At 49.0% G+C, this 135464-nt stretch overlaps 10 protein-coding genes across 29 annotated transcripts; 4 read left to right on the forward strand and 6 right to left on the reverse strand.

Moving 5' to 3' along the window:
- Positions 1-1837: 1837 nt before the first annotated feature.
- On the reverse strand, positions 1838-4439 carry PRRT1 (proline rich transmembrane protein 1). The gene is made up of 4 exons (XM_022566570.2): positions 4269-4439; positions 2822-3357; positions 2282-2467; positions 1838-2103 (listed from the first exon to the last, which is right to left on the reverse strand). Exons 1-4 carry the CDS (start codon positions 4285-4287, stop codon positions 1927-1929), a joined length of 918 nt encoding a protein of 305 aa, XP_022422278.1. The 5' UTR covers positions 4288-4439; the 3' UTR covers positions 1838-1926.
- A 1611-nt stretch (positions 4440-6050) lies between these two features.
- PPT2 (palmitoyl-protein thioesterase 2) lies at positions 6051-13673 on the forward strand. Of its 6 annotated transcripts, none has more exons than XM_022566598.2 (9): positions 6051-6263; positions 7185-7375; positions 7621-7774; positions 8241-8336; positions 8431-8538; positions 9335-9418; positions 9538-9622; positions 12661-12715; positions 12896-13673. In XM_022566598.2, exons 1-9 carry the CDS (start codon positions 6254-6256, stop codon positions 13037-13039), a joined length of 927 nt encoding a protein of 308 aa, XP_022422306.1. In that variant the 5' UTR covers positions 6051-6253; the 3' UTR covers positions 13040-13673. The 6 variants fall into 6 exon arrangements, with proteins under 6 accessions (XP_022422306.1, XP_022422303.1, XP_022422302.1 ...); XM_022566595.3 differs by having other exon boundaries at positions 6052-6681; XM_022566594.3 differs by having other exon boundaries at positions 6052-6677; positions 7163-7375.
- Positions 13674-13779: 106 nt separating this feature from the next.
- On the forward strand, positions 13780-17448 carry EGFL8 (EGF like domain multiple 8). Of its 2 annotated transcripts, none has more exons than XM_022566601.2 (9): positions 13780-14673; positions 15193-15321; positions 15535-15657; positions 15765-15877; positions 15978-16073; positions 16179-16349; positions 16440-16519; positions 16597-16750; positions 16891-17448. In XM_022566601.2, exons 2-9 carry the CDS (start codon positions 15221-15223, stop codon positions 16953-16955), a joined length of 903 nt encoding a protein of 300 aa, XP_022422309.1. In that variant the 5' UTR covers positions 13780-14673; positions 15193-15220; the 3' UTR covers positions 16956-17448. The 2 variants fall into 2 exon arrangements, with proteins under 2 accessions (XP_022422309.1, XP_022422310.1); XM_022566602.2 differs by having other exon boundaries at positions 17050-17447.
- Positions 17356-26870, reverse strand: AGPAT1 (1-acylglycerol-3-phosphate O-acyltransferase 1). Of its 3 annotated transcripts, none has more exons than XM_022566604.3 (7): positions 26713-26870; positions 20385-20581; positions 20024-20157; positions 19555-19730; positions 19304-19399; positions 19107-19179; positions 17356-18591 (listed from the first exon to the last, which is right to left on the reverse strand). In XM_022566604.3, exons 2-7 carry the CDS (start codon positions 20570-20572, stop codon positions 18407-18409), a joined length of 852 nt encoding a protein of 283 aa, XP_022422312.1. In that variant the 5' UTR covers positions 20573-20581; positions 26713-26870; the 3' UTR covers positions 17356-18406. The 3 variants fall into 3 exon arrangements, with proteins under 3 accessions (XP_022422312.1, XP_022422313.1, XP_022422311.1); XM_022566605.2 differs by lacking the exon at positions 26713-26870 and adding an exon at positions 25899-25921; XM_022566603.2 differs by lacking the exon at positions 26713-26870 and adding an exon at positions 24405-24584.
- Positions 26871-26889: 19 nt separating this feature from the next.
- RNF5 (ring finger protein 5) lies at positions 26890-29563 on the forward strand. Of its 2 annotated transcripts, XM_022566606.3 has the most exons (6): positions 26890-27363; positions 28301-28319; positions 28416-28528; positions 28638-28692; positions 28769-28886; positions 28993-29563. In XM_022566606.3, exons 1-6 carry the CDS (start codon positions 27224-27226, stop codon positions 29088-29090), a joined length of 543 nt encoding a protein of 180 aa, XP_022422314.1. In that variant the 5' UTR covers positions 26890-27223; the 3' UTR covers positions 29091-29563. The 2 variants fall into 2 exon arrangements, with proteins under 2 accessions (XP_022422314.1, XP_022422315.1); XM_022566607.1 differs by lacking the exon at positions 28301-28319 and having other exon boundaries at positions 27273-27363.
- AGER (advanced glycosylation end-product specific receptor) lies at positions 29429-33253 on the reverse strand. 7 transcript variants are annotated; one of them, XM_022566588.2, is made up of 11 exons: positions 32835-32992; positions 32541-32647; positions 32207-32399; positions 31966-32030; positions 31763-31850; positions 31485-31667; positions 31211-31341; positions 30667-30808; positions 30365-30391; positions 30122-30248; positions 29429-29999 (listed from the first exon to the last, which is right to left on the reverse strand). In XM_022566588.2, the coding sequence occupies exons 1-11, from the start codon at positions 32884-32886 to the stop codon at positions 29900-29902; spliced, it is 1215 nt and encodes a 404-aa protein (XP_022422296.1). In that variant the 5' UTR covers positions 32887-32992; the 3' UTR covers positions 29429-29899. The 7 variants fall into 7 exon arrangements, with proteins under 7 accessions (XP_022422296.1, XP_089774725.1, XP_089774724.1 ...); XM_089918599.1 differs by having other exon boundaries at positions 31763-31866; positions 31937-32030; XM_089918598.1 differs by having other exon boundaries at positions 32541-33253.
- A 127-nt stretch (positions 33254-33380) lies between these two features.
- On the reverse strand, positions 33381-41468 carry PBX2 (PBX homeobox 2). 4 transcript variants are annotated; one of them, XM_022566592.3, is made up of 12 exons: positions 41306-41468; positions 40991-41099; positions 40581-40780; positions 38390-38436; positions 37302-37375; positions 36814-37061; positions 36524-36714; positions 36201-36336; positions 35928-36081; positions 35452-35540; positions 35243-35329; positions 33381-35120 (listed from the first exon to the last, which is right to left on the reverse strand). In XM_022566592.3, the coding sequence occupies exons 1-12, from the start codon at positions 41345-41347 to the stop codon at positions 35028-35030; spliced, it is 1470 nt and encodes a 489-aa protein (XP_022422300.2). In that variant the 5' UTR covers positions 41348-41468; the 3' UTR covers positions 33381-35027. The 4 variants fall into 4 exon arrangements, with proteins under 4 accessions (XP_022422300.2, XP_022422301.1, XP_089774734.1 ...); XM_022566593.2 differs by lacking the exons at positions 38390-38436; positions 40581-40780; positions 40991-41099; positions 41306-41468 and adding an exon at positions 40002-40191; XM_089918608.1 differs by lacking the exons at positions 33381-35120; positions 35243-35329; positions 35452-35540; ... (4 more) ...; positions 37302-37375; positions 38390-38436 and adding an exon at positions 39557-40332 and having other exon boundaries at positions 40991-41204; positions 41306-41465.
- Positions 41469-41492: 24 nt separating this feature from the next.
- Positions 41493-66448, reverse strand: NOTCH4 (notch receptor 4). The gene is made up of 29 exons (XM_089918611.1): positions 66220-66448; positions 65337-65418; positions 64858-65150; positions 62719-63288; positions 62372-62608; positions 62092-62247; positions 61438-61632; positions 59650-59763; positions 58251-58364; positions 58042-58164; positions 57040-57199; positions 56266-56411; positions 55702-55854; positions 55363-55480; positions 55045-55132; positions 54543-54696; positions 52652-52836; positions 50429-50681; positions 50067-50179; positions 48576-49099; positions 47618-48001; positions 47334-47509; positions 46571-46790; positions 46310-46391; positions 46073-46211; positions 45263-45558; positions 44873-45020; positions 44263-44360; positions 41493-44094 (listed from the first exon to the last, which is right to left on the reverse strand). The coding sequence occupies exons 1-29, from the start codon at positions 66287-66289 to the stop codon at positions 43405-43407; spliced, it is 6081 nt and encodes a 2026-aa protein (XP_089774737.1). The 5' UTR covers positions 66290-66448; the 3' UTR covers positions 41493-43404.
- Positions 66449-81710: 15262 nt separating this feature from the next.
- On the forward strand, positions 81711-94758 carry LOC111170948 (butyrophilin-like protein 1). Of its 2 annotated transcripts, XM_089918602.1 has the most exons (10): positions 81711-82407; positions 83310-83657; positions 87422-87703; positions 87820-88020; positions 88289-88309; positions 88400-88426; positions 89505-89531; positions 93592-93618; positions 93827-93832; positions 94013-94758. In XM_089918602.1, the coding sequence occupies exons 1-10, from the start codon at positions 82323-82325 to the stop codon at positions 94681-94683; spliced, it is 1695 nt and encodes a 564-aa protein (XP_089774728.1). In that variant the 5' UTR covers positions 81711-82322; the 3' UTR covers positions 94684-94758. The 2 variants fall into 2 exon arrangements, with proteins under 2 accessions (XP_089774728.1, XP_089774727.1); XM_089918601.1 differs by lacking the exon at positions 93827-93832 and having other exon boundaries at positions 93592-93622; positions 94029-94758.
- A 6244-nt stretch (positions 94759-101002) lies between these two features.
- Positions 101003-116525, reverse strand: LOC149748184 (butyrophilin subfamily 1 member A1-like). The gene is given in 9 exon segments (XM_089919861.1): positions 101003-101550; positions 101750-101776; positions 105420-105446; positions 106196-106222; positions 106576-106594; positions 107876-107898; positions 107985-108005; positions 116214-116327; positions 116372-116525. Coding segments are annotated over 9 exon segments (960 nt in total).
- Positions 116526-135464: the final 18939 nt, after the last annotated feature.

A 135464-nucleotide genomic window follows, 5' to 3' on the forward strand; every position in this document is an offset into this window, starting at 1 on the left:
CCCTGTCCTGCAGGTGTACAACTGAAGATACCAAGTCCACCGCTTGTGCCTCCTCCCCCTCCCCAAGAGGTCTCCTGGTTGATCTCAGGATAGCAGAGAGCAACTAGCCCCAGGCAGACTTGAGAGGCTCTGGACTTCCTCCCTGGCACTCAACTTTGGTCAGAATGTTTGTGTGCCCTCCCCTCTCCCCCAATTCATATATTGAAATTCTAATGTGCAATACAATGGTATTAGGAGGTGAGGCCTTTGGGAGGTACTTAGGTCATGAGAGTAGAGCCCTCACGAGTGGGATTAGTGCTCTTATAAAAGAGACCCCAAAGAGCTCCCTAGCCCTTTCGGCCAAGTGAGGATAGAGTGAGAGGTCTACAACCCAGAAGAGGGCCTGCACTGACTGTGCTGGCACCCTGATCTCAGACTTGCAGTAAATTTCTGTTCTTTATAAGCCATCCAGTGATGGTATTTTTGTTATAGCAGCCCGACTCCCACAGCTCTTTGCTCCCTTTGCCTTCCCTACACTGGTACAACACACCAAGTAGGGCTAATCCAAGTTGTCTGCCACCCTTCAGCCTGCAAGCAGGAACAGCTGTGGGCAAATGGCATTTTTCCCTGCCCCATGCCACCCTACCCCTGGCCAACTTTTTCAGAATGGTCTGCCTTCTTTCCTCCTGACTTCCTGGAGTTCTGGGGATAGATCCCTGGGTCTGCTTGTAAATCTTCCCTCCTCTCCAAAGCCTTAAGCCCAGTCTGGTAAGGAGTGGAAAAGGTGTGCTGGGTAAAGATATCCCTACCAAGGATGGATCTCAAGGTCTTCCCCAGTAGGATTCCCAGGGAGGCCCCTTCCCCCCATATTTGTGTTTGTCTCTCTGGTGTCCTGGGAATCTGTCTCCTCTCACTTTTGTCTCTGTCAGTTTTCTTCCCGCACTTTCCCCATGCCCCCAGAAGGGGAGATGAGGGGAGGTGAAAGGGGAAACCAAAAAAGCAGGGTCTTTGCAAGGCTGCAGTCTTTGGAGTTGCATGTGATAAATCCACTTAATCTATTTAATATTGTCTTTCAGAAATTCACACACACACTCACACACAGATCAGAACAAGGTGAGGACTACCGAGGGGACGGGGAGGGACCGGCTCCCTCCGGACACTGGAAGGTTTGTACCCTAGGTTCCCTTCTGCCCGACCGCCCAGGAGTTGGGATAGGAGGAAGGGAGTATTTACAGAGAACGGGGACGTAATCTTCATCCCAGGGTGAAGGTTCTGAAACCGGTAACCTCCCAAATCTCATTCCAAAAAAATCAAAAGTAGACAGAGGTTCCGGGATTAGCAAGAAAAGAGGCGGGGATGAGGTGGAGGAGAAACGGAACAGTACTCGCAAAAATGGGAGTGAGCGTGGGGGCGTGGCTACCCTGGGGCTCGGCTCTCGCGCCGGGCAAAGGGGAGGAGTCTGTCAGTAAGGGGGCGAGGCCTGGCGCCACAAACCCAATCACCGGACTGAATCACCCCGCAGGGAAGAAAAGAAGGCGGAGCCTGCCGACCTGGAGGCGGGGCTTTATCAGAGCCGGGGCGGAGCCTATACAGGAGGCGGGGCTTTATGGACAAGTTTCCAGGCTGCGGAGCAGTGACCGAGGGAGTTCGGCCGGGGGCGCTGTATTTAGAGGGGTTGGGGGCCTGGAGCGACTGAGGGGCCCGGCATTTGGCCGGAATCCCAGGAAGCGGCGTCCCTGTTAGTGTGGGTTTTGGCGGGGTTCCTGAGGAACTGGATTCGGAGCGTGCCCGCAAGGCGAGAGTTTCTGTAGAGGCCTAGTTTAGGATGTAACCAAGTCCGGTGGCCCCAGAAGCGGGTGTGCAGGGCGCCCGCTGGATCCGCGGCTTGACGGCAAAACGCGCTTGGGAGGTCGAGGGGCGCAGAGTCGGGCCGGGCCGTAGGCGTCCTTACGGATCCCAATAGTTCTCGTGGTGCTGTGCAGCAATGATGATGACTACGGTGAGGATGGTACAGAGCACCATGGCTGCTATGCCCACGGCCAGGGAGATGAAGGAGAAGTTCCGGGCCTCTCGTGAAGCGATCTCGGCTGACACCATGTCTCCGCGGGCCAAGGCCGTGCGCACCTGCGGGGGAGGGTGGGGGAGAGCAGATCAGAGAGCTGCTACCTCGGCCGCACGCCTCAGTCTCCCTCTAAGGTGCTCCCCAAAACGTCCAGCACTCCATGGGATTAAGGAAGACCTAGTGAGCCCTCCTCTCCATACTCCGCCTCCATTCCCTCCCCCCTCCCACCCCCCCACGCACCTGCACTGCCTTGAAGATGGCAATGATGCCCGTAGGCCAGAAGCAGCAGATGGTGGTCAGCACTGCGATGGGCATATAGTCATGGGGCGGGCGCCTCGGCTCCAGCAGGGCCAGCCCTGGGCCTTGGGGCGGCGGGGGAAGCGTGGAGGTTACTCCCGTTCCCCCCGGGGTCCCGCCGGCATAGGGCTGTGGAAGGAAGGTTGTGGGGAGAGGACGTCACTCTAACCCTCCTTGAGCCCACCAATTTTCCACGTCTGGCAGAGAAAGAGGGTTGTTTCCTTCTTTCAAACCTCCTCTGGACTTTTAGGCTGTTTCCCCTGCCAGGCCTTGATCTTTGACTCCAGCTGACCACCAGACCACTCCCTCCCCGCCTCGCCCCATTCCCAGGCTTTTCCTTAGTCTCTCCTCTCCCTTGGCCCCAGAACGCCGCCTGGTCCCCTGGCCCTGTTTCTCTATCCCACCAGCCCCTCAGTGTGTCCCCAATTCCAGGTCCTGTTCTATCCCCCCCTTCCCCCAGGCCCCTGTCCGTCCCGTACTCACCGCGCCCACCGGGTAGACTGGCACGTAGGCAGTGCAAGGCTGCAGCTGTAAGGGGTAACCAGGGGCTACGTAGCCCCCCAGTGACAGCGTGCCTACCGCTCCAGTGTGCGTGGGCACCACGAACCCCGGGGCCTGGGCAGTGTGAGCGGGCGCCGGCGGGGGCGGGGCGGCGGCGGCGGGCGGCGGCGGGGGTAGTGGGCCCTCGAAGCGAGTCTCCTGCAGGTAAGGGTCGGGTGGCATGCGGGGCAAGGTAGCGCAGCCGGGTGGGGGTACCCCAGCGGCCGGGCCGGGCGGGACGTGATGCGGAGGCCTCGGCAAGGTGGCGGAGGACGAGGGACCGCGCAGAGCGGCGGCCCCGGAAGCCAGGCCCCCAGCCCCTAAGCGCGGGAGGGTGGCAGTGCCAGACTGGTGGTAGTGGTGGTGGTGGTGATGGTGCGAGGAAGGGGCTGTCTGTGGGGGCGGGGCGGGAGGTTCGGCCGGGGGCTGGGGGGCATTGTAGGGTGGTGGAGAGGTGTGAGGGACTGAGTCGGGGAGGCCTGGGGGCGGTGAGCAGGGGTGTGGGGAGAGATAAGACAGATGAGATAAGGAGGGGCAGGGGGAGACACAGAGGGTCAGGGATGGAGGAAGATAATGGGAGAGACAGAGAGGAGATGGGTGAGAAGCCATCTCATTCTTGGGGCAGCAGAGAGGTTGTATCTAGGCCATCAGCTCCCCCCCCCGCCCCCGCTTTTCAATCTAGTTTTGAGGTCATAACTCTCTTCTGCTCCTCTCCCTTCTTCAGCAATGGGCACACAGCTTTAACCTGCAGACCCAAATTCATATGCTCCTTGGCTTATGGCTGCCTTTGGGCTAGCCTATGCGAGCTGGTCCTGTGTGTGCACGTGTGTAGACATGCAACACTGTGTTAACATGTGCTCAGTTCAACAGTTGTATAAACACAGGTAGGATAACATGTTCCTCTCTGCCATTCCTTCAGTGGGGAGGGGGTGCCCTAGTCTCTTTGGGAGTCTCAGTACCACTTTTAGGACAGATTAAAGAAGGGTCCTCTGGATTTTACTCCCCTGGCAACCCCCATCTGATCATCTCTCCATATTTCCCCATTGGATGTCTCCATGCGAGCCAGTGTCATCTGTCCGTCTGTCACTTGCAATGATGCGATCCATGCAGTACCTGGCTGATGCTAAGTCACTCTTGTACTTCCCTCGCCCTCTCAACCTGCCCCCCTAACCCATGTTTTTGGCAAGGGACTGAGGCTGAGACTGGCAGGAGGAAAGGAAGAGAAGGGAGGGATATAAAAAGAGGAGGGGGTTTGGGGGTCGGGGTGTGGAGAGCTGGATACAAGGGGAATGAAACAGAACCAACCGCTAGGGAGGGGTAAGGGAGGGGGTGGGGGGGGAAGAGTCAGGAGACACTGGAGAGGGCTGGAGGTTTTGTTGTTGTTTTCTACCTGACTTTTCGGATGACATGCCTGCTGTCTCGCTGGGACAGGATCCGTGCAACCGGAGTCTGGAGTCAGGATCCCTGGCTAGCACCGGAGTCTGGGTGCGCAGATTGCGCAGCCGGCAGCAGTGCAGAGATGGAGAGATGAAGACTGTGGTGGCGGGGGGCGGAGGGAAAGCAGGGAGGGGGGGAGCTTAAAGGGACCGAGGCAAGGGAGGGGGAATCCTCCAGACGCATCCCCACTTGGTCTCCGCTTTTGGACTACGTCTCGCCTCCTCTCACCCCGGCATTCAAGCCCCCAGTTTGGGCTCCTTTGGAGTTGTCATGGAAACTGGGAGGCAAGCAAGACCAAGCAAGGCGGGTGGTATTAAGGGAAGGAAGGAGGGAGAAAGAACTCTCTAGAGTCTTCCCCTCCAAGACTGGCCATAGTGATTATATTGTGGGAGGCAGCGAACAGGCACTCAGTGGATTCAATACCCCAGTTCCCTCTGGATCTTGTTCAACCCAGTCAGGCCTCCCCCTCCTCAGCTTCCCTCAGAGTCCCTGTAAGATCTCAGGATTTTCTCCCAAATCCTTGGCTCTTAGTTTTCCCCTCTGTAGGAGAGATGACTGTATGAGAGAGAACCGTAAAAACAAAACCAAAAACAAACAAACAACAAAACAAAACAAAATAGAGAGAGAAAAAACCGTGTGTAGAGTTGAGGCCGGCCATGGCCTGAAAAGTTCCCAGGGTTATGACCTTGACCTGCCACCCTGGCCTGGGATGAATTGGGAGGTAAAGTGAGAGGCTCTGGTCTATAGCAGTTCAGAGGTAGGAGGCCTGTGGTGTGTTGGGGGCTGGGGGTTGCAGTGTAGGGCGAAGAGGAAGCTTGGGGGATATATAGATACCTTTCCTCTCCAGGATGAAGGAGCTGAAGCCCGCTGGGAGGAGGGGATGGATCAACTGCTTATTGCTGGCAGCTCGGTTTGGGAATACGTGCTTGGTCCCCCTTCCCCCTTTTACTTATTGGGCTTCTTAGAGTTTCCAGGGCCCTCAGTGTTCAGATCCATTCCTGAAATCCCACCCACCCACCACCCCCGCCAAGACGCAGCGCCATTGCCTGAGTCGACCTGGGGGCACAGCGGTAACTGCAGTCTTTTTATTTTGCTTATTGTATCTTGGGAGCTTGTACGTGGGGATAGGGGGTGAAGATCAGCAGTCAGCCAAGATTGACCAGAGTTGGGCTTTTTGCAAAAACGTAACTGGGAGTCATTATTACCCATCTCACCCTCCCCCTTTAGTCTAGTACTTCCCGGCCCCCGTCTGAGGCAGTCGCTCTCCGGAGCTCTGTCCTTCCCCTCTGACTCCAGGCAGAAACTACAGAGTTGTAAGAGAGGCGCTTGCCAGGGCGATTCCCAGGCCCCAGAGATTTAGATCACAGCCCCATACCGCTCACTTGGCTTCTAAGGCGTTCGCGATCGCGTTCGCCCCGAACCCTCTACCGCCACCCCATCCTCTACACAGCTCGGGGCGCAAGTTGGTTTTATTGGGAGAGACTTAGACTGGCAAAGACCTTGTGAATAGAGAGAGGAATTCAGAGAAGTTGCGATTTTTTTTTTTTAAATCAAGGGAAGCGTCTTTAAATGCTAAGTAAAAGCCCTAACCCGGGCACCTGGGTATCGGTAGGGGTCACAGGTGGAGAGGTGCGGGTCGCCTGGAGTTCAGAAGTCCAGACCGAGTGGGAAGGTCTGAGTAAGGAGCCGCCCACAAGGAGCTCCAAGTTCAGGGCGGGGCTGTGGAGTCGCTCTGGTGGAAAGACTCATCCGAAAGCAAACGAGCCTGAGTCAGCGCTGCCCTAGGGTCCCTCCGCCCCTGGGGGGCGGGAGTGGTGTCACAGATGGGCCCCGGAGTAGAGTAGGACAGAAGAAACTGGGCCAAGCTGCACTTTTACCTCGAGGGGCCTCGAGGGCTCTCCGTGTCTCTGGAAACAAGGGCACTACAAGCACTTCAGGATGAAGAGTTGTAAGACGCAGATCCGGCGCGGGCGGGAGGGAAGGGGTTAGGAGTAGGGTTCGCCTGGGCTACCTTCAGCCCTCATCAGACGGACGACGAAATGCGAAGGACTACCTTTCCCCAGTCTGTTCTCCCAGCGCCTCCCTGGGGAAAGAGAACTAAACTCCGTGTTCCTTTGCGGAGCCGGACGCCTGAATTGGGAAGTAGGGCGAATCAAGGCCGGGAAATGGGACCCTTGGGTCGCTGCTGCCGCAGGGACTGAAGAGGCAGTCTCTCAATTCCCAGGACATGTTTGCTGCTTCTGCCTTTCCCCGCCGGTCTAAGTGGATCGCTCCACCCATTTCCTCCCCCGCTCTTTCGGCGCAATGGATTGTTCCATTGCCCCTCCAGTCTCGGGCCTGCGTTGCGGGGGACACTGGCACGGTTGGTAGGGAAAGCCCCGGACGTGACGGCTGAGTGCGACCCTGAGCAGCCTCCCCTCTCCCATCCGTCATTCCCCTGCGCGCGTTCTCCTTACACCCTTCCCCTCCCCCACGTGGGTTCCAAGCTGCAGGGAAGTAAACAGCGGGCAGCGCGAGGCTCACGGAGCCAGGCCAGGTGGGACCTTGCACTCTCCAGGGGTCCTGCGCTGCTGCTCAGGGGTCTTTCTTGCAAAACCCCTGTCTTGCCTGGCTGGGATGATGCATTAGGAAGATGCTGGCCTGGGGACAGAGTCCCCGCTGAGTTAGGGGCGGGGCTTGGGTGAGCGTCAGTGCGTTTACAATGCGGTTGGGGGGGGTGTTTGTGGGGAGAGGACTAGAGTAAAAGTAGGATATTTTGTGACAAGGACCTGGTGTGGGAACGGGCAGGGGAGGCTTGATTGCCGGCGTCTGTTCGGAAGGCAGGGGGTGTTGTCATCTCTCTCACAGGCCCTCATCGCCCCCTTCTCAGGCGGGAGCATGCTGGGGCTCCCGGGGCTGCGGCTCCCCCCGGCGGGGTTCCTGCTCCTGTTGCCGTTCCTGCTGCTGCTGCTGCCCGCAACCCCCGCGCCCCATCGGGCTTCCTACAAGCCGGTCATCGTGGTGCATGGGCTCTTTGACAGCTCGTACAGCTTCCGCCACCTGCTGGAATACATCAACGAGGTCTGGCAGGGGACCTCCGGTTGTGGGGCGTTGGTGGCGTCTACAGAGGCTGGGGAAGGAGAATGGGGAATTGAATGCTGGGCCTGCCAACTTCCTCGGGGAGCTGGTGCTGGCGTGGGGAAAGTCTGGGGACGAGAGATCGTTAGTTCTAGCAGGGCACAATAGGCATGTGGGCGCTGGCCAGGGGTCGGTGTGGAGGGGCTTCATCGTCCATCCCCGGTTGGGGCATTGCCCCCTTCCCACAGACACACCCTGGGACTGTGGTGACAGTGCTCGATCTCTTCGATGGGAGAGAGAGTTTGCGGCCCCTGTGGGAACAGGTGCAAGGGTTCCGAGAGGCTGTGGCCCCCATCATGGCAAAGGCCCCTCAAGGGGTGCATCTCATCTGCTACTCGCAGGGTAGGCACCGTCTCCCACCCCAGCTCCTAAGCCCTATCTGAGGCTTGATCCTTATCTGAGGGACACTGCCTAGTGTTCCCTTTTTTGAGCCACATTGCTTCAGCCAGAGCCCTGATACTTGAGCCCTCCTTTTCTGACTTCCCTCAGCACCTGGGTCTTATCTCTGTGTGTGTCCTGAGTGGGAGGGAGGCTCCCTGCACTGCTGCCCCTTTCTTTGCCCATTACCCATGGTTCTTGGACATAAAAGGTAGTAGGACAGTAAAAAGCACCCTACAGTTAGTCGGGACACCCAGTGTCGAATTCTGGCTCTGTCACTTACATGATGTGGATGTTTTGACACAGGGTGTGTGCCTTCTCTGGGCTTCAGTTTCCTTTAGGTACACTGTGTGTGTGGGGGGTGCGGACAGGGGGCAGTGTTGGCCCGGCTGTCCCTAAGTCCCTGCCCAATGTGGTGTTCTGCCTGCAGGGGGCCTGGTATGCCGGGCACTGCTGTCTGTGATGGATGAACACAATGTGGATTCTTTCATCTCTCTCTCCTCTCCACAGATGGGACAGTATGGAGGTGAGTGGGCACTGTGGGCTCCATGTCGGGGGGGGGACCCTGAGTCTTGAGGGTACAAGTTTGGAACCACCTGGCACTGCTGTTCTCTTGCCAGACACGGACTATTTGAAGTGGCTGTTCCCCACCTCCATGAGGTCCAACCTCTACCGCATCTGCTATAGCCCCTGGGGCCAGGAATTCTCCATCTGTAACTACTGGCATGGTGAGTAGGACATGCCAAACTGGGGCCTCCATGGAAAGGGCATCCTGGAAGATAGGGCCTGCTGCTCCCACCTCTACCATAACCAACAGCAATGATGACTTAACAGTTACTGAGCACTTACTATGTGAACAGGCACTGTTCAAAATGCTTTATGTGTATCACCTTATTTGCCTTAGAGAGTATAGCCTGCTGCAGGGGTTGGCCGACTGTATCCTTAAAGGGCAAGATAGTAAATATTTTGAGTTTTGCAGGCCGTACAGTCTCTGTCACAACCACTCAGTTCTGCCACAGTCATGTGAAAGCAGCCATATATCTTATGTAAATGAATGAGTGTGTCTGTGTTGGCAATAAAATTTATTTACAGAAACAAGCAGTGAACTGGATTTGGCTAATGAGTCATAGTTTGCAAACGCCTGGTATAGTTTTTAAGACCATGGATGCTGCTGGGTCCAGACTGCTTGGGTTTGAAGCCTGGCCCTGCGGCATGACTTTGGGCAAGTTACTCAACCTTCCTGTGACTCAATTTTCCTCATCTGTATAATGATATAGTACATACCTTACAGGGTGGTTATGAGGATTAAATAAATTAATGAATGTAATGTACTTTGAACAGTATCTGGCTCATAGTAGGTGTTAGAAAAAGGTGTTTGCTATTATGTTTACAATTATCATGGCTACTATTATATTACTATTCACCTTGTCTATTACTTTAGCCTCCAGATTGGTCTTCCAGCCTCTGGTCTTGCCTCTTCTCCCTGCTTCTCTGATAACCTTTCTAACTGCTGTTTGTACCCAGACCCCCACCATGATGACTTGTACCTCAATGCCAGCAGCTTCCTGGCCCTGATCAATGGGGAAAGAGACCATCCCAATGCCACTGGTAAGACCCCAGGCTCCTACCCTGGTCCCATTTTCTGCTCCTCTGACGCCCTGTGTTCCCCTCTCCAACCTGGCCTGACCCCTGGGACTGACTCAGGCTCTCTTCTTCTCACTCTGCAGCTTGGCGGAAGAACTTTCTTCGTGTGGGCCGCCTGGTGCTGATTGGGGGCCCTGATGATGGTGTCATTACCCCCTGGCAGTCCAGGTAATAAGGGACTGTGTGGCCTGAAGATTGGCTAAGGACACTCCAGCCCCCACCAATCTTTATCTCATTTCTAAAACTGGCCTGCTGCTTCCACTGGGTAATACCCCTACCCTCCACTCATCTTGTCACCCAAGACCAAAACCTGGGAGTCATCTCCTAGCCTCTTATACGTAGCCAGTCACTAAGCCCTGCTGACTCTACTAGGTAGAGTCTGCTTGCTCTCCATCCCTACCAACCCCCCTTTGTAAAAACTTTTAACTTTGAAATATTTACAGATTTGTAGGAAGCTGCAAAGATAGTTTAGAGAGGTCCTGTGTATCCATCACCAAGTTCCCCTCAATGGTTGCATCCTATGTAACTATAGCAGAATATCAAAACCAGGGATATGACATTGGTACGTGTGTATAGTTCCATATGCCATGTAATCACATTTCCTACCACCTCTTTTACTTACCTGGACTACTGTAATAGCCTCCAGCTCATCCCCTCTATCCTATTCCTCAGGAAAATCCATGGCTTCATGGCACTATGTGCCTGCCTTTGATCATCATGAGTGATCTGAAATGTCACCTGATCTACTTTAGTCACTCAACAAATACTCTGTGTGCCTAGGCACTGTTCTGGGTCCTGGGGATGCAGTAGTAAATGAAAGAGAAGTCCATGGTGTTATGTAGCTTACATTCTTGTGGGGGAGACAGATAATAAATGTAAATCTATAGGCCAAGTGGTGATAAAATAAGGCAGGGGAAGGGATTAGAGGATGGCCACGGCCTATATTAGCTGGTGGCCAGAGAAGTCCTTCTGGAAGAGTTGCCATTTGAGCAGAGACTGAAGGAAGTGAGGGAAAGAGTTGTGCATCAAACTGGGGGAAGAACAACCCAGGGGACAGGAGTAGCACCTGCAAAGGCCCTGGGGCAGGTCTGAGGAATAAGGAGGCCCATGTGGCTAGAGTGCAGGGAGCTACGGAGAGGGTGGAAGAGGAGGTGAAAGAGGTAGCAGGGAGCCAGTTACAGAGAGCCTTTGTGGGGCACAGTAAGCACCCCCCCTTTTTTTCCTGAAATATACACAACATAAAATTTTACCATTTTTAAGTGTATAGTTCGGTGGCATCAAGTCCATTCACATTCTTGTGTAAGCATCACCACTATTTATCTCCAGAACCTTTTTTTCCTTCCCTAATTGCAACCCCATACCCTTTACAGAATGGTAACTCCCTCATCCCTGCCACTCCCTGGCCCCTGGCAACCACGGCCCTCGCTTTTGAAAATTCTGAGTGAGACGGAACACGTTGCAAGGTTTTAAGTGAATGAGTGACATGCCTTATAATAGTTAGAGGTGGGATTTATTTTTTATCTCATTTCAAACAATCCTGTGAAGATAAGAATGGCTCAAGGTTATATAGCACCTTTTATGTCCCAAAGCATTATTCTAAGTACTTTTCAAATAAAGCTCATTTAATTCTCACAACAACCCTATAGGGTAATTACTACTATCCTCTTTTGACATATAAGGAAACTTAAGTACAAAGAGATTAAATAACCTGCCTACATTCATAGAGTTAGTTAAGTGGTGAAGTCAGGCTGTCTGACTTAACGACAATGTTTTTTTCTTTCTTTTTTTTTTTTTTCTGGTATGCGGGCCTTTCACTGCTGTGGCCTCTCCCGTTGCGGAGCACAGGCTCCGGACGTGCAGGCTCAGCGGCCATGGCTCACGGGCCCAGCCGCTCCGTGGCATGTGGGATCTTCCCGGACCGGGGCACGAACCCAAGTCCCCTGCATCGGCAGGCGGACTCCCAACCACTGCGCCACCAGGGAAGCCCAACCACAATGTTTTGCTTCCTCTCTACAAAGGAGGTATTCTTATACAGGGCAAAGAAGATAAGCAACATGATCAACCACACACAGTGGGGAGTGTGTGGCAGAGCTGGAGTTTAAAATCCAGGTCTTTGTGCCCCTGCTGCTTTCCTACCGTGTGAAATCCAGCCCTTCAACAAGGCCTCCAGGCCTCCAACCCAGCAGCCCCCGCACCCAGCTGTGCCTTACCTCTGTGCTGCTCTTGCTGTTGCATTTGCCTGGGACAGCCTTCCTTAGTCCAGGGTAATCGCTGGGAAGCCTTTGTTGATGCTCTAAAACTAGGGTAGTAGCCTCTCCTCTTTGCTCCCATAGCCCATACTGGCATTTGTTCAGTTATTTATGGCCTGTGTCCACTCAGTGCCCATGCCAGTTAAATATTCTTAACTAAAAAAAATTTAAGAACTTTTAATTTTGAAATAATTTCATACTCAAGAAATTACCAAAGTAGTACAAAGCAATCTTGTATACTCTTCACCTAGATTTCCCAAATGTTAACATCTTACCGAGTTTACCTTAGCATCCTCTCTCTCTCCCTCCCTCTCTCTCTCTCTCTCTCTCTCCATATATATATATATGTACGGAGTATGTGTGTGAACCATTTGAGAGCAGGTTGCATGATATCTCTTCACCCTTGAAAACTTCAGTATGTCAGTGTCTATTTTCTATGTACAGGACATTCTTTTACATATCCACAATAATGATCAAAATCAGGAAATTAACATTGATACAGTGCTCTGTAGACCTTATTCAAATTTTCCCAATTGTCCTTATAGAAAAAAATCCAGTGCAAGATCCAACCCAGGATCCTGTGTTGCATTTAGGTGTCATGTCTCTTTAGTCCCTTTTAATCTGGAATACTTCCTTGGTCTTTGTACACGACGTTGATATTTTTGAAGCGTATGAGCCAGCTGTTTAATAGAATGTCCCTCGTTTGGGTTTGTTGGCTATTTCCTCAAGATTAGATTCAGATTGTGCATTTTTGATGGGAATTCTGCAGAAGTGATGCTGTACCCTCAGTGCATCACCTCATGAGGTACATGATACCCAGTTAAATATTGGTATTTTGAGTGTCCTCCTTGCTGCTTGTGTCCTCAACAGGCCATGAGTTCCTGAAGGACCCTAGCCCACCTTGATTTTCTCCAGCTCTCCTGATAACCTCCCCCTTACCCCCCAATCTTTTTGTAGCTTCTTTGGTTTCTATGATGCAAATGAGACGGTCTTGGAGATGGAGGAGCAACTGGTGAGTTCGTTGGAATTACCTTCCCTTTCTGCGCGCACTGTCCCAGCTGTCCGTGGCTCTCTCTGCCACTGAAACAGGAGTTGAAAGGTTCACCCTGTGGGGAGGGGGTCTGGGACACCAGCAGGAACTTACTTTGTCCTCCCTATGTCTTTCTTCCATGCCCCTTTGCCCACCTTGAAGGTTTATCTGCGGGATTCTTTTGGGTTGAAGACTCTCCTGGCTCGGGGGGCCATAGTGAGGTGTCCAATGGCTGGGATCTCCCACACGGCCTGGCACTCCAACCGTACCCTTTATGAGACCTGCATTGAACCTTGGCTCTCCTGAGCGATCCCTCAGGAACTCCCCAGTCCAGAGACCAAGTGGTAGCCTTGGATGTCAGGGGCCCTGGTGTGCCCGTGACCACCTCATCGCTCTCCCACCAACCAGGGCTCCCAGGGCCCCTTCCTCCGCTCTTCTGTGAAAGGCAAATCCTGGTTTCCGCCATCTCGTGTCCTCTCGTTTGGGGCTCCCCCATCCTCTTAAGGCCAAGCTTGGGAAGTGAGAAGCCAGGTTTACTCGTGGCTGCTCCTCGACTCTGGCTGGAGGTGCAGAATCCAGCTCCTGCCCACCACAGGGGTCTCCTTCCAGGCCACTCAGGACATTTTTAGCTTGTTTTCCCCATGTTCCCTGTTCGTCTGAACTCCCCTGTTGTGAGCCCTCCCAACCCCCAGGAAGGACCACCCATGAGAGTGGGGTTCTGAGGCTCCCCTATGGGGACATTTCCGTTCTTGAAGTGTCAGTGTTGGGGAATATCTGTGGCCCGTGAGGCCCATCTCAGGTTTGGGGATCCCCCAGTCCCTATGATCAGTATTGGGGTGCCCTTGGGGAGCCCAGTTTCTTTGAGGCTCCAGCCCCTCTTTTAGCTACCCTTGAATGGGTGTTACCCCTATATTTATGGAAATAAAGTTCCATTTACTCAGTTTGGCTTGACTCATTTCCAGGTGAGGGAGACCTGGCTCCCCAAGGAGGGTGGGGATGGACAGCCTGAGGCCCGGGTGCCCGGATGCCTGGTCTGGGGTGGGACCCCCTTGGTGTTTCCGCTCTCTCAATGCCCATTCTGTGTGGGTTCCTGATTCTCTGCGGGTTCTTTCCTGCTGAGGACAATTCTCTTCCTGTCCCAGCCTGTGATTGGGGGGCTGAGCCCAGGGCTCTAGTGGTTTGGGCCCCAGCCTCATGGGTGGAATGCGCCAGCCAGCCCCCAGGCTAGACGAGGGGGCTAAGGGTCAGGGTAGGCATTTGTTGTGCCCCTTTTTGACCTTTGTAGGCCAGAGCTGGGTGAGGGGCTGGACAATGAGCCTCCTCTTCCTGAAAGAAGGAATCTTGGTGGACACAATAAGGCCCTGTCTGCTCTGGCATGGGGGTCGGTGGCTGACTCAACTTTGCATACCCCCCACCAGGCCCTAACAAATGTCATCAAGAAATGGGGGCAATTTTCCCTTTACCGCCCTGGGCAGTCCCCACCGCACCCTTCTTTCTTTTCTCATCTGCTCTTGCCTTTTCTCCCATGACTTGACCCCACTTTGTTGTCTGCCAGCTCTGACTTTTCCTGCCCCTCAGTTGTTCCCTAGTCTGTGTTGGGTTGAAGGATGGAGGGCAAGGGCCAGGGGTGCTGCTGGTGTTTAAAGCTAGTAGTCTCTGCTGATTTGGGGGAGTTCCAAAAATAAGGGGCCTCATAGGGTTGAGAAGAGACTTCTGAGGGGCCCTTTGCTTGGCTGGGGGGGTGAAGGGAGTGGGATCTGGACCCCACTGAACTGACCAAGCTCCAGCTGTGGAGGAGGCTTGTGGGAGGGGGCAGGAATGGGAGGGCTCTGTCTGGCCCGCCCCTCCTCTCCTTTGCAGCCCGCGCAGCCCGCCCACCAGTCTGAGCTGCTGCTTCTGAGGCTGGTGGCCTGAAGTCTCCAGGAGAGGGGGAAAGACAGGTGGGGAGAGAACGTCAATGGGGAAAGACTGGGGGTCACTCAGAGTCTTAGAGTTGGGTGTGAGTTGGGTGTGTTGTCTGAGTGAGGGGAGTGGGTCCAGGGTGTATGTGGTGGTGTGGGTGCGCGAGGGTAGCAGGAATGTGTTTAAGGTGGGGTCTCCAGGTGTGTGGGTGTGTACAAGGTGTAAAGGGGTGTAATGGTGCAGATCTGATATTCTGAAGGTAGGAGGATTAGGATGGAAGAGGGCACGTCAGAGACAGGAGGGTCACGAGGGGAGGTGGAGGGAGTGTGTCGGGCTGTGAGCTTGTATGGTGCTGCATGGACCATGATGTGCTAAAGGAAGGGGAGTGTTAGTTAAATGTACCTGCGGGTGTAGACAATCCTGGTGGCTAGTGCAAGCGTGCAAATGAATGTCCTGCCCCACTTAAAGGGCACCAGCAGACTGCTCTTGGAAGGGTTGGAACTGGAGAAGTTAACAGGAGAGAGGAAGGGCCTCCATTAACCTCTTCTTGCCTGCAGCTGGCAGAGTCTGAAGTCAAGGAGAAACATGGGGTCCAGGGCTGAGCTGTGCACTGTCTTAGGCGGACTCTCATTCCTCCTGCTACTGATGACAGGCGAGGGGGCCAAGGGTGAATCCCTCAAAGAGAGGTGATAACAGAGGGGGCAGGGCCAGGGGTGAGGTCTTCATGAAACCTGCTGGGGCTGGGGTTTCACAGGTGGCAAAACAAAGTTCAGAATGGGGGGGAGGCTGTCATTTTTAGGGAGGGTGGGGCCTCAGTGGAGCCTGAAGGGAAGTGGGGCTCCTGGCTCCCCAGGGCCTGGCCCACTCAATGCCTCTCACTTTCCCCCGCATGGGTGCAGTCAGGGGGTCTGCTCCAAGCAGACGCTGGTGGTCCCACTCCGTTACAACGAGTCCTACAGCCAACCCGTATATAAGCCCTACTTGACTCTGTGCTCTGGAAGGCGTGTCTGCAGCACCTACAGGTGAGGGGTGGGGAGCCTGGGCTCTGGGGTCTCTCAAGAGGAACGAACCCCCAGAACCGGGACCAGGACCCATATGCCAATGTCCAAAGCCCGGCGCTGTGTTCCAGGACCACGTACCATGTGGCTTGGCGGGAGGTAAGGAGGGAGGTGCCGCAGACCCACGCCGTGTGCTGCCAGGGCTGGAAAAAGCGGCATCCCGGGGCGCTCACCTGTGATGAAGGTGAGGCTGGGTCTTCCCAGGCCTCGGGGGAGGTGCGCCCGGCCGGGCTGGAGAGCCAGGCCTTCCGCTCGGTTCTGAACCCCGCTTCCTGCGCCCGCAGCCATCTGCGCCAAGCCCTGCCAGAACGGAGGCGTCTGCGTCCGGCCAGACCAGTGCGAGTGCGCCCCGGGCTGGGGTGGGAAGCACTGTCACGTGGGTGAGTTGCCTCGCCCTCCCTCGGGGTGGCGCCAGAACCTCCCTACCCGCTGTGGTGCCCCCTCCGCCCCGCCCCCCTCAGCCCCCTCCTCTTTCCGGTAACTAGACGTGGATGAATGCAGGGCTGGCGTCACTCTTTGCTCGCACGGATGCCTCAATACAGCAGGCAGCTTCACCTGTGGCTGCCCCCAGGGCCTGGTGCTGGGCCCGGACGGGCGCACTTGCGGAGAAGGGGCCCCAGAGCCCCCAACCAGTGCCAGCATGCTCAGCGTGGCCGGTGAGTGGGTGGGTGCGTGGGGCACGCGGAGGGCCGGACCAGAGGCGGGGCCAGGGCAGTGGTCACGCTCGGCTCGCTCCTTTGTCCCAGTTCGGGAGGCTGGACACGATGAGCGTGCCCTGAGGCGGGAGATTCGGGAGCTTCGAGGGCGCCTGGAGCGGCTGGAGCAGGTGAGTGGAGATGCCTGGGGCCAAGTCTGGGTGGCAGACCCCACCCCCAACACCCTGAGGTGTCTCTTCCTTTGTAGTGGGCGAGTCAGGCTGGAGCCTGGGTCCGAGCGGTGCTGCCCATGCCCCCAGAAGAGCTGCAGCCCGAACAGGTGGCAGAGCTGTGGGGCCGAGGCGACAGGATTGAGTCTCTCAGTGACCAGGTTCTGCTGCTGGAGGAGAGGCTAGGTGCCTGTGAGTCCCCATGCCCCTCTCTGTGGGGACCCGCATCTCCCAACAGCTGCCCCCAGCTCTTCCAGACACCTTTTCCCAACTCAGTTTTCTCTTGTCCAAAATCTCTTCTCCTCCACTCACTCACCCCATACCTTCCCCAGATTCCCGCACTTTACCACCCCTTCTCCTGGTCTGTCTCCAACTTGGTGGTTCCACTTATTGGTGAGCGAGACTGTCAATCCTTCAGTGTCCAGGGCCCACTCCAGGCGTCCAAGAAGTCCACAGTCAATGTGTCTGCCTGTCTCCTTGTCATTAACCAGGCTCCTGCGAGGACAACAGCCTGGGCCCAGGCCTCAATCGGCGGAGCTAAGGAGCCCCCGCAGAGCCCCTGCCCCACTAATTTATACAGAAACTGGACCCACTAATCCTCTGGGATTGGCCGGCTGGGGAGCTGCAGATAAGGCTATCTGCCACTAAGGAGCAATGAACAATGGAAACTTTGGAAAGCTGAAGAAAGGAGGAAGGCGGGTTGTCTTGGCCTGCCCCTGAGTCTCCGGCTGGGGCAGAGGCCTGGAGGAGAACTGCTTTTTTAACTCCTTAACAAACGCAGCCAGAAAGTGCCCAGATCTCTCTCAATCTTTATTCTCGGTTTCTTGCTGTTATCCAGATAATTAATAAAAATCAACCACGCAAAACTGGGTCCCACCCTCTCCTTTTGCTCCCAGCCCACCTCTGTGGTTGTGAGCACAGGTCTGGGGTGGGAGGCAGGGAGTGGCTAATGCCGCAGGGAGGAAATGAAAACTGGCTCAGAGAGGGGAAGCCTCAGAAGAAAGAGAAATAAATGCAAAGCCCTCCCATCCCCTCCAGCCAGGGCTCAGTTCCTTTCCCCAGCTCCCCAGGGTGAAGTGCGCGGCACCTGATGTCCGCCTCTTCCCCTTGTGTCTGGTTAGAATGGCGCAGCAGGGCTGCAGGGGGCTTGGTGGGGCCAGGACCACTGAACAACTATAGCCAGGGCATGAGGGGAAGCAGAAATGTGGTGTCCAAGAGTGTGCTCAACCCTGGGCACTTGGACAAGGGCAGGGATGAGACCTCTGAGTGACAGAGTCCAGCCCCCACTGACAGGAGGCTCCACGGGAAGGAGGGAGAAGGTGCTGAGGAATGTTTCCAGGATGAGCCTGGGAGAAGTATTCCAGGCATCAGCTTCCAGCCACAGCGTGAGGAGTCGTCCTCACAAATGGATGAGTCCACTGAATCCGTGGACATGGGAGTGAGAAATTGTTCCACAGAATGGATGAATCCACTGGCCAATGTGGGGTGGAGAGGTAGAGAAGACCACAAAGGAAGAGGGTCCACTGGGGACAGAATGGAGTGTTCCTACCCTTGTGTAGGCTGAACCACTGAAGATGAGGGGGAGGCGACTGTCCCACAGACAGGATGGCACGGAAGGTGGGGTTCAGAGTGGAGGCCGCACCTAGGCAAGAGTCTGTTGGGGGGCGGTGCTGGGAAGGGGGCAGGGAGCGGTTCTGTAACCACATTCACTTCAGAAGTTGAAGATTCCAAAGAAGAGAACAGGTGGGGAGAGGGGAAATGAGGAACAGGGCTTGGCCCAGCTTCGGGCCCACTGGGCTGGTAGGTGTGGAGACGGAGGTGGGGGGTGGGGGTAGATGGGAAGGGAGCTCAGAGCTGGGCCTCGCCCACCCCTCCAGGCTTCTTCAGATAGTCACCACCACCCCTGCCATCAGTGGAGATTTCCCGGAAAACGGTGAGCATGGAGTGTCGGACTGTGTCGGCCAGAGCTGGGACGTCATCTGGTGTCAGCCCTTCTGTGGGCACTGGGGGCAGCACCCGTACCTGACATCGCCCTGGGAGGGGGGTGAGCACCATCATGGCCTGTGTACCGGGACTCTGCCCACAGGTGGCGCCTGGCTTCCGAGCTCTCCTGATACTTAGTCCCCTGCTCAACCTTTCAGTTCTCTGCCGTGGACAACTCCCCCTCAGCTTACCAGCTGCCACCTGTTCTCTGAGGCCCTCCCTCGCAAAGCCTTCCCCAGCCCCAGTCCAGGCACCTCAGCACCCTGCCGGCCCCACTGTCTGGGTTTAGTGTTCGCCGCCGAATGCTGTAACTGTGCACACAGGCTTTATCTTTCCGGCTAGACAGTAATGGCCTCTCTTGGAGGGTCCAAGTGTTACCCATCTAGCAGGGTATAGGGGGTGCTTAATAAATAATTATTGGCTGATGTGGGGTCACATTAGATAATCCTGTGGACATCTCAGTGCTGACGCTGACTGAAGCTCCTGCCCCACGGGGATGTCCCTCTAGCCTCTCCCATGGCCCTTCTGGCCACCCCCGAACCCCAGATCTGCACAGAGCCCTCACCTGAAGTGAAGCGGCGCTCCTTCTTGCAGTAGAAGTCTTGATAGGAGGACATGACTATGGGAACAATGGGAACCTGAGGGAGAGGAAAAGCGATCAGCCCACGGCTCCCTTCTGAGGTCCCCAGGACCAGCCTCTGCCAAGAGAGGAAGGGATGGTGGGGGCTTGAGGGGCAGTAGTAGACGGGAAGGAGTAATCACCTGGGCCTGCACTGCGAGGTGGAAGGCGCCACGTTTGAAGGGCAGCATGGAGCCATTGTGGTTTCTCGTGCCCTCAGGAAAAACCCAGACCCGTACCTGGGAAAGAAAGAGAGTCAAGGAAGACACACATATGGAGGGATCAGAAAATGGCTGTGATGCTGTAATGGGACTTGTGAGGCCTGGTGGCCCTGCATATCAGTTTATTTACAACTATTCTACTCCATAACCCCCATTTCCCCAGGGTGACTCACATCCTGTGTGAGCAGGGTCTGGGCGACCTCAGACATGACACTGATGGCATCCCCAGTGCGCTTCCGGTCAATGAAGATGACTCCCGCCAGCCAGCAGGCCAGCCCGGCAGAGCCGGCCCACAGTAGCTCGCGCTTGGCAATGGGCACACAGCGGCCTGGCAGTACCTCCATCATCCCTAGGGCAGAGGTGGGGGTGGGGTGAGGATACCTCACCCAGGTCATCACCCAGGGACTAGAGCTAAAGGAAGAGGCAGACCTGGGGGTGAGGGGTGGGGGAAGCCCCAGAAAGTAAGAAAAGGTGACTAAAGGTGTATTATCTTGCTTATGAGGGCAGCTCTACCCCAGGCAGAGGCCTGCAGGGGGAGCAAGGGGGCAACGCCCCAGACGAGGGAGGGTTGAGGACCTCTATGGGGAGGGGATCCCAGGGAGGGCTGCAGGAGGATGGGCGTGGCTAGGGGAGGCTGCTCACCAAGCAGGTCGAGGGAGCTCTGGTGGTTGGAGACAACAACGTAGGGCTGTGAAGGAGGGAAGTGGTGAGCCCCTCGTACCTCCACTCGGATCCCGTACAGGTATTTGATGTGGAGCAGCATCAGACGCAAGATCCTGTGGAGGTTCCACAAGGCAAGGGGTTCCCGCGGGACCTGCTGACGTCAACCTGCAGGCCCCAGCCCCCCTCCCCGGCCCCTGTCTTCCTGGGCATCTTTGCAGTCTTCTCCGCTTCCTTGTCCCTGGGCTCGCTCAGTGTCTCCTACACACTCAGTGCCCTCCCCAGCCCCTGCTTGCTTCTGACCCTAAGGTTCCCTCATCACCCAAAACCCCTTGCCCCTCACTTCATGTTCTCGACGTTGCGTCCTCGCACGGCACACACAGGGATGGCGAGCACAGCCAGGAAGAGGATCCAGCCATTGTAGAAGGCCATCTTGAAGAAGTACTTGGCACTGGGGCTGCAGAACCACAGAGTGGGCAGCAGCAGGGAGAGCAGCAGCAGTAGAGGCCACACCCCTGGCCACAGCTCCATTCTGGTCACCTGCAGGGGACGGGGCGAAGGACAGAACCAGTGGGCCTGGTTCCTGGATTGGGGACGGGGTGGGCAAGGTGCAGAAGGCAGGGTCTGGGGGGGCTCTGGGGGCCAGGGCTCCCGTTAAAACCTGTCCAGAAAGCCTCTCTAGGATGGGGGCGGTGGGGATGGGAGCTCAGGACTGCTCTCCCACCCCTCTCCCTGAAGGATCCAGATACATTCAGACATGAGACACAAGATATGGACATCCACAACTCACAGACACAAGACAACAACAGGACATTAATAAGAGCTAACGCTTGTAGCTGGTAAGGATCTTATAACGGTCTATCCCTCTGCTGTCCAATATGGTAGCCACCAGCCACATATGGCAACTGAGCACGTGAAATGTGGCCTAGTCTGCATTGAGGGGTGCTTAGAGATATAAAATACACAGCAGATTTCAAAGACTTTGAAGGAAAAACAGAATGTAAACTATCCCATTAATAATCTTTTATATTGATCACATTGTGAAATTATAACCTTTTGGACATACTGGGTTCAATACACTAAAATTAATTTCACCCTGCTACTTTTACCTTTTTTATGTAGCTACCAGAAAATTAAAAATTACATATGTGGCTTGCATTATAGTTCTGTTGGACAGGGCTGGTCTATATACTATGTTAAGTCCTTAAATATGAAACACCCGATTTACGTTTTAAAGGAGACAGACCCAGAAAGGTTAAAAAACTTACCTGAGGTGATATGACTCCTAAGAGGCACTTCCTAGCTTAAAGCTAAGCAGCTTGTGCTCCTAACCACTTGGTTACGCTGCTGCCTGTATATATACACACAAATGCACACATAGCACGCAGCAGATACGGTGGAAATGACAAAACACAGACATTCTCCAGGGGCTGACTGGCAAGAATAAAGGCTCTTGTCACTAACGTAAACTCAGACACACACAGCCATACAAAGACTGACCTGTTCACACACATACGCAAACTCACAATCACACCCATGACCGATAAAGGATGGTAAATTCATACCCAGTAAAACCCCTCTCCACCCAGGCAGGCTCCCTGTTCCCAGATAAACCCATGGACGTACCTATATCTATTAATCCTGCTTCCACAAACAGGCAAACAAATCCCACCACCCACTTCCCTCCCTCCCAGCAACACTGCAGGCAATGTGGTCAGACATGCAGTGTGTAAGGCTTCACCAAGCAAAAAAAGGAGGGCAGAGAGTAAAAGGGTCATTACACCGCCTGCCCTGGGGGAGGAAAGAGTTCAGGAGGAAGAGGCTCTTCCTCCTTCCTCCACTCTGCCCCACGGTTTGGGGCAGGGTCACAATTCACACAAATGGTGTTCAGGCAAATATCTGTCACTTGTATCAAGGCCAAAGGCACGCGCTTCCAATTACAGAAGGGCTGTGCTCCAAGGTAAGTCCATTGCCAAGGGTGAAGGTAACAGGTGATAGAGGAAATGGGACTCTGCCAGCTCTAGGACAATAGGCTTTCTGAGTTGCTTCATCCTACTGCCCCCGCAAGTTGGAACAAGCGCTTCTCCCCTGGACTATTTGCAACAGGCTCCTAACTCTTCCCCTTCAATCCATCTTCCACATGGCAACCACAGATGTTTCTGTGGCACAAATTTGAGTATCTCTCTTGCCCAAAGGCCCTTCTTGACAAGTTGATTTCTGCTTACACCTCTGGCCACATCCCTACAAAAGCCTTTTCGCTCTAGTCAAACTGACTTACTTCAGTTCCTCAGACACACCGTTATCTTTCACCCTTCTGTGCCATGAACACGCTGTTCCCTTTGACTGGAATGTTCTTCTGCCTCTTCACTTGCCTTATACAGTTCAGTGTCACTTTTTGGAGGTCTTCCTGAACCCCCTCCAGGCCTGTGTTTTCATTACACTTTTACCTTGATCACTGATTCTCCAAGTGCAGAAAAATAAATCCTTGGACCTCACCCCAGATTACTGAATCAGAAATTTAGGCCGTTGGGCCCATGCATCTGTACACTATTTTAAACAAGCCATCCAGGTGAGTCTGATGTGCACATAAGTTTGAGAACCACTCATCTTGACACTAGACAGGGTGTAACCACTTGAGGTTATCTTTGTTTCCCTCCCTAACGTGTAAGCAGCTTGAGGACAGAGATTTTCTTATTCCCAATGCCCAGGACAGAAGGAAGCAGAGAAGATGCTCAATAAACATTTGCTGAACAGATTATAAAGCTGTGTACATACCCACGTAGCCATAATTAACGAGACAACAGTTCTGAACACCAATCAGATAGCTACCCTCTTGAGGACTATTAACTATGAAAAGAAAAGCCACCAAGAAAGCAATGAACACACCAGGCCTAACAGTAACCTACTCTGGATAAAAATACACAATACAGGGTCACAGTGAAGGCAGAGTGACAGCAATCTAGACAAGATGGCACATACAATCTTGCACACAAGAGAAACATACAGAAAGGGGATTAACATGCCACAGGGGAAAGATGCCGCTGTCATCAAATACATGCCAACAGTGCAAAGAGCGAGGGACAGATAATGTACATGGCAGAGCTGACGCTGTGCTATGCATTGAGCTCCATGGACACGGACTGTTCACAGGCACCGGATGTAACGTGTATGAAGAGACACAGGCCAGCGGGATCAGCAAGGTAAGGCGTATGGGGATGGTTCTTTAGGGACATGGAGGCCCAGTTACCTTTTCCTCTAATATGTGACATTAAGTGACTCTCTCCAGAGCAGGGATGTCCGAGGATTTATAAGCACAATGGAGTGCCAAGTGAGTTAATGAGCATACAGCTCACAAAATATATTGGCAATAAAATTATGAAATAAATAGTATATGTAACCAGAAGCACACGAGCTGTGGACGTGTCACATCAGTACATTATGTGAAGGCGCACACATGTGTGCGGTGTGAATTGGGACTGGGAAAACACATGCAATAAACAGGCCAATCCGATCACAATATGAGTGTGCGCTAGTAGCTAAGCCACGAGATCCCACACACGAAGACGACTGCATATGGTGGGACTATGCACATAACCTGTGAGCCCAAACAAAATAAGGTATGATCTCTACATGCTAAAGTAAACATAAGACGTGCGAGAAACATGAAACCACATAACAGATGCAACAGGTGAGAACACACACGTGAACACGTCAAGACTGGACATGCGACACGGACGTAAGATATGAGAACAGGCAATTCTGATGGAAGATAACACATCATTTCTCCACAACCCATGGAGAGCACAGGACAAACTAGCCACACACAAGCCATAAAACACATCAAAGGCACACCCACTCAATGTAGAAAACATGGTCCCCCACAAGGCATCTGTATGTCAGTAAGGGTCGAACACAGCATGGAAGGCCACTGAGAAACAAGAGGTCCTGTGCCTTGAGAGAAACAGGTGTCTCAGGGCATCCCTAGGAAGCAAATTCTGCTGGGGAAAGGAGGGCACTAAACTGCCTTCTGCCTGCCACTACCCCGCAAGGGTCACGTGGGGCCAAAGGGCAAGAAAAGGAACTGGGGAAGGTGTTGGGGCTTTCCTCTCCAAGATTCCCTGTCCACACCCCCATCTCAAGTTCACAAGGTCTCCACCTCTCCTCCCTCGTGTCTCTTCCATCCTTCCTCCCTCTCAGGCCCCCTCTCCTTTCCGCAGCAACCCTCTCCCAAGTCGGCCTGTATCCTTTTCCCACCAAGCCTCTCCCCAGCCCACCCTCCCAGACCCAATCTTTCCCCATCCCCTCCTCCACATCCCTTTTAGCCTCCTCCTCCCTCCTCCTCCCATCCCTTTCCTGCCCCCACCTCAGTGGGGTGGGGGGCCTGGGGGGCTGGCCCCCTCCCCAGCCAGGCTGCGGCAGCGGTGGTGGCGGGTGGCTGTGTCTCTGCCTCAGTCGGGGTGTCGGTGCCAAGGGGGCGACAGGATTTGGGGGTGTCCTAGCCCCGGCCGATGGAGGGGAGGTGAGAGTGGGAGGCAGGGCCCATAGCGGTAGGAATGGTGGGGGGTTGTCCCCCCAGATCCCTCCCTCCCTCCCTTCCTGCTGTCTCTCTGAGGGCTGGGGCTGCTGCTGCCGCTATCCCCCGCCACCCCTCCCCACGCCCGCTGGTTTCCGGGGCTGGCCAGGAAGTAGGGGGCGGTGATGGGCGCCCTGTTTTGCCAATCGCCTCCCGGGGACCCAGGCATCTCCTCCCCACATCTTTCAGTCTCCTCTTGCTAGCTCCACCCTACGAGAGCTCAGCTGGGCTCCGTCTCGGTCTCTGGCCTTTTCTGGCTCCAGCTGCACCTTCTTTTCTCCAACTTCCTTTCAGCACACATGGCTTGCGTGTCCCTTGGTACTGTATTCCTTCCTTGGCCCGTTCCTTCTCATTCTCCATCAGCTCTCCTCTTATTGTCAACTTGTTTCTTTTTTTCTCCTTAACTCCCACATCTGCTGCTTATTCCCTCCAACTCCAACCCTTTTCCATCTCCCTCTTCCTGTCCCCCCATTCAAGTCCAAATATTTATCAAGCACCTACTATATGCCAAGCTCTGAGTTCTTCACCTCTCTTCTTTTTCTCTCCAGGACTCCATCTCACTCCACCTCACCCTCCAGCCCTCTTGTCTGGTTTCTGCCCTTTGTCCCTGCCACTATCTCCCTGCAGTCCAGCTCCCTCCTCCACTGACCTCCTCCCACCCCCACCCCTTCCTGGTCTTTGGAGAGAAGGGACACTCTCAGGCCCTCTCCCTGCCCGTTTCCTTCTGTGATGTACTTTAACCTCAGTACCTTTTCTAGTTCCTTCCTTCTTATCGGTCTCCTTACTCACCCAAGCTGAGACTACCCCTCTCCTCAACGTAGAAAAAATGTACTCTTCTTCCAGTGGAAACTGGGCATTAGGGTTGCTTTCTTGAAAAAATAAGTGAGGAAGAATGCTGATTCCTCTGGTATAAGCATGCCTCCTTAATTTTGTAGTATGTACCTAGCTCTCTCTCCAGCCCCTGCTGCCCTCTGCCCCATACTCCCACCATCCCCTTATCAGGATCATTCCATCACTCCTCCCTTCGGTCTCCACTTCTGCCTCTCAATAGGGTTTTTCCCTAAACCTCTACACGCTTCCCGAACACTAACCTCCCCTGCCGTAGGCAGCTCCTAACTTCTCACCGTTCCTCACTGAGTCACGTGGGACCTTTTATCAGGATGTTGTTGAAGAACCCTCAGCTTGTGTCTGGCCTCCACCCCCACTAGATACCTTTGCCCTGAAAGAGTTTACACGCCCTGAGGAACAAGATGTAAAGAACACTGGTAATGGGAGGACTGTTACCTAGTTCTGCTCCTTGAGCCACAGTGAGGGCCACTGACTGTAGAAAAGGCCCAAACTCGTACGAAAGGCCCAAACTCTGAAGCAGCTTGCCCAAGTCCCAGGGGTCCAGCCCAGGAGGAAGACCCCAGTTCTGCGGGGCACAGTAGAAGAAGGAAGGGGCGGGCCTAACCCCTTTCCGCCGCGGGTCGCCTAAAAGGGGGTGGATCTTGCCTCTTCACCCACTCACAAAGGGGTGGAGCTAGACCTTTTCGGCTCTTTAAGGTTTAAAACGGTGTCTAGGGCAACTCTGTTCTACTCTGTGTCACATTAAAAAGGGGATGGGCCTTTACTTCATTTCTGCTCTGTAAATCACCTAAAGAGGGGCGGGCTGAGTCGTCCAGCCGAGGGAGATGGGTTAACACCAGCGCCGCAGATCGATGCTCGCACCATCCAAACGTCGGGCTAACCCCAGTTCTGCTCCCTTCTTCACTAAGAGGGAGGGGCGGACCCAAGTTCTGCTCTTTACGTCACCGAAGGAAGCCGGAGCCATTTTGAACCCTGCGACCCTAGCATTTGTCCTCTTTTCCGAGCTCTTCGCCGTCTTTTCCGACCTCGGCCAATCAGGGGCGAAAAAAACGGCCCAATCAGTCGAGAGAGACCGCAGTCGGAGGACCCGGATGAGGCCAAGACAAGGCTTTTGAACCCCAAATCCCGCCAATTGTAGAGCAGTCACCATGGCGACAATATAGCGGTGAAGGGGTGGGACCAGAGAAAGCTCAACTCTCATGGGATTGGCCCACCCCTTCCCTCCTCCTACTGCGCACGCGCGCTTTACCTGGCCTCCATTTTCCGTCGAGTTCTAGCCAATTAGTTGCTTTGGAGCTATACGCTCCAAAGTCCAAAGGAATCCGGACGTTCTCTGAAAGAGGAAGTAAAAGAAAGACAGGGGCTTGTAGTGGGCGAGGTCTAAGTAGTCTTGAGCCAATTGCTTCTGGCCTTTGGTTATGACTGGCAACTACTCAGACGAATAAAGCCCTCCCTGGCCAGGGCGACAGGACGTATGGAATATTTACCAATCCCATGGCATTGCAAACTGACCGTGACTGTTTTAGCCAATAGTCATTGTGCAAGGGCGGGACCGCGTAAACCTCTTTCCTCCCCCGCCCTTTGGACCAGTCCTTTCTTTCGATTCTGTATGATTGGCAGGCACTGAGACCAATAGTGATTAGAAAACCTTGAAGCCTGCCAAAAGATCTTGGGCAGGAGGCGGTTTCTCGTTTGTTGCGGCGTCTGTATGTGTGTTTCGGGGGATTAAGGGACAAGCGGGGGGCAAAACAGTACCGGCCATGGCAGCAGCGGAGGAGGAGGACGGGGGCCCCGAAGGGCCAAACCACGAGCGGGGCGGGGCGGGCGCGACCTTCGAATGTAATATATGTCTGGAGACTGCTCGGGAAGCTGTGGTCAGTGTGTGTGGCCACCTGTACTGGTGAGAATCTGAGAGGGGTGCGAAAAGGAGTGGGGCTCAGATTTATACTGGGGAGGCTGGGGGCGGGGGGGACCATACAGTCATACAAATAATCGGAGGGCACATTCTCATAGGTGAGGCTTGAGGGGGGTTCTTACGTGTTTTGGGGTATGTGTGGGCGAGAGGGTCACGTCTGTACGGAGGAGAACTGTGGAAAGGAAAGTCATAGCAACTAGGAGCCAACCTAGTTGTGTTAAGAGGTGCGTTAAGAGGAAGTGGGGCTCTGCACATCTGTGCAGGCGAGACGCGAGCCACCTTACCCCAGGGAAGGGAGGGGTCTTAGCTGTACAGGTGGGATCGGATTAGACTCAAAGGTTAGGGGAGGCACGCATCAGTTGAGTAGGGGGACATCTGGGGAAGGTGGGATCACATGCAGGTGAGATATGGCAAGGGGTGGTATGGGAAACTTGGGGACAAGGGCACTGTGGAGGGGCATCCCCCAAAGGTTAAGGAGTTGTGGAAACAGGGACTTTGTTGGGCATAGGAGAGAGGAAAAGGAGTAGCGGGAGAAGGTGCTGGTAAAGGGGGTTTGGTCTGGGAGTGATGGGGGCAAGGGTAGGGCTGAGGCTGAAAGAGGAGACCTGGAAATGGGTGGTTGAACAGGACTGGAAATTAAGTCGAAAGGCAGAGAAGGAAGGGGTGAGGATTTGTGTGTGTGTGTGTTTGCTGGGGGAGAGAAGAGAGGAGAGGGTTGAGCATGTTGAGGATGGATGTAGCTTTAGGTGTTGGAAGATCAGAGAAGCAGCAAGGCCAAGTTGGCTAGTATGGTAGGGGTTGTGGAAAATATGAAAAGAAACAGCAGGTAACACCTGGTAAGAGGGGGAAAGATGGGACCCTGAGGTTGGGTCTGTGTCTCTCTTTTGTGTAACTGGTTTGACCTTTCTCGTTCCCCTTCCAGTTGGCCCTGTCTCCATCAGGTGCGTACGCAGAGGAGATGAAGAGGGAGATGGGGAGGTCTGAGGAGCTGGAAGACCCTTCTGTGTACTGGAAACCACTACATTTTTTTCCCCCAGTGGCTGGAGGCACGGCCAGAGCGGCAAGAGTGCCCAGTGTGTAAAGCTGGGATCAGCAGAGAAAAGGTTGTCCCCCTTTACGGGCGAGGGAGCCAGAAGCCCCGGGATCCCAGGTGAGAGAGGGGAGGTGATGCTGAGGGAAGGTGGAAGGTTCTGCTTGGGGAGTGGGGTGTGGAAGAGGAGGGACTACTTCCTGCTGATAGGCCCTCTCCTCTTCCTCAGATTGAAAACCCCACCCCGCCCCCAGGGCCAGCGACCCGCTCCAGAGAGCAGAGGGGTGAGTCTTGTCTGATTGTATTCCTTCCTTGCCAGAGACTTGCCCCGTTCCCCACTGACTTTCTTCGTCTCCCTAGGGATTCCAGCCATTTGGCGATACTGGGGGCTTTCACTTCTCATTTGGTGTTGGAGCTTTTCCCTTTGGCTTTTTCACCACCGTCTTCAATACCCACGAGCCATTCCGTCGGGGTACAGGTAAGAGCCTTCCCTCAGCTACTACCAGCGAGCCGTCTGAATCTCCTCAGCCCCGCTTCCAGCCTACGAGTGGATATTTCTTCCACAGCTTTCCTCTCTTCCACAGGTGTGGATCTAGGACAGGGTCACCCGGCCTCCAGCTGGCAGGACTCCCTCTTCCTGTTTCTCGCCGTCTTCTTCTTTTTCTGGCTGCTCAGTATTTGAGCTGTGTCTCCTTCCTGCCCACCTCCAGCCAGAGGAAAATCAGTATTGGGGGTCCCTGCTGACCCTTCCTTACTCCCGGACCCTCCCCTGTAAGCCCTCCATTTTTGTTGGCTAAGGGCAACCCTGGCCACTTTCCAGGAGGGTGTGGGGAGGAGTGACACCTGTGCATGGAATGGGAGAACCTTTGCTCTGAACTGCTCGCTCAGTAGCATCGTAACTCCCAGCTCTGGGAGAGGAGGACGGACTGAAGACAAGGTCTGTCTCCCCTCTCTCCTGATCCTTTGCTTTCCCCCCCATTTCTTGATTTGATGTTGAAAGGTGGGCAAGGCTCCCTCTGACTCTCCCCCATATTCCCCTTGTTGATTTAATTTAATTTTTCTCTCCCCGGTGTCTAATGTGGGTCCTGACTCGTAAGTGCTTCCTTCCCCTCACTACCTCCTTTATTACAAATTCAATAAACAAGTTGAGATGTATTCACGGGAACTCTGCCCACCTTTGTCCATCCCTCCTTCCTTCCAAGACAGGAGCATTTCTCTCCAACTTCAGTAGATGTCGGTGTGGTGTGGTGAAGCATGGGGGTGAGACCCTCTCCTTCAGGGCTCTCAAGGGTGCAGGGGGTGAGGGCATCACACATACACAAGAGCAAATGTGTCAGGTGTTTACTCATCACTTTTTGTGAGAGGCTCTGGTTGTGGAAGAAAGTTTGGGGAGGTGGGGTAGAGATTATACAGGGGAGAACTGGTCTGGGGCCAGAAAAGAGGGTGGGAAAAAAAAAGGGAGCTGATGGATGGGGTCTGGCTGTGGGCTTCTCAAGGCCCTCCTGCGCTGCTTTCTGCTGCCTCAGGCCCCTCGGGCTGATTCAGCTCCGTGCGCCGCTCCTCTTCCTCCTCCTGGTTTTCTGGGACCTTCCTGGGGAGGAGGATTGGGGAGAATTCTGCACATGGTTCCCAGCACTCCGTCATTTCTCCCCCCGCACCCCTCCTTGCTGCCTGGAAGCCCTTAGTCGGAGGTGTCTGGCTTCCTCCACTCACCTCTCCTCTCCTCTGCGTTGCCGCCTTTGCCACATGATGACCCCAATGAGCAGGGCGGCTGTCCCCAGGCCTCCCAGGATCCCCAGGGCCAGGGCTAGAGTTCCCAGCTCCGGCCCTTCCACAGAGCCTGTAGGGAGACGAGGAGAACTGAGGGCACAGCCCTCACAGTTCCTTTCTTGTTGCCCATCCCCTCAGTCATGCTGAGGTCTGTCTGCTTCTCTCTGACTTTATCCAACCCCTCACCTGCAGTTGGCCCCTCCTCGCCTGTTTCTGGAAAACAAAGTCAGAAGGGAAGGCTTCAGTTTGGGAGAAGGCTAGTGGGAGCCCCGGCGGAGCCTTTCCCTTTCTTCAGTTTAGAGGGGAGAGGGGACAGGCTGGGCTCTTCTCTTGGGTTGTGTGGGGCAGAGAAGGCCTGGGTGTGGCTGCACTGAGGGAAGCGTGGGGTGGCTCTCGGGGACAGTGTTAGCATAGGGTAGGGAATTGGAACCTGCACGGTCCCTCAGCCGCCCCCAGGGTCCCTGGGATTTGGAGAGAGGTCTCCTCACCGATGATGCTGACGCTGACAGCATGGCTCTCCTGGGGCCCATGGCTGGGATGGGTGGCCACACAACTGTAGGTTCCCTGGTCCTCAGGCCCTACCTCAGGGAGGAGCAGCACGGAGCTGGTGGGAAGGGGCAGGGGCATGCCCTGGTGGGGAAAAGGGGACAGGAGACTTTTTTTGCGGTACGCGGGCCTCTCACCGCTGCGGCCTCTCCCGTTGCGGAGCACAGGCTCCGTCCGGACGCGCAGGCTCAGCGGCCATGGCTCACGGGCCCAGCCGCTCCGCGGCATGTGGGATCTTCCCGGACCGGGGCACAAACCCGTGTGCCCTGCATCGGCAGGCGGACTCTCAACCACTGCGCCACCAAGGAAGCCCCAACAGGAGACTCTTAAAACCCCTGCCAACACATCCCATACTGCTGTCTTTGCCTCCACATCATCAGATACCCTTGTACCTCCTCGCCTGCCTCGCTCTCCATGAACCCCCTGCCCTCCTAGTTGCCAATGACGTATCTCGCTACCTGCCAGCCCCCTCTCCAGGTCACTCACATCCTTGATCCAGTGGATTTGAGGAGGGGGCTGGGCAGGGGCTTCACAGGTCAAGGTCACGGTACCACCAGGAGCTACTGCTCCACCTTCTGGCTCCACCACCAACAGGACTTCCTCCTGCGGCACAGGCTCTGGGGGTGGGCAGGGGCATGAGGGTGAGAGTTGCACCTGTCTGCGGTCCCAGTGGCCATGGGCTTAACCCTCTCCTTCCTGAGGGTCACACCTTCCCACAGGTGCTCACCCAAGTTGGGGCCCTCCCCAGTTCTGTGCTCACCCCAGACCCTGAGCTGGATGGGGGCCGTGTGCAGGGCTCGGCGCCGGGGAAGGCCAGGGCTGAAGCTACAGGAGAAGGTGGGGTGGGGAGCTCCTCCCCGGGCTGGGGTCACCATCAGCTCCGAACGGAGTGTGAAAAGCCCTGTCTCAGGGTGTCTCTTGGTCTCTTCCTTCACAGACACTCCTATGGTGGGGGGAGGACAAGGCAAGACATTCCAGGGTGGGTATGGGAGAGAGATCGGGAAGAAGGCAGCTAGGAGGGAAGACGCTGGGACTCACCTTTGCCATCAGGTATCAGGGTTTTCCCATCCAAGTGCCAGCTAAGAGTCCCTGCAGGGTAGCCCCCCTTGGACACACATGTTCCCACCTGGGGAAAAAGTGACCTCATCGTCTTTGAAAATAAGAGAATGCATACACATACACACAGCTACACTCCCCTCCCATTCTCAGGACCCCTTTCCACATCTCGCCTTTTCTTCTACCTTACTGGGGACACCAGCCATGAGTTCAGAGGCAGGATCAACAATTTCTGGCTTCCCAGGAATCTCTGAAGGAGGGAAAATTCCAATCAGAGGCTGCAGCTTTGAAGATACACCCCAGCTGTGAGAATGGGGGCAGCTGAAGTCAAGTTCTCACATGCCAGGGCCCAGGAGTCAAGGGCTGGGGTAGAAGGCTTTTCCTTAGATGAGAGGTGGGCTGTGAACAAGGCCCTGGAACCCTTACGATAGACTCGGACTCGGTAGTTGGACTTGGTCTCCTTTCCATTCCGGCTCATTGCCTGGCACCGGAAAGTCCCCTCATCCTGGATCCCAACAGCCGGCAGGAGGAGGGAGCCGTTGGGGAGGACACGAGCCACGCTATCCCAGGGGCCTCCCTGGGGAGATAGGACCTTCCAAGCTTCTGTCCGGCCTGTGTTCTGGGGACAGAGGAGAGGGGCCTCAACAGTGCAAGCCGTTTGGGAAAGGGCTCATGAGGTAGGGAGGTAGGGAGGTGGGGAGGAGGAGATGCGAATCGTCATTGGTCTCTCCGGAAGTGGGGAGACAGGAGCCCCACTTACCAGTTTCCATTCCAGCTGCTGGGGTGGTTTCTTGGGGGCCCCCTTACAGTTCAGCACCAGTGGCTTCCCGATCCTGGCTGTGATGTTTTGATCCCCTACTACTGCCCCTGGGAGACAGCACCACAATGGAGGGGCAGGAAGGGAGATGGGAGCTAATAAAACTATAACAGGGCGGATGAGGGAGATTGAAAAGCAGTACCCAGGTTCCTGGAAAGTTGTGGGGAGTTTCGGGGACAGGGGCAGAGTGCTTTCTGTGAGGAGGATTGGTGTGGGGGTGGGGGGGGCAGGGCTCACCCCACAGACTGAGGACCAGCACCCAGGCTCCAGCTGCTGCCCCTGCTGCCATCCTGCTTCCTTCCCAGGCTCCTGGCTCTGTCTGCCCCTTGCTGCTGTGGCCACCACCCTAGGTGGGGCTTGTACCCTCTCCCCTGCCCCCATCTCCCCCGTCTTGTCCCGTCACAGGGAATGCTAGGAATTCATGCCTCTCTCAGACAAGAGTCCTTCAGGTACTGGGAGAAACAGCTGTCACCCCACCCCTGGGCACTGCCAGACTCTGGGTACAGCCACATCCATGGGGGTGGGGAGTGCATCTCCTAGGGTCTCTTCATCCCCTCAGGACCCCCAGCCTATTGCACCAGACCACCCAGGGCTACTGGACGACTAGGCGAGGTTGCTAAGCAACAGGGTTCAGGTCTGGCTGTTTCCCATGGAGAGGAGGCAGGGGTGAAACCTGGGGCCTGGGTGGTGAGGGCAAGGCCGGGGAACTCGGGGGAAAATCCCGTTTGGGGCTTTATGAGAGAAAAAAAGTTCTCATGTTTTGGAAAAGAATTCTCAACTAAACCCAGGGAAAAAAGAAACTTCTTTATTTAAAACTGCGTTTTTTGTTTTTTTTTTCTGTGAAACTACAAGTTTACAAGTGAGGAGAGAACTGCCCCAGGCCCATGCCTCCCGCCCCCACCCATCACACTCCCAACCTGGCCCCCAGGCCTGCCTAGATCTTTGACGGGAGGGGTTCCCTACTGACAGTCTTGTGAAATCCTGAGGATATTTGAGGGGTTCAGATAGTAGGGTTCAGGGCCGAGGGTGGGACAGTGGTGATTTTACCTTCCCTCATACCTGGCTCTTTGCAGCCTCCCTCCTCTCTCTCCCCACCCTCTCGATTTTGGACTGAGAAAAAAAAAAAAAAAAAGATACCTCGTTTCTGGGGAAACTGAGGGAGATACATACACAAACACCCCAACCCATATTTAACATATTTGGCAATAACCCCCCTCCCCATTCTTCCCCCTCCTATCTGCAAATAGTGGTTTAAAAGAAAGATTTTAGATGTGTCACTCACAGGGGAAGGTGACATTTGCTCAAAATTACTGAGTCTAGCCCTGCCCAAGGGTGGTGGGGAACAGGCTGGCAGAGCGAGCCCTGACTGCTTCCACAGCAAATGCAGCAGAAAGCTGCCTGCACGAGCAAAGAACACCTCGGTGACCCTGGAAGCAAAGGAGAACATCTAAGTGATTTCAGGGGGGCAGGCTTGGTGCCCTGCTAAATGTACTTCTGATGAACAGGAGTGGAGGCAGGCAGGCCTCTTCACCAGTTCTATTTGTTCCCCTTTTTCTTATCATGACCCCTTTGGCTATCACCCCTAATGTGGGAAAGCAAGAAATGAAAAAAAAAAAATCAACATATTTATAAAAACATCTACTTCCCCAAACTAAATTAAAAATTAAGAACCACCACCACCACCAAAAATCCCCGAAATAAAAATTAAAAAAAATACAGATGGATCCCAGGGTTAATTTTTCTTTCCTTTAAAAAAAAGTTCAACCCCAAAGCCCAGTCAACAATTCCCTAAAGTAGCAGAAACTCCCTCCGAGGTAGATATCTGAGTCAGACACTCCCGTCCACCGAACGATTCTATTGGTTTAAGATGAGCTGCGTATGAGGTAATAAAGCCGTCTGGGGGGGCAGGGGGGTGGGGAGGCACAGGGGGCGTGGCCCATGTTCTCTGTCCAGAAGTCATGTCCCCATTTTTGGCATCTCTGGCTGGGCAGGGCTGGCATCTCCACAGATCCCAAAGCAGATAAGTGGGGTGAGGGAAGGAGAGTGGGGGAGCCCAGAGAGAGAGAGAGAGAGAGAGAGAGAGAGAGAGAGAGAAGTACGTGTGTGTATGAGAGAGGAGAAGAGGAAAACTCTGAAAAATAGGATTCTGGGTGCGTGTGTTTCTATGTGAGAGAAAAAGGGGGAGAAAAAGGAATGAAAAAGGGAAAAAAGGGGGAGACAGACCCCACTCTCCCCTTAAGGGGCCCCATCTTCCCTGCCATGTAGTCAGCACCCCCAGCACTGAGAGAGTCTGGCCAGGGAGGGGATGACCCCCGTTTGCCCTTCTCTATCTTGTGCTTCTCCTTTGTCTGGGTTTTGTCCTCTGGATGCCTGCGTCCTCTTCAAGAGGTGCCTTGTGAGCCCCTACCCCTGTGGCCCTGAGGGGCGAGATCAGTTGGAAGTGTCAGAATGAACGCTCCCTGGTCCCTCTGTCGGGGATGTCACTGAGGACGGGGTCACAGCCTCCTGCCAGCCACCGTTTGCCTGGAAAAAGAGGCAGACAGTTGGGGTAAGGCTTTAGGAAACCCAGCACAGGGGACAGCGCTGCCAGGGAAAAGGCCCTCCCATCCTGGTGAGAGGTGGAGAGAGGGGCTTCAGGTACTCACCCTCATTTCCCGAGGGCTATACATCTGGCCTCCCCCGAGGTTATCCCCGTAGCCCCCTGGCCCCATCGAGTGTCGGAGTGATTCCACCTGCAGGCAACAAAGGAGGATAGGACACAGTGAGAAGCCTCAAAGGAAAAGAAGTCTCATATCCTAAAGTAGGGAAACTGAGTTTGGGAAAGCCCTACTCAAGGCGAGATGGACCACCTGACCTGGGAGGCAGAGTAGGAATCTCCGTTGAGCCCGGGCATCCCCAGAAACATGTCACCGGATCCTGAGAGATTGAAAGAGCCGCCAGAGCCTTGGGGGAGCAGAGGGGGAATTAGGGAAGAGTGTAACAGAGCCTGTGATGGCAGACGGGAGGCTCATCACAGCTCTCAGTTTTCAAAAAGCCCCCTGAACTAGCTCTCTGGGGGTTGGGCCACCATACGCAAATTCTCTACCAAACAACACTGCAACACTCAGAAGGAGCAGGCTGTTCCTGAGCCTCCCCTGGCCACTTGCTGGAAGAAAGGCAGAAGTAGCTTCACTAGAGTGGCCTCTGCCCCCTGATATCCCCATCCCATCTCAGCTTGGTCCCTCTCACCCCAGAAGGCCCCCTCTCTGCTATGATCCCGCCTAGATAGGAAGTTGGAACAAAAGCAGGAAGCGCGCAGAAACAGCCAGCCAGGGTGGCAGCGGGATCCACCTGCGGAGGAAGGGGGCGTTGGGGAGCTGGTGCGGCTGTGGCCTCCCTGGGTGACTGACACAGCGGTCTTGACGGCATAGATGTTTGCCTCCTCTTGGAACTTTCCAATATTTTTCTTATAGCGAATCCGCTTGTTCCCAAACCAGTTGGAGACCTGTGGGGTGTGGGGCAGAAAGGAGGGTCAGGTGGAAACCTGTCCCTCTGTAAACACCTTAGTCAACAGGATTGGAGAGCGCTGTGCCCCCAGAGCCCCTCCCCACGCCTCCCCAGTACCTGAGAGACGGTGATCCCGCACTTCTTGGCGAGCTCCTCCTTTGCCTCCTCACTAGGGTATGGGTTACTCAGGTGGGAGTAGAAATACTCATTCAGGACCTCAGTGGCCTGTTTGCTGAAGTTACGGCGTTTCCGTCTACAGGGGAGAGAGGGGGTGGTGAGGAGGATGCTGGTGTCCCGGCAGGGCCACCACGTTGATCAACTCCAGAGAGCACCACTGTCACGGGGTATACGGTGCTGTGTTGCACAACCTGGTGGCCCAGAGGCTTGGAGGACGTGAAGGGGCTGGGGGCTGGGGGCTGGCCTGGGGCCCCGGGCCGCACCTGGCGTCCAGGAAGCGGGACCGCAGGATCATGACGGCCTCGCAGGTGCTCTGCTTCAGCTGCATCTGGATGGCGCTGAACTTCCGGTGGATGATGCTCACCATGCGCTCCATCTCCTTGGGTGCCACTGGCCGCGTGCGGCTCTGCTCCCTCAGCAGGTTCATGACGTGAGTTGTGAACTCGTTACACGCCTGCAGTGGGGGCCCGTGGCCTGGTGAGGAGGAGCCCCTTGGCCTTGGGATTCCCCCTAAGGGCCTCTCCCTCCACCCACTCCAGCTTCCTCTCCTCACCTGCTCATACTTCTCCAGCTCCGAGTGGTAAATGTGGCGGATCTGGGCAAGTTTGCTGCGATAGTCCGAGTGTTCGATGGAGTTGTCAGGGGACACGCCGCCTCCGGAGGCTGCGGCGGCCGCAGCTGCTGCGGCTGAGCCACCCCCTTTCTCAGGCCCGGCCACACCCTCTGCCAGAAGCATGTTGTCCAAGCGCATCAGCTGTGGGTCCACAGGCTCCTCCTCTTGGGAGCTTCGAATGCTGAGGCCTAGCGTGCAGGCGAGTGGACTTAGGGACCCAGGGACCCCACACCCAGCTCTCAGCCCTCCTGGTGCCTCCTGGAGACCCAAGCCTCCAGGCCTGGGTTCCCTCCCAGGCGCCCCCCTTAGCAGTCTTCCTGACCCACACTTTCCTCAGGGCCCCAAGTTGTCAAACTCGTAGCCCCAGTTCTATAGTGAACAGGGTTCTGTCCCCAGAGTTGAGGAATCAGAAGGGGTGACCCACGTACCAGTTTTCTCCTTGATTTCACACAGGACGCTAAAGAGAGCAGGCTTCATTCGGTGGCAGTTTAGGGCGTGTTTCCTTGGGAGGAATGGGAGAGAAAAGTTGAGAGGCTACAGAAATGGGGGAGTGGGAAAGAGAACCACAAAACGACACACCCATGAGGCTAAGAGAGGGGAGCCTGGGAATAAGGGAGGTGGTGGGTAAATCTGTGGTGGGAGAAAGCAGGATTGGAGGCCGAATGGAGTTGGGAGGTTCTTGGGAAGAGCTCAGCTCCCAGAGTGTGGAGACATGGGGAAGCTGCTTGGCTTTGGCTGGACAGAGGGAAGGTGCAGCAGGCTAAAGGCACCATGGCCGGGTGGAGGTTGTGGGAGATGGTCTAGAAGCGTACAGAGGGGATTTGGGGAATGGCTGCAGAAATGAGAGATTGGGTAAATTTCAGCGGAGACAGGAGGCTGGGGAGAAGAGTCAGAGTTTGAGGTGCCAGAGGGGGCTAGGGGTGCTGAGCTAAAGTGGGTAGTTCAGTATAGAGGTGTGTGAAGGGTCCTGGGACCGAGCAGGCTGGGAGGCTCTGATGCTCCTAGTGTCAGCTGAGCAGGGGCAAAGGGTGAGTGAGGGCCCTTGGAGGCTGGGCCATGCATGGAGAGAAAGGGTCACAGCCCTGGGAAGGGGTGTGGAGGCCCCTAGGATGAGGGTGGGCTGGAGAGTTAGGGGAGAAGACAGCATAGCTGTTTCTTAGTCTGGGAGCCAGAAGAGGGCTCTGGAGATGGAAAGATGTTCCAGGGGAGAGTGTGTGTGTGTGTGTGTGTGTGTGTGTGTGTTTGTGTGTGTGTGTGTAGGCGGGGGTCAGTGACAGGCCGGGGTGGGGTGGGAGGGAGACCATCTAGCGTTCCCCTTTTTGAAGGTTTCAGGGACTGGGGGTGAAGGAAGGTTTGAGGGGGATCATTTATCTTGGGGCTCCCGGGAGTAAGGGGAGGAGAGAAGAGCTGTAGTATCCTGGGGAGGGTCCTGGAGTTGGGGGGCTCCCAGAAGATTCAGAGCTTGTGAATGGGGCTTCTGCTGGGTCTGTGTGGGGACCGGGTTGGGGGCACTCACTTGGCCTGGGCCTCGTCCAGGCTCTGGTCGGTGATGGTCATTATCTGCTGCAGAATGTCCCCGATGTCTTGCTTCCCTCGGCCTCCCGGGACCCCCCCGCTACTCCCACCGGGGTCTCCACCACCGGGAGGTTCGCCAGGGCCCCCAGGCTCCCCACCCACCAATCCAAGGCCTCCCCGGCCCCCGCCTGGAGGGGGCGGCCCCAGCAGCCGCTCGTCCATAGTTGGGGGGGGCCCTGAGGCCCCCTCCCTGCTCCGCCCCTCCCCCCCCGCGCCTGGTTACTTCCCCCCCAAACTCGCTGGGGCCGCTGCTCCCTCCGCCCCAACCCCCGCCCGTCTCCCCCGCTCCCGGTTCTCCCGGGGGTTCACCCCGGCCCTGAAAGGAGACCTGGGGTACCGTCTGGGCCCCCCACGGGAGACCCCGGCCCCCGGCGGCGGAGAAAATGGAGCCGGAGAGAGAGAGAGAGAGAGAGAGAGAGAAGAGAGAGAGAGAGAGAGAGAGAGAGAGAGAGAGAGAGAGAGAGAGAGGGAGAGAGAGAGGGAGGGAGAGAGAGAGAGAGAGAGAGAGAGAGGAGGCCCAAGCGGGGGTGTGTGTGAGAGAGAGGGAGGAGGGAGGAGAGAAGAGGGGGGGAGCGAGGGAGGAAGGCTGGGGGAGGGGAGCCGGGGAGGAAGAGGAGGGGAGAAAAGAGGAGGAACAGGGAGGAGCTGGGGGCGGAGAGAGACACACAGAAACGTAGGAACGGAGACGAGTGGAGGAGGGGAGAGGGGACGAGGGGAGGAGACTAGCCCATGGGGAAAATAAGGGAAGGTCCCAGGGGCTGAACTTCTGTGGCCTTGAAGCGGGGGCGTGTTGAAGGCTGGGGGGCCTTGCACCTGGGTTCTGAATCCGGGATCTAACCGATGAGGACTCTGGCCGCTGGAATGCCTGGGTTCACAGACAGCTTAGTTCATATTTCTTATCCTAATGACTCCCCTCCCTGTTCTACTTAATTAAAACCAGGAGGGGGGGGCTGGGGGGATAATTAGGGAGGTCTCCAGCCGCTGCTTAATGAGCCAGTAATTAACCAGCCAGGGAGGGAAGCTGGCCTCTGGCCAGACTGGGGAGAGTGGTGGCCTCCGGCCTCACCCTCCTACCCTCCACCCCGCCACCCGAAACACCAGTCTTCAGTCCAGAGGGGAATTACATTTATTCATATAACCAAACATCAGACAGCTCAGAACAGCAGTGGGAAGGGAGGGTGGGCAGGGCTAAATGTCCATTCACAGCCTGTAGGCCCCTCAGTCCAGGGGCTGGGTGTGCCGGTGATGGAGGTGGGAGAACAGTCTTTATGTCTTTGCTGTGCCCTCTCTTCCTTTCTTCTTACTGAGAAGGAGGGTGGAACTGTCTCTCAGGTGAAAACCTTGGGAGATTTGCCTTTCCTCTGGGAAATGAGCCCCTCAGATCCTGCCTGGTGGCTTGACTACGGGGGGTGTCCCCACAGTTCAGGACAAAGACTCCCAGCCACTCCCTGAGATCAGAGGAGAGGGTGAGGTGTCCCACTGTGGCTGGGATCCTCTCATGGCCTCAAGCTCCTACATACTTGGTCATGGAGGGAGTTCAATGTCCATCCTACCTTGACTATTCCCAGGGTTTGAGGATTTCACCCGCTCCGGTTCCCAGGAAAGGTGGATGAGGGCGATGAATACTGAGATTTCTGCTGGGTCTTCCAGTCTCTGGTGCCCCTGCCTGGCAGGGTTGAGGGCATGCAGTGGGCTGCCCAGCTTTTGAGCCACAGGAGTGCAGAGGGGGCTGGTGGGGCTCAAGTCTCAGCAGGTGTGGGGGGGGGGCTGGGACCTTTGCTCCTCCATTCGACCCCCACCCTGAACTCTCAGCAGCAACTCCAGGAGCTCCTGTCCCCCTGGGGGTAAGGGAGGCTCTGACCGCTGGGCTTCCATCCGCTGGCTCTGGAGGAACGGAGGGAGGGGAGGTTGTTGGTGAGGTTCTAAGAGGAGCAGGGCTTGAAAGGAGCCAGGGCTGGTGTGAGGGGCTGGTGTGAGGACACCTGTGATGGGGGTAGGGGGAGTAGGACCTGGCAGGGCAGGGGGGCAGACGCCTGAGGAGAAGGAGGGGTAGGACCCCCAAAGAGTACAAGGGCCAAGAGACCAAGAAGCCTGGGTCTTGCCTCCTGGTGGGGAGGGGATGGGTGTCTCACCTGGTGACTGAGGATGGTGCTGTAGAGCTGTTCTCTGTCCTCAAGAGGCCGGGGCGGGGCTTGGCCTAGGCTTGGACGGTTCTTGGGGGGATGGAAGGTGGCCCTCTGCTCTTCTAGGCGGCGGGACTGGGCCTCAGCCACCAGGTCCAGAAGGAGCTCAGTCTGCAGGGAGAGCAGGGAGGCCGAGCGGGGCCCCAGGGCTGGGGAGAGGAGGGGGAGGGCTCAGACACCCAGAGAATTTGGCAGACAGCAGTGGTGGGTGTGTGTGTATGGGGGGTCAGAGCTAAGGGGGTGTGATGGGGAATCCGGAGGAGGTGGGGAGAGAGCCCATGATGGATTGGGCCTTGGTCATGGGATCAGGAAGGATGTGGGCACCAGGGTCAGGGAGCTCCTTGGGTGGGTGGGGGTACCTGTCTGGCGGGACCCTGGAGGAGGAGGGGACGGAGGAGCAGATCGCCAAGGCCGATCGCTGGTGTTCACAGTGGGCCAGCCATGCTCATCCTGATGGGGGCCCTGATGCTGAGAGACATCCGTTCCAGTCAAGTGGGGGTGGGGTGGGCAGAGGGCTAGGCCAGCAGCCCGTTTCCTCTCTCTGCGTCTCTGTTCCTGCCTCTGTGCCCAAGCCTGTCCAAGTCCCTTGAGTCCACCATTACTCAGTCTCTGCCTCAGGTCCTCTCACCTCCCTCTCTCCCAATGCCAGCCTCCCCAACCCGGTGCCAGCTCACCTGCTCGCCATCCTCTTCTTCCTGGGGTCTCTCAGCCTCCATCCCCTGGAGGGGAGAAACCGATGGGGGAGGGGTAGCTGGGATTTGGGAGGAGGGCCGGAACCCTGAGTTCCTGAGGGGAGTAGGGGCTGAAAGGGGTGGGGGTGAGCCGGGGGCTGGATGCCTGGGTACTGAGCAGGAAGCTGGGTTCCTGGTCAGCACCCCCCCGGGCCCCGCCCATCCCTGTCAACTTCCTCCAGTTCTCTTTTCCCACCCAACGGCTTGCTTGACCTCTCTCGCCCCGGGGGAGCACAGAGACTGGAAAAACTCCTCCAGCTGCAGTAGGGATGGGGGTTCAGAGGGGGAAGGACTTTTGGCTTTCTCATCTCCAGAGCCTCAGGAACCCCCTAACCTCCTGCTCTGTTCCCTCCACCCCCCTCCCTCCCCTTCAGTTCTGTCAACACAGGAACTAGCTACAGAGGAAGTGGTTTCACTCCTCAGAATCCCCCCACCCCCCCACTCCTTACCCCAGGTACCTTCCCTAAGAAGGACCTGCCCCCTGCTTCCCAGCTTCCCTCAGACTTATTGGGTCGGGGAGGGGCATGTTTCCAGTGGGAAGCAGAGGATGTCAGGCCCTCAAACATACATATACCCCTAGCACTGTGTCTAACAAATATGTGTTAAATAGTTATCATTGCCCTATACGTGCTTAGAGTCTATTTAGGGCACAAAATATGCACCAAACGTAAGAGACGCAGGGGAAGCTTTCCTTTCGTCATGAAATGGAAAAGGGAGAGGGAACCACAGCCTGCCCTGGTCTTTGATCAATGCTAGTCAGGCTGGCTGGCACCAAGGTGGGAACAGGACAGAGACATTTGGGACCTCTAAATGGCAGCCTGTCATGTTAGCTGAGTGACTGAGCATGAAATATGATGAAGAGGTCAGGTTCTGCCACTTAGGGCTTTGCAATCTTGGGCAAATACAATCTCTGTGCCTCAGTTTCTGAAGGAGTAAAATGGAGGTTTTTTTTTTAATAGCGTTGATACGAGGATCAAATGTGATAAAGCATTTGGCACATAGTGAATGCTCATAAATGGTAGTTATTATTCGTTTTCAATATGCTTCATGTCTCCGTGTCTCAGGTCTATCGCCATGAAAGAGGTATAGCCATATTGCTGAATGGTGGTTAAAGTTTGAGGTGCTCTCTCCATCTCCCTCTACATGAGGCCTCAGGAATCTCCCAAGTGGCTATAAAAAAATGCCCTTGGAAGAGGGACAAAGGGTATGCATGGTTTAGTGTGTGTGTGTGTGTGTGTGTGGTTTCTCATTGGGCTACTAGAGACTCTTGCCTTTAGATGATACCCTAAGTTAACATAGGACCCCAAATCTACTCATTCCTGCTCTTAAAACTGTACTCAAAGCTTCCATCCAAATGTTGAACCTAGGGCACAAAATTCTGAAAACACTCTGCAGTCAACTTCGTGTTTTTTCCATTCCCCAACCCCTCCAAAAGACGGTAACACTTCAAATCAGCTTTATTATGGGGTGACAGATTTGGGGTTCTTAGATATAGTGGTGGCTAGAAGAGTGGCAGGCACTTCATCCCTGCAGTGGTTTGTTTGGGGGTGGGGTGAGGTGGGGAGAATGCAAGGAGTCATCAGCTGGAGTGACCCTTGGCCCTGCCTTCTGTGCCTACACAGTGCCTGGCACACAGGAGGTGCTCAATAAATATCTGTCAGCCGTTTGTGGGTAGTGGGGGTTACAGGCGATAGAGGCTCCCTTTGGAAACAGTATACAGGAAAGAACATCTTACATTCTATCTGTCTGCAGTTCTTGGTTCAGGGGTACTTCTCCCATTCCCCTCCATCCTCCTGTAACACCTCATCCTTATTTTCTGTGAGAGAGGCTGGGCCTGCTTCATCCCAGCACCCCGAACCCTCTTTCCAGGGCTGCAGTTTCTCCACGTGGAAGACGATGTGGCATACACCATTTTGGGAGAGACACTACACTCATGACCCCTCACTTTTGAGGCTCAAGGATCTTAAAATCTGGAGGCCTTCCATACTGCTTGTCATTTAATGAGTACTCACTTTTAGAATCCCTCCCTGACATGCAGCCTTTTATTTCTCACCCTCGCCTCCCGCATTTAAGGTTATTACTTGGTGGGCTGGGGGACCCCATGCAACTTGAGGGGATCCCCGCTCAGGGGACGGAGTGAGGCAAGGAGGCGGGACTGGAGTGTTGGAGGTGGGGCCGCAGGCTCCTAGAGCCACCCAATCGCAGGGCCAGTCAACAGCTGAGGCCACACCCCCGCTCCCGGCCGCGACCCCGGATCTTCCTCGCACTATTGCAAGGTTGGACGGAGGCCCGCGCATGCCTGCAGAAAACCTACGGCCGCGGAGGGGCGGGCCTTCTCCTGCTCCTTTCGATAGGCTTCGGCAGTGCGAATAGGCCCCGCCCCCATGGGCGGCCAAGTCTACGGACAAAGTCCGGGCTTGAGGATAGGCTCCGGCTGACAGCGTCCGGCAGCGCGGCTGAGCCCCGCCCCCACGCGGGGGCACGCTTCCTGATGCAGTCCGCGCGCGCTGCAAGGCGCCGGCGCCGCGGCCCGGCGTCGCTTTGTGACGAGCCTCCGGTGGTCCCGCCCCTTCCAGCAGCGTCAGCAGATCCCAGTGGTTGCGCTGGCGTGCGATGTCCCCGGGCGCTAGCCCGGCTTGGTCCCGCAGCCCTCGGGCGGCTCCCAGCCCCAGCAACAGCTGGGCTACCTCCATGGCTCCTTCTCGGGCCGCCAGGAACAGCGGCGTCTGCTCCTGCCCGGGAGGAAACAGCCAGCGGGGGCGGTCAGGGAAGGCCACGCCCACAAGACTGGCCCTCCTACTTGACCGGTGGTCCCTCCCCCTTCAGGTTTTTCGGAGTTCCGGCGCTTTGCACCTCTCCCGCGTCAGCTTAATTGTTGGGGGCCCGCTACCCGGTCTAACCCTGCCGTCCAGTGCGTCTTTATCGGCTCCGGCCTGGAGAAGGGAGCGGGCGGCCCGGGCGTTGTTCACGGCGGCGGCCCAGTGCAGCGCGGTTTTTCCTAGGGCACCACGTGAGAGGTTGTTACCCCGAGGCTGGGGGCCCGACGCCTGGGTTCCTGTTTCCCACGGATTCTGGACTTGGGGGAAGGGCTATTCAGCCCGCCGGGTCCCTCAAAGGCGGAAGCGTTGCCCGGGTGACCGCCGGCTTGCAGGAAGCGTTGCCCCAGTGACGTCACCGGCGCGCGGGAGGGACAATGGGGCATTGTTCTGGGGTCAATGGGACCGGCAGACCACGTCCCTCCCACGAGACCCCCTCCCTTCTCACACTCTTCCCCCATCCTAGTTCCCAGTGGACTAGGGTAGTGTGTGTGTGTTTGAGGATGATGAGGGCAGACTCACTTGCTGCCTACTGCCACCGTACTGTGCAGATTTACCACCTTGACAGCGGGGTGGGAGGGAATGCCCCAGCTTCCAGTTGGTCCCTCTGCTAACCCCCCTTTTTTGCATCTTATCTCACACCCCATTTGCTCAACTTCTTGATAGCACAACGTCAACTTCCCCAGATCCATACCCCATTTATCTCTGGCCCCCACATCTGCTTGGGCTGCAATCAGTTCTTCAACCAGGTCCTCAACAGCTAGCCTGGCGGCCAGCATCAGGGCTGTGGTCCCATCCTCTGTCCGCGCATCTACTGCAGTCTGTCTGCTGCGGAGTAAGAGCTGGGGCGGGGTGGGGGTGGGGCGGCAGAGAGGGCCAGTGACCCCTGGTATATCTGGACTGCTAGCTAAGGTCCCTCACACTGTTAAGCACCTCCGAATCCATATTCATCCATCTGTTCTTGTTTCTCTTTCAGTCCCCCGTCTCACATCACCTTCCTCTCTGCCAAACCCCGAGGATGCTATTGCCCAGCCTTACTTGCAAGTTTGCCCCGTTTCCTTTAGCAGCCCCAGTGTGCACTGACCTGGCAAACCTCCCGAGCATCAGCAGCCACAGCGGTGTGAAGCGGGGTGCGCCCTGCCCGGTCTGGCTGGTTGGGGTTGGCTCCTGCCTCAAGGAGGCGGCGGGCAGCGGTTGGCCGGGAGAATCGAGCAGCCAGGTGCAGGGGAGTCTCCCCAGTGCCCACGGTGTGAACCTGGGGACAGGCCCCTCCACCCAGCAGAGGTTCCCAGGGCTCAGGGCTTCCCAACCATGTCTCCTGATAGGTCCTGGACTCCACTCCCCCACAGCAGACTGCTGACATCAGGGGTGTCACCCCATCTGTGGGTGAGAGACATGAAGAATGGGAGACAACTGGGGAAGGGGGAGAACATGGAGGCTCAGGGAGAATCACAGCTTGAGGTGTCAGGAAGCCCAGCTTGGGTTCCTGATTTTGTGTGGCTTTAGTCAAGTGACTTTCTACTTTGTTTTTCTCTGGGCTTTGGTTTCCTCATCTGTAAAAGGAAGCATCAGGCCTTAATACTCTAACATTCTAGGGCAGTGATTCTCAAACTTGAGTCCTGGATCAGACTCACCTGCAGGGCTTGTTAAAACACAGATTCCCCAATATTTTGAATTTCTGAATCGGTAGCTCTGGAGTGGAACCTGAGAATTTATATTTCTAACAATTTCCCTGGTGATGCTGATTCTTCTGTCCTGGGACCACACTTTGAGAATGGCTGTTGGAAGCACTCACTCTAATATTAGTTTCTCCAGTTCTGATGTCAAAGGATTTTCTGATTCTAAAAGGGTCAAAGGGAGTTTTCATTTTCTTGGTCTGGGTTGGCTCACATACCAGGTCCACGGGTGTCCACATCAGGGACATCCATCTCAGAATCCTGGGGAGGAGTCAGCATGGCTGCCTGGGGGAGTTCCTGACAGTCACTACTCAGAGGCCAGAGCTGGCACTTGGAGGGTGAGGCCATTTCTTCAGCCTTGGGGATCAGGACAAGCAAGGATCAGTGAAGGAAGGTTGACTTGTCCCTTCAACCCCTCCGTCACTTTAGGACCATTCCTGCCCCAGTGCTTTCACCTGGTCCGCCTCTTCTCCTTCCTTGGGGCCTGAGCACATCACAACTCCATCCTCATCAACTTCTGCCTCTGGTTTCAGTGCCCTGGAAGGGGGTGGGTGGGTGGGGGACCTTCAGGGTCCCTAAGATTTCCAGCAGTCTTCCCACCCCTCTCCCCTTCCCGTGTCTTCAACTTCTGCATAGCGTCTCTTATTGCTTCTGATCATAAATATCTCCACAGGAAAGAGTCCCCTCCCTGAGCCCCAGTTCTTTCTCACTCTCACTTGAGGCCGATGCTGTCCTCGCCCAGCGGGGGCCGGCGTCGGCGGGGAACTGGCTGAGTCTGAGACCTTCGAGTGAACCCAGGGGGCAGCCAGAGGGCCCCATGTTCTCGGCGCTTCCGGCGGATGAGCTGGAGGACGAGAAGAGCCCCGAGGGCCAGGAGAAGCACCCCGGCCACCGGCGAGCACAGTACAGGCCAGGGAAGCTGGTTGGCGGGGGGCTCTGGTGGAAGAGACACAGTCAGAAAAAGAGGCCATTCCTGGTGAGGCTGGGTACTCTGGTGAGACTTTGGACAAGTGCAGTAACCTCTTTTTGCCTCAGTTTCCTCAACTGTAAAATGGGAATAATAACAGTACTTGCCTCATAGGGGTCGTTGGGAGGATTAAATAAGTTAATACTGTAAAATGCTTAGAGCAAGGCCTGGCACGTAGTAAGTGGTATATAAGAGCTATTATTCTCTCATGTGCTATGAATTGTTTGATACGGGGATGGTTGGATACTCTTGGCTTAGTAGAATAGACCAGAAACCCAAGGTTTGTGGGCGGTCTGTGATAGAGGTTAGAATAAAGTACTGAGGGAAGTAAAGGAGATTGCAGAGCAAATGGGCCATGAGGAGATCTAGCTGGAGAAGAACGTTAACAAAGGTAAGTCTCCACAAAGAACATTTGGGGTTCCAGTGCTTCTGTTTCATTTGACTTCATTGCTGGTTGCTGGCGTGAAAGCTGGCCTGGGAGCAAAGTCAGGGGAAATGATGGGGCCACCTACCGGTGCCTGCACGAGGGTGGGCAGCCAGCAGGGGTCCTGGCAGTAGGGGCTCCAGGGCCCCCACTGCGGCCATCGCAGCAAGGAAGCGGAGCAGGAGCCCAGGGTCCCAGGGACAGCGGGATGCAGGATGGTCGGGGCCACAGCGGGACAAGTCCACATCCATCACCACCACAAACCTGCGGGGAAGGCACCTCAGAGACCCCTCGGTTGGTCCCTGCTTCCCTTCCCTCTGCTGGTTAAAAACTAATGTCTGCCCCCTCTTCCCCGCCTCCCAGCCTTCTTACCCAGTGCTGAGGGAGTCCGTCTCCTTGCCTGTAGGCTGTGTTTGAGGGGTTGCTCTCTCATGGTGAGAGGGGTCTGGGGCTCCTCCTAGCTCCTCTTCGGCCTGGGCTCCAGGATAGGGGTACACCATGTTCCTGCCATCACTATCTTTCCTTACCCAAAGCCCTACCCTCAGAGTCAGGGACAGCACCCGGGCCAGGGCAAGCAGCTGCCGGTCCAGGGTTGAGGGGCTCAGCACCACCAGCAGGGCCAGGGAGGGCCCCCACTCCGAATCCCCGTCTTCGGGCCTGCAGTCGCCCCCATCCCAGCCACATTCTGCAGTGTTGCAGCCCTTCTCACAGTGTCCATTGTGGAAGTGATCACGGCAGTACTGGTCATAGGCTGGACTGTGGGTTGAGGAGACGGGGACTCAGGACCCCCAAAGAAACCTGACTTCCTCATCCCAGAGAGGATTCCTGATACTCCACAGCCTCTAGGGCTCTGGTTGCTAAGTGGGGGCAGCTCTGGAGTAATGGGCTTAGACCCCGGATGGTAGGTAGTCCAGACACCCTAATGTCTACTGACACCTTGTTTCCTAACACTGTCCCCACTCTCTACCCTCGCAAACTCCTGTCTCCCTGAAGTGAAGCCCTTTTCCCTCAGGGATGCTGGTTGCTAGGGGAGATACTCCATGGCAACAGGGCTTAGAGAGAGAAGCTTGAGGCCAGAGATCCCACAGCTCTCAGAGGGTAGCTCTGAAAGAGGCAGTGCCCTCTTTCTTGGTCCCCACATTAAATATTCATGCTGCCCCATTCCTCTGGGTTGGAGTCTAGCGTCTTATACCCCTAATTAGCAATGGTTATTAGGGTGGAAACTCCCTGAAGCTTGAGGCTGTGGTCATGCTGTAACTCAAGAGATATCTATGTCCTTCCTTCTACCCTCACCCTGCCCCCGCCCAGCCCTTCAGGGTTTCAGACTCACGTGCAGGCTGGAGGAGTCTCACAGTCATAGCCATCAAACAAACACTCTTCAGAGTCACACTGTGGATGGCACTGCCCATCCCGGAAGAGAAGCCAGCACCGAGAATGGGAGGGGCAGCCCTTCCAGGGGTCTGGGACCCCCAGGGAGCAGTCCCCACCATCCCAATTTCCTCCTGGGCCGCTGCAGCCAGCGTCGCAGGCCCCATCTCCACTTCTGCCCTCACATCCCTTTGCTCCAGGCCTCTGACACCGGGGCCCTGGAGAGCTGGGAGGGCAGGAGCATCGAAAGCCTGGGCCCCCCAGCCCAGGGGTCTCTGAGCAGCTGCCATTGTGTAGGCATGGAGAAGGAGGGCCACAGCCTGGAGGGACGGGTGGGGTCAGGCAGTCAGGGCCCCCATAGCCATTGAGGCAGGCACAGCGGGGTGGGAATCCAGGCTTGTGGGAGGGCAGACACAGGCCACCGTGGTGGCAGTGATGGAGACCGCAGGAGGGGGCTCTGTGGCTGCAGGTGGGGCCTTCAAAACCCTGCGGAGAGGAGGAGAGAGATTGGGGGAAGGACCTTGTAGTATTCTCCCCACCTACCCTTAAGCTAACCCCTGCATTAAGATAACTCAGAGGGTCCTAGATTCTCATATCTGGAAGGGGCCTCAGAGAACATCAAATTCATCGTTTTACAGTAGTGGAAACCATGTCCCCCCCCCCCTTTTTTTTTCACAGAGTGACATATTGCATAGTGGGGAGAATGGATGAAACAGCTGTTCGCAAGAACGTGGGTGAAAGAATGAATCTATGTACACGTATAACTGAATCAATTTGCTGTATACCTGAAGCTAACACAGCATTGTAAATCAGCTATACACCAATTTAAAAACAAAACAAAACAAAACATGGGTGAACTGTCATCATGATGTGAGTCCTGGAAGACGAAACTGTTAACAGAGTCATAGTAACTGAACTAATACTATATTATCTTGATCCTTGGAGATAGGATTATGTACTTTCTCTTCCTCTGGAAGGGGAACAGGATACAGGAGGACATAAGTACATGAAAGTTATTATTAATATTGTAATTCTTGTTTTAGGTTCATGGGTGTTATCTTGTAAGGATAATTAAAAGAAGGCAGTACCTAAACTAATGTTAGTTTGTACGTTAGTGTATCACGAACCAAGGCTTAAGATTAACTCACTTTTATGCACCTGAGGTCTATAAACAAATACACACACGGAGTTAAAAGAACTTATCCAAGCTCACCCAGCTGGCCTTGGGGACCTTCCCTTAGGCAGTGCCCGTGGTTTCTGAAAGTTCCATTCATGCTACCACCTGATCCTGCCTTTCCCCACGACTGCTGCTGAGAGCCACTTACCACTGTGGACATGAGATGGCTTTCTCCAATAGTTGCCACTCCAGTGCTCCCCCAGGTTCCCGGCTCAGGCATTCTCACCTTACGTCAGCGTTGGGGGCAACAGAGAAAGCAGCTTTGTGGTCTCTCACCTGGGGGCAGTGGCAGGTGAATCCTGGGGGTGGTCCTGCTGTGGCCTCACAGGACCCTCCGTGGGAGCAGGGCTGGCTCTGGCAGGGGTCTAGCTCCACTTCACACCACTGGCCTGTGGCAGGGGTGGGGTTAAACATAACACTGTGTTTCAGTCGCTGCCTCCTTGCTAGCTCGTTCCTGGGAGACAGCCCAGCACTAGCCGCACAGGCAAAGGGGTGGTGGGCATGTTCTCTGGTGTGGGGTGTAGAGGCAGGGGGATGGACCAGGTGACTAGGCTGCCTCATGGGTGGGGATTGTCTGGGTTTCCATGGTCAATTCAGCTGTGCCCAGAAATGCTCATACCCCCTCTCTCAGACCTTACCTGTGTGTCCAGGCAGACACTGGCAGTAGAAGGCATTGGCCAGAGAGTGGCAGGCTGCAGTGCCTGTGGGGTGACAGGGCTGGTCCAGACATTCATCCACGTCCCCCTCACAGCGCAGCCCCACAAAGCCTGGAGGGCAGGCACAGTGGAAGCCTCCAGGTTTGGGGGTGCACGTTCCATGGTTGTGACAGGGCTGGGATTGACAAGCGTCAGGTTCCTTTGAGCAGTTCTGTCCACTGTAGCCTGGTGTACACTTGTAGGCAAAGGGGGTCAGACAGGGAACCAGTAAATGAGCCCATCCTGGCACTCTGGGGGACCCAGCTCCAGGTAGTTTGCCAGCACCCCACCTTCCAACTCAGAGCATCACTCAGCTCACCGTCCATCACAGCCACGTGTAGCTTAACCCTTGTACCTCAACTCCACATGATACACAATTATTTGATAATATACAACTTAACCACTTCCCAGTCCCAAACAATCTCTTTGATTCATTGCCACTAGATATAGCTCCGATTTTGAAAAATCCTTCTTCCCCCAGCCACACACCCACTGGGTTCGCTCATGCTTAATTAATTTATAACCATTTATTGAACGCCTGCTTTGTTTTATGCCAGGCACCTTTTCAGGCTCTAGGAATATAGAGAAAATTAGAACTCATCCCTGCTTCTATGAAATTCTCAGTCAACCAGAGGAGAGACCGCTAGCACTGATTGCATAATTTATATACATAACCTCATAAGACCCTCCTAACAACCCTCTATATGAATCATCTCATTTGAGTCTCACTTTGCAGAAAAGGAAACTGATTCCTTGAAAGATGAGTGACTTGCACAAGCCACACAGTTGGTGGGTGGCAGAGCTGGGATTTGATGCGTCTATGACTCCATAACTGATGACCTTAACCATTTTCTGATTATCTCATATCATTTTGCTAGTGAGGGAAGAGTCATTGATGAGGTCTGTATCATGTGCCAAGTTCTTGCAGGAGGAAGGAGAGTATGCAAGAATGGAGTACCAGGAAGGCTTCAGAAAAATGGAGGAAAAGGGATTCACAAAGCATCCGAGGAATGGCCAGAGAGCCGGAAGAAGCAGATGAGGGGCGTGTTTGGAAATTTCTGGAGGAAGGAGTTTCATGAAAGAGGAAATAGAGCTGAGTAATGGGTACACGGGGGTTCACTACTGATCAGTGCGCTGCTTTTGTGTATGTTTGAAAACGCTCATAATAAAAAGTTAAAAAATAAAATTTAAAAGTTAAAGAAAGGGCTTCCCTGGTGGCGCAGTGGTTGGGAGTCCGCCTGCCGATGCAGGGGACGCAGGTTCGTGCCCCGGTCCGGGAAGATCCCACATGCCGCGGAGCGGCTGGGCCCGTGAGCCATGGCCGCTGAGCCTGCGCGTCCGGAGCCTGTGCTCCGCAACGGGAGAGGCCACAACAGTGAGAGGCCCGCGTACCGCAAAAAAAAAAAAAAAAAAAAAAAAAGTTAAAGAAAGAGGGTGGTTAAAGGATCATGCCTTCTATCCAGACTCGTGTTTGTGAGTACAGGGATCAGGCTGCTTGGACTTGAGTCCCAGCTTTGCCTTCCCGTCCTGCTCAGTGACCTGAACCACCAAGGTAAGGCCCTGACCCAGTCTGGAGAGAAGTTAGGGACGTTCCCCCGAGGCAGACGCCTCCTGGGCACCATCCAGTGGAAGAGGGGTGAGGAAAGCCCCCAGAGAGCCGGTCTGGGGTGTAGGGAAGTCAGCTGCAGTTTTGTGTTGCTGGAGCAGGGTTAGGGGTTGGCGGGGAGAGATGAGGCCTGAGAGGCAGGCAGGGCTGGGTCGTGCCAGGCTTGGGACTTCACTGCGAAAGAGGTGGGCAGCCACTGAAGGGTTTTAAGCAGGAGAGTGACAGGCCAGCTTAATATTTTCAACGGAGAGCCCTAGTGGTGAAGTAGAGGCGAACCTTTAGGAGGACAAGTGTGGAAGCAGGGGTGACAGGAGGCTGATGCAGGCGTCCGGGCGGAATGCAACGAAGCCCTGGACTAAGGCAGTGGCATGAGGGTGAAGGGGCAAGGACAGAGTTGAGAAATATTTAGGAGGTAAAATTAACCTGACTTGGTGGTTGGTTGGATGTGTGGGGTGAATGAAAAGAAAATGCCCTCTCCCCCTCCCCTTTCTGCCCCATGACTGCTGTTTCCCACATCCAGCCCAAATTTGTCTTCCCCCACCTCCTCTAGACCCTCTCACCTGGCAGATATAACCATTAGGTTGGGCCATGCAGGTGGCCCCGTGCTGGCAGGGCCTGGACTCACAGGGGTTCACCCTCTCCTGGCATATACTGCCTTGGAATCCAGGGGGACAGTGGCAGAAATGGGAGGGGCCGCTGTCAATGCAGATGCCTCCATTCTGGCACAGGGAAGAGACTTCTGTGCCTGGGAAGAGAGACACACAGGGATTGATAAAGCTAGGTGGGGTGGAAGGATGCTCAGGGGCTCCAGACAATGAGCAGAGAGGTCCATGGAGGGGCCACTGACATTCCTGGGGTGGGTGGAGGCCACTCGGAGCTTGAGGAGTCAGTAACTCTTGACCCTGAAGAGATTAAAACATCAAGTTCCCGACATGGATGGACCTAGAGATTGTCATACTGAGTGAAGTAAGTCAGACAGAGAAAGACAAATATCGTATGATATTGCTTATATGTGGAATGTAAAGAAAAGGGTACAAATGAACTTATCTACAAAATGGAAATAGATTTACAGATGTAGAAGACAAACTTATGTTTACGAGGGGGTAAGTGGGGGAGGGATAAACTGGGAGACTGGGACTGACATATACACACTACTCTATATAAAATAGATAACTAGGGCTTCCCTGGTGGCACAGTGGTTAAGAATCCGCCTGCCAGTGCAGGGGACATGGGTTCGAGCCCTGGTCCGGGAAGATCCCTCATGCCATGGAGCAACTAAGCCTGTGGGCCGCAATTGCGGAGCCTGCACTCTAGAGCCCACGAGCCACAATTACTGAGCCCGCGTGCCGCAACTACGGAAGCCCACGTGCCACAACTACTGAAGCCCGTGCGCCTAGAGCCCGTGGTCCACAACAAGAGAAGCCACCACAATGAGAAGCCCGTGCACCGAAACAAAGAGCAGCCCCCGCTCGCAGCATCTAGAGAAAGCCTGCGCGCAGCAACAAAGACTCAATGCACCCAAAAGTAAATAATAAATAAATTAATTAATTTTTAAAAATCGATAACTAATAAGGACCTATTGTATAGCACAGGGAGCTCTACTCAATACTCTGTAATGGCCTATACGGGAAAAGAATCTAAAAAAGAGTGGATATATGTATATGTATAACTGATTCACTTTGCTGAAAACCTGAAACTAACACAACATTGTAAATCAACTATACCCCAACTTAAAAAAAAAAAAAATCAAGTTCCTCCTCCTGCCTGTTTTGTCAGAATGGAGAGAAATACCTCTTCTTTGGCTTATCAGGGCATTATAAGCAACTATATTCTTGGCTTTAAATGTCTCAAGCAAGAAAGAACTCAAGAGAAACTTCAGGTGGGGACACCTGAAGTGGCTTAACTAATGGTCTAAGTCCATCCCCTGGGTTTTGCATCCTCTGATGTTCTCTCACAGTGATTCCCATCAGCCATCCCCTAACCTCACAATGGTCTCTTTCCTAAGTTCTTCTCATAACAAAACTTATTTGAACAAGAGATAATTTCACCCAGGGGTTGGCATAACATCCAAGTGAGTGGGGCATGGCGAAGTGTGTTGGGTGTAGTTGGTTAAGCGTGGTTCACTCTAGCTGAGTTATGATGGTAAAGACAGTGCTGAGTTGTTCCACGCTGGATCACTGGGTTATGTCCCTGGTGGTTGTGTTAAACTGGAGTCTGGTTGACTGGGCTGGGTGGTGTTGCTTGTGTTGTGTTGAACGTGGTGCTAGGAGTTGAGTTGTGTTAGGCTGTCCTGGGTGTTGAGCTGCAGCATCAATAACTGGTTGTCTGTGTTGCTTTGACTCTTGGTCCACTGTTTGTCCAAATGCTGTGTGTGGATGTCCTTAGGGGTGGGGTAGAGGAGGACACTCTTTTGCTCTTCGTCTGCCCCATAGTCAGTCCTTGGGTCAGTACCTTGGCTCAGAGCAGCCTTCTGGCAGGAGGACAGCGGTAGGTCGCAGAGAGGCCCAGTCCATCCCTGGAGGCACAGGCACTGGAAGGAGGGCCCAGTCTGGAGGCAGTGGGAATTGTGTGGACAGGGCTTCTGAGCGCATGAGTCGATCAGCGTCTGAGGGTTAGGAGGGAGCGTGAGGCAGGAAAGAACACCAGGTTCCCAGGCCTAGAGATTGTCCCCTGCCAGTGTCTCAAAATCCCTTACCCTGAAAACTCTCTCCTGAATGGTCTGGGACTAGGTCAACCTCCCTGGATTCCTTGGATACCCACATCCCAGAACAGTCGCTGGGATCAGAAATCCTTTTAGTGAACCATACAGATCTCAAGTTAGACCTCAACTCCTAGACTTCCACGTGGATACCCCTCCTAAGCTTCCCTGCTGCCACCTTTTAATACCCGAGGCCCTCTTACTAGAGCTCTCCTGCCCCTCCCTCCTCAGCACACCTGGCTCAGTGCCCCTCACCTGGCAGCTGCCTCCTGTGTAGCCAGGGGGACAGAGGCAGCGGGGACCCTGAGGGCTGTCTTGGCAGGTTGCCCTGTTCCTACAGGGGCTGGATAAGAAAGAGAGAGGGCACAGTAGGAGGAAGGCCAGGGCAACAAGGGGAGGGAGTGTGTGATGTGGTGGCAGGCAACCACTGGGGAGATGGGAAAGTAGGAGGGAAGGCAGAGTGAAAGGATGTGGGATGTGGGATGAGAGGCAGCATGGCGCCCCAGAGGAGATGGAAAGGAAGGGTGGTGAGGGCTCCCTCCCTCCCTCCAGGGGTCTCTGTGCCCTGCTCACCTGTCCGCACAGCTGGGACGGATCCTTCCCTCGCAGCGTGGGCCCTGGAAGCCCGTGGTGCAGAGGCAGGAGTAGGTGCTGGGCCTGTTCACACAGGTGCCCCCATTGAGGCACGGTGCTGGAGAGAGGAGGCTGTGAGGGGTTGGGTTCCTTGCCTGTAACCTGGCCTGTGGCCTCAGTCACACCACACACGGGGCACCCCCCCGCCCCCCGCAACTTCCCCACCCAAACAACGGCTCACTGTGTCCAGTTAATTTTTTTTTAAATGTGGTACAAACATACCCTGACCAGTTTCTCCATCCTCCTGCGGCCCAGACCCAGCGCATGGTGGGCACTCACCAGAGGCACAGTGGTCAATGCTGGTCTGGCAGCGGAGCCCGGTGTGGCTCAGAGGGCAGGTGCAGGAGTAGCCCCCAGGGCTGGGGCTACAGGAACCACCGTTGAGACAGGGCCCTGAGTGACAAGCTGTCACCTCCTCGCTGCAAGTGGGCCCTGAGGGAAGCGGGTGGGGTCTGAGAAAGGGAAACCTCCTTTTCTCTTCTTTTCCTGCTCTTCCCTTTCCTTCCCTTCCTCACCCCCATCCCCCAACCTCTTTTCTTTTCTCACCACCTCTTACGTCACCCGTGCCCTCTGTAGCCCATGCCCAGTTCTTTTTTTTTTTTTTTTTGCCGCACCGTGGGGCATGTGGGATCTGAGTTCCCTGACCAGGGATGGAACCTGCACCCCCTGCAGTGGAAGTGTGGAGTCTTAACCACTGGGCCACCAGGGAAGTCCCAGCCCCTGCCCAGTTCTTCTTGGTGGTGACTGAGATCCAGAGCCCTTTGGACACATGTCTCCACTGGCCTTGCCCTTGATTTAGATGGTGGTCAGCCCAGGGTATATACGGTTTAGGGAGCACCTCACCTGTGTAACCTGTGGGGCAGGTGCAGTTGAAGCCAAAGGGTTGGGGGTGGCAGGTCCCTCCGTGGGCACAGGGTGTGGAGACGCAATCCCCCAGCTCTGTGTCACACTCTGGTCCTGTCCAACCCACATCACACACACACGAGGATCTGGTCATAAAAAGAAAGGGGGGTTTTCTCTTCTCCCCTCCCCGTTGGTCAGACCCCTATGACTTCTTCTTTTTTGGCCCTGGGACTCTGGCCCCTTTCTCAGCGTCTTTGCTCTCAGCATTGTCCCCCTTCTGCCCTACCTGCCCCGCTCATTTTCTCCAACTAGATCTATCTATCTATCTATCTATCTATTCATCCATCCCTTCTATAACTTGTTTATTGTCTGTCTTTCCTCATTAGAACCAAAGCTCCATGAGAGTAGATACCTTGTCTCTTTTGTTCTGTGTTGCTCCCCCAATGCCTGGAAATGTATCCACACATAGTAGATGCTCAATAAATATTTGTCTAATGAAAGATGAGATGAATTGGTCCTGGGATTTAATACTCTTCTTTCTGCTTTGACCTCCCTAGCCCTCTGTTTCCCTCTTTATTTATGAACTCTCCCCTCATTGGATAACACTCACCAGTCAAACCCTCTCATTGGTTGTGATCTCAGAACTTTGCCATCTTCTTCCCATTCCCCATTGGTCATTTCCTACAGACTCACCCCTTACTGGCTCTTTTCTCCTGCCTTAGCTGAGGAGGACCCAGAGGAGGCTATGAATGGGGAGGGCCTGGAAGATGTTACCTCTGGCAGTGCCCATGGTGGCAGGTGCAGTTGTCTTCAGCTGGGGCACAGCCAGGGCTTCCACTGGGGCAGAGGCAGTGGGCCTCTTCCTCCGGATCCTGGCATCTTTGCTTGGGCTGGCACAGGTTGGGGGCACACAGGGGAATTTCACAGAGATGACCTGGTGTGGGGAGATTGGTCAGAGAGAAAACAGAGTCCCTCCCTGTCCTTGATGGGGCCAAAGGCCGCTTCTTATGCATGACTTGCTCACTCTTCATGAACCTGTCCTTCAGTGGCTCCCTAATGCCTCAGGATACCAACTTCTTTAGAATGCCACATGGGGTCCTGCATGCCATGGCCTTCCTACAATTGCTATGTTTCTGACCTTCGCCCCATTGTAGCCTAAGCTCTGGATGTCCTACACTCCCTTAAGCGGGGTGTGCTTTTCTTCCCTCCGTGCCTTTGCACATGCTGTTATCCACAGTTAAAACGCGCTGCCTAGCATTCTGTCTTGACAAACTCCTACTCAGTCTTTAAGACTCCGTTCAGCCATCTTTTCTCATCTCTAGTCTGGGTTGGCCAGTCCTTTGTGTTCCTATAGGATCCTGTGCATTCCTCTCTCAGAGCATGTCTCTGGGCCATAATCAACTTGTTGGTCTGTCTACAGTAGATTTAAATCCACTTGAGGATAGCAACTCTTGCTCAACTTAGTGTCTGTGTCTGGCATAGTAGACACTTAATAAATGTTTGCCAAATAAGCAGATGAATGGCTTGCCTTTGAACCTCATCCTCTGCTCCTGTTCCCCAGTCATGCCACTCATGTTGGGCCTGATGTGGGTCCTACAGTAACACTCACCCTCAGCTCCTGTACGGTTGTGCAGGTTTTGCACTGCATAAATTTAAGGGATTCCATTCTCATTCTGTTCTCACATCCCAATGCTCAAATGCTCATCAGTGACCTCTACTGTACCCCAAATGGACTCAAATACCCCTCCAGTTCTTTCCAATGCCTCCCCCGCTGACCTGTAAAGCCAGATGGGCAGAGGCAAAGGAAAGCTCCTGGGAGGTCAAGGCAGCTGGCTCCAGTGGGGCATGGGCCTCTCAAACACTCGTCCACCTCCGCCTGACAGCGTGGGCCTTCAAAGCCTATGGCACAGCAGGAGGGTCAGGGACCTGCACGGAAGTCTGCGCCTGCCCTCACTCTCGCCTCCAGAGCTTGAGCCCCAGTTTACCTGGGAGACACTTGCAATGGAAGGATCCAGGCTGGTCCTGGCACTGCCCACCGTTGGCGCAGGGAGAGCTTCTGCACTCGTTGATGTCCTCCTCACACCGGGGGCCAGTGAATCCTGGTGGGGTTGGGAGTGAGAGGGGAGAGATGACCAAGGTCTTTTTTTTCCTTTTCTTGACTTTCTCTAGATTTATGAGGGAGTTTGTTACAAATGTTTGAGCTTTACAGGCATGATTTCATGGATTCAAACAAAAAATTAGGAGTTAACACTGGTATTTAGCCTTCTCTTTACAAATACAGAAATAACATTGCTACAAATTGCAAGGGAGAGAATCTTGTTTCAAATGGTTTGGTTTGGGGTTTTGTCTAAATGTGTCATTATATAATGAAGGCACCAATATGGGAGCTTTACAAATAGTGATTTGGATTTCAGGACAAAATAGAGCATAACTTGGTAACTTTAGTCTTTTTTTTTTTTCTGTACGCGGGCCTCTCACTGCTGTGGCCTCTCCCGTTGAGGAACACAGGCTCCGGACGCGCAGGCTCAGCGGCCATGGCTCACGGGCCCAGCCGCTCCGCGGCATGTGGGATCTTCCCGGACCGGGGCACGAACCCGTGTCCCCTGCATCGGCAGGCGGACTCTCAGCCACCGCGCCACCAGGGAAGCCCAACTTTAGTCTTTATATAAATAAGGCATAACTGGATATGTGTACTAATGCTGAAAATACATTTTATCAAAAGAATAAATACAGGTCCTGGCCCTTTCCCTTGCTAGGAAAGGTGAACCTGGAGGACTTCCAGAGAAGACACCTGGGACAGGTGGAGATGACAGGAGGGTGATGCATAAAGGTGAAACAGCCACCTGCCAGCCGTGTGACTTTGGGCAAGCTACCCAACCTCTCTAGGCTCCACTTTATTCTCCTGTAAAAGGGAAATGATAATATAAACTACTCATGGTATCACTGAGAGAATTAAATGAGATAATGCCTGAAAAGTACATAGCCAAGTGCCTGGCTTAGAGTAAATATTCAATAAACATCAGTTATTATCATAACAGGGAATAGAGGGATGTCCCGTGAAGCTGGAGAAGGAAGGCCTGGGGCGACTTTCCCTGCATCCGTGGCGAACAGTGCCAAGACCAGCCGGGGACCCCCGGCATGCAGGGGGAGAGTACAGAGGACTCTGCAGGAGGGCTGGAGAGGAGGGATATTTGGGTGACCTGGCAGGACAGAGATGAGGGTGGGCGAGTAAGCAGGGGAAGATTCGGAGGACGTAACAGAAGAGAGTTTGGAGAAGAGAGAAGGAGTTGGAGAAATGGGGCGCTCCTCGGTCTGGCCCGAGAGAGCTTCAAGAGGCCACGGGCGATTGCCAGGCTGGAACCGTGGAGTGGAATCTGCACTCACCGGGCCGGCAGATGCACCGGAAGCCATTGAGCAGGTCGTGGCAGTCAGCCTGGTTCAGGCAAGGGGCAGAGGCGCACTCGTCTGTCTCTACCTCACAGAGCCGCCCTTCTAAGCCTGAGGAGGGGTCAAGGGCGAGGCTCAGCCAGGCCAGCCTTGCCTTAGCTGCTCACCCCTTCTGTCCAGGAGGCCTGGGTTCTAGAACCAGCCCTGTCCCTGACCTGCCCTGTGCCCCAGCAGGCAGCCTCTCCCAGGGGGCCGTCTGCGTGTGGGTTGGAGAGATGAACCCGAGGCCCTGCTGCTCTGCTGTGTTTGGCTCTACCCCCCTCAGGTGTGAAAGCTCGAGGAGCAGGGCTCCTGCCGGGACATGTGGGAGGGCTCTGGGGAAGTGCCTTTTGGGGCCATTCCTCTGTGCACAGAAGGCAGGGCTCACCCGGGAGGGCTGATCAGCCTGGAGGTCCTCGAGGTACCAATGTGACAAATGGGCATCTGCTTGGAGGTGATTCACTCCTCTTGTTCTACCTGGGCAGACCTCTGTGCCAGGGAGACCAGGGATCCCCAAGGTGGGGATTTGAAGGGCGTCTGGGGACCTGTGTCACTGCCATACTTGTCCTGCTTCTTCGACCTCCTCCCGGTCTCCTCTGTCTCACCCTGAACTGAAGCTGGACCTCGGCTGCCTCCCTCTTCTTGCCTGGGGAACCTGCCTCTGAAGCTCCTTGAGATCTACAACCTTGTCCCTTGGATTAGTGGATAGTTTTCTCAGCATTTATCTTTGGATGCTTCTCAGCTTAGGAAAGCTGTGTAGTATAGTGGGTAAAACTATCAAAGCTCTGGAGTTGAATCCTGGCTCTGCCACTTACTAGCTGGGCAACCTTCAACAAGTCACTTAACCTCTCTGTGCCTCAGTGTCATTTATAAAATGGGCATAGTAACAATGCTGATTTCATAGGGTTATTGTAAAGATTAGATAATGCATGTAAGATGCTCAGGCACAAAGTAAGCTGTTATTTTCCTGGTTTTATTCAGCTCCCTGATATTGGCTCTCTCACTGCCTCCCTGGAGAGATGTTTACCCCCCTTAAGACTAACTTGTAGGTAGGTGCAGCCTTGCAGCATTCCTTTCCCGTTGTACCAAATTCAAGCACACAGACCCTTTGGGATTTTTTTTTTTTTTTTTTTGTGGTACGCGGGCCTCTCACTGTTGTGGCCTCTCCCGTTGCGGAGCACAGGCTCCGGACACGCAGGCTCAGCGGCCATGGCTCACAGGCCTAGCCGCTCCGCGGTATGTGGGATCTTCCCACACCGGGGCACGAACCCGTGCCCGCTGCATCGGCAGGCGGACTCTCAACCACTGCGCCACCAGGGAAGCCCGACCCTTTGGGATTTTAAAGGTTTACTCTCAATCTCTACAGGGGAGAGGTTCTGTGATTAGGGTGAGCACTCTGGGTTGGCATAAGCAGAGGCTGCAAGCATGAAAACTTTATTCACTGCTGCTCTGCTCTCCCCTGATGGGCCTCTGTGTACAGTGGACCAGGTTGTGTACCCTGCGGTGTCTATGAAATGAATGCAGGGTTGAGCAGTGCACAGCCTCACTACTGTCTGTGGCAGTCCTTCTCCCAGGGGTCGTCAGTTTCCCAGAGTTTTCATCTGGGGGGTGAGGAGAGGAGGAGAAGCATTCTTTGCTCTCTGACCCCAACTGGCCTGAGGCTATCTGTGCTCTACAGGGGTCACGTCCAGTGGGTTTGGGATTAATCTCCCGTCTCCTCTACTTGAGGGCCCACTCAGCTGGTACCTGGTGGGCAGAGGCACTGGAAGGTGGCGAGCAAGTCCAGGCAGGTGCTGCCAGGGTGGCAGGGCTGCGACAGGCACTCATTGTGATCGGCCTCGCAGCGGGATCCCGTGTAGCCAGGGGGACAGAGGCAGTCAAAGGAGCCGGGCGTGTTGAGGCAGGAGCCGCCGTGTTCACAGGGACTGGGGCCTTGCTGGGCTAGGAGGAGAGAAGATCCGGGGGTCCTCAGGGGTCAGTGGTGGAAGGGCGAGGAGGCCAGAGTGGCAGGGAAGGTGTGGGGACCCTGTTTGTGGCTGATGAGATCAAAGTGGGGAAAGGGATTGTGGCTTTAAAATGGAGGAGGACTAAATGGGGCCTCGAGGGCTGAGGATTGGTGAGAAGACCGTGTAAGGCAGAGATGCCAAAAATGGACAAATTCAGGAAAAAGAGATGTTTACTTATTTACGTGGCCACTGTGTGGCTTGCGGGATCTTAGTTTCCCAACCAGGGATCGAACCCAGGCCCTTGGCAGTGAGAGTACGGGGTCCTAACCACTGGACCGCCAGGGAATCCCCAAGATGTTTATATTTTTAATTTGGAAAACAATTGGCCTGTTTCCCTCCTCAGTGCAGAGGCTGTCTGGGGGCTCAGAGAGGGTCTCATGTGGAGGTGCCTCACCCATCTGACACTCGTCCAGATCCTGGTGGCAAGTGGGCCCCGTGTAGCCAGGCTGACACACGCAGAATGTGGAGCCCCTCAGGGGGTTGGTGTTGCACTGGGCTTCCCGATGGCACGGCTGGCTCAGACACATGTCCTCCATGTGGCACAGGAGGCCTGGAGGGCAGGGTGGAGGCGAGGCTCTCAGAGGCCGCCTGAAGCTCCCAGCTGCCCTCCTGGTGCTTCTGTCACGTACCATCTCCACCTCCCGCCTCCCGCCTCCCTGTACCCCGTGTCACACCTGTGCGGCCAGGTGGACAGAGGCAGGAGAAGGAGCCCACACGGTCGATGCAGGTGGAACCTGGGGCACAGGTGGCGGCAACACAGTCGTCCAGGTTCTCCTCGCAGCCCGTGCCCCCCCAGCCGCTCACACACACACAATGGAAGCCACCAGCTGAGTTCTGGCAGGTACCCCCGTTTCTGCAGCGAGGGGGACCCTGAACCTCACATTCGTCCACATCTTCAGAGCAATCCCAGCCTGCCAAGGGGAAGGGGACAGGTGCTGGAGCTGGGGGCCCTGTGAGGAGTGGAGAACAGGGGCTGACCATCTGGGCCACTGGTGCCATCAACTTGGCTGAAACGACTCACCTGTCCAGGCCTCTGGGCAGAGGCAGGTGTAGGTGCCCAGCCCATCCTGACAGGTGCCCCCGTTCTGACACTGGTGCCCGACACAGTCATCTGGATTCACCTCACAGCTTGGGCCTGTGAAACCTGACAGGGTCATGCGATCAGCTGAGGGAAGGGGACCCATGGGAGACAACCTCCGTGCCCAGAGAGAGGGGCTGCAGGAAGACCCCTGCGAGGACACACCTGGGGGACACAGGCAGAGGTGGAAGGTGGAGTCTCTCCCTGGAACCACTTGACAGGTGCCCCCATTGGGACAGCCCCTGGGAGGGCAGGGTCCTGGCCGGAGCTCACAGCGTGGACCCCCCCACCCAGCGGGGCAGAGGCACTGGAAGGACCCCAGGGTGTTATGGCAGGAGGTGCCCTTGGGGCAGGGTCCTGGGTCCAGGAAACACTCGTTGACATCGCGTTCGCAGGCATGGCCCTCGAAGCCAGGTGGGCAGCGGCACTGGATCTGGGGGTATGTGGCCAGACACACCCCTCCGTTGACGCAGGGGTTGGCTGAGCAGAAGTCCCGGAGCTGGCAGTGCTCACCTGAGGCAGAGGACGGGGCAGGGGGGCATTTTCCTAGCACTGCACAAATTCCAGCTCCTCTGAGATGACCCAGCTCTCACTCTGGATTATCTCTGTGTCGAATTTCATATTTTCTTCCCTTCCCTCCCATACCCTCTCTGCCCTATTCCATCACCCTCACTTTTATCATTCTTCGGGAGGGTTATATCTGGAGTGACCACATTTCTCAAGCTGAAAACTGAACATGTAGCTCTTGGTGGGAGTACTGTGAATCAGCCCTGCTTGGGAAAATCTGGGACGGAGGGTTCCTCTAGTGGTGACCTTGGTGGTGAATTAGAAAGCGCGCAGCCTCTGCAAGCAGGAGACTTAGCCCCTTGCCTTGCCCCGCCAGCTGTGTGCCCTCGGGCTGTCGTCTTGCCTCTCTTATCCTGATTTCCTGATCTTCAGGTGGGTGTAATGGTCCGGATAACGATAAAGAGACTCACTTCACAGCCGTGTGCACCAGTGGGAATGGTGGCGCTGGCGGCGCTGGCGCTGGTACTGAGCTAAGTAAGCACTTCCTGAGCATCGCCCCCTTTCTTCTTGACAACAACCTTATGAAGTGTGGACATCGGCTGACAACCGAGGACCCAGACAGCTTAAATATCTTATGCAAGGTCACATGTCTAGTCAGTGGCAGAGCTGGCAATGGACCCGAGGAGGGGGCCGCCCGGAGCCCCTACTCTGAAGCACAAGGCATGGCAAGTTGCCACTGACTATCCTTCCTGTCTGGTCTCGGGCCCCGTTTCCTCAGAATTTCCTCGTCAGTTAAAAAATCTCCATGTCCTGGGCCCACCCCAGATGCACCAAGGCAGGCTCTCTGGGGCAGGGCACCGGTATTTTTAAGGCTTTCCAGGTGACTGCTATGCCTACCTAAGTTTGAGAATCTTTGTCTCTAGTCCACCCCCTCCTGGATGCGCCCACATCCCAAGCACTCTCTGACCTCGTGGCCTTTGCTGCCTGGTCCAGCCCTCCCCATCCTGGTGAGGTGCTATGGAACCTTTCTCTCCAGGGCCTCGCAGCTCTGTCCAGGCACCCCTGACCACTTCCTCATGGTAGCACACCCTGCCCATCATGTGTCCTGCTCTCTCGCTCCAGGGCTGCACCCACGTCCCGTCACACCGCCCACCACTGCAGTCTTCCCGGGTGACAGTGTGGGCTCCCACCACTCAGAATAGAAGCCATTCAGGTGCTCAGAATGCAGAGTCCTGGAAGTCCCCTGCTGTGCTAGGCATTAACCCTCTAGCTAGTGGACCGAGGGGAGGTTGAGGGGCTGGGAGAGGGGTCAGGGTGGTGTGCGAAGGGGGCTGAGGCAGTAGCTATTTACCAGCTGGCTTGGAAACACCTCAACATCTTAGCAATCGGTACTATCCTGTCGGTGAATGTCAATCTTGGGTAAATGGTTCACCAAGAATTGGCTTGTTGATTCTCGCGGCCTCTCTCCTCAAAGGGCTCACCGTCTCTCAGGCTCTATTTCCATCTTTCCTACCCCACAGCCCAGCCCGTTGCCCCTGCCTGTCCCCCTTCCTCGCCGCCCCCATCAGTGCTCACCTGTCCATCCCGGCATGCAGGAGCACTGTGGGCGGCCCGAGGCCTGGACGTGGCAGCGGCCCATTTTGGAACAGAAGGAAGAACAGGGGTCCTTGAGCTGGGCCTGGCACCTCTCACCAGTGAAGCCAGAGGGGCAGGTGCAGAAGAAGCTGGGGGCCAAGGGAGAGGGAGGGCTGGGGGAGCTGGGAAGGGTGGGAAGCAGGGCTTGACAGCTGCCTCCATTCTGGCAGAGCTGGGCATCCTGGCAGGGGTCCGGAAACTGGCATGTCTCACCCAGGAAGCCAGGGGCACACCTGGGCAGGGGAGGAGACAGGAGAGCTTACTTCCTGGCCCTCTGCTTTCTCTCCTCCCTCCCTCCTTTGCTTTCATTTGTCTCCCTTCATCTGCTTCCCCTCCTGCCTTTCTCCTTCCTTCCCATTTCTCCCCGTCCCCTCCCCTACTCCCCTTCCCAGTCTCCCACTCCCACAGGGTGCACTCACTGGCACGTCCCTTGCCCCTGAGATAGGCTCAGACAGGTGCCTCCGTTGGCACAGCGTTCTGGGAAACTCCCGCACTGCAGCCCTAGAGATGGAGATGAGGATGAGATGGGAGCGGGTAGCATTACGCTCCACTTTTCCTCCCCTGGACGCTCCGGAGGGACCTGCCTGCAGCAGCCCCGCACAGGTGCTCTGAACCCCACCATTGCCTTGATAATCTTGTTCCTAATCCCCACGTGGTGCTCACTCCCCAGCCCCCCAGATCCCAGGCCTCTCAGTTACTGATCCCCACCCCTCCTTTCCTGTTTATTCTCTGGCCTCCCAAGTCTAGCTTCAGGCTCCATCCCTCGGAAGCAAGACAACAGGAATAAGGAGGGGGGCGCTGAGGGGACTCCTGGGAGGTGAATGGCTGAAACATTGAAGGGATTTCCTCCCGGAAGGGCCCAGCATTGAGCCATCGGGGGGTGGGGACAGCTGGACCAGGAAAGGGACTTTGTGGGCCCTTGACCTTCCCGTGTCTCCATCTCCTGTTCCCTCTCATCTCTTCCCCTAGCAGGTGGTCCCTCTTTTCCCTCTCTTCCTCCTAAACGTGACTGTAAGAGCACGCTGTACCCCAGTTCCAGGGCCAACTTGGTTCTCCCTGGGGGTGGGCACCTTCTCGCCCATCCCCCCTACCGTCACCACCCCTGGCACAGGGCCCATAGCCTGGGTCTGTGTAGCTGCAGGGGCAGAGTTGTCTCTCCCTGCCGGCAGCCCCATTTGGGGCGTGAGAATCTTCTCCATCCAGTGTCGCCTCAAAGCATGCAGATTGACCCTCTGTCTCCAGCCCACTGGACATCCTCCTAAGGAAGGGGGGTTCCCTCACTTCTCCCACCCCATGCCTCACCTCTGGTCTGGACGACTGACCGACACAGCAGCAGCAGCAGCAGCGGCAGCAGCAATGAAGGGGGCTGCATTCCAGAGCCCCTGCCCAAGCCCAGATCCCCCCTGCCTCTTCCAGTGGGACCCTCAGAGCCCTCACTGAGGCAATAACCACCCACTCTGCTCCCACGGCCCCTTCTTCCTCCTCTTCGGCCTGCTGCGAACCTCACGTCTGAGCTGTTTCCTGAGTCACACAATGTCCTGGACACCCTAGTGATGCGGGGGGGGGCGGAGTGGAGGAACATTGAGGGGGATGAGGGAGGGGCCTTCTGTCCCTGACAACCCCTGGGGAGGTGGCGAGGAAGGACAGTGTGGCTGGAGTGCAAGTGATAGAAGGGGGAACGGGGTCCCTGGGAGCAGTCCCAGTCCTTCTGTTGTTCTTGTGGTCTCCCCTTTCTAGAGGTGGGAACTGCAAGGTGGCTGCCCTATGCCCTGGGGGCGGGGTGGGGTCAGGACCTGGAAACAGAGGTGTGGGGTGATGAGAGATCTCCTATTCCCCTTGTATGGAGAGGATGCTTGTTTTGCGAGGTCAGTACAGATGTTTCTCAGAGAATCTGCACGCTTCCACCCACTCATCTTGGCAGAAGGAACACAGGGGACTTCTGGGTCCACCCTTGGCTCTTGCTGGGCTGTTAGATTTCTCCTTCTGGGAAACGGAGAAGATGTTGGGCTGGTTTGGGGGGAACTCTAGGCCTTCTTTTGGAGGGGAACGTGTAAGGTCGTCATCAATGATAAATGAACATTGTCTCCACTAAATTTTGCAGTCTGGATTATCCATAGCGAACACTGCATTTGTGTGGGTTTCCCTCCTCCCATGTCTCCCTCCCTCCACCACAGAGGTCCCTGGGATGCAAGGAATGCCAGTCACTGAATTAAAAATTGGAGTAAATAAAATCACAGAAGAGAATGCAGGGCCCTGACTCATTCAACCTTCTTGAGTCAACCCAGGACAGCTTTGGGGTCAGCCACACACCCAGTTCCTCTAGTAGCTCAGAGAACTGAGAGTCCAGGGTGGTTAGAGGTGTCATTGGCGGCTGTGCACAGCCCCAGCATTGGTGCACCCTGAGTGCCCTTCCACGCCAATAAGTATACTTTGCCAGCACAATTTTTTTAAATTACTTTTTATTTTGAAATAATTTAAAACTCACAGAAAGGAGGCAAGAATACTAAAAATTATTCCAGGATATTCTTCACTCAGATTCACCAATTGGTATCATTTGACCACATTTGCTTTATCATTATTTTTCTAAATACACATTAGTATTTTTTTCTGAACCATTTGAGAGTAAGTTGCACACAGTATATCCCTTTCCTCATAAATACATCGGTGTGAATTTCTTAAGAACAGGAGCCTTCTTTTTGTTTTTTTCTAGAGATTTTATTTTTTCTAAAGAAGGTTAATTAATTAATTAATTAATTATTTTTGCCTGCGTTGGGTCTTCATTGCTGCACGCGAGCTTCCTCTAGTTGCGGCAAGTGGGACTTTCTCCTTGCAGTGCGTGGGCTTCTCATTGTGGTGGCTTCTCTTGTTGCGGAGCACGAGCTCTAGGCGCGCGGGCTCAGTAGTTGTGACTCACGGGCTCTAGAGCGCAGGCTCAGTAGTTGTGGCGCGCGGACTTAGTTGCTCTGCGGCAAGTGGGATCTTCCTGGACCAGGGCTCGAACTCGTGTCCCCTGCGTTAGCAGGTGAATTCTTAACCACTGCAGCACCAGGGAAGTCCCAAGAACCTTCCTTTACATAACCACAGTACAGCTATCAAAATCAGGAAACTTAGAGTGATACAATACTATTAGCTAATCTACAGTCCATGTTCAAAATTTGCCAATTGCCTCATAATGTCCTTTATAAAGCTTTTTTTTTCTTGGTCCAGAATCTAATCTAGGATTATGCATTGCATTTATTTGTCATGTCTTCTCAGTCTCCTTTATCTTAATGAAATAAAAGGATACAGTTCCTTAGATTTTGTCATTCATTATATTGATACTTTTGAAGGATACAGTTCAGTTACTTTGCAGACTATCCCTAAATTTAGGCATGTCTGCTATTTCTTCAGTTTATGCATTTCTGACCAGGAATACCACAGAAGTGATGTGTGTGCTCGCTGCAACACACCAGGAGACACGTGAGTCAACGTCATTCTTTTTTTTTTTTAAATTAATTAATTATTTTATTTTTGGCTGCATTGGGTCTTCGTTGCTACGTACGGGCTAAGCGGGGGTTACTCTTTGTTGTGGTGCGTGGGTTTCTCATTGTGGTGGCTTCTCTTGTTGTGGAGCAGGGGCTCTAGGTGCGTGGGCTTCAGTAGTTGTGGCTCGTGGGCTCTAGAGCACAGGCTCAGTAATTGTGGCCCATGGGCTTAGTTGCTCCGCGGCATGTGAGATCTTCCCGGAGCAGGGCTCGAACCCGTGTCCCCTGCATTGGCAGGCAGACTCTTAACCACTGCACCACCAGGGAAGTCGGAGCTAACTTCATTCTTAATGGTTGCCTAGTATTCCACTGTTTGGTGAACTCTAGTTCACTGAAACCAGTTTCCTATTGTGGGGTGGCACTTAGGTGGCTCTCAATCTTTAAAAATATGAGAAACTATGCTGCAATAAATATTCTTTTTTTTTTTTTGCAATAAATATTCTTGAACTTACATACTTGAGTGGTTGTCTAGTTATTTCTTTAGGCTAAATTCCTAGAAGAGAATACTGAGCCAAAGGGTCAAAGGATAGACTTAAAAATATTTTTTGGCTTTGAGAAGAATTAGGACATATATCTACTTGTAAGTCTCCTCCATTTTTCAATACGACGTATTTTAAACATTCACTGTAGTTAAATACACAGTGTCTAGCACTAGTTACATCTTTCTAAAACTACAGTCATTTGTGACCACCCACACCATACCTGCACACCACAAGTACTGTAATATGTTTTATATATTTAAACAGTCTACTCCCTTTTTTTTTTGGCTTTGCTGCGCAGCTTGTGGGATCTTAATTCCCTGACCAGGGATCGAACCCGGACCCTCGGCAGTGAAAGCACCGAGTCCTAACAACTCACCAGGGAATTCCGCCCATTTTTAAACTTAGGTTTTAAAGGGATCTTTTTCTGTCTGATTGTAAATAGAGAGTAGGCATCAAAAACTTCAGTGAAAGCAAAACAATGTTAGTAAATTCCAGACTGATTCTCTTCCCTGCAGAAGGAGGCTCCAAGTGAGGATAGACTTATTTTTAAAGCTTTTGGTACCTAAGTGTCATTCTCCAGAAAGCAGTGCAGGACTTTATATTCTTGGTAGTAGTGTCTGCACATGCCCTTACTCTCACCAACCCTGAGAATCAGGGTTGCCATCTTCCTGACCTCACACCTTTTGTGGAAAAGTAGGCTGGGGCACTAGGCTGGGACTTGAGAGAAAGAAGAGGAAATGGTAACGGAGACAGAGAAGGAGTGGTTAGGTAGCAGGGGAATCCAGAGGGTGGTGGGCAGAAACTGAGTTTAAGGACAATGTCAGGAAGGTGCAGAGCCCACTTCGTGCCTTATCTCTGCCTAAGATCTTGGGTCAGACAATGATTTCTTACATATGACACCAAATGCACAAGCAACAAAATAAATTGGACTTCATCAAAATTAAAAACATTTGCTCTCCAAATGGCACCTCAAGAAGGTGAAAAGACAAGCAACAGAATGAGAGCAAATATTTGAAAATCATATATCAGATAAAGGACTCGTATCCAGAATATATAAAGAACTCTTATAACTTGGGACTTCCCTGGTGGTGCAGTGGTTAGGAGTCTGCCTGCCAATGCAGGGGACACGGATTTGAGTCCTGGTCCGGGAAGATCCCACATACCATGGAGCAACTAAGCCTGTGCACCACAACTACTGAGCCTGTGCTCTCCAGACCATGAACCACAACTACTGGGACCGTGTGCCACAACTACTGAAGCCCGCGCACCTAGAGCCCATGCTCTGCCACAAGAGAAACCACAGCAATGAGAGACCCGCGCACCTCAACGAAGAGTAGGCCCCACTCTCCACAACTATAGAAAGCCCACACGCAGCAACGAAGACCCAATGCAGCCAAAAATAAACAAAAATTAAATTAAAAAAGAACTCTTATAACTCAATAATGACAATTTAAAAATGGGTTACAGTCCCATAAATCTCTGAACCTCTGCTCATTTTTTAGTCTATTTTTTCTCAGTTGCCAAGATTGAGTAATTTCTGTTCGTCTACCTTTAAATTCACTGAATCTTTCCTCTGTCTTCTCCACTTTCCTGTTACGCCAATCCATTGAGTTTTAAATTTTGATTATCATATTTTTAAGTTCTAAAGTTTCTGTTTGGTTCTTCTTTATAACTTCTATTTCTTTGCTAAGACTATTAATTTTTTCATCTGTTTCAAGAGAGTTTTTCCTAGGGACTTCCCTGGTGGTCCAGTGGCTAAGACTCCACGCACCCAATGCAGGGGGCCCGGGTTTGATCACTGGTCAGGGATCTAGATCCTACGTGCTGCAACTAAGAGTTTGCATGCCTCAACTAAAGATCCTGCATGCTGCAACTAAAAAGATTCCACATGCCACAACTAAAGATCCCACATGCCACAACGAAGATCCTGCATGCTGTAACTAAGACCTGATGTAGCCAAGTAAATATATAAGTAAATAAATATTTAAAAAAAGAGGTTGTCCTTGCTTGTTGCAGCATTTTTAATATTTACTTTGAAATACTTGTCTGTTGTAAATATATATCATATATTCCAACATTTAGGTCATCTTGAGTGTTGGTGTCTGTTGAGTGTCTTTTCTTATTCAATTTGAGATTTTCCTGGTTCTTGGTATAAGTGCTTTTCTACTGTATCCTAGACATTTTGGTATTACGTGATGAGACTCTGGATTTTATCTAAATCTATTTTAACAGATATCCTCTGGTGCTGTGCCAGTGGGGGAAAGAGGGTGCTGCCTCATTGTTGTCAGGTGGAGGTAGAAGACCATTTCCTCACTTGGCTTCTGTTGACATATTTTTAGTGCTGGATAGGGTTGGGAGTTCAGGCTACCTGCTAGGCCTCTTCTAACACACATTGACTGGGAGAGTGTGAAACACATTATTACTGCTTCCATTTGGTTTCCAGTGACATTGTGACGGAGAGCTGAAAGTCCCAGGTAAAAGTCCCAGCTCACCAACAGGGAATAAACCTACCTAAGGGGGTAAAAGACCTGTACACAGAAAACTATAAGACACTGATGACAAGAAATTGAAGATGACACAAATAAATGGAAAGATATACTGTTCTCATGGATTGGAAGAATTAATGTTGTTAAAATGACCATACTCCCAAGGCAATCTACAGATTGCAATCACTATCAAAATACCAATGGCATTTTTCACAGAACTAGAAAAAATAATTCTAAAAGTTGTAGAGAGACACAAAAGATACTGAATATTCAAAACAATCTCGAGAAGGAAGAACAAGCTGGAGACATCATAATCCTTGATTTCAGACTATATGACAAAGTTACAGTAATCAAAACATAATGGTACTGGCACAAAAACAGACACACAGATCAATGGAACAGCATAGAGACACCAGAAATAAACCTATGCTTATGTGATCAATTAGCCTATGACAAAGGAGGCAAGAACATACAATGGGGAAAAGGCAGTTTCTTCAATGAACTGGGAATAAGATGACACAGGAGTTACTGTTAATGCTGTGATCTGGACATTGTGATTATGTCAGAAAATTTACTATTTTTTAGAATAGTACACTGAAGTTTGTGGGGGTAATATGACAAAATGACCATGATTTGCTTTAAAATACTTCAGGGAAAAAAGAGGGATGGATAAAGCAAAAGTGACAAAGTTGAAAATTCTAGAATCTGGGTATGAAGAGTTAATTATATTGTTTTTATCTTTTTTTTTTTTGCGGTATGTGGGCCTCTCACTGTTGTGGCCTCTCCCGTTGAGGAGCACAGGCTCCGGACGCGCAGGCTCAGTGGCCATGGCTCACAGGCCCAGCTGCTCCGCTGCATGTGGGATCCTCCCGGACCGGGGCACGAACCCGTGTCCCCTGCATCGGCAGGCGGACTCTCAACCACTGCGCCACCAGGGAAGCCCCGTATGTCCAAGTCTTGGTTGTGGGAAGGGAGAAGCAGGCTGACCCCTTCCTGCCAGGAGGTGGAAGTGTGGCTCTTCAGAAGCAGTGGCGGAGCCTGGCCCCTGGGAGAGGAACTGCATACCTGTGCTGGGTGCAGCTCCAGGGTGACACGGGACCCTCACCCTGCAGTGAGGGAAGCAAACGGGAAAGACCAAGGCCGGGGAAGGGTAGGTTGCCTTGGGGCGAGGCAGCCTGCTCTTCTGCATTTTTAGCCAAGGAGAAGGTATCACTTCCGAGGAGGGAGGGGATAGAGTGGGAAACGGTGACCAGGGGCAGTGGACAACTTGAACCTCTGGATGTGAACTAGAATTTTCTAGTACCCCTTTGGGTCTCCTACCTGACACCTGATAGCAGGGGGCTGAGGCACTGGGCTTCCCTGAGCAGGCAAGTGGGGCAGGGAAGTCCTCAGGCGACAGAGGGACACCTGCAGAGAGAAATGGGGAAGAGCCTGGGAGTTCACTGGAGTCAGCTATTTGGGGAAAGGAGTATGTCCATATCTTTGTGGGGGGAGGGTTGTCTTCTGGCAGAAGCAATAGGTGGGTCACCTGGGAAGGTGCTTGTGGTAGAGACATCAGGGTGGCAATTCTCATGTTACCCCCTCCCCCAGGCCCCTTTGTCCTTTGTTGTGTTACTCTCCGTCTGCACCTCCCCCACCCCCCAATCCTTTCTCACTTTTCCCTACCCTGCTTTGTAACCTGGGAGACTGACCTCCTTGGATTGATCACTGGGAGGGGGGACTTCCTGGCGGCGTCTCATCGGGTTTGGCTAGTGGGAGGCACGAGGGGGAGACCTGCTGTGGAAGGAGAGAGGATGGGGTGCTTCTCTCACATTCCTTCCCTGTCAGTGTTGGGGTCCTCCCCTTGTCCCCTCAGGTCTGGGGTGTGTGTGTGTGGGGGGGGTGTAAAGGCTGCCCAGTGCCTCAGAATCCCCTCCTGTTCCCTTCACCCAGTCCTCGCAGGGGCTGGACGAGAGCTGAGTTTCTCATGGGCTGGGGGTGCTAGGTGAGGGGCGGTGGGGAGATCCCTCCCCCCTCTTCCTCAGCACAAGCTGGAGGGTAGAGTCTCCAGCTTCACCCTCATCTTCCAGCCTCCTGGGATTCAGCCTTCAACTCCTCCCTCTACCTTTGAAGCCCTGGTTCCAGCTCTCTGAGTCAATGCCTTCTCAGCAAGGAAGACGTCTCCCCAGAGAGGTCAGGCTCCCACCAGCCATTTTCAGCTTCGTTCCAGGAATTCGGAATTTCCCCAGGGGAGCCAAAGCTGAAACTGAGGGCACTTCTCCAGCAACTCTGCCCAGGGCCTCCCTTAGCTGTGTTTTATCTTTGTTGTACCTGAGGGGTCTCATGTTTTGTGATTTTCTCCACTTCCTCTGTCCTGTCATGTGTCCAGGCTGTGAGGCTGCCTGAAGCAAGAGACTTTCTTTTTCTTCCTGAGATGCTGTCAATAAATGCCCACTGAACCAGTGAGTGTAGGGAGTGTGTCCTATAACCTTTTAGTACGGATGCCAGGAGAGGTGAAAGGGGAGGGGACAGGTGGAGGAGGAAAGCTTTTGATTTGGGGGAAATGGCAGAGCCAAGGCTGGGCCTTTTGCAAAGTCAGGATGTATGTGTGTGTGTGTGTGTGTGTGTGTGTGTGCGCACACAGGTTAGTGAGGAGGGGTCCATGAATGGGGAGATCCTCACCTTCTCAGGCTTCAGGGAGCAATGCGTTTGGGGAGCGTCGTGCGATAGACGAGTGAGTGGGGACTGGGTTGGATGGACATGCTGTCGTTGTCCCAGCACTGTCCTGTGGGAATTCAGTTTTGTTCTTAAAACGAACACTATTTTATAAAAAATAAATAAATAAAATAAAAATAATAGATAAAATGAATAAGAGCTAACTCTTCAGTAAGTCAGTAAATATTTGAATTAAGTCCCCCCACCCCAGGACACTCCCTGGTGTCCCTTCCTGTCCTAACTACCCTTTAGCAAGGCAGGGAACCCATCTGACTTCTGCCACCACAGACGCATTTGCCTGTGCTTTAACTTCGTATATCAGGGATCCTGTAGCGTGCAGTCTTTTGTGTCTGGTTTCCTGTGTCCCGGTCCACTTTTCTAAGATTCCTTGTCTGCTTCTCCATTCCTTCTCTCAGTGTCTCCACCCGGGAAGCGCTCTGCCAGTCCACCCCGCTGGCCACAAGGGGGCAGCAGAACCCGGTGGAATCTGGGCTGACCCAGCGGGGCAACGCTTCTCTTGGCCCCTGGGCTCCTCCCACCCAGGTAGCACCCTCTTCCTGGGCTGCCTCCCAGACAGCTGCTGCAGGTGGTTCTGCTGCTTCCCTCTCTGACACCTGCTGCTTTAGAGAGGATTTCTGGACTGGAAGTTTGGAGCTTGGGTCTCCAACCTCTTTGGATCACCCGCTCCTTCTGGTAATATATTTTGAATATGCAGCTATCAAATACACACAAATGTTGTACAGATTATAAAAACAAACACAAGTAACACATGGAAAGAGATAAAACTAAAGCATTTATAACAGAACTTCGAATATTTCTTCTGCCTCCCCTCCTGCCCCCAGATCCCTGGAGCACGCCTGGGGCTGGTTCACCCCTACCTGGTGGCCCTTGGTTAGAGCTCAGCTGAGCTTTTTTGGGGGGTGGGGTGGAGCCTGTGGGTTTGACACACAAAGGTCTGACCCTGGGCAGGTCCCCTCATATTGTTGAACCTCTATTTCCCAGCTGTAAAATGAGGAAAGTTAAACTTTCCTCTGAGGATTATAATAAAGTATGTAACGTTCAGAGTAAAATGGCACTGGGTGACCAGTGTGCCTGAGTATTTGTTGACACTCATTAGAGAGCAGGGCCCAGCCTCAGGGCTTCAGCCTGCAGCTCAGCCTGTGGAGACAAGTCTCCTGACATGAAGGAACAGGGTGGGCATCCTGGGGGCTGTTAGAATCGGCCTCTGAGGGTTGGTCAGGGCCTCTCCTGCCTTTACTGCCCAGGTCTCTCTCCTCTGATTCTCTCAGGGACAGAGGCCAAAGTGCCAGAACTCCAGACCTTTCCTGTACGTTGACGCTCAAATCCCTCCGAGCAAGACTTGCCTGATTAACTCTTGGCTGTGGGTGGGCCTGACCTATGGGATTGAGAGACTGAGTAAATACTTCCCAGGTTGTTGAGTGGGTCACTCATGTGGGCAGTACAATAACTTTCTCTGCAAAACTCACTGACATCTCAGTGACTGGGGAACGTGCTTGAGACACTCTGGGCAGATGTGTTCATTCAGGTGTCCTGTCCCAGATGTGCCAGGGCTGAATGCCAGGGGGATCCTACCCCTTCCTTCTTTCCCCTTCCTCCCTCCCTCCCTCTCTCCCTCCCTCCATCCCTCCCTTCCTCCCTCCGTTCCTTCCTTCCTTCCTCTTTCCTTTCTTATACTATCTTTGTGTTTCCTTTCCTTTTAATCTCTTATTATCTTTTGTTTATTCATTAATGTAATAAAATTTATTACATTTTCCATAAGAATGTCTTTCTCCCCAGTCTCCCTCCTTTACCTTTATACATCTCAGGGCTCGGGCGGGAGTGATGCGTCTTCATGTCCCCAGGAATCTCAGACTTTGGAAGCAGAGTGGATCGTCTACTCAGAGGGTGGTGGGGTAGGTGCTATGGTCCAGGGGGGCTCTGCAGCCAACCTCTGGGTGGGCCCAGGCAGCACCCACTCTTGGGAATGAGTAAGGGGCCTAAGGAAGTCTGTGAGCCACCTTTGGTTGGATATTTCAGTTTTGGAGATGACAGCCTATTCTGGGAGGGACTGTCCTTCCTCAGCAGAGGGGCAGAAGTGCAGGTTCAGAGGAAGGTCATGGCCCCAGTTGTGCCCTTGGGGCTCTGCTCAGCAGGCTTCCAGGGCAGAGCCGAGCCCACCAGCCAGGGTCATTGTTGTTAGAGAAGGAGGGAAACACTTTAACGTTGAAATAAAATCATTGCCTGGTGTGTGTGTGTGTGTGTGTGTGTGTGTGTGTGTGCTCCTATTTTTTAAAAAAATAAGTATCAAAGGAGTTGTTTAAACTTTTCCTACAGTGTAAATTAATCCAGTGAACACTTCAACTTAACAGTGTCAAGTAAAATAAGCTGTACCAGATTGCACGTTTAAGAAAAAAGGGGATTAATTCTTTCCATCCACTATGACATTTTTTAAATTAATTTTTATTGGAGCATATTTACTTTACAATGTTGTGTTAGTTTCTTGCTGTACAGCAAAGTGAATCAGTCATATGTATACATATATCCACTCCTTTTTAGACTTCCTTCCCATTTAGGTCACCACAGAGCAATGAGTAGAGTTCCCTGTGCTATACAGTAAGTCCTCATTAGTTATCTATTTTGAACATAGTAGTGTATATATGTCAGTCCCTATCTCCCAGTTCATCTCACCCCGACTTCCCTTCTTGGTAACTATAAATTTGTTCTCTACATCTGTGACTCTGTTTCTGCTTTGCACATAAGTTCATCTCTACCATTTTTCTAGATTCTACATATAAGTGATATTATACGATATTTGTTTTTCTCTTTCTGACTTACTTCACTCTGTATGACAATCTCTAGGTCCATCCACGTCTCTGCAAATGGCACTATTTCATTCCTTTTTATGGCTGAGTAATATTCCATTGTATACATGTACCACATCTTCTTTATCCATTCATCTGTTGATGGACACTTAGGTTGCTTCCATGTCTTGGCTATTGTAAATAGTGCTGCAATGAACATTGGGGTACATGTATCCTTTCGGATTATGTTTTTCTCCAGATATGTGCCTAGGAGTGGGATTGCTGGATCATACAGTAATTCTATTTTTAGTTTTTTAAGGCACCTCCATACTGTTCTCCATAGTGGCTGTACCAATTTACATTTCCACCAATGGTGTAAGAGGGTTGCCTTTTCTCCACACCCTCTCCAGCATTTATTGTTTCTAGATTTTTTGATGATGGCCATTCTGAGCAGTGTGAGGTGATACCTCATTGTAGTTTTTTTATTTTTTTGCGGTACGCAGGCCTCTCACTGTTGTGGCCTCTCCCGTTGCGGGGCACAGGCTCCAGACGCGCAGGCTCAGCGGCCATGGCTCACGGGCCCAGCCGCTCCACGGCATGTGGGATCCTCCCGGACTGGGGCACGAACCTGTGTCCCCTGCATCGGCAGGCTGACTCTCAACCACTGTGCCACCAGGGAAGCCCCCTCATTGTAGTTTTGATCTGCATTTCCCTAATAATTAGTGATGTTGAGCAGCTTTTCATGGGCTTCTTGGCCATCTGTATATCTTCTTTAGAGAAATGTCTATTTAGGTCTTCCACCCATTTTTGGATTGGGTTGTTTGTTTTTTTGTTATCAAGCTGCTTGTAAATTTTGGAGATTAATCCCTTGTCAGTTGCTTCATTTGTAAATAGTTTCTCCCATTCTGAGGGTTGTCTTTTCATCTTGTTTATGGTTTCCTTTGCTGTGCAAAAGCTTTGAAGTTTCATTAGGTCCCATTTGTTTATTTTTGGTTTTATTTTCATTACTCTAGGCAGTGGGTTGAAAAAGATCTTGCTGTGATTTATGCACTGTAACATTTTAAGAATCACAGTTCATTTTGCATCACCATTGTTTTATGGCTTAGGTGTTTATCTGAAACTCTTCTGAAAGCACTTGAAGTGAATAAAAGATAAGAGGTACTATGTGGCTGTTAAAGAAGAAAGTAAAATATTAACCCCACTAGCATTAGGATAATTTACACTTTGAGAAAGAAAAATCATTTGTGGCTAGGGAGCAGTCTTTCCTGTTAAAGCAGCTGGAACATGACCCTGATGTCTGGGAGAGGGCAGTGAAGTATGTTGTTTGATATCCATCTTGCCAGTGTGTTCCAGTGTCCTTCCAGTGTGCTTCCAGAAAATCTTCCCTGTACTTTGTCATCCCTACTGCTCTTCCCCTCCCAGTATGGAATCAAAGGGCTGGCATTCAGGGTGAGATAAGCTTTCTGGCCAGATCATCTTGTGGCATTACGGAGTCCAAGGTCCCTTTTTGCTCCTGCTTCCTGTGGAGTTGTGTGTGGAGCTGGGGGCTGGGCTGGGCTGGGTTTGAGGGCTGGAGGTGGTGGGCGGGGCAGCCTCCCTGCATCTCTAGCCCTCCCTCCTCTGTGAGGGGCCTGGACTAAGTGTCCTCAGTGGCAGAGCTCTTATCTAACTTCATGTCTGTGTGCATGTGTGAAAATGATGTGGCATAAATTCGATTTGTGTGGCTCAGTTCCTGGCACTTAGTAGGTATTCAGTAAAATTTAGTTTTCATAAAATTCCTCTAATGCTTCTCAGGCCTTGAAAAATCTCCTTGTGGGGAAAGGATTGGTGGAGGTAGTGGAGGGTGAAGGTTAGGCAGACCCGGAGGCTAATATTTGTTCTCATCTAATTAGGTACTTTTGTGTTAATGTGGATTTTCCAAATACTCCTGAGTGTAAGTAGATATTAGCAAAAATGGGATTTTTGTGGGATGACAAAGTGGGCTGTGTTCGGGTATATCCAGAAGTTCTGGGTAATAGCTCACGCCAGACTTCGGGCAGAAACCAAGCACCCCAGGCATCAGCGGGTCGGTCAGTCCTTGTTGCATGAAGATAAATATAACAGGCCGTTCAGAACAACCCAGAGTGAACACAGGTTGAGAGAGATTTGCTGGGTGTGTGGTTGTCAGTCTGAGATTTGATTTCCTCGACTGTAGAATGAGGATAATAATGACAACCGCCAGGCAGAAGTGAGGTGTGAGAGACACTAGGAAAGTCACTTTCCTGTGAACCCCCGACACTGGGCAGGCTTGAGGAAGCATCAGAAGTGGTTGAAGCTGATGTTTCTGGCCAGGGCTGTACTCAGTGATGCGTTTATTTCTGGGGTAGATAAGAAAAAAAAGGGGCAGATGGTGTGGCTCTTGCGTCTGTCCAGGGGCTGACTTCCAGGGTTAACGGCCTTTGTGTTTCTGTGGACTAGAATGTTTTCTGAAAATGGGCGAGGCTGAGTAGCCCATGCGCTGCTGAAGAGACTCCTGAAAATGAGCTCAAGTAATGTTTATTGAGTGTTTACTACGTGCTGGACAGGTGAACAGGACACACAGTGGCTCCTCTCCTGGATTCCCCAGACATTCCTCACCTGAGCACAGGTCAGGGCTGTGGAGGAGACAGGGTGCAACCAAAACCCCAGAAGCATGTGTATGGGGCCCACAATGGGGATCGGGAAGTCAGCAAAGGGTCCCCCGAGCAAGGTCATTTTAGGTGAGAGCTGGACAGTGAGGAGGTTGGGGGAGGAGGGGGCGGGCAGGAGCATCCAGTGGCTGGTGAGGAGGTCCTCGGCTGGGAAGGCTCGGGGAACTGGAGGATCTCACCTGAGGCCAGTAAGGGAGCACCTGGGAGAACAAGGGGATGAGGTCAGAGAGGACGTTGGAGGCCTGGGAGCCACAGAGGAGAGGTTAAGCGGGGAGGTCCCTTGAGGGGTGAGCCAGAGAGTTGACAAGAGACGATGTGAGAGGATCATGACCTTGGAAGGCAAATGAACTGGAGGAGGTGAGGCTGGAGGTGGGGTGGGGGTGGGGAGACCCACGAGGAGACCACTGCTTGAGCCAGCTGAGAAATGAGGGTGGCTTGGAAGTCGGTGCTGGCCGTCGACGTGAATTTGTGAAAAATCTTGAACTTTTTGGAAGTAGACTGGGTGGGAGAGTGGGGTATGAAGAATGCCTCTCAAGTTTCTGGCAGAGAAAACTGGGTGAACACAGGTGCCCTTTACTCAGTAAGCAAACTGCAGGTAAGGGAGGGGCAGGAGAGGAAGTGCCAGTCTCCCTGGTTTTTCTTTGGAGACCAGCCTTTCCTGGCGTTCACTGCAGCCTGTCAGGGAGGGGTCTGAATGGCTGTACCCAGGCCATGGGTGATATAAAACCTTAACAAGCCTTAGGGCACTGTCCATTCAGCATGGGCAGGGCCAGGGTCCTGGAGCTGGTTGTGGAAGCTCCTGAGGCCTGGGGTTAACCCCTGGGCTGCCAGGTTGTGGGGAGCTCCTGGGTCATCTGTTGGGGAAGAAGAGAAAACAGCCACACTGGGGGCTGTGTTCCGGTGCAGTTTACCAGCTGACATTGATCGTCTCAGCAGTGAGCCCCTGGTGCACACAGACCAGGCAGGGGGCCAGCTAGTACTCTTGGCTGTGCCACACACATAGTCCCCACTGCCGAGGTTAGGAGCCAACCCGGAGTGCAGCACTTGTCCAAATTATGGTTACCGAGTCTGTGAGTCTATCCGTCCCGCTCAGGGTGGTTTCAGCTTACTTGTATCTACTCTCTTTTGCTGCTCTGATCATGCTGTTTCCTTTGTGATCACTGGGTGACTGTCCAGAGGACAGGGCAGAGTCTGCTGGGATTGCTTTTTCCAAGTTTCACTTTCAAATAGTGGAAGGAACCAGAGAAAGGATCGGGATCGTTTCAGCGGGGTCCCCATGGTCTGGTCTCTGCAGACACCCCTGTACCAGGCTCTGCTGCTTCTCCACTCTGCTGGGAGCCGCCTGCCCCTCAGACGTGAGGAGCTCAGATTTCTATCTGGAATTAGGGTTTGGGGCTCAGAGTGACTAACTTCAGGTGCAAATTTTGAGGGCAGATTTGGGGTCTGCTGGGGTCCCTGAACCTTCTCACGCTGCTGAGTTTAGAGACGCTTCAGAAGCCCCAGGCTTTCCAAGCAGGTAGGTTGGTTTTGAAGACACCTGTGGGCCAAGAAGAGAAAGCAGGGAGCAGCTGGCTGTGAGGAAGAGGATGAGAAGGAGGTGGGGCTGGGGGCAGGGGTGGGTGGAGCTGGATGACGGTGTGGTTCTAGGAAGACCCAGGACAACTGCGGTGAGGGGTGTACCTTCCTTCCTTCATTTTAATGTCGTATCTCTGGCACTTACTAGTAATAGGTCCCTTCTAATTACATGTAGTGACTCTAGAAATATAAATTCATGGGATTCTCATTAAAACTTTGGGCTCTAGATGCTGTTAACATGCACATTTTGTAGATGAGGAAACAGGCAGAGAAGGTTGAGAAACTTGGTTAAGGTCATCACACAGACAGTGCCCCAGCTTTCGGGGACTCAGCAGTCGGCCCTAAGTATCTGTCCTTCCCAGGACCCTAAGCTGCCTCGTCCCCCACCCTGAACACTAAGTCACTTCTCTGACCAGGACTCATTTATCTCCTCGGCTGCTCTGTTTCCACTGGGATCTTCTACCCCAATGCAGAAATCTTCTTCAACGGCAGTGAGGGTGAGGATTAACCTGTCAGTGGGGATTGACTGGGCACCTGGTGCAGGGCCATGTCCTTGGTCCCTCTCAGGAAAGGGCTGGGTGGGATTGAAGTTCAGGGTCAACTAAACAAGCAACAGAGGCAGCACAGGGCACCTGTGATGGACCCACAGTCTCCTTGAGGAGGACGTAGTGTGTCTCTGGGGCTTCTTAGTGATTCCTGGTCACTCTGGGGGGCCACAGAAGGACAACAAGTGAGAACTGGCCTGTCCTTCGTGGTGAGGGGCCTGAGTCTGGGTCTCTGTCCCGGGGCATCACCAGTGGTTGTGAATAATGGGGAGTTGGAGGACGTTTCCACCACAGGGCCCCTGGTGCTGAGAAAGGAAGCACCTGGTTTTCTGGGCAGAGTGGGTTGGGCTGCAGGTGCCATTGGGGTGGGAAGGGAAGGACTGTGTTTTTCCCAAGCAAACCTAGTGGTTGTCTAGCCCCACAGAGGCTTGCTACAGGGGTGGAAAGCTCCAGACCCAGGGCTTTCTTTGTGTCAGGGTTGTGGGAGGCCACCACCTCACCAGCACAGTGATCAAGCAGGGGGCTCTGCTCCTGGGGGGACTGTTGCTGGCCCTGAGCCCTGCCTCCCCTCTGGGGCCCCAGAGCTCCGGGCCGGCCCTGCCTCCTGCCCTGTGTCCCCAGCTGACGCCATGGGAGATGTCTCCAGCTGCTCTACGCTCTGCCCCCTCACCTCCCTGCTCCTTCTCATCCAGCTGCCCACTGGGGGGCCCACAGGTGAGTGTGCCCCACCCCTCATCCTGTGTCCTCGTGGGTGAGTGGATCCCCGGGAGCTGGGCTGGTTCAACTCCACCAACCGTCAGGAGTTGGTTGCTATTTGAGGAGTCCCTTCTCTAGAAAAATCATGATGCTTCCCCAACCTGCAATTGTTATTAAATATTTAACAAGAGTCTCTAAACCACAAAATAAGGGTAAGGGACCTCGATATTTGTTCAGTTATGAACTTATGATGTTTTAAAACATCAACTGTCAAAAATATGACCATACTTTTCCAGTTAACATTTTTTTTGGGGAGGGGGCACACCGGCCCCTCACTGTTGTGGCCTCCCCCATTGCGGGGCACAGGCTCCGGACGTGCAGGCTCAGTGGCCACGGCTCACAGGCCCAGCTGCTCTGCAGCACGTGGGATCCTCCCGGACCGGGGCACAAACACGCGTCCCCTGCATCGGCAGGCGGACTCTCAACCACTGCGCCACCAGGGAAGCCCTCGGGGAATTCTTTAGAAGTGCAGATCCTTGGGCCCGCCCCAGACCTACTGAATCAGAAGCTCAGGGCGGGGGTGAGGGGGCAGCACTGTGTGTTTTATAAGCCCTCTTGCTGATTTTGCTGCATGCTGAAGGTTGCCAACCACTGACTTAGAGTTTTCCATGAAAGAGTGTGAAAACAGCAGTACAGATGGATGAAGGATTCTCTGTGACCTCACTTCTGGGTCATAAAATTGTGATCAGAATGTCTTGCGGAGGTTCAGAATCATCACAGCTCAGTCCCTCAGGTCATGATGGCTCATGTTATCCAACACCTGTCCCCAGCCTGCCCGGGCCTTCCCACCAGACTGTGTGTGTTTCCTGCCCTCACTCTGTGTCTCTCTTCCTTTCTCACTCCTACGTCTGTGTCCACAGAGGGGTTCTTCGTGGCTGGCCCCTCGGATCCCATCGTGGCAGTGCTGGGCGGAGACACCGTGCTGCCCTGTCATGTGTTCCCACCCATAAGTGCAGAAGACATGGAGCTGAGGTGGCTCCGCTCCAAGTCTTCAGAAGCCGTGTTCATCTATCAAAACCGAGTCAAGCAGGATGAGGGGCAGATGGCTCGTTACGCAGGGCGGACCTCGCTGGTGAGCGACTTCCTTGCCCAGGAGGAGGCTGCCGTACGCATCCAGAGGGTCCAGGTTTCAGACAATGGGCTGTACACCTGCTTCTTCAGAAAGGGAGGCTTCTACAAAGGGGCGAGTTTGGAGCTGAAGGTGGCAGGTTGGTGACTTGAGTTATGTTTTTGACCTGGAATACTGGAGTTGGGAGGAACTTCAGGGACAATGTAAATCAGCCCCTCATTTTACAGATGAACAGGAGGCTCATCCACTCATTCCATTATTCAGTACAAGTATATCGAAAGCCTACTCTGTGCCACATCCTATTTTGGGCACCTGGGATACATCAGTGAACCAAACAATGTTCCCTGCTCTGTGGAGTTTATGTTCTAGAGGCAATCCATAAATACTAGATAAATAGGTTATAGAGGATGTTAGGAAGTGGTAAGTATTTAGGATAAGAGGCCAGGAAAGAAGTGGAAGGGGACCAGGGGTGAGGAGGGCTTCAGTGTTGCATGGGGCCTCAGGTTGGGCTTTTTTGACAATTTGAGCAGCTCAAAGGAAGTAGGAATTTAGCCATGTGGATATCTGTGGGACCAAGAGTTCCCAGCAAAGGAAACACCTGGCGTGAAACCCTGAGGCAGGAGTGTGGCTGGTGTGTTCTGAGCACACAAGCCGGCCCTCGTGGCTGATAAGATGAGTGAATGGGAGGGGGGTAGGAGGTGACGATAATGGAACGAAAAGATGTTCCTGGCCAAGGGTGCACAGAGAAGGGGTTGGTTAATGCTCTCTGGGGCAATCAGGAGGAGTTCACAGGTAATACACACTGGAGCAGGCACTTGCGTTCACCACACCAGGCTCCAAAAAGCCCTTGATGCTGATGGACTGGAACATGAGAAGGCAGGGGCCACAGACAGCATGGTGATCACAGTTACTAGCAGTTAATCAAAGGGTCCGTGGGGCTGGAGTGTGTGGTCCCTGAGGGGCATAGGTAGTGGAAATTGGGGGGAAGAGGAGAAGAGTTTGGGAGGGGGAGGCAAATTCCAGATCATAGAAGAGTTTGCATGCTGTGCTATGGGGTGTTGATGGATTGCTGAGAAAATTTTAAACAGATCAGTGCCTGGAACGTTCCCTTTGTCAGCTGTGAGGAGGATGGATGAAAGGTGAGCCAGGCTGGAGGCATGGATGCAGTGATGAGGTCAAGAGGATGACCTCACATAGAGGCAATGGGATCACATAGAGGGATGGGGGGATCAGACATCAGTGAAGTTTAGAAAGACGACCCAACTGAGTGAGTGGATTTGGGGACACAGTTTGGAGGGGAAGAGGGGACTGCAGAAGCTCCCAGGGTTTTGCCTTGGCTGTTTGTTGTTTAGTGGTAGGAATATGGAAAGTTTTGTGTGTCGACTGAAGAAACACACACAACCTAAGAGCTGTGAGCTGAGTTTTATTCAGGGTCTTACTGAGGGCTATATAATCCGGGAAACAATCTCTCAGTAGCTCTGAGAAACTGCTCCAAAGAGGTAGGAGGAGAAGCCAGTTTATACAGGATTTTGGCTATGAAACGTGGCAGACAAGCATACATCTTGGTGAAAGTTTACTGCTATTCACGAGGATCAGACACCTCAGTTAATGATTTTAGTGCTTTTCTATGTATGGGGAGATGCAAGAACCTGGGTTCATTAAATTTTTTTCCCCTGAGATATCTCTAACTATCTAAGGGGCCTGTTTTTCCAAAGTACAGAGTGCCTTATCCTATTTTTTTGTCCTGAATTCCTTTTGGGGTGTACTGTCAGTGAGTGGCTACAGTGCTAATGACTTGATCCTTGTAGAATTGCATGGTGGGCAACATTCTTTGTTTTACATGTGTTATCTGTTGCCATGATAATGCTGTGTAACAAACAGCCACAAAAATCACAGTGGCATATAACAATAACCATTTATTTAATTCAGGCATGAAGGGAGTACAGCGAATCTGGACTATATTTGACTAATCTTACCTGGGATTATTTATACATCTTTGGTGATGTTGGAGAAATACAATTAAAAACAAAATCTCCCAAACCAGAAATTGTCTTCACAAAGTTAGTAGAGAAATAATACAGTTTTATTACTGAATGGGCATTAAACCAGACTGTGATACACATCACAGGCAATCTACTGAGAGATCGCAAAGACAGAGAGAAAGCTCCCCCTTTTATAAAGTCAAGCAGATACAACCCATTACGTACATGTTTTCAAGGTAAACAGTAACTAATCCTCAGGTCAGAGGACTTGATAGCACCATCTGTCACATAGTTCACCCTAAGTTTTCCTGGTGATTGAGGTGACTATCTATGTTAGCTGATTGGCTTTATCCAGAGGAAAAACAAATTCTTATGCCTTTATGACAGAAGGTGGCTTTACAGCTTGGAGTTCAGTGTCCACTGAAGTCTGGCTCCTACCCTTCCACAGGGAAGGCGAAAGTTGGGTGCTGTCTCCCTTAACATTTATATTTCAAAGAGATTGTTCCCAGGTCCTAGAGAAAGGCATTCGTAGTTCCCAAAGCTGGCAAGAGGCCTATCTAGTTTTCAAAAAGGATTTATATGCATTTCAAAGTGGAGGGGGGGACTTCCCTGGAGGTCCAGAGGTTAGGACTCTGCCCTTCAAATGGAGGGGCTGCGGGTTCGATCCCGGGTCGGTGAACTAGGATCCCACATGCCGCTTGGCGTGTAGCCAAAAAATTAAAAATCCAAAAAAAAAAAGGAAGTGGGGAGAAAATACCTACAATTACAGGTTTTATAAAGCAAGTGTTCTAAGAAAAAGGATGGGAGGGGAATCTCTTCCTTTATTTTCAACACAGAGAATGACACCTCTTAATTTTAATTCTTTTTTTTTTTTTTTTTGCGGTACGCAGGCCGCTCACCGCTGTGGCCTCTCCCGCTGAAGAGCACAGGCTCCGGACGCGCAGGCTCAGTGGCCATGGCCCACGGGCCCAGCCGCTCCGCGGCACGTGGGATCTTCCCCGACCGGGGCACGAGCCCGTGTCCCCTGCATCGGCAGGCGGACTCTCAACCACTGCGCCACCAGGGAAGCCCCTTAATTTTAATTCTTATTTGTCCTTACAGTCGGCTGAGGAGGCCACCATAAGGACCTTTGCTGGGTTTTTTCAACTGGGTATTGGTTGATCTAGGAAAGCTTCAGCTGGAAAGGCTGCACCAGACCAAACATGGCCTCCCTGTGGCAGAGGGTAGCCCAATGGCACGAGGATGTTACAACCTCTGCTTGAGTCACATGGCCTAGTCTCTCACTGGCTAGTTGAGTCACCTGACCCGGCCCAGAGGCAGAGTGTGAAGGCCTCAAAAAGTGTGTGGCCGAGGGCCAGCTGGATATAAAGAGGGAGTGAAGATTTGGGAATCTTTTTACAATCAATGTATCACAGATGGGGCAAAATCACATATTCAGTTCTGGAATTTTAAGTTTGAAGTGTATGTGAGGAATCCTGGTGGAAATAACCCATTGGATGTGGATGTATGGAAGGGGAATTCAGGGGATAGGGTTGTCATCTGATCTAATTTTGGTGGTGATTTTCAAAGAGAGGCAGTGGGTGTGGAAGCCGATGTCCTGGGAGAGTGTGTGAGGTGAGGAGAGTCGAGGATAAGGATGGGACCTGGGGCCACATTCCTCCTGTTTCCACTGGGCGTCAGCCCTTGCCCCTGCATGACTGGGGAGAAGAGCCCCAGCCCTCTGAGCCCCCGGAGGTCCCCACACCCCTTCCTTGTGTTCCCCGTGGCAGGGCGGCTGCCTTTCTCCCTGCAGGGAACAGCCTCCCCCAGAGCCCCAGAATGAAAGGCGAAGGGCTCCCACTGGAGTTGTGCACACGTAGGCACTGCTGGGGTCCCCAGGACCCAGGCAGCCCCCCTGGGCTCTACATCTTGCCTCCCGCAGGTGTGGGCTCTGCCCCTCAGGTGCGCATCACAGGGCCCGAGGAGGATGGGGTCCGTGTGGTGTGCACGGCCTCAGGGTGGTTCCCAAAGCCCCAGGTGCAGTGGAGAGACCTCAGCGGAGAGAAGTTCCTGGCGTTCTCCGAGGCCCACAGCCAGGACGCTGAAGGGCTGTTCAGCGTGGAAGTGGCTCTGGTGGTGAGAGACAGCTCTGCAGGGAACGTGACCTGCTCCGTCCTCAACACTGTCCTGGGCCAGGAGAAGGCCATGGCCATTTTCATCCCAGGTCAGCGCTGCTCCCTGCTTCCCGCAGGGCTGGGGGAGCGGGCCGGGCGTTCCTGAGTGTGCTGGGCCTGGGTGTCTTGGGTGGTGGCCCTGACGGAGCCTCTGGCCGGGCCGCAGAGCCCTTCTTCCCCCAGGCCTCTCCCTGGAAGCTGGCTTTCTCAGTGAGCCTGACTGTGCTGATGGCTCTGCTCCTTGGGGCTGGATATTACACCATGAGAGAACATTTCAGGAAGTTGCTGGTGATGCGAGAAAAGGAGAATCTGCGCCTGGTGAAGGAGCAGGACTGGTGGATGGAGGAGGAGGTGCTGAAGGACACAGGTAAGGCAGGACAGTGGCCAGGGCTGGAGAGCATGGCAGTCGCACTGAGATGGATGACCGACCACAGGGCCTTCCTGAGTGCAGGGCTCCAGGGAAATCCGGGCCCAGGGCAGGTGGCTGGGGAGACCCAGGGTGGATGGCTGGAGCCAGGGAGGCCCCGATGGGTCTGGGGTTGGAACCTCCTCCAGGTTACACACAGAGAGGTGGTATTTTGTGGACGCTTTTTCTTAGGGATGGGAGCTCATACTTCTTCTGCACTCTCTTTCAGATGAACTCCGGACAGAACTCGGTAAGTTCTGCTTTTCCCCCGAGCTCTCTGCATCCCCGTCAGAGACATTCTGCTTCTTAGTTCACCTGCTTCCTGCGTGTTGTCTTTCAGGCTGGCGGAAATCCACTTACCTGGCTGGTGAGTGACTCTCCTGATGTCCTTGGGTTTCCTGTCCTCCTGTGACAAGGCATCCCTCTCCTTGCTTCTGTCCAGACACAGCCGTGTGGACCCCCTCCCTGGGGCGGAAGTGGAGGCTGCTGGGAGGCAGAACCCAGCTGCAAGGGCTCTCCCAGTTCTGGGCCGCTGATTCCCACCCAGCGCTTGGGAGCCTGGGTGTAACGGTGACCCCAGGGTCCATCATGCACCCTGTGTCTTATTCCAGCCTTGACTGATCCACCATATTGATAGTTTTCTAGCCTTGAATGCCCCTGGTTTTCAGACAGTACCTGGAAGCAAAAGTCATGTGCTCTGAGATTGCATTAAAGGAGCTATCCAGATCAGCGGGGTGATTCAGTTTAGGAGTGTGACCTCCTGTCTCCACCCCAAAACAGCATCCAAAGAGAGTCTGTTCCCTCTAGTTTCTTTGTGTGATGATCAAAAAGTTATGGGGGCATAGCTGGGCTGGCCATGCGTGGGAATGTGATGGGAAGGGCTGTCAATGCCCCAGAATAGTGATGTTTATCTCTAGAAATATTTCACCTGAGAAACATTAGCCACTTTTACCCCAGAACTCAGCTCACATTCCTGTCCTTAAATAGTTCGCATTTCAAGTTATTTCCCAAATATATCTTTGCCAGAAAAAAACTGAATATGACGATGCTTTCTTAAAATTATTGAATAATTTATATTGTATTCCCTAAAATGTTTTCACACATAGTAGAAAACATTTTGATCCTTAGCGGCAAAAGTCAATGTAAGTAGAATAAGAATTTTTGAGGTTTTTGAGGCACAGAGCAGCTAAGTGACTTGCCAAACATCACACAGGAGCAGCGGGACAGTGGGGTAAGCCAGCCTGTAATGCAGGGCTCCTGACCTGTGTCCAGGGAAATTCCCACAACACCTGCTGTCTGCACATAGCAGGGGGTCACCTCCCCTCCAGCCTCTCCACGACCGTAGTTAGTCTCACCTGCAGAGCAGAGGGGAGGCACGGGCCAGGGGATTCACAGCGAGCAGGCTTGTTCTGGCTGAGGTCTCACCAGGGTGTGTTCCCTTTCAGCCTGGAGGAAGGCCCAGCTGTATGCAGGTAAGTGGCTCTGAGTTCCTGTAGCCTCTCCTCCCCAACCTGGACTCTTCCCTCTTCTCCATCAGGGGACACGTGAGGGTGCGGTTGGTGTCCCTTGTCTCCTTGTCACTTTTGTAGCCTCTATCCAGAGACCGCAGGGACTCCTCCCTGGAACACAGATCTGCCTTCATTCCGGCCTGTCCTCTGCTGCAGGGCACTGTCAGGGTTAGCAACGCCCTCCCCAAACACCTGGTCCAACTGGAACTGCTCACTGGTGCAGTGACCATGGAGAGGTCAGTTGTGAGGAGGGACAGCAGCAGGGAACGACTGTGTGGATCACGAATCGCTCACCTCTGGAAGATTTCAGAGATCATGCTTGCCTGCTTAGGACTCAGGTCTTCCCAAGGGGGCCCTTGGTTCTTGATCCCTCTTGCTCCAAAATTCCTACCCCTTTTGGCTCTAGTTTTGGTTTTCCCGCTTCTTCCTGGTCCTCTGGGATACTGGTCTTCTCTCTGCTTCCTCTGACTCCCTGTCCAGGCTCAGTTTCTTCCTCCAAGCCTCCTTGGTTGCTGAGGAATTAGTTGCTCTAGAGCAGGTGTTCTGGATCTGGGGTCCAGAACTTCTGGGATGTTGATGGACTCCTGGGGTGAGGGTCTGTGAAAGATCTGAAATTATATGAAAAATCCTGTGTATATGTTTGTGTAATAGGAACAAAAATGTAAGAACCATTATGTCTCCTTTTCGGAGAACTCTGTGATCACTTATAGGCTCATTCCTGGTTAGGTTTATTAGGGGCAATGTGTGAAGAAACATAGAGGAGTCACGATTCTTTCCCACAGAATGGGTGTGGAGCAAATCAAGGAAGACAAGACCAGAAGGAGGAAGAGAGGAGGAGATGAGGAGGAAGTAGTGTGTCTGAGATTTGTCTTATAGAGATTGGGGTTGCTTGTAGTGGTGGAAGAGAGACCACAAGGCACAACCATGGTGGTTTGAGTTGGGGAGCACACAGAGGGTGTGCAAGTTATTTGGGTGCATGAAGTGTAATCAACCATTACCATTGATACCATTTTGAGAAATTTCAGTCAAGACACATTTATTTTTAAGCCATTATGAGGTAACCCTCTAATTGAGTTTGCCTCTGGTAATGAGACCATCTCAATCTTCCCGTAGTGGTCAGGGCAGGAGTGTGGTATGGGGCATCCTAGTGCAATGTAAGGTTGTCCCAAGGACCGTTTAGCTTTGGGGTGAGTTAAAGATCTATACCCTCAAAGCCTGTGTAACTCGCCCTTTCCCTGCTTGGAATGTTTTTGTTTACAGTCAGGAGTATAGATCATGAGAGACAGAGAGGGGTAAACCAAGGGGTGAAGAAAGCATGAGGACTGAGGATCTCGTCTTAGGGATTCTTACTGATTCTCCCTGGGATTTATATGTTAAACATGAGGATCAGTTAGTCCTCTTTTACCATCTCCCCTTTACCTGCTAGATTAAAGAGCATGTGTGTTAATGTATATCTTGTATACCCTTCTATTCTGTAAGGACAAATCCCATTACACTAGAATCAACATTTTCATATTGACAGGTTCATAGTGTGAGGTGAACAAATGTTTGATCTCTTTTTATTCATAAAACTGGCAAAACAATTTGTAATTTAATGATTTGCTGTGGAAATTAAGTGAAGAATAGCATCACACTCGATACATTGTGGAGTCTCACAATTAAATGCCAACTCTCTTTTCTCCTCCTCCCCCTTCTTCTTGTTAATCTCTATCACTTGTGATACAGAAATTTATAGCTGGGTGTCAACTAGTGTCTTGGTGAAGAACAAGTAAGTTAGAGTTCATTTTTTTTCTCAAAGGGTCACATGGGTCAGGCCAGTTTTTGTGATCTTATTTCCATCAACCAAATCAACAGAGATGGAAATGCCAATTTCTGCATGAACCTGTATTACGTGGGGATGGTGGTCACAAATTTGCACCCCAAATGTGCACGGAAATGTCGTTTACTTACTTCTACAAATGTTCTGATCTTGTTCCCGAGTCTTCACCCTGTTGGAGGCAACAGCTCTCCCAGTGCAGACATTTCAGTGTCCCATGACTCATATAGGTTCTGCTTTGGTTGGCGGCGAGCTTCCTTTCTTCCTCCCAAAAGGGAGTATGGAGGTTGGAAGAGATTATGTGGCCTTGGGTCAGTGGAGGGAGGGGTCCCTCTGCTCTCCCTTAGTCATATCAGGCCATCATCCTGGGGGGACTAGCCTGACCTGGTCCTTAAGATCCTTGGTCTGGGGTCAGCTGAGGAGTGGCAGGTCCTGTCTAGTTATTTAGGCACTGTTGTTTCCCGCCTACTCTTGACCCCATCCCAAAGTTCTTAATACATCCATAAAGTTCCCTTTACCACAACATATTTACACATTTTGGGGTTTAGAACATGGACATCTTTGGGGGCCTCTCACTGAGGTTCTCCTGGAAGCTTACAACCTCTCTGGGCAACTATAGGGGGAAGCAGATGACTAGATCTAGTATTTTGGGTTCTCCCTCACATATAGGGATGTTTTTGCTTCACTAACCCTGTGAAAAGGGGGAAGAGAATTCATTAGTGTCTTTCCTCTTACTGAATGTGTGTCTTCCTCACTTTGAACATCTGTCTCCCTTCCTTGAAACCTTTCCGTTGCCTCCTAACTGGGCAAGATTTCTCTGATGCTGTATCCAGAATTCTCTCCACTAATGGTTTACAGCCATCCTTTGAGTTCAGTTAAGCCAAGTTGTATTCTCTCTACTGCTGGCTTAGAGGTAACGTGCACGTTCAGCTCAATTAATTCTTTTTTTTAAAAAATTATGCCATATTTTACTTCATAAAAATAAAATACTTCCCTCATCAAAACACCATAATACAACAACAAAATACAAACAAACAAAAATGGCAAAAAGGAAGAATACTTGCCCTAGATGTGATATACAAAGGCTTAAAATGCTAAATAGAGAAAGACCTAGTGTAAGTCAGTATAAAATTACCCCCCCACACTGGAACTGGCACAAACATGCAATTCATAAAAGAAGAAATTCCAAATCAATAAACACATGAACAAACATATATCTTCACTACCTATCAAAAGATGGGATGAAAAGGTAGTTTTATAACTGACGAAAGGAAATAATTAAGTACAACATTCTAGAGGGAAACTTGACATTCCATGTCATAAGCTCTGTTTTTTATTTTTTATTTTTATTGGGGTATAGTTGTTTTACAATGTTGTGTTAGTTTCTACTGTAGCTCAATTAACTCTTTTTTTTAAAAAAGTAATTAATTTATTTTTGGTTGTGTTTGTTCTTGGTCTCTGTGTGCAGGTTTTAGTTGCAGCGAGCAGGTGCTACTCTTCTTTTTGGTGTGCTGGCTTCTCATTGTGGTGCCTTCTCTTGTTGCAGAGCACAGGCTCTAGGTGCGTGAGCTTTGTTAGTTGTGGAACGTGGGCTCAGTAGTTGTGGCTTGCGGGCTCAGTAGTTGTGACTCGCGGGTTCTAGAGCGCAGGCTCAGTAGTTGTGGTGCACAGGCTTAGTTGCTTCGCGTCATGTGGGATCTTCCTGGACCAGGGCTCGAACCTGTGTCCCCTGCATTGGCAGGCGGGTTGTTAACCACTGTGCCACCAGGGAAGCCCCTCGATTAATTCTTTATAATTACATGAAAGGCTCGGAAATTTTGATATCCCCAATTCTTTCTCCAGAAAACCTAGTTTTCAGGATGGATGAGTGGCTAGGGACTTCAGAAAGCTTCATTTTATAGTAAAATCTGGTGAAATATCAATTTATGTTCAAATTGATATCAGGCCTCTCAATCCTTCAGTATTAAGGTCTATGGCTTAGCCTTCAAGGGATGCTGAAGCATGACGGTTGTGTGTGTGTGTGTGTGTGTATGTGTGAGAGAGAGAGAGAGAGAGAGAGAGAGAGAAAAGAAATACATGCATCAGTTGAAAGTTTCCAAAACATTTTCCTTTATAACTCTCACATCAGTATGCTTCAGAAGACTAAGCACTGACCCTGATATGTAGCCTCTGCAAACCCCTGATATGAAACGTGTGGTTCTCTTGTAGATTGGCAGAAGGAGAAGTTCCAGGCCTGTGAGTGACTTCGTGTTCTTTCTGGACGTTCCTACTGCTGCGCCCGTGGCCTCTCCTTCAGTTCTCAGTGGTGATGCAGACGCTGGCGCCATCAGTGGTGGTGGCGCGTTGTGGTGCTGACAGTCACATAGGTGGGGCTGGTGGGTGTGACTGATATTGGATGCTAAATAGATATTTTTCAGTCTTTGAAGTCCAGGCTGGTCCTCAGGGCCCTGTGACATATGTAACTCTGAAATTAGTCTTGTGGATCCTTTTCCTGTTTGGAAGGCTGTGAACTTGAGGCACAAGTTTCTAATCTAGGGGGGCTTAGCCTTCTCCCCATGCAGCTGAGAGTCCAGCTTCGGGGGTGGTTGTGTGCTCTTATTATGGGGCAGGGGAAGGCCTTGCATGATAGGCAACTTTCTCTGCAGGACTCTGGATCCAGGATCTGCCCATTCAAACCTTGTGGTCTCTCATGAAAACATGACTGTGGCCTGGAAGGACACCAATGTGAGCTCAGAAGACACCTGCAGCGTATTGGGCTTTGAGAGCATCACATCAGGGTGCTGTTACTGGGAGGTGGAGATCAGGGATGGAGACCGAAGCGAGTGGGCTCTGGGGGTCTGTAGGGAAGATGTGAACAGGAACGGCAGGTATGTAGAATCCACAGATAAGGGGTTCTGGGTTGTGGGGCAGTATGAAATTGGATATTGTGCCTGTACTGTACCTCGGACTCAGCTATCCCTCAGACAGGTTCCCCACAGGGTAGGGGTGTTCCTGGACCATGAGGAAGGGGATGTCTCCTTCTACAACATGACTGATGGCTCCCACATTTTCTCCTTCCCTCGGGCTTCCTTCTTTGGGACCATCTTTCCATACTTCATGATCAAGTCAGGAGATGTGTCCCTGACCGTCTGTTCCAAGGAGGGATGGTCTGAGGGGCACCCTGTGCCCCATAACAGTTCTTTTCTGGAGGAGTCTGTGAGCCTCCCAGGGGAGGGGTTCAGCTCAGGCTCTGCTGCTAATGCTCCCCCAGTGGCTGAGACTCCATTACTCCCCTGCAAACCGGAGGCTGTGTCCCCATAGGGCTCGTCACTGTCCTGGACCCCTCGCTGTGGGTCTTCATGGAGCTGCAGACCCCATGTTACAGAGCCCTCTGCGGTGAGTCCTGGATGGCTGGGAGTCTTGCCCTGTTGCTGTGGAGGCAGACTCCTGGGTGTATGGTTATGAGAATCATCAGTCCTTGCCTTGTGCTCAGGGAGCAGATTATAAAAGCTGACTCTGAGCGCGTTTCGGGGTAGCCTGAATTTTACTATGGGAAGTTGTTTTTCTTTCGGTAATGAAAAATATTTCATAAGGTTTTTATACTGTTTGGATGTGATAGATTGAATTACTCTGTAGAATAAAGTGGTGTTTACTGTATCCAATTTGAGTTTGTGCAGAAGAACCCAGAGGCTGATGGTTGGTCCCCAGATCTGTTTTGGGGGATCTTTACTATTAAGCCAGAAAATGTGGTCATCCAAAAATTTCCAGGGAAATGGGTGGCAGATGGACTTCTAAGGAGTCTAGTATTTTATGTATTTCATATTCTGTGATGGATAAAACACACCCATTTTTCCAAACCTCAGTAAATTTCTGTTACCTGTGAAAAACTTGTGTTGTGTTCATTTAAGGAATTAAGGAGAAGGATCTGGGTTTTTCATTTCTGTCAACAGCAGATGGAAATAAAAGAGTTGATATCCAAATTAAGATGTAAATGAAGAAGAGAATTTTCAGGGGCAGGGTGAATTGTAGAAAGCTTTGACCATGAGCATGGAGCCGGTTATCAATGTATTGCCTCTCAGTACTTCCAAGTCCAATGGTAAAGGTTAATGGAAAACCACAGCAAACGAAAGGAAACAGGACTATTAAGGACCCAGACCTTTGGGAATGAAGTTGTGGTCACTCGACCCGGTAGAGAATCTGACCTGTGGTTCTGGGGTGAGAAGACAGAGGGTAGGAAGTGGAAGAAGGCAGTCATGGATACTGATCTACCCTGTGATCAATTACAGAAAGATGACTTTAATAGCTTTGCATATTTTCTCTTTCTTGTCATGTGTATGTGTGCGTGTGTGTGTTGATTTCTATTTATTATCCATTTTCTTCCTCTTTCTTCTTCTTACCCTTGTGCTTTTATTCAAGTTGTTGGAGGTTATGTTTGTAATACAGTCTTCAGGTAGCAGAAGAGTCAAAGGTATCGTGATTACATTTGAGGAGCAGTGTGGATCCAATGTCTGGGTCTGTCTGTCTCCTCGTTTGGGGGAAAGGGTGAGAACGTCTTCCCTTGCAAGGCTAGCTTTGTCTTGATTGGTGAGAAGGCAGAGCTGTGGTGCTGTTACGTGGAATTTCAATTGTGTATAAAATGGTGTGTGTGGAAGCTGAGTGGCCAAAGGTGCAGGGTCTGCCTCAGCCCTAGAGGTAGTGTGTTTTCCCCATATCTGCTATTTCTGTATTCCTTAGAGCTTTCTTTCCCTTCTTTATAAGCTAACTACCTTTTGGTAGTTAATAGTTCTTCATCTCAATTTTCCCCTTTCAAATGACTGATGTGGTTTTTGTCTCCTGCCTGGACTCTGATATAAACATCTCAACTGTAGTGTGGCTTAGAGGAGGGCCCTGCCCTGCCCCCAGGGCGTGGCCAAAGTAGTTGAGGCATTGACAGATTCATTATAATGGTTACCCCAACACTGAAGTCACACAAATGTACTCTTTGGGGTCCTCATGTGGATTTTAAGTATTCTTTATGTTAATATATTTCCTGTTATATTTATCCCCTCTTCCATTTATCTTATACCTTTATGACACTATATTACTTTTGGATAAGCTATGGGCATATTTCCTTTGAAACAGAGAGAAAAGGAAGATGTTCATGTGATATGAATTATCCACACAACAGAGGAGTAATCTTTTTAAACAAGGGGACGAGCTGCCTAAGTATTTCCGGAAAGAATGATTAAGGTCATCAGTATGGTAGTGCTTTGTCAGAATTGACTGATATAAATGTTATGTAGATGTATAATTTTGTTATCAGTTTTTTTGAAGTTATATTGGTCAAAGTTGCAGAGTACTTTTCTGTGTCTTTTATTATGTTGTTTAGGAAAACATTTAATTAAACAGAAAGGGTTTTTTTCGTGGCTAATTTTTTTTTTAATAAGTTTATTTATTTGTTTTTGGCAGCGTTGGGTCTTCGTTGCTGTGCGCGGGCTTTCTCTAGTTGAGGCGAATGGGAGCTAATTTTTGTTGCGATGCACAGGCTTCTCATTGCGGTGGCTTCTCTTGTTGCGGAGCACGGGCTCTAGGCCTCGTGGGCTTCCGTAGTTGTGGCACGCAGGCTCAGTAGTTGTGGCTTGCTGGCTCTAGAGCACAGGCTCAGTAGTTGCGGTGCACGGGCTTCGTTGCTCTGCGGCATGTGGGATCTTCCCGGACCAGGGCTCGAACCTGTGTCCCCTGCATTGGCAGGCGGATTCTTAACCACTGCCTCACTAGGGAAGTTCCCCCTTCCCCATTTTATTAGCTTGCTCATCCACACAGCTGAATACTGTCCAGCATCCATTTAATCAAAGAGTCCTTGGCTGGCATTTCCATTGCCTCATTCTCTCTATTTGATTTGATTGTTGCCTATCACCTTCTACACTCACCTGTCTGACACTGTGTGGTCTCAGTGAAGACTGTATGTGATGGAGTGCAGAGTTCTTTAGTCAGAGGGGGAGGAGTCCGCAGAAGAAAGGTCAGGGTGTTTCCGCATGAGGCCACATCCCCAAATGACTTCTGCTTCCCCTTATTGAGACCCCCTGTGTGTCCTCCCACCACACAAAGCTCTGTGGGGAAAAACTCTCTCTCTCAGGTTAGGCTCAGACTGGACATCTCTTCCTCCGCACTGGAGGAGTTCCCTGGCTTATCTTTCAATTCCACGGAGTCCCACCTTCTTTCCTCTTTTCTTTCTCTCTTTTTCTTCCGCTAGTTTTCCATACCACTTGGCTTTTCCCATGGAGGTGGAGGGATACTGTAATGACCCTGTGTTGATCGAGGTTAACACCCATGTGTCAGCTAAAATCATCCTCTCAGGTACCACCAGAGACATGAATCTCACATCTGGGAGTGACTGGGAATGCTGCCACTCAGTGCTTTACAAAAGCTCCTCTCAGAGGAGCGCTGTGATGAAGGGCACACACTTATCTGGTCCTCTATACACTTACATCTGATCAAGCCAGGTTAGTAGAAAGCTAGGTCCCTGGTCCACTTCCTCTCATTCTGTCTGGAGATTGCTTCTATGACCTGGCTTTTGGCATTGGCGCTGGTCCACACCAGGGAATGTCATAAAGGATGACCTGACTGGACTTATGGCTGGGCTTAGTGTAGGGCTTTTTTTTTTTTTTTTTTTTTTTTTTTTGCTTTACGCGGGCCTCTCACTGTTGTGGCCTCTCCCATTGTGGAGCACAGGCTCCGGACGCGCAGGCTTAGCGGCCATGGCTCACAGGCCCAGTTGCTCCGCGGCATATGGGATCTTCCCAGACCGGGGAACGAACCCGTGTGCCCTGCATCGGCAGGCAGACTCTCAACCACTGCGCCACCAGGGAAGCCCTAGTGTAGGGATTTTTAAAGGTACCTTTCTCAACCTATTAACTGGTATGTCCTCTTTCTGAGGAACCCCTAGGGTTTCTCTGGCCTCAGAGTTTGGAAGCAATGGTTGAATATCATAGGAATGCAAAGAAGTTCAACTATGAATTTTCTGCAAAAGGAAAGAAAAAAGAACCAAGCAGAACAAGGCAGCAATGTAAATGGAAAACTATTTCACTTGACTCAGGACACGTCAACCTTGTTTGAATGTGAAAAGGGAGATGTTAACTCTTGTTTGCTAATGAGACCTCTGTTCCCCAGGGTATCTCACCATTTGAGACTGTTCAAGCACTGAGTGTGATTTCAATGTTTAAAATGCATTTTTTCACTTACTGCAACCCTGTTTATAATATTATGTTCATTATTATGAAATTATACATTCACATGTTTACTTTATGCATAGGGTAGTCCAAACCTAGCCGTGGAGCTGTACTTGATGAGTAATATAAAGGATTTTCAAGGGTTATTTTGACCATGCGTAAGTTTTACCTTCCTGAGAACCAAACTCTTTGTGTAAGATGGGGCTACATACTAGTGGCATTGCTATGGAGAAACAAATTTATTTTTTAATCTTACTGTCTCCTCTGAACTCCTCCTCTGGTTCATTGCTACTTATTCAGTTGATCCTCAGGCTCTCTCTCCAGTCTAAATGGGATGCATTCATTATTCGGTCTCACAGAATTCCTTTCCTTAATTTTGGAGCAGTTATTTCAATTTCTAGTTAGTCCTAATTACTTAATTGATGCCCAAGCCTCTTCCAGAGTATAAGTCCTGTAAGGGATATGGATGCCCAAAGCCTGGGGTTTCAATGCCTTTTATATCATGGCTGCTTGTTAAATATTTGTTGAATGAATATAATTGATCATGTTTCCCTCCTTGTATTCACTGCTAGAAATTAAGGTCCATTTGTGGCTTATATATTTCTAATAATTGTGCATTTTGGATATAAACTCTCTTGATTTTATTTTACATTTTAATTCTTGTTTTTCATTTTTCTTAATTTCATTTCTTTAGTATTGTATTGTTGTTTTGAAAGAATTTTTAAAGAGCTGTTCAAAATTGTTGTTTAGAATAAGGTAGCATATAAATAAATATGTAAACATACAACCAAACAAATATGAATGAAATAACTCATCTAGCTGAGGAATGGGACTTTCCTGATCACAGCGTTCTCCTTGTCACTCTCCTTTTTGGCTTTTGCAGTGTCAAACCCTTCCACTTATCTGTCTCAATCATTTGTTTTTCCTTGCAGACGCTCCTTACACTGGCTTTTAAAATGTTTGTTTCCTAGGATTCAGTCCTAGATTATCTTCTCTTTTCCTCCTAAATATTACTTCCCATCTATGCCTTAGAAATCAGCTCTCACCCGCATATTCATGACTCCATATCTTCATCTCCTGTTCAATCTCTTTCTTGAACTACAGAACTGCATTTCTATTTAACTTCTAGTCACCTGAGGTGTCATGTGGCCCAAGATATTGCTTTTGTTTTTCATTAAAAGAGGAGGTAAATTGATTGGCAAATAATTTCCAAATTACACTTTATTTATTTATTTATTTTTGAATTTTATTTTATTTTTTAATACACAGGTTCTTATTAATCTATTTTATACATATTGGTGTATATATGTCAATCCCAATCTCCCAATTCATCCCCACCCCCCACCGCTTTCCCCCTTGGTGTCCATACGTTTGTGCTCTACATCTGTGTCTCTATTTCTGCCTTGCAAACTGGTTCATCTGTACCATTTTTCTAGATTCCACATATATACGTTAACGTACGATATTTTTTTTCTCTTTCTGACTTACTTCACTCTGTATGACAGTCTCTAGATCCATCCACGTCTCAACAAATGATCCAATTTCATTCCTTTTTATGGCTGAGTAATATTCTATTGTATAAATGTACCACATCTTCTTGGGGAGCCAGGATATACAGGAGTTTTGCAACAAAGGGCAGGTAGTCGGGAAGGTCAAAAGATTATTGTTAATTAAAGAAAACCAGATATCTCAAATTAAGGAATTTAGCTCTTTTCTATGTATGGGAAGATGCATACATAGATGAGTCTGGGCTCACTGAAATCACTCCTTTGATGTGCACCTCAGCTATCTGGGGCCAGTATCTTGTATTTTCACACCCTGAGTTTCCTCAGGGCTCACCTCAGGGAGTGGCTGCAGTCTGACAGCTGCTAGATTGCAGGTATTCTTTTCAATGCTGAGTTTCCTCAGGGCTCACCAGCTCATGTTGGAGGGCTGCAATCGTTGACGACTGTGACATCCTTTGTTTATTGATATGGCAAGAAATATTCCATTTATAAATATTCCATTCCATTTATAAATTTTCCCTTTATCAGATACAAAAGAGTATAAAATAAAAGGTATTCTTCCCTTATTTCTACCTTTGTCATTTTAAATTTGTAATCTTAAAGAAATTACAACACTGTATGGGCAATCACATGCACTGGTTTCTTATGTATATTTACAGTGATAATATGATTATATTATATGAGCATATATATATATATATATATATATATATATATATATATATAAAATAGTGTTTTCATTACACATACCATAAGCAACACAGTTTTTTACCCTGCACCATGCTTTGGGGGAGCTGTTTATGAAGAATATAAAAGGATAGGGACAACCATAAAAATGGATAAGAAAAAATAATTTGCTTCTGGTCTAGAAGTCATGTCATGATCAGATGCCTCAGTTCACACTGACCTGCGGCTTATATGATACTCCTAGTACAGGGGATTCTGTGCTGCTCCAGGCACTGGACAGATGGTCAAATGCCCTGAATCACTGGACTAAAGCCTGAAAAAAGGCTTTAAGGGCCCATCAAAGGAGCCTTGAGACAAGGTGTGAATATGGGATTTATCTATCATATTATAAAATGAGATACGCCCCTCCTCATATTCTAGGAAAATACACACCCTGGCAGGGTGTTCCTTTAGAGTAAGTTGCGTTTCAGGAGAGGTGAGTGCCCAGTACTCATCCTTATAAAACCTGATGGCCCAGAAACCATTCTCAGGTGTGATGCAAATCCTCCCCTTCCTCATTACATGAGGCCTACAAATTCCCAGGTCCCAGGCTCCATGGTCTCCGACTTCTACTTCCCAGTAGCACTTCCTGGAGGTGAAGACCTGATGACCCAGCACACAGGGAAGGGAATAAAATCTCTGTGGGTCCTCAGGTAGATCTTGAGACTTCACTCCCCAGGTTACACATCTGTTCCCTTCTGACAAGGTGAGGGAAGGATGTGCCGTGGCTGGATCCAGAGTAATATTCACTGCAAAGACAATAACCCTTTTAATCTCTGAAAAACAGGGATCTTGGAAGCCGAGAAACTATTTGTATTAGCCTGAGATATCTTTGAGCTTGTGGGACATGCATATACTCCCACGTGGACTCTTTCATCTACAAATCCTGAGACTGATCCTGAGAGTAAGGAGTAGAGTCCCTCTTCGGCCATCAGGGAATGGACTCACCAGCCTGGAACAATTCTTTCCTCCAGTCTGAAAAGAAATATGTATTATCAGACCTAGTGCCTGAATTTCCTGGTACAAGAGGTAATTTTCTTTCTTTCTTTCTTTTGTTTTAAAATTTATTATTTATTTAATTTATTTATTTTTGGCTATGTTGGGTCTTCGTTGTTGTGCGCGGGCTTTGTCTAGTTGTGGTGAGCAGGGGCTTCTCTTGTTGCGGAGCATGGGCTGTAGGCGCATGGGCTTCGGTAGTTGTGGCTCACGGGCTCAGTAGTTATGGCTTGCAGGCTCTAGAGCACAGGCTCAGTAGTTGTGGCGCACGGGCTTAGTTGCTCTGCGGCATGTGAGATCTTCCCGGACCAGGGCTCGAACCCGCGTCCCCTGCATTGGCAGGCGGATTCCCAACCACTGTGCCCCAAGAGGTAATTTCTTCTATTTGATACTTCTTTTGCTAAGGATCCAAATTTATTCTATAACTTTTGCTTGAACTAAAGTTTCCACTGCTTTTCTTATTAAATATTCTTCTAAGAATTACTTCCTCTAGCTTATACTTTATGTGGTGCAGACTATAGGCATTCCCAACTCACAGTTACCCTCTTCTTAAGCAAATAGCAAAATTACATGTCTGCCTCTCACCACCTTCACTGCATTTAGGTGAGACTATGTGACTGAGTTGTGACCGATAAAATGTGCTCAGCAGGGAACCATATCATTTCTAGGCTTGACAAGAAAATTGTTCATGTGATTTTTTTTTTTGTTCTTCTTCTCACTGTAACACTTTCCCACCCAATTCCAGAACTAAAAGGCCCTTAAAATGGAGAATATAGAAGACTGGGAAAAAAAACTTGTTCTCAGAGTTACTATTTTGAAGAGAGTTGCCCAGGAGAGCCACTGACCCAGGTATATTCATAAAATTTGTATGTGTGGTTAAACCACAGAGACATGGGAATTGATTTTTGTAAAAATCAAAGTTAATTACACTGCTCAACGCAGAAAGTGCTGTTGTTCTTGCAGCAAAAGTAGAAATGAAGTTTTCCCTCCCCTGATAACAAGGAAAATAAAGGGAACAGCGAACAGGCTAAAGAAACGTAACCTGGCCTGAAAGAGTTAATCACTCCTTGGTTTACTTTAACTGTCCCTAATTTGTACTAACTAGATTTGTACTTGACAAAGCTAACCTCACTTCCTGACACTATGTAATTTACATTCTGTACCTATCACCCCTAGCTCTGTGTGAATTACAACCCGGGCCCCTTACTCCTAAGCTTATTAGGTCCCAGCACTTACATTCCATACACCCCTCGTAACAAATCACCCCCTATAGTTTTTGCATTTCAGAAACAAGGTCACCGAACGATAAACCAGAGGCAAACGGACACAATTACCAGACTGCAGGACCCCGATTACCGAGTGGCCTGACACCAGCTATGACTGTTTTGAAATAATGCAAAGGAAAGGAAGAAGGCAAGACCTTCACTACTTTGATCCTTATCATATACCCTGGACTTCGAGCCCCACATATAACATCTTCCCTGATTCCCAAGGAGTGGGGGGGCACAGTTCTTGAGGCGCTAGCCTGTTGTGTCTTTCCTGCTGCCTGGAAGAAAAATAAAGCCATCTCTCTCTTCCTCCAAAATCCCTGTTTCCGTATTTCTGTTCCGCCTCAGTGCACAGGGAAGCTGGTATTTCGGCAACATTGTAAAATGAAAGCAAAATATCATAACCAACACTTAAAAAGCATGTGGTCCTGGTTTAATGCTTAGGCAATAGAAGTGACAAAACAGATAAAACTGACTGCATGTAGAGACATCCATGAAAAGAAGAGACAAAACAGTTGCTAAAACTGTTTCCTATGATCATTTAGGAAACATATCTTGTGCCCTAAACAGGACTACAGGAGTTAATTTGAAAGAGAGTATTCTTGGATCTGTTATTGACATCCTATTTTAAAAAAACTATTCATTTAAAAAATAATTATTCACCTTTTTTTCAAACATAAATCAAAATAAATGAAAAACTACCCAAATGTGTAAATTTTCAAGTTTAAAAGGTGATTTTTTTCTAGACCAAGAGTCAACAAATTATGGTCCAGGAGCCAAATCCAGCCCACCCCATGTTTGTGTAAATACAGTTTTATTGTTGCACAGTGATGCTAACTCTTTATGTATTACCTGTGGCTGCTTTTGTGCTAAAAGGGCACAGTTGAGTAATTGTGACAGAGACCATATAACCCACAAACCTTAAAGTATTTACAATCTTGGCCTTTACAGAACAAGTATGGCAATCACTTTTGTAGGCCACCTAAAATAAGAGATGAAATTAAAAGTGCACTCAGCTCAAGGGAATAGTGCATTGAACAAAGTGTTGTAGGAAAATCAAGAATGAGCAAAAATCAAGATGATGGACTTTTTTCAGTTTTACCGGGTAGCTTCAAGTGAGCAGTCATAAAGGGAGACATATAAGAAAAAAAATGAGATTGACAAATATGTCTAAAGTTGTATTTTGGATATAATTATTAACACATGAAACTGTCAGGAAATGTTGAGAAGCCTACTAAATTTGGAGAAAAATGTCAAAAATAACATGAAGAGTTCTTCTGGAATGGCTGAGTAAATAGCTCAGCAAATCCTCTCACCAAAAGCAACAATTAAGACTGGAAAAATTGTCAGAAATAATCACTTTACATGGAAAGTAACAAAGGCACACATCAAATTGGGACCCACTCATTCATGAAAAAATATTTCAAATGATTAATAAAAGAATGCCCATAAAAGGATGATCTCTTGTTACAATAAAATTAAATTAGGAATAAAAAACAGAAGCAAATTTTAGATATAAACCACATTTGGATATTAATCAATATATTTATAAATAATCTGTGGATCAAAAAGGAAATCAAAAGAAAATTTTGAAAATATTTTGAATTGAATAAAAGTGAAAACACCACCTACCAAACTTTATTGGATGCAGCTAAAAGAAGTGCCTAGAGGGAAAATTTAGAGCTCTAAATGTCTGAAGTAGAAAAGGAGTATTATCTTAAACCAATAGCCTAAGCTTCTCCCTGAAAGGACTAAAAAAGAGAAGAGTAAACTAAATTAGAGCAACAGAACAGAATTTTGAGTCCAGAATTCAGTTTATGATCAATTGATTTTTTTCAAAAGGGTCCAGTGCAATTCAATGAGGAAAAGTACACTCTTTTCAAGAGTTGGTGCTAACACAATTGGATATCCACATACAAAAAGACATATTTAGATCTTTCCCTTAACCCACACAAAACAATTAACTCAAAATGTGTTATAGACCTAAAGGTAACAGCTAAAAATATAAAATTTTCAGTAGAAAAATTAGAGAAAAAAATGCATAACCTTGAGTTATGCAAGGAGTACTGATGTTGTAATATAGTAAGAATAAATAAAAATCACAGAAGAGAAAATTATACTCTGCTTTCATTTCTTGGTATCTGCTTTAATTAACTTGTGTCTTGTGAGATGGAGGTGAGAAAGAGATGAGAAGAAAAATACTTTAAAAATTATCATTTTTTGCTATGTTTGCTATGGACCACAAGTTGTGCTTTCTATATTTTTCTCTGTCATGTGGTAGTTAGCATGATGTTTCATAGAATTTAGGAGCTTAATTATATATCTTAGAATCATCTTCGGGCCAATGTACTCACTGGGGTACAATGATGTCTTCTGCCAGCCTGCAAGTGAACAAAATGAGAAAATGTTATTACCCTTCCCTGGTCCTTCTCATATCTTTTCCTCTCTCATCACTGGCATTCTCTAAGTATTCAGTTACTTATTTATCTCTCTGTCCCTTTCCTTCCTCACCATAGTGTGACCGTCCCTTTAACTTGAAAATGGTTGGGTTTGTGTATATGTACAGAAAAAAGGTAAAGTTAGAAGAAAAATCAAGCTACAAGCAAGAGAAGGAAGAAAAGGGAAAAAGAGAACATAGAAAATAAAGAAATGATGGAAAGAAAGGTGGATAGTTTGAGAAATGAAGACGGAAAGAAAGAATAATGGACGAAATGGAAGGAATGCAAGGAGGAAAGGAGAAAGGTAAGGAATTAGGAAAAACAGAGGTGAAAGAATAAAGAATTGAAAAGAGCGAGACAAAGACTAAAGATGTGAAAAAATAAAGAATTGAAAAGGTGAGGCAAAGGCTGAAACAGGAAAGAAAAGAGTGGTGAGGGAAGTGAAGAGAAAGGAAGGAAAGCTTGGGAAATATCCATCAAAACAATTACATTTTTTTTCTTTTCCATCTCAGTAAAAAAGATACTCTAAGAAAGAAAATGAGTTAACTCACTTTTACAGATTCTCTTCCATTTATGCTTCTACACAATGAGCACATGCAATGGTGTATTACGCCTGACTTTTTCTGGGAAGGAGGTTTAGAAAAGGGTAGGTGTGGAATTTGATCCCATGAAAGAACTTCTGAGTTACTTACCATTCCTAAATTGAGCTTTCCTCTCATCTGAAAGGAGATGCACATGTAAGATGGGGACTCCCAAAGAGATGAAGATACAGAAAAAAAGACATGCATTCTTCTGAGGAGTTTATCATAATCATTTCTATCATTAGTCAAGCCATTGCTCCCTTCTGAAATTATTTTCATGGATAAAATAAAGTTGAATCACATGATTTTAAGGACTTAATCAAGGTAAGCAGGTAAATTATTCCTAACATGATAGCTGCAATATACAGAGGCAAAAGGGAAATGCAAGAGATACCTAAAATAAGGAGTTAAGGGGAAAGAATGAAGAGAAGCAAGGGATCACCAGAGGAGGACATAATCTTGCAAATAGTTAACTATTAGGATACAATTACCAATTTCCTTTTGCAATTTTTCTGAAAAACAAAAGTAAAAACTTCATTTTAATGTTACAGAGAAAAGAAAAATTAAACTCACTTGGAAGGATGATACAGTTTTCTCCAACACATTTCAAAAAAAAAGAAAGAAAACATATTATGTGTTAATATAGATAATTTTACAGTTAAAATTCAAGAGGGAAATTATCAAATTCCTCCATGAAGTATTCTTTCTAATCTAATTTAGAATACTGAGAATCATGATTATCATCACCTGCAATGTTGTCATGCAATACAAGCTACAACTTATTCAATTTTCCAGTGACTTAAATATTCGCTAAAGGCTTTATGTAATTAATACTAGCAAAATAATTGTGAAGTAGTGCTCCTCTGTTCAAAAAAGAAAGATCTGAGAATCAAAGGGGTCAACAACATGAAGAAGTTTCTGTTGGTAAATGGACAGATCAATGATTTGAACCCAGGTCTGTTTAAATGCAAAACGAAGACTCTGTAACACTATGCCATAAATCTCCACCCCTGGGGCAGCCAGTTGAGGCTTCAATCACAAGGTAGAAAACAGTGGCGTCCTCTACAAGGAACAATCTACTGTACTTTTTAAAAGGTGTCCTGCATAGAAGAGCTTTTGAATTTTTCTTAGAATCAGACTGTGGGCACAGTAAGCACCACGAGAGCTCTTTCAGATATATTCTCATTAACATTTTGCTCATCTCAGAGCCATGACAAGGAGTTATTGTTGGCATGGAGAAAATCAAAAAATAATACATTAGATAAAGAGAAGAATGAATGGGAAAAGTAAGTTAACTGACGAGAGAAGAACAAAGAGAGAAACAGGTAACGGAAGTTGTAATACAGTAAGGATGAATAAAAATCTCGAAAGAGAAAATTATACAGAGGAAGTAGGAGGAACGGAAAAGGGAGGAAGCAAGAAAAATCACTATAGAAAGGTCACATCTTATAAACTGTCATTAAAGTTTACCATTTTCTGGGCTTCCCTGGTGGTGCAGTGGTTAAGAATTTGCCTGCCAATGCAGGGGACACGGGTTCAAGCCCTGGTTGGGGAGGATCCCACATGCCACGGAGCAACTAAGCCCGTGTGCCACAACTACTGAGCCTGCGTGCCACAGCTACTGAAGCTCACGCACCTAGAGCCCACGCTCTGCAACAAAAGAAGCCACCGCAATGAGAAGTCAGTGCACCACAGTGAAGAGTAGCCCCCCTCGCCACAACTAGAGAAAGCCCATGCACAGCAACGAAGACCTAACACAGCCCAAAATAAATAAATTAAAAAAAAGAGTTTATCGTTTTCTTTCCTAAGTTGATCTGAAAAAATAAAAAGAGTAATATAAGAATTCTTATGAAACAGCTAATATGAAGATCATATTTTGTAAAAAAATCATTAAATTTACCGTTTTCTTTCTTAATTTGATCTGAAAAATAAAAAAGAGTAATATAAAAATCACTATGAAACAGAAACAAAACAAACACAAAATCTTCCCAAAAATCTCTTCACCTATTCTATATATAATAGGTTAGCCACTTTAGAGGGAAAAAAACATTTATTTTCTGGGTGTTTTACTGTAAAATATATAGGGGTCAACATTGCTCTTTGCCAAGTGGTAAAGTAGATAAAGAATTTTTAATTTATCATGACTGAACTTAAAATCCCACAAAATGATTTCCTAAAGTCCTTATTAAGACTTAATAACATCATTGCTATCATCACCATCATCACCACCATCATGACAATTACCATTGACATTCATTGAGTGCTTTCCCCATACTAGACTCAGTGATACATGCTTTAGAAGTAGCATTACATTTGATCATCAAAAGTGCTCCGGGTAAGTTATTACACTTATGCAGAAGTGTAAACTGAGGTTACAGCAAGGATACATTACTTGCTGAGCTCCCCACAGTGGCTTATTTCAGAGTCAGAACCTTATCCAAAGTCTGTCTGACATCAAAATTAACTATTTTATCCAATAAAATAATCTGTTCTGTTCTCTGTATTATCTCTGGGCAGCTCAGCATCATTTTTTAAACATTTATTTATTTACATTTTATTTCTGGCTGCGTTGGGTCTTCATTGCTGCACGCGGGCTTTCTCTAGTTGCGGCAAGCAAGTGCTACTCTTCGTTGCGGTGTGCCGGCTTCTCATTGCAGTGGCTTCTCTTATTGCGGAGCATGGGCTCTAGGTGTGCAGGCTTCAGTAGTTGTGGCTCGCGGGCTCTAGAGCACAGGCTCAGTAGTTGTGGCGCAGGGCTTAGTTGCTCCATGGCATGTGGGATCTTCCCAGACCAGGGCTTGAACCTATGTCCGCTGCATTGGCAGGTGGATTCCCAACCACTGCGCCACCAGGGAAGTCCTCAGCATCATTTTTAAAATTAGCTTTTCAGGGCTTCCCTGGTGGTGCAGTGGTTGAGAGTCCGCCTGCCGATGCAGGGGACACGGGTTCGTGCCCCGGTCCGGGAAGATCCCACATGCCGCGGAGCGGCTGGGCCCGTGAGCCATGGCCGCTGGGCCTGCGCGTCCGGAGCCTGTGCTCCACAACGGGAGAGGACGCAACAGTGAGAGCACCGGGTACCGCAAAAAAAAAAAAGCTTTTCATCCTCTTTGTTGAACAACATGTCAAATGATGGGTGAGGCTTAGTAATGAATTCATATTTAAAAGTAAGGCCATTTAAAAGCAAACTGGACATGCTTTGTCTCTGGAAATAGCTCTATAAAAGGTGAATTCCTCCTTAGGATCATAAGAGGTAGAGCCAGCCATTATTTTGGAGCCCTTCTAAGTAGCAAATAGTTAAGAAATTCTTTTCTTTAGAGAAATTCAATTTTTATAAAGATGAAGTATTAGTTGTCTTTTGTGTGATGAGCAAGTTCCTAGATTATTGAGTATATGGCAGTAAAATTCATACTGGGAAAATTCATAAAAGTTGTTTCCATGTACACCCTATTTTCAACTCCATGATGCACTCTAATTCTTCATTGCCTTTGACATTGATACGTCTGGAAATCGTTAAAGGTTTATACAGGAGGGTAGGCCTCCTCTTCTGTTTTATGATCACTGTTGCTCTGCTCTGTACTAATAATACCCATTTTCTATTTTCTATAAAATGTAAAACTGTTTCATCTGCATATGGCCCCTCTCTCATTCTCTTTGTTATTATTTGCTTTGGCTTTCATTATAATATAATTCTCCCATTACCAGGTCTCTCTGGTAGAAAGTTTTAAGCATATAATTGTTAGTTATTTTTAACCAATCTACTCCAATGATTCATAAATAATTTATTTTCTTTTAATTTAACTTAATATGTGAGAAAAGAGAAAAAATGGGGCATGCATTTGCCTGTGTATTTTGTTTTTAGAGAAAGAAATTTACAATAGAAGAACGAAGTGTTAAGAGTACAGCAGCACTCTCAAATCCTGATACTATGTAGTGCTATGTAATACTGTGTAATATGTAGCAAGACTATGGAAAGAGTTTGGCTGACCCTCAAAAAGTTAAACAGAGTATACTACATATTTTGTTTTATTTCAGCCACATTATTTGAAAATCCAATTAGTCATTTAACGTCATGAAAAACCTCTGACTATTAATTCATGTAATTAATTCACTCTCTTATTCGCCGTTTTATGTTCTATTACATTCATAATATGTACTCAAAATGAATCAGACTTAAATACAAGAGCTTAAAGCTATAAAACTCTAAAAAGAAAACATAAAGTTACATTTTCATGACCTTGGGTTTGAGAATGGATTCTTAGAAATGACACCAGTGCACAAGCAACAAAAGAAAAAACAACAGAGGAATTGGACTTAATAAAAAAATTGAAAATTTCTGTGCATCAAAAGATGAAAAAGTGAAGAGACAAGGTACAGAATGGGAGAAAATATCTGCAAATTATATATTTTAAGGGCCCAGTATCAGAAATATATGTAGGAAAAAAGCTCTTACTGCTCAACGACAAAAAGAAAAAGAACCCAGTTTAAAAATGGCAGAGAACTTGAATAGATATTTCTCCAAGGAATGCCAATTAGCATATGAAAAGCTGCTCAACTTCTTTTGTCCTTAGGGGAATGCAAATCAAAACCACAATGAGATACCACTTTACAGGCACTAGTATGGCTATAATTTTAAATATTGAAAAATAACAAGTGTTATTGAGATTGGAGAGAAACTGGAACTCTAATACATTGCTGATTGTAATGTAAAATGGTGCCATCTCTATGGGAAATAGTTTAGCAGATCCTCAAAAAGTAAAAAAATTGTATACCATATAACCCAGCAATTGCTAAGTATATAAACCCCCAATTCTTGAAAACAGACATTTAAGCAAATACATGTATAGAAATATCCAAAGCAACACCATTCACAATAATCAAAAGGTATAAAAAGCCCAAATGCCCATCAACAACTCTTTGGATAAGCAAAATGTGGTATACCCATACAACGAACTTTTACTCAGCCTTAAAAATGGATGAAGTACGAATACACGTTACAACATGACTGAACCTCAAAAACTTTATGTAAGTGAAAGAAGCAGACAGAAAAGGGGGCATATTGTATAATCCCATGCATATGAGATCACAGAGACAGAAAGCAGACCAGTGGTTGCCAGAGACTAAGGAGCAGGGGAATGAGAAGTGACTTCTTAACGAGTACGGAATTTACCTTTAGGGTGATAAAATTATTTTGGAACTAGATGGAAGTGATAGTTACTCAATATTGTGAATGTACCAAATGCCACTGAACTGTACACTTCAAAATTGTTAATTTAATGTTATATAAATTTTACCTCAATAGAACTAAAAAATAAATCAGTAGAAGAAATCTACAAATGAAATAACAGAGGGTCTAATCAATTCATTTGCTCATGAACAAAGCCCTTGGTTCTAACAAAATCCCAAAATACCCATAGAGTTACTCTCATAGAGTCAAGGGCTGACATTGCTTTAGCTACATAATTTATATTTATGTGAAGATAAAAGGCCTACCTTGCTCTGGCTTATTTTCTTCCTTCATTGTCTCTGAAAAAAAAGAAGTAGACAAAAATTTTGACAATTTGGAAAAACAAATAGGAACAAACTTATTACAGATTAAATTGAAGCAAATTGCAAATAGAACAGAGTTTCAAATAGATTGGTATACCAGGGGAAAGTTTTTCCTTATACAATGTGAAGATACTGGAACCCTTTCCTTACTATTGTCTAAAGCTGGGTTTGCTGCAACGATATCTTTGTAAGTGGATCAAAATTTGAAACTCACCATTTTTTTTATTTTCTCTGCAAAACAAGTAAGATAAATATTGATTAAAATAACTGAAGTAATTCATAAATAAAATTACAGAGGATCAAATATTGATTCTTGTATGGACAAAACTCTATTTTACATAATGTCAAGGTACTAAACATTGTTTTTATACAAGCCAAGTCTGATTTTTCTTCAGGTATGTATTTTCCACTTGGGTGGAGATAAATTCTCCTTTTCCTTCCTTCCTTTCTCTGAATAAACAGATGAGATAAATTTATTTGTTTCCAATAAATTGATACAATTTACAAATGAATTAAGAAGTTTAAATTGATTAGGTTATTAATTAATCAAATCCTTTGTACATAGATGAAGATAAAATACCTTTCTCTTTCTTCATGTCTTCTAAAAAAAATAGAAGAAATTTTTAATTTTCAGAATGAAAACTGAAATAGACAAACTCTTTATCTTATTTCTATCCACCATGTCCTTCCTTTCCTCTCTATTTCTCTCTCTTTTGTCATTTCCCTTAAGCTTGCAGAAATTCCTTTACAGTTTCTTATTAAACAAATATTCTGATAATTCCTTGACTTTCCTTCCTTCCGTGCATGATTGTCTTAATTTTGTCTTTATCACTGAAGGAAGTCTATTTTCACTGGATATATAGACGACTGGGTTGACAGTCTTCTCACTCAGCATTTGAATGCTATTGATGCACTTACTCCTATGATTTCTGATGTGAAACCACCTGATCTTAAATCATTTCTTCTCTGCTGTTTTCCCTTAGAAACATTCAGGAGTTATTTCTTTATCTTTGGTTTTCAAGAATTATGACTGTGATGTATCTAGGCATGTAGCTATTCTTGAAGTTTATTCTTCTTGTATGTTGCCAAGCATTTTGTAACCTTAAGTGTAAATCATCACCAAGTTTGAGAAATTTTTGACATTCTTTTCAAGTATATTTTATGCCTCAATCTTGCTCTCTCCTCTGGGAATCTCACGATTTTTGTGTTAGAACTATTGGTATTACCTTATAGTTTCTCCACAGCTCTCTTCATTGTTTAAGTATATTTTCCTTTTTATTCTTCAGATAAAGAAAAATTCTATAGATTTGTCTTACAGTTTCTGGTCTTTTTACTTCGTCATCTACATTCTGCTATTGTGTCAATTGAGTAATATTTACATTTCAGATATATTTTTCAGCTCTAAAAGTTTGATTTGGCTGGGTTTTTTAGTTTCTTTTTCTCTGTTGTGAATTTATTTTTCTTTCACTTCTAGTTTCTTCTACTTTACCTGATACAGCATGGCAATCATAGCCTTCTTTTCCTGCCTTTTTTTTTTTTACATATAAAGCCCTGTGTGTCCTTTATCCATATTCCACTAATGATAGATAACATCTTTATAACTATAGCAAAATATCAAAGCCAATAAATTAACATGGGTACAATATTATTAACTATACAACATGTAGCATTCAGGTTTCACCGTTTTGCCATGCATTGATGTGTATGTGTATCTGGGTGTGTATGTATGTCTGTGTTTATGTAATGTTCCACCCTATACAGTGTCAAGTTACTACCACCACAATAAAGATACAGAAATATTCCATAACACAAAGAAAATATCTCATACAATCTCTTTATATTCCTACTCCACAACCCTGTTCAGCTCTTGTACCCTGTCAGCCACTAATCTACACTCCATCTTTATAGTTATGTAATTTTTCAAATGTTATACAAATAGAATGACATAATAATCTTTTGAAATAGGCTTTTTTTTTCGCAAAGAACAGTGTAAGTCCAAAAGGTTTGCTGTATGAATCAACAGTCTGCTCTACTTTACTGCTGAATAGGATTCCATTGTATGGATGTACAACAGTTTATTTAACCTTTCATCTGTTGAAAGGTATTTGCTTTGTGTCCAATTTTCTGCTAATACAAATAAAGTTACTATGGATATTTGTTTCTCTTCCAACACTCAGAACACAGAGTTAATATTTATGCAGATGTCACAGGAATAGGCTCTGGGGACAGATGGGCAAGCTTGCCTCCATTGCAGGCCCTCTCACTGCACACATGAGAGCCTCCTCCTCTTTCCCACAGCTACAGCCATTGATGTCACTTCTGTTGCTGTTGCCACTGCTGCTGTCACAAATCTGGACCCAGGTCAAAACCCCATTGGAGGATTTTAGTGGTTCCATATCCATCTCTTTTATCAGCCTAAGAGAGTAGAACGGTAGCTTTCCTGTTGCCTGTTCTATAATAGTCCTCAGTGAAATATTTGCAATTAGCCCTTACATAGCTATGATGTTTGAATTCCTTCAGTTGGATTGTGTGGCTCTATCCTTTGAAGTAGATTCTAATACTATATTGATTGCTTTAATCTATTATTAGGAATTTTAAAAGATATTTGTTCAAATTTTGCTTCCTGTATTGTGCCAATAACCATTTTTCTGTTGTGTTGACTGTGTTCATTTAAATTGAGTTTTAAAAAATTTTGTCTTGATTTTACTTAAGAACATTTATTTAAATTCAGTGTGTTTGTTTTTAGAATAAAATATTTTTGTGGGATTTCATTCATTAATACTCATTGATTCCTAATGCCATCTAAGAATCTATACTGAAAAAAATCCCAGTGTGTTTCTTTGAAAATTTCTGCATATTCAGGTTTTTTGAATTTGTAAAATATTGCACATTTTATTTTTCTAAGGAGATAATAATTTTTTTCTTACAGCAACTTTAAAAAATTGTGAAAACTCTGTGGTAAAATTTTTCTTAACATCACCCTACAAATCTTGCTTGAGAATATAGGATTTCTTCTTTACACTTGCACATTCTTTACGATAAAATATATTATAATTCAATCCTCCATCTGATTTAGAAATCTACTCATTAATATAAGAAAAACAATTCCTGTGTATGACCATTAGGATTTCAATTAAATGGTATCAGTGGTTAGTCAACTCATGACCTTTTTTTCAGGTATATTAAATAATGAAAAAGGTCTCACCATTAAAGTATTTCCTTATATATAGAGCTCAAATATGACTCTTTACAACTTCAAGCAGTTATTTGTTATGCTAACAGTTGAGAGAACTCTGAAGAGAGAGAGAGAGGGAGAAACAGAGACTGAGAGAATCTGCTCTCAATGAAGGGTTATCAAAATAGTTGAGAAATTTCAACTATTTATTTATTTATTCTGTTAATTTAAAAGAAATGTTTTTAGAAGCTTTGCAATTTGGGGGAATGGTACACTTGATGACTTGCAGTTTGTCAAACTTTCTTAAACTGTGTTGTCCAGAACTAAATGAATGAGCTCCCATCAAAAGCAACAAGTAAACAATGGAATGAGACTGCCACATCTCTTGGCTCCAATTCTGCTTTTATAATGGGAAGTTCATACTCTGCTCCTCTCTGTTATCATCACCACTCAGGAACCATGTCAAAGTCTGTCAGAGTAGTGGACAGTTCTCTTAAGATGTCATGACTTTAATTATTTAAATATTTAGTAACTTACCATTTTTGCGATATTCCTCCCAGGATACATTAATAATAAAGAACACCACTATGAGGCAGAGAAGATGAGTTGCAGGGAAAGTGTCTACGTCATCTACTTTGAGGTGAGGTTCTGAAAAAGTTATGCCAGAGAATTTTCTTATTACCATTCAGCTCAATCTTACTGCTGTTTCTACAATAGAAGTTTTATTCTATACTTCAAGTACCCTGTAGGTCTATGACCAAGTTTCAATCTTCCTAGATAGACTTGAGGGATCTCATTACTTCTAAGTATCACAGGGGTGGATTGCAGCAGCCACTCAGAAAAGAGTGTGGGATTGAATATCTCAGTGTAGACCAGGGGTTAGAGAAGTGCTTCTCCCATGGGTTGTGAAGGATTGCTGAGTGTGGACACTTCACAGTAAATGAGGGGATCTCTGCCAAATTCCAGATATGCCCTCATCACTTTGCTGTATCCTATGAAGCTAAACGTGATTTAGGTCAGGGATTGGCCAACTCAAGTCTGACATATAGTTTTGGAAGGCTTGTGATTTCAGAATGGATCTTACATTTTTATATCATTGGAAAAATGAAAAGAATAGTATTTGTGACACAAAAATAAAAAATTCAAATTTTGCTGTCCACTGAACTCAGCTATGCTTATTCATATACATATGGTCTATAGCTGCCTTTTCACTACAGTAACAGAGATGAGTAGTTGCATCAAGACGAAGTGCAGTGACACAGTTATAACTCCACATCATTCTACAAGGCAAAATATTATATAAACATATGGAAGATCATAAGAAATGCCAAGTTAGGAATCCATATGTTCTCACCCTTCCCTTTGCTTTACACCATGATACATACATTCTGTGCTCAGTTAACTTACCTATCACACGCAGCTCCACAATGGCTTCTTGGGAGATGTGACCATCCTTAAAATGACACCGATATTGGCCATCATCAGAGGCACGGATGTGTTGGATCAGCAGGGCCACAGCGCCTTTGCCAATGGAGTCCCCCACCAACTCTGTCCTGCCACGGTACCCCAGCATTTGCTCCTCTCCTTGTCCTGTCCATTCTGGTACACAAGCACTGTGGAGGAGATCTGGGCTCGGTACCACCGGATCTGCAGGTGGGCTGCACTCTGCTCAGGAGACAGCTGGCAGGGCAGACTGGCATCTGCCCCTAGCAGGACCATGATGGGCTGAGCTGGTCCCTTCACAGAAAACCCAGACACTGCACGAAAATTAGAGACAAATTGGGGGAATGAATGGGGGTGGGGGGCAGGATGAGATGGTAGACCCCCCTGCATTCATTATGTAGGGACCCAAACGTATTCCTTTCTTATTTGTGTTATTTTTTGACCTCAAATTAAAGAGACAATAACAGAAAATGTCATTATTGTGACTTCATAGTTGGTTCTCTTCAAACCTGGAGTCTGAAAACTTCATCTTGAGGGGCCTTTTTATTTTATGAAGAAAGGACTTATGTCCCAGAAAGAATAACTGGGTTGTCCAAGATCATAAGCAGATAGAGCTCAGGGATCCTGAGTCCAAATTCTTTGTACTCAGACTTGGGTTTTCTTGGCAGTGAAAACATTACAAAGTATGTTTTAACAAACAGTTACATCAAATTTAAACAGGCTAAAATCAGTCATATGCAATAAAGAATTAGATAAATATTACAGCTATGCGTTTTATGAGGTCTGCTCAAAGGAGTAAGGTGTGTTGATGTGAAGGAGATCACTCCCTCCCTTTGCCCGACCCTTCAAGCCTTCTGTTAGCAGCAGACACAGCCACAGTTTCCCCAGAAATAACTGCTTTGAGAAGATGCAGAGTTGGGACTGATGGACCCATTATATGAGAAGAACCACTGAAAACACACCTACAAATAAAAGGCATGAAGTAAAACACTGACCTGGGGAGCACCACGTGGACACCTGGAGAAGGAGAAGAGTGGGGAGAAAGCCAGCAGGAAGGAAGTTGGGAAAACCCGCCATTTTCTTCAGAGCAGAAAGTGGAGCAGGTGGAAGCACAAAATGTTCACTCTGACAATGAGGTACTCTGTCGGAGAAGGTGCTGAGAAGCTAGCCGAGTGAAAGTTCTTGGAAAACAAAAATCCCGTGTTCAAAGACATACTTTTATACACAGGTTTTTGGCTCTTTTCCCTCACAGACCTTGAGAAAAACATCACCAACGCCCACCCGTTCCCAATGGGTTTTTTTTCTTCCCTCCTCCTTCTTCTTCTTTTTTTCTTCTGAAAACTGTTTCCCCAGCAGGTGTAGAAAACTGTAAACTGTTCTCTTGTGTCCTGTGGGCTCACTTGCTTATCTACAGATTCACCTTCTCACTGGGACTCTCTTGAAACCAAAAACCCTGAGTTCAATGTTGAGAGATGAAGTCAGACACAAAATTTGTCCACTCCACTCAGCCAAACTATTTTCCCCCTTCATTCATTCATTCATACATTTATTTATTTATTTTGACTGCAAATACTCTTGTGGCTTAACTTCTGAAAGGGAAGGGAGTTTTGTTACCACATGACCCAGAGCTCAAGCCCTTCTTTTTCCAGGACCCACATGTCCCACAGACACACCTGCACATCACCATATGTTTCTCTCTCACCATCCAGATTGAGCCAAGGGGAGCTGCTGGAAGCTCCTGGAACCTACAAGACCTGGCACCTACAAGACCCAGCTCCAGAGACAATTTGCACCTGGCTGTCCTCGAGGCCAGCCTCCAATGGTGTGGCTTCAGGGGATGGAAACGGCAGGTTTCTAACCCATTCTTGGATTAGGAAAATATTCTTAGGAAGGAGGAAAAACAGGGCTGCCAATAGGCACTGGCATTTGAATGCCTCTCCTGGAATAGGTTTAATGAGAAAGTCACAGCCTGCCTGCAGCTCTTTTACTTTGAAAGTGGAAGTAATAAAGGTCACCCTAGGGGACTTTGGACTGGGCTGAGCTATAGAATGATAGGAACTCTAAAGTTGCTTTGGTAAAAAATGCTCAGTGTAGCTCCCCCCTCCCACCTGCAAAGGACTGAAATGACATTATTTGGGGAGAGGGAGTCATCTTCCTGTATACTACTCAGTTCGGCCGGTAATCCAAATGTCCATCTAACAAAGCTAGCTGATTTAGAGGATAAGCCCAGGAGAAGCACGCTTACTCTCACCACACCATGATTGACATTGGAAGCCACGTGCAGAGCTGCACAGGGGGAAATAAGAGGTTGAAAATGGAGGGCTCTGTGCTCCAAGAATAGGTCTGTATTTCCAAAAACCTTAGGGTTCCCCAAAGTAGAATAGATATAACTACACAGTTTTACCGTGCTAGATACAGAATGCTCACATGGCATTTTCTTTCCATTTCACACTCTTTCTAAGTTTATTTCATGTTTCTTCATGTCACACAAGGTTTACAGATAATCAGGGACACAAATAGCAATTGCATAAATATTAGTACGTAAGCCCCTAACTGTCAGGCTAAATGAGTACCAAGATCCTAAACAAATATTTTCTAGAGACAATGAGGTACATTTGCCTTTTTAGAAATCAAATGTCTTGAGATATAATTTGCATGCAATGGAATGCATGGGTTTTTTTTTAACAACCATGTTAAAAAACCATGTTAAAAAACAAAGATTTTTTTTTAATATCTTTATTGGGGTATAATTGCTTTACAATGGTGTGTTAGTTTCTGCTCTATAACAAAGTTAGTTTCTGCTCTATAACAAAGTGAATCAGCTATACATATACATATGTTCCCATATCTCTTCCCTCTTGCGTCTCCCTCCCTCCCACCCTCCCTATCCCACCCCTCCAGGCGGTCACAAAGCACCGAGCCGATATCCCTGTGCCATGCGGCTGCTTCCCACTAGCTATCTACCTTACGTTTGTTAGCGTATATATGTCCATGACTCTCTCTCGCCCTGTCACAGCTCACCCTTCCCCCTCCCCATATCCTCAAGTCCGTTCTCCAGTAGGTCTGTGTCTTTATTCCTGTCTTACCCCTAGGTTCTTCATGACATTTTTTTTCTTAAATTCCTTATATATGTGTTAGCATATGGTATTTGTCTTTCTCTTTCTGACTTACTTCACTCTGTATGACAGACTTTAGGTCTATCCACCTCATTACAAATAGCTCAATTTCGTTTCTTTTTATGGCTGAGTAATATTCCATTGTACATATGTGCCACATCTTCTTTATCCATTCATCCGATGATGGGCACTTAGGTTGTTTCCATCTCCGGGCTATTGTAAATAGAGCTGCAATGAACAATTTTGTACATGACTCTTTTTGGATTTTTGTTTTCTCAGGGTATATGCCCAGTAGTGGGATTGCTGGGTCATATGGTAGTTCTATTTGTAGTTTTTTAAGGAACCTCCATACTGTTCTCCATAGTGGCTGAACCAATTCACATTCCCACCAGCAGTGCAAGAGGTTGCCCTTTTCTCCACACCCTCTCCAGCATTTATTGTTTCTAGATTTTTTGATGATGGCCATTCTGACTGGTGTGAGATGATATCCCATTGTAGTTTTGATTTGCATTTCTCTAATGATTAATGATGTTGAGCATTCTTTCATGTGTTTGTTGGCAGTCTGTATATCTTCTTTGGAGAAATGTCTATTTAGATCTTCCGCCCATTTTTGGATTGGGTTGTTTGTTTTTTTGTTATTGAGCTGCATGAGCTGCTTGTAAATTTTGGAAATTAATCCTTTGTCAGTTGCTTCATTTGCAAATATTTTCTCCCATTCTGAGGGTTGTCTTTTCATCTTGTTTATGGTTTCCTTTGCTGTGCAAAAGCTTTTAAGTTTCATTAGGTCCCATTTGTTTATTTTTGTTTTTATTTCCATTCCTCTAGGAGGTGGGTCAAAAAGGATTTTGCTGTGATTTATGTCATAGAGTGTTCTGCCTATGTTTTCCTCTAAGAGTTTGATAGTTTCTGGCCTTACATTTAGGTCTTTAATCCATTTTGAGCTTATTTTTGTGTATGGTATTAGGGAGTGATCTAATCTCATAGTTTTACATGTACCTGTCCAGTTTTCCCAGCACCACTTATTGAAGAGGCTGTCCTTTCTCCACTGTACATTCCTGCCACCTTTATCAAAGATAAGGTGTCCATATGTGTGTGGGTTTATCTCTGGGCTTTCTATCCTTTTCCATTGATCTATCTTTCTGTTTTTGTGCCAGTACCATACTGTCCTAATTACTATAGCTTTGTAGTGTAGTCCGAAGTCAGGGAGCCTGATTCCTCCAGCTCTGTTTTTCGTTCTCAAGATTGCTTTGGCTATTCAGGGTCTTTCGTGTTTCCATACAAATTGTGAAATTTTTTGTTCTAGTTCTGTGAAAAATGCCAGTGGTAGTTTGATAGGGATTGCATTGAATCTATAGATTGCTTTGGGTAGTAGAGTCATTTTCACAATGTTGATTCTTCCAATCCAAGAACATGGTATATCTCTCCATCTATTTGTATCATCTTTAATTTCTTTCATCAGTGTCTTATAATTTTCTGCTTACAGGTTTTTTGTCTCCTTAGGTAGGTTTATTCCTAGATATCTTATTCTTTTTGTTGCAATGGTAAGTGGCAGAGTTTTATTGATTTCACTTTCAGATTTTTCCTCATTAGTATATAGGAATGCCAGAGATTTCTGTGCATTCATTTTGTATCCTGCTACTTTACCAAATTCATTGATTAGCTCTAGTAGTTTTCTGGTAGCATCTTTAGGATTCTCTATGTATAGTATCATGTCATCTGCAAACAGTGACAGCTTTACTTCTTCTTTTCCGATTTGGATTCCTTTTATTTTCTTTTCTTCTCTGATTGCTGTGGCTAAAACTTCCAAGACTATGTTGAAAAAGAGTGGTGAGAGTGGGCAATCTTGTCTTGTTCCTGATCTTAGTGGAAATGCTTTCAATTTTTCACCATTGAGGATGATGTTGGCTGTGGGCTTGTCATATATGGCCTTTATTATGTTGAGGGAAGTTCCCTGTATGCCTACTTTCTGCAGGGCTTTTTTTTTATCATAAATGGGTGTTGAATTTTGTCAAAAGCTTTCTCTGCATCTATTGAGATGATCATATAGTTTTTCTCCTTCAGTTTGTTAATATGGTTTATCACATTGATAGATTTGCGTATATTGAAGAATCCTTGCATTCCTGGAATAAACCCCACTTGATCATGGTGTATGATCCTTTTAATGTGCTGTTGGATTCTGTTTGCTAGTATTTTGTTGAGGATTTTTGCATCTATGTTCATCAGTGATATTGGTCTGTAGTTTTCTTTCTTTGTGACATCCTTGTCTGGTTTTGGTATCAAGGTGATGGTGGCCTCGTAGAAGGAATTGGGGAGTGTTCCTCCCTCTGCTATATTTTGGAAGAGTTTGAGAAGGATAGGTGTTAGCTCTTCTCTAAATGTTTGATAGAATTCGCCTGTGAAGCCATCTGGTCCTGGGCTTTTGTTTGTTGGAAGATTTTTAATCACAGTTTCAATTTCAGTGCTTGTGATTGGTCTGTTCATATTTTCTATTTCTTCCTGATTCAGTCTCAGAAGGTTGTGCATTTCTAAGAATTTGTCCATTTCTTCCAGATTGTCCATTTTATTGGCATAGAGTTGCTTGTAGTAATCTCTCATGATCTTTTTTATTTCTGCAGTGTCAGTTGTTACTTCTCCTTTTTCATTTCTAATTCTATTGATTTGAGTCTTCTCCCTTTTTTCTTGATGAGTCTGGCTAATGGTTTATCTATTTTGTTTATCTTCTCAAAGAACCAGCTTTTAGTTTTATTGATCTTTGCTATTGTTTCCTTCATTTCTTTTTCATTTATTTCTGATCTGATTTTTATGATTTCTTTCCTTCTGCTAACTTTGGGGGTTTTTTTGTTCTTCTTTCTCTAATTGCTTGAGATGCAAGGTTAGGTTGTTTATTTCAGCTGTTTTCTGCTTCTTAAGGTGGGCTTGTATTGCTATAAACTTCCCTCTTAGAACTGCTTTTGCTGCATCCCATAGGTTTTGGGTCATTGTGTCTCCATTGTCATTTGTTTCTAGGTATTTTTTTATTTCCTCTTTGATTTCTTCAGTGATCACTTCGTCATTAAGTAGTGTATTGTTTAGCCTTCATGTGTTTGTATTTTTTACAGATCTTTTCCTGTAATTGATATCTAGTCTCATGGCGTTTTTGTCAGAAAAGATACTTGATACAATTTCAATTTTCTTAAATTTACCAAGGCTTGATTTGTGACCCAAGATATGATCTACCCTGGAGAATGTTCCAAGAGCACTTGAGAAAAATGTGTATTCTGTTGTTTTTGGATGGAGTGTCCTATAAATATCAATTAAGCCCATCTTGTTTAATGTATCATTTAAAGCTTGTGTTTCCTTATTTATTTTCATTTTGGATGATCGGTCCATTGGTGAAAGTGGGGTGTTAAAGTCCCCTACTATGAATGTGTTACTGTCGATTTCCCCTTTTATGTCTGTTAGTATTTGCCTTATGTATTGAGGTGCTCCTATGTTGGGTGCATAAATATTTACAATTGTTATATCTTCTTCTTGGATCGATCCCTTGATCATTATGTAGTGTCCTTCTTTGTCTCTTCTAATAGTCTTTATTTAAAGTCTATTTTGTCTGATATGAGAATTGCTACTCCAGCTTTCTTTTGGTTTCCATTTGCATGGAATATCTTTTTCCATCCCCTTACTTTCAGTCTGTATGTGTCTCTAGGTCTAAAGTGGGTCTCTTGTAGACAGCATATATATGGGTCTTGTTTTTGTATCCATTCAGCCAATCTGTGTCTTTTGGTGGGAGCATTTAGTCCATTTACATTTAAGGTAATTATCGATATGTATGTTCCTATTTCTATTTTCTTAATTGTTTTGGGTTTGTTATTGTAGGTCTTTTCCTTCTCTTGTGTTTCTTGTCTAGAGAAGTTCCTTTAGCGTTTGTTGTAAAGCTGGTTTGGTGGTGCTGAACTCTCTCAGCTTTTGCTTGTCTGTAAAGGTTTTAATTTCTCCATCAAATCTGAATGAGATCCTTGCTGGGTAGAGTAATCTTGGTTGCAGGTTTTTCTCCTTCATCACTTTCAGTATGTCCTGCTACACCCTTCTAGCTTGCAGAGTTTCTGCTGAGAGGTCAGCTGTTATCCTTATGGGGATTCCCTTGTGTGTTATTTGTTGTTTTTCCCTTGCTGCTTTTAATATGCTTTCTTTGTATTTAATTTTTGACAGTTTGATTAATATGTGTCTTGGCATATTTCTCCTTGGATTTATCCTGTATGGGACTCTCTGTGCTTCCTGGACTTGATTAACATTTCCTTTCCCATATTAGGGAAGTTTTCAACTATAATCTCTTCAAATATTTTCTCAGTTCCTTTCTTTTACTCTTCTTCTTCTGGAACCCCTATAATTCGAATGTTGGTGCATTTAATGTTGTCCCAGAGGTCTCTGAGACTGTCCTCAGTTATTTTCATTCTTTTTTCTTTATTCTGCTCTGCAGTAGTTATTTCCACTATTTTATCTTCCAGGTCACTTATCTGTTCTTCTGCCTCAGTTATTCTGCTATAGATCCCATCTAGAGTATTTTTAATTTCATTTATTGTGTTATTCATCATTGAGTGTTTCATCTTTATTTCTTCTAGGTCCTTGTTAAATGTTTCTTGCATTTTGTCCATTCTATTTCCAAGATTTTGGATCATCTTTACTATCATTATTCTGAATTCTTTTTCAGGTAGACTGCCTATTTCCTCTTCATTTGTTAGGTCTGGTGCATTTTTATCTTGCTCCTTCATCTGCTGTGTTTTTCTGTCTTCTCATTTTGCTTATCTTACTGTGTTTGGGGTCTCCTTTTTGCAGGCTGCAGGTTCGTAGTTCCTGTTGTTTTTGATGTCTGTCTCCAGTGGCTAAGATTGGTTCAGTGGGTTGTGTAAGCTTCCTGGTGGAGGGGACTAGTGCCTGTGTTGTGGTGGATGAGGCTGGATCTTGTCTCTCTAGTGGGCAGGTCCACGTCTGGTGGTGTGTTTTGGGGTGTCTGTGGACTTATTATGATTTTAGGCAGCCTGTCTGCTAATGGGTGGGCTTGTGTTCTTGTTTTGCTAGTTGTTTGGCATAGGTTGTCCAGCACTGTAGCTTGCTGGTCATTGAGTGATGCTGGGTGCTGGTGTTAAGATGGAGGTCTCTGGGAGATTTTTGCCATTTGATATTATGTGAAGCTGTGAGGTCTCTTGTTGAGCAGTGTCCTGAAGTTGGCTCTCCACCTCAGAGGCAGAGCCCTGACTCCTGGCTGGAGCACCAGGAGCCTTTCATCCACATGGCTCAGAATAAAAGGGAGAAAAAGTAGAGAGAATTAGTAGAAGTAGGAAGAAAGAAAGAAAGAAAGAAAGGAGGGAAGGAAGGAAGGAAGGAAGGAAGGAAGGAAGGAAGGAAGAAAGAAAGAAAGAAAGAAAGAAGAAAAGAAAGAAAGAAGGCAAGAAGGAAAGAAAGGAGGGAGGGAGGGAGGGAGGGAGGGAGGAAGGAAGGAAGGAAGGAGGGAAGGAAGGAAAAAAGACAGAAAGAAAGAAGATACAGTAAAATAAAATAAAGTATAATAAAGTTATTGAATTAAAAATAATTATTTAGAAAAAAAAGGGACGGATAGAACCTTAGGACAAATGGTGGAAGCAAAGTTATACAGACAAAATCTTACACAGAAGCATACACATACACATTCACAAAAAGAGGTTAAGGGGAAAAAATCATAAATCTTGCTCTCAAAGTCCACCTCCTCAATTTGGGATGATTCGTTGTCTAAAGGAGGGAAGGAAGGAAGGAAGGAAGGAGAGAAAGAAAGAAAGAAAGAAAGAAAGAAAGAAAGAAAGAAAGAAGGTAAAGTTTAATAAAGTTATTAGAATTAATTATTAAGAAAAAAAAATTTTAAAACAACAACAATGGACGGATAGAACCCTAGGACAAATGGAGGAAGCAAAGCTATACAGACAAGATCTCACACAGAAGCATACACATACACATTCACAAAAAGAGGAAAAGGGGAAAAAATCATAGATTTTGCTTTAAAAGTCCACCTCCTCAATTGGGGATGATTCATTGTCTATTCATGTATTCCACAGATGCAGGGTACATCAAGTTGAATGTGGAGCTTTAATCCGCTGTTTCTGCGGGTGCTGGGAGAGATTTCCCTTTCTTTTCTTTGTTCCCACAGCTCACAGGGGCTCAGCTTTGGATTTGGCCCTGCCTCTGTGTGTAGGTCAATGGAGGGCGTCTGTGTTTTGCTCAGACAGGACGGGGTTAAAGGAGCCGCTGATTCGTGGGCTCTGGCGCACTCAGGCCGGGGGGAGGGAGGGGCACGGCGTGCGGGGCGGGCCTGCAGCGGCAGAGGCCGGCGTGACGTTGCACCAGCCTGAGGTGCGCCGTGCGTTCTCCCGGGGAAGTTGTCCCTGGATCCCGGGAACTTGGCAGTGGCGGGCTGCACAGGCTCCCCGGAAGAGGGGTGTGGATAGTGACCTGTGCTCCCACACAGGCCCCTTGGTGGCGGCAGCAGCAGCCTTAGCGTCTCCCGCCCGTCTCTGGGGTCCGCGCTTTGAGCCGCGGCTCGCGCCCGTCTCTGGAGTTCCTTTAAGCAGCGCTCTTAATCCCCTCTCCTCGCGCACCAGGAAACAAAGAGGGAAGAAAAAGTCTCTTGCCTCTTCGGCAGGTCCAGACTTTTCCCCGGACTCCCTCCCGGCTAGCCGTGGCGCACTAACCCCTTCAGGCTATGTTCAAGCCGCCAACCCCAGTCCTCTCCCTGCGCTCCAACCGAAGCCCGAGCCTCAGCTCGCAGCCCCGCCCGCCCTGGCGGGTGAGCAGACAAGCCTCTCGAGCTGGTGAGTGCCAGTCGGCCCTGATCCTCTGTGCGGGAATCTCCTCGTTTTGCCCTCCGCACCCCTGTTGCTGTGCTCTCTTCCGCGGCTCCGAAGCTCCCCCCTCCGCCTCCCGCAGTCTCCGCCCGCGAAGGGGCTTCCTAGTGTGTGGAAACTTTTCCTCCTTCACAGCTGCCTCCCACTGGTGCAGGTGCCGTCCCTGTTCTTTTGTCTCTGTTTTTTCTTTTTTTTCTTTTGCCCTACCCAGGTACGCGGGGAGTTTCTTGCTTTTTGGGAGGTCTTAGGTCTTCTGCCAGCATTCAGTAGGTGTTCTGTAGGAGTTGTTCCACGTGTAGATGTATTTCTGGTGTATCTGTGGGGAGGAAGGTGATCTCCGCGTCTTCCTCTTCCGCCATCTTCCCAGGAGCCCCCTCTCTTTTATTTTAAAGAAAAAAAGAAAAGAAAAGACAAAATGTGCGCCAAATATGCCTCTTGAAATTGTCTTCTTGAAATGTTGACGTCTTTGGAATTTTCTGGTCGATTTACGACCCCAGGATTTTTTTTGATGGCAGGTGTCATTTACAGGCCTGCAATTATTTTGAATATTAAGTGACCATTAGCGCTGTTGTGTGAAACGGCCAGAAGGCGGCAGCACTTCTCCTTACCAAATCTGGTTACTAGGGCAACAGAGCCATAATGGAAGTTGTGCCGCAGGTTGCAAATTAGAACGGAAAATGACAGGGAAAGCTCCTTAAGATTATGTCTCATGAATTCTTGTTCGTTTCTCAATTTAATTTTTATTTTGTATCGCAACCAATTTGATTACAATGTGTTTTTTTTGTTGTTCTAGATGTGCAAGATGTGGTTCTTTTACACATATACATATATCTATTCTTCTTCGGATCCTTTTCCCATGTAGGTTACGGCACAATGTTGAGTAGTCTCCTCTTGGTATGCCGTAGGTCTTTGGTGATTTTATATTTCACGTGTGTTTGTATATCTCTGTTCACCCCTATATCCTGATATATCCAATCCTCACACCTTTCCCTTTGGTCAAGCGTAAGTTTGCTTAATGAATCTGTGATTGGATTTCTCTGTGGAAATATCTTCATTGGTATCAACTTTTAGGTAACACCTATAAGTCGTATCATAGGATACGTGTCTTTCGCTTTCTCACTTACTCCAACTTGCGTGATTGCTTCTAGACTCATCTCTGGTGCTGCAAATGGCATTGTTTCATTTTTTCCCCAGCTAATACTCCATCTCTACTTGTAGCAGTTCTTCTTTGTCCACCCATGTGTTGCTGGACTTTTTGGTTACTTCCATATCTTGGCTATTGTGATATTGTGCAGTGCAGATTTGCCTGCCTGTGTCTTTCCAATTCTGTCTTCTTAGGTTGTAGGTCCAGGGATGGGCCTGCTGGATCATATGGTAGGTCAATGTTTACCTTTTAAAGGCATCTCCATTCTGTTCTCATTAGTGGCCCTTTCCAGGGTGCATCCCACTTAAAGTTGAGGGTATGCATTTCCCCACAAACCCTTCAGCATTTGTAGTTTATAGTTTTCTTGCTGATGGTTATTCTGAGTGGTGTTAGCTGATACCTCTTTGTGGTTGGATTTGCATGTGTCTCATAATCCTTTCCAATTGAGCTTTCAGGCATGTCCTTCTAGTTTTCAAACTGTTATTACAGCTTACTTCTTCAAATTGTTTTCTTGAAACACGTGCCCCATCTTGAAAGTTTTTGGCCTTTTCCTGCGTCAAGACATTTTGTGGGCATGTTTCGTTTACAGGCCTGCAGTACTTGTGCATGTGAAGTGACCATTAGCACAGATTTTCAAGCTGCTGTTGCAGGTATCGGCCAGAGGTCGGCAGCATTTCTACGTTCCTCACTGTGGTACGTAGGGAAACAGAACTTCCTGCCAGTGGTGTTCCTCAGATATAATCTAGAGTGCAATGTGCCCTGATTAACCCCCAAAAGCTTATGTCTTCTTACTTATGTTTGTTTTTAAAATTTGATTTATATTTTTTAGTGGAGTAATATTCCATTGTGTACATGGGCCACTTCTTCTTTGTCCATTCCGCTGTTGATGGATATTTTCGTTGCTTCCAAGTGTTGGTTATGGTAAATATAGCTGGAGTGCAGTGTTACCAGCCTGTGACTTTTGATTCTCATTTTCTCGGGTGATAGGGCCAGCAGTGGGTATGCTTCATTGACTGGTAGCTGAATGTTGACCTTTTCAAAGCACCTCCATTGTGTTTTCGTTAGTGGCTCTTACCACGTCCCCCTTAGAACCGAGGGTACCCATTTCTCCAGAACGCCTTCAGCATTTATTTTTTGCGGAATGTTTTCTCGTGGCAATTCTGACTGACGTGAGCTGATAGGTTTTCGTAATTTGTATTTGCACGTCTTTAATAATTCCTAATGTTCAGCAACTTTCCACACCTTTCTCTTTTCTTTAAGAAAAAAAAAAGAAAAAGTGTGAGTACAATATACTTCCTGAAATTGTCTTGGAAGGGTGCCCTCTTTTGAATTTTGCGGTCGATTTTCGACCACCGGATTTTTTTTGAGAGCAGGTCAGGTGTCATTTACATGCCTGCAGTGATGGTGAATATTTAGTGAACTTTAGTACTGGGTTTAAATGTTGTGTTGTGAGAAAAGGCCACAAGGCGGCAGCATTTCTCCATTCCCAAATCTGGGTACTAGGGCAGCAGAGTCTTTCTGGAAGTTGTGTTCCTAGGTTGTAAATTACAATGGAATGTGCCAGGAAAAGCCCCTGTAGTTTATGTCTCATTAATTATTGTTCGTTGTTTTAATTGTTTTAATCGGGGTAATGATTAGAATACAGTTTGTCTTGGGTGTACAGAATCTGGTTCATTTGTACATCATATATATCTATCCATGTACAGATCCTTTTCCCATGTAAAAGATTACAGAATGTTTCATAGACCTCCCTTGCCATGTGCTTGGTCTTTTTAGATATATGTACTTAATCTGTATTTGTATAGGTATGGTAAATCGAATCTTAATTTACCCATTTCCACCACCTTTGGTTTTAGATATGCATAGTTTGTTTTTGAAGTCTTTGTGTGTCTTTCTCTGTGGAAATATGTCCATTTTTGTCAGGTGGTAGGTAACACCTACAAGTGATATCATCGGATATCTGTCTTTTGCTTTCCAACTTACCTCATGTTCTGTGATTATCTCTAGGCTCATCTATGGTGCCTCAAAGAGCAGTGTTTCATTGTTTTCCATGGCTAATATTCCATTGTATACGTGGACCACTTTTTCTTCATCTATTCATCTGTTGACGGACATTTAGGTTGCTTCCATATCTTGGCTATTGTGAATAAGGCTTCAGTGCAGCTTTGGCAGCCTGTGTCTTCGGGATTCTGGTGTTGTCACGCGAGAGGCCCAGCGGTGGGCCTGCTGCATCGAATGGTAGCTCAATTTTTACTTTTCAACGCAGCTCCTTTCTGTTCTCATTATTGGCTCTTACCACTTTACGTCTCACCAGCAGCTAGAGGGTACACAGTTCTCTAAAACCCCTTCAGTATTTATTGTTTGTAGACGTTTTGCTGATCGTCAGTCGACAGGTGTGAGTTGAAAGCTTTTTGTAGATCAGATTTGCATGAGTCTAATAATTCCTGAGGTTGAGCTTTTATCCATTTGCCTTTTTTTAGAAAAGAGAGTGAGTCAAACTTACCTCTTCATGCTATCTTCTTGAAACATTTGCGTGTTTTGAATTTTTTTGTCCATTCCCTACCTCAGCACAAGTTTTTAGGGCAGGTGTCCTTTACAGCCCTGAGTCCTTGTGAATGTTAAGTGACCACTAGCTGTGGGCTTAAAGCCGCGCCTGCGAGAAACGGCCACAAGCCGGCAGCATTTCTCCATTTCCAGCTCGGTTTTTGGGCAGTAGAGCCTTCCTGGAAATCGTGTTAGTAGGCTGCAAACTAGAGTGGAATGTGCCAGGGCAAACCCCAAGAGCTTATATCTCCTTACTTCTTGTTTGTTTTTTAAATTTAAGTTTTATTAATTATCACAGCAAATTTGATAAAAACTATTTTGTTTCTCCTAGGTGTACAGAATCTGGTTCATTATATCAATGTATCTGTCTATTCAGCTTTGGATCCTTTCCCGTGCAGGTTATTACAGAGTGTTGAGTCGGCCTTTCTTGGTATTCCATAGGTATTTTGTGATTATATATTTCACGTGTATTAGTACAAGTCTGTTAACCCCCATATCCTAATTCATCCATTCCTTACACCTTTCCATTTGGTTAAACGTAATTTTTTCTTAATCCATGCTTTTCCTTCTCTTGGAAATTAGTTCGTGGGTATCAATTTTTAGGTAACACCTATAAGTGATCTCATAGTATATCTGTCTTTCAGTTTCTTTCATACTTCAGGTTGGGTGATGATCTTTAGGTCCTTCTATGGTGGTGCAAATGGCACAGTTTCATTCTTTTCCATGGCTAATATTCCACTGTGTACATGGACCACTTCTTCCTTGTACATTTTTCTGTTGATGGACATTTTGATTTCTTCCAAGTCTTCGCTATGGTAAATGTTCCTGCAGTGCAGGATTGCCAGCCTGTATCTTTCTCATTCTGGTCTGCTCAGGTGATAGGCACATCAAAGGACTTACGAGATCACATGGTAGCTCAATTTTTACCCTTAAACGCACCTCCATTATGTTCTCAGTAATGGCTGTTACCGGTTTACATGCCCCCAGCAGCTAGTGGGTACACAGTTCTCTGAAACCCCTTCAGCATTTATTCTTTGTAGACTTTTTGCTGAAAATCATTCTGACGGCTGTGAGGTGAACATTTCTGTAGATTGGATTTGCATGGCTTTATTAATTGCTGATGTTGAGCATGTTTCCTTTCCCTTTTATTTTAAAGAAAAAAAAAAGACAAAGTGTGCGCCAAATATGGCTCTTGAAATTGTCTTCTTGAAATGTTGACGTCTTTGGAATTTTCTGGTCGATTTACGACCCCAGGATTTTTTTTGATGGCAGGTGTCATTTACAGGCCTGCAATTATTTTGAATATTAAGTGACCATTAGCGCTGTTGTGTGAAACGGCCAGAAGGCGGCAGCACTTCTCCTTACCAAATCTGGTTACTAGGGCAACAGAGCCATAATGGAAGTTGTGCCGCAGGTTGCAAATTAGAACGGAAAATGACAGGGAAAGCTCCTTAAGATTATGTCTCATGAATTCTTGTTCGTTTCTCAATTTAATTTTTATTTTGTATCACAACCAATTTGATTACAATGTGTTTTTTTTGTTGTTCTAGATGTGCAAGATGTGGTTCTTTTACACATATACATATATCTATTCTTCTTCGGATCCTTTTCCCATGTAGGTTACGGCACAATGTTGAGTAGTCTCCTCTTGGTATGCCGTAGGTCTTTGGTGATTTTATATTTCACGTGTGTTTGTATATCTCTGTTCACCCCTATATCCTGATATATCCAATCCTCACACCTTTCCCTTTGGTCAAGCGTAAGTTTGCTTAATGAATCTGTGATTGGATTTCTCTGTGGAAATATCTTCATTGGTATCAACTTTTAGGTAACACCTATAAGTCGTATCATAGGATACGTGTCTTTCGCTTTCTCACTTACTCCAACTTGCGTGATTGCTTCTAGACTCATCTCTGGTGCTGCAAATGGCATTGTTTCATTTTTTCCCCAGCTAATACTCCATCTCTACTTGTAGCAGTTCTTCTTTGTCCACCCATGTGTTGCTGGACTTTTTGGTTACTTCCATATCTTGGCTATTGTGATATTGTGCAGTGCAGATTTGCCTGCCTGTGTCTTTCCAATTCTGTCTTCTTAGGTTGTAGGTCCAGGGATGGGCCTGCTGGATCATATGGTAGGTCAATGTTTACCTTTTAAAGGCATCTCCATTCTGTTCTCATTAGTGGCCCTTTCCAGGGTGCATCCCACTTAAAGTTGAGGGTATGCATTTCCCCACAAACCCTTCAGCATTTGTAGTTTATAGTTTTCTTGCTGATGGTTATTCTGAGTGGTGTTAGCTGATACCTCTTTGTGGTTGGATTTGCATGTGTCTCATAATCCTTTCCAATTGAGCTTTCAGGCATGTCCTTCTAGTTTTCAAACTGTTATTACAGCTTACTTCTTCAAATTGTTTTCTTGAAACACGTGCCCCATCTTGAAAGTTTTTGGCCTTTTCCTGCGTCAAGACATTTTGTGGGCATGTTTCGTTTACAGGCCTGCAGTACTTGTGCATGTGAAGTGACCATTAGCACAGATTTTCAAGCTGCTGTTGCAGGTATCGGCCAGAGGTCGGCAGCATTTCTACGTTCCTCACTGTGGTACGTAGGGAAACAGAACTTCCTGCCAGTGGTGTTCCTCAGATATAATCTAGAGTGCAATGTGCCCTGATTAACCCCCAAAAGCTTATGTCTTCTTACTTATGTTTGTTTTTAAAATTTGATTTATATTTTTTAGTGGAGTAATATTCCATTGTGTACATGGGCCACTTCTTCTTTGTCCATTCCGCTGTTGATGGATATTTTCGTTGCTTCCAAGTGTTGGTTGTGGTAAATATAGCTGGAGTGCAGTGTTACCAGCCTGTGACTTTTGATTCTCATTTTCTCGGGTGATAGGGCCAGCAGTGGGTATGCTTCATTGACTGGTAGCTGAATGTTGACCTTTTCAAAGCACCTCCATTGTGTTTTCGTTAGTGGCTCTTACCACGTCCCCCTTAGAACCGAGGGTACCCATTTCTCCAGAACGCCTTCAGCATTTATTTTTTGCGGAATGTTTTCTCGTGGCAATTCTGACTGACGTGAGCTGATAGGTTTTCGTAATTTGTATTTGCACGTCTTTAATAATTCCTAATGTTCAGCAACTTTCCACACCTTTCTCTTTTCTTTAAGAAAAAAAAAAGAAAAAGTGTGAGTACAATATACTTCCTGAAATTGTCTTGGAAGGGTGCCCTCTTTTGAATTTTGCGGTCGATTTTCGACCACAGGATTTTTTTTGAGAGCAGGTCAGGTGTCATTTACATGCCTGCAGTGATGGTGAATATTTAGTGAACTTTAGTACTGGGTTTAAATGTTGTGTTGTGAGAAAAGGCCACAAGGCGGCAGCATTTCTCCATTCCCAAATCTGGGTACTAGGGCAGCAGAGTCTTTCTGGAAGTTGTGTTCCTAGGTTGTAAATTACAATGGAATGTGCCAGGAAAAGCCCCTGTAGTTTATGTCTCATTAATTATTGTTCGTTGTTTTAATTGTTTTAATCGGGGTAATGATTAGAATACAGTTTGTCTTGGGTGTACAGAATCTGGTTCATTTGTACATCATATATATCTATCCATGTACAGATCCTTTTCCCATGTAAAAGATTACAGAATGTTTCATAGACCTCCCTTGCCATGTGCTTGGTCTTTTTAGATATATGTACTTAATCTGTATTTGTATAGGTATGGTAAATCGAATCTTAATTTACCCATTTCCACCACCTTTGGTTTTAGATATGCATAGTTTGTTTTTGAAGTCTTTGTGTGTCTTTCTCTGTGGAAATATGTCCATTTTTGTCAGGTGGTAGGTAACACCTGTAAGTGATATCATCGGATATCTGTCTTTTGCTTTCCAACTTACCTCATGTTCTGTGATTATCTCTAGGCTCATCTATGGTGCCTCAAAGAGCAGTGTTTCATTGTTTTCCATGGCTAATATTCCATTGTATACGTGGACCACTTTTTCTTCATCTATTCGTCTGTTGACGGACATTTAGGTTGCTTCCATATCTTGGCTATTGTGAATAAGGCTTCAGTGCAGCTTTGGCAGCCTGTGTCTTCGGGATTCTGGTGTTGTCACGCGAGAGGCCCAGCGGTGGGCCTGCTGCATCGAATGGTAGCTCAATTTTTACTTTTCAACGCAGCTCCTTTCTGTTCTCATTATTGGCTCTTACCACTTTACGTCTCACCAGCAGCTAGAGGGTACACAGTTCTCTAAAACCCCTTCAGTATTTATTGTTTGTAGGCTTTTTGCTGATCGTCAGTCGACAGGTGTGAGTTGAAAGCTTTTTGTAGATCAGATTTGCATGAGTCTAATAATTCCTGAGGTTGAGCTTTTATCCATTTGCCTTTTTTTAGAAAAGAGAGTGAGTCAAACTTACCTCTTCATGCTATCTTCTTGAAACATTTGCGTGTTTTGAATTTTTTTGTCCATTCCCTACCTCAGCACAAGTTTTTACGGCAGGTGTCCTTTACAGCCCTGAGTCCTTGTGAATGTTAAGTGCCCACTAGCTGTGGGCTTAAAGCCGCGCCTGCGAGAAACGGCCACAAGCCGGCAGCATTTCTCCATTTCCAGCTCGGTTTTTGGGCAGTAGAGCCTTCCTGGAAATCGTGTTAGTAGGCTGCAAACTAGAGTGGAATGTGCCAGGGCAAACCCCAAGAGCTTATATCTCCTTACTTCTTGTTTGTTTTTTAAATTTAAGTTTTATTAATTATCACAGCAAATTTGATAAAAACTATTTTGTTTCTCCTAGGTGTACAGAATCTGGTTCATTATATCAATGTATCTGTCTATTCAGCTTTGGATCCTTTCCCGTGCAGGTTATTACAGAGTGTTGAGTCGGCCTTTCTTGGTATTCCATAGGTATTTTGTGATTATATATTTCACGTGTATTAGTACAAGTCTGTTAACCCCCATATCCTAATTCATCCATTCCTTACACCTTTCCATTAGGTTAAACGTAATTTTTTCTTAATCCATGCTTTCCCTTCTCTTGGAAATTAGTTCGTGGGTATCAATTTTTAGGTAACACCTATAAGTGATCTCATAGTATATCTGTCTTTCAGTTTCTTTCATACTTCAGGTTGGGTGATGATCTTTAGGTCCTTCTATGGTGGTGCAAATGGCACAGTTTCATTCTTTTCCATGGCTAATATTCCACTGTGTACATGGACCACTTCTTCCTTGTACATTTTTCTGTTGATGGACATTTTGATTTCTTCCAAGTCTTCGCTATGGTAAATGTTCCTGCAGTGCAGGATTGCCAGCCTGTATCTTTCTCATTCTGGTCTGCTCAGGTGATAGGCACATCAAAGGACTTACGAGATCACATGGTAGCTCAATTTTTACCCTTAAACGCACCTCCATTATGTTCTCAGTAATGGCTGTTACCGGTTTACATGCCCCCAGCAGCTAGTGGGTACACAGTTCTCTGAAACCCCTTCAGCATTTATTCTTTGTAGACTTTTTGCTGAAAATCATTCTGACGGCTGTGAGGTGAACATTTCTGTAGATTGGATTTGCATGGCTTTATTAATTGCTGA

The sequence above is a fragment of the Delphinapterus leucas genome, chromosome 10, assembly GCF_059928025.1.
Source record: "Delphinapterus leucas isolate spDelLeu-1000000601 "Yukka" chromosome 10, BTC_Dleu_Yukka2, whole genome shotgun sequence".
Taxonomy (NCBI): domain Eukaryota; kingdom Metazoa; phylum Chordata; class Mammalia; order Artiodactyla; family Monodontidae; genus Delphinapterus; species Delphinapterus leucas.

Excerpts from the sequence above, each read along its gene's own strand:
- PRRT1 (XM_022566570.2), bottom strand. Across the intron at positions 2,468-2,821 it reads CAGTCTACCCGGTGGGCGCG|CCCTATGCCGGCGGGACCCC; the intron begins GTGAGTACGGGA and ends TTCCTTCCACAG. Across the intron at positions 2,104-2,281 it reads CCATCTTCAAGGCAGTGCAG|GTGCGCACGGCCTTGGCCCG; the intron begins GTGCGTGGGGGG and ends CCTCCCCCGCAG.
- PPT2 (XM_022566594.3), top strand. The coding sequence starts at position 6,543 with ATGTTTGCTGCTTCTGCCTTTCCCCGCCGGTCTAAGTGGATCGCTCCA. Across the intron at positions 8,539-9,334 it reads CATCTGTAACTACTGGCATG|ACCCCCACCATGATGACTTG; the intron begins GTGAGTAGGACA and ends GTTTGTACCCAG. Across the intron at positions 12,716-12,895 it reads TGGAGATGGAGGAGCAACTG|GTTTATCTGCGGGATTCTTT; the intron begins GTGAGTTCGTTG and ends CCCACCTTGAAG.
- EGFL8 (XM_022566601.2), top strand. The coding sequence starts at position 15,221 with ATGGGGTCCAGGGCTGAGCTGTGCACTGTCTTAGGCGGACTCTCATTC. Across the intron at positions 16,074-16,178 it reads TGGGAAGCACTGTCACGTGG|ACGTGGATGAATGCAGGGCT; the intron begins GTGAGTTGCCTC and ends TCCGGTAACTAG. Across the intron at positions 16,520-16,596 it reads GCCTGGAGCGGCTGGAGCAG|TGGGCGAGTCAGGCTGGAGC; the intron begins GTGAGTGGAGAT and ends CTTCCTTTGTAG.
- AGPAT1 (XM_022566604.3), bottom strand. The coding sequence starts at position 20,572 with ATGGAGCTGTGGCCAGGGGTGTGGCCTCTACTGCTGCTGCTCTCCCTG. Across the intron at positions 20,158-20,384 it reads CGCAACGTCGAGAACATGAA|GATCTTGCGTCTGATGCTGC; the intron begins GTGAGGGGCAAG and ends GAACCTCCACAG. Across the intron at positions 18,592-19,106 it reads GGAGCGCCGCTTCACTTCAG|GGCGATGTCAGGTACGGGTG; the intron begins GTGAGGGCTCTG and ends CCCCCCTCCCAG.
- RNF5 (XM_022566606.3), top strand. The coding sequence starts at position 27,224 with ATGGCAGCAGCGGAGGAGGAGGACGGGGGCCCCGAAGGGCCAAACCAC. Across the intron at positions 28,693-28,768 it reads CCGCTCCAGAGAGCAGAGGG|GGATTCCAGCCATTTGGCGA; the intron begins GTGAGTCTTGTC and ends TCGTCTCCCTAG. Across the intron at positions 28,887-28,992 it reads GCCATTCCGTCGGGGTACAG|GTGTGGATCTAGGACAGGGT; the intron begins GTAAGAGCCTTC and ends TCTCTTCCACAG.
- AGER (XM_022566582.3), bottom strand. The coding sequence starts at position 32,978 with ATGGGGGCAGGGGAGAGGGTACAAGCCCCACCTAGGGTGGTGGCCACA. Across the intron at positions 32,400-32,540 it reads AGCAGCTGGAATGGAAACTG|AACACAGGCCGGACAGAAGC; the intron begins GTAAGTGGGGCT and ends CTCTGTCCCCAG. Across the intron at positions 30,000-30,121 it reads CAACGCAGAGGAGAGGAGAG|GAAGGTCCCAGAAAACCAGG; the intron begins GTGAGTGGAGGA and ends CCTCCTCCCCAG.
- PBX2 (XM_022566592.3), bottom strand. The coding sequence starts at position 41,347 with ATGGAGGCTGAGAGACCCCAGGAAGAAGAGGATGGCGAGCAG. Across the intron at positions 37,062-37,301 it reads TGAAATCAAGGAGAAAACTG|GCCTCAGCATTCGAAGCTCC; the intron begins GTACGTGGGTCA and ends CCTGCACGCTAG. Across the intron at positions 36,082-36,200 it reads GCGGGATCACCGTCTCTCAG|GTCTCCAACTGGTTTGGGAA; the intron begins GTACTGGGGAGG and ends CACACCCCACAG.
- NOTCH4 (XM_089918611.1), bottom strand. The coding sequence starts at position 66,289 with ATGCAGCCCCCTTCATTGCTGCTGCCGCTGCTGCTGCTGCTGCTGTGT. Across the intron at positions 50,180-50,428 it reads GTGTCTGCCTGGACACACAG|GCCAGTGGTGTGAAGTGGAG; the intron begins GTAAGGTCTGAG and ends CCCCTGCCACAG. Across the intron at positions 44,095-44,262 it reads AAGACGCACTGGACGGCAGG|GAGCAGACGCCGCTGTTCCT; the intron begins GTTAGACCGGGT and ends CCTCCCGGGCAG.
- LOC111170948 (XM_089918602.1), top strand. The coding sequence starts at position 82,323 with ATGGGAGATGTCTCCAGCTGCTCTACGCTCTGCCCCCTCACCTCCCTG. Across the intron at positions 82,408-83,309 it reads GCCCACTGGGGGGCCCACAG|AGGGGTTCTTCGTGGCTGGC; the intron begins GTGAGTGTGCCC and ends CTGTGTCCACAG. Across the intron at positions 89,532-93,591 it reads GAAGGCCCAGCTGTATGCAG|ATTGGCAGAAGGAGAAGTTC; the intron begins GTAAGTGGCTCT and ends GTTCTCTTGTAG.